Genomic DNA, 140,801 nt, shown 5'->3' on the forward strand with positions numbered 1-140,801 from the left:
CCTGGCTTTGGTCTTCTTATTTTTAGAAAGGGCTAGCTGGGCTGCGGCATGGAAGCCCCTTGGGTAGCCCTCGACTGCTCTGGGAAGCCAGGGGATGCAGGAGGGGCCGTGGCGGTGGCCGTGGCGGCGGCGGGCCGGGGGGCAGGCTGCGGGGTGCAGCCCGGGCTGCGGGGCTCCCGCCCACGGAGCTTCTCCTCATCGCGTAGCCGGGGGCGAGCAGGAGGCTCCTGCGGCAGCGGAGACGAGTCCTCAGCCGGCACGGCCGCCTCGAGGAGCCGGGGAGCCCACGGGCCTTCTCCCCGCTTGCCCGGAGCTCTGTAGGGCCGGTTCCCCACCTGCCGGGCTCTCCGCTGGCTGTGGGACCTGGAGGCCGCCTTTGTGGAGGTGATGTGGGGCCTGCGGACTTGCCGGAGCCTCCGCCCAGGGATTGCTGGGGTGTCCGGAGGCGGCCGTGCTCGGCCTGGGGAGCTCGCCCAGATATCGGGTTTATTTGGAGAGCGACATGTGTTGGAGCTAACCTGGCTGTGCTGTGCAGTGGCGGAAAAAAAAAGCATTCCCATAGAGAGCTGGCAAATGTTTCTGGAATGAGGAATTGGTGGAATACGGGGCTATTGCTGGCGGGTATTCTTTATTCTCCTCTCTTTTCAGCCTTTGCGGCCCTGTTTGTGCTTGTCTGTATAAAATCTTATTTTAAGGAAAAGGGGAAAATTGGCAAAAATGAGCCCTCGAATGCGGGGCGGGAGCGGGGCTGGCGGCTGCTGTGCGTGTCGCCCGCTCCCAAGTCTTGCTTTTCCCTTCCAATGAAAATGAACATTTTGGTGGGAGTTGGAGGCAGGGGAACAGAGGTCACTTTGTCTGCTGCTCTGCTTCCCAAGGAAACCGTGCTTGGTGGACTTCTTTTCCTGCCATAGCCCTCTGCCTTACAGAGAGCACGAAAGTATCTCCCTTTCGTAAATCCGGCAGCTGAGAGATGTTCTGTTTGCGTATTTCTCATTTCAGTTTGGCGCCCTGACACAAGTGCGCAGTGCTTGGGCTTATAAGCGAGGGAAAACGAGGCGATCGAAACTCAGGCTTTGAATTTCGTGACCGGTTTTGATGCCAGCTGTGGATTGCAGGAGCCGGGCGGGCGGAACCGGTCGTACACTCGAATGTGTGAATGGGACTTGGCTTTCCTGAGAGAACCATCGCCCACCCGCTCATGATCTGCTTGAGCGGCGGCCGGAGAGTATCGCTGCCTCTAAGGAGGAAGCGATCACGTTTCCGAGCCGGGGGTGCCAGTCCGTGAGCCCCCAGCCCTCGCTCCGGGGGCTGCCTTCCCCGACGGTGGCAGCGCTCCCCCCTCGCTGCCCGGGGAGGCCGGGCGGAGATGCGGGCGGGGGGCTGCGCGCCGTGGGGCTCCGCGCCGGGCTCCGGCGGTGGGCAGGCGCCTGCCCGGGCGGCGCGGCCCCAGGTGATCCGCACCACCTACGTGTATCTCACATCGCCCGGTGAAAGGATGAGACTTAACACCGGCTGTGTTTGTACAAACGGCGCCCTCGCCTCCCCGTGCTGGGAGGGCTCTTTGGAGAGATCTTAGGAGCCTTTCCGAGGGGCTGATATAGATATAAGGACATTTCTACATCGCGTCACGTGACATAATTACCACTAGAATCAATCAAGATGAATTGCACGTCAGCACACGGTGGGGATTTTTTCTTAGTTGATCCTGTCCAAACCCTCTTGTGCAATAGATGGATCTCGTTCAATGCATTGAAGCCTCCTGGTTGCTTGCAATCGCAAAAAGGAAGACATGACTGAGTTTGACGATTGCAGTCACGGCACATCCAATATGTATCTGCCAGGGTGCGCCTATTACGTCTCACCCTCAGATTTCTCGACGAAACCCTCTTTTTTGTCTCAATCGTCGTCCTGTCAAATGACTTTTCCTTATTCTTCTAATTTACCTCATGTTCAACCTGTGCGCGAAGTAGCATTCAGGGAATACGGATTAGAGCGCAGCAAATGGCAGTATAGGGGCAGTTATGCTCCTTATTACTCAGCTGAAGAGGTGATGCACAGAGACTTTCTGCAGCCCGCGAACAGGAGGACGGAAATGTTGTTCAAAACGGACCCTGTCTGCGGCCACCACGGACCGTCTCCCGCCGCCTCCAACTTCTACAGCTCGGTGGGGAGGAACGGCATCCTGCCGCAAGGCTTCGACCAGTTTTACGAGACAGCCCCCGGACCCCCGTACCAGCAGCACTCCGAGAGCGAGGGAGACGGGGAGAAGGGCGACTTGAAAGCCCAGAACAGCACTTGCAGTAAAACACCTTCCAGCCAGGAGAAGAAAGTGACACCAGCAAACAGCGCCGATTCCCCTTCTGGTGAGGCTGTTGCAGAGAAGAGCAACAGTTCAGGTAGGTATCAGTAGTAAATTGGGGGCAAGAGTACAAGGCCAACACTTTGTCAAGCCGCATTTTATGTGCAATTTTATAAGCATCCAAAGGATTTTATATATCCTATAAGATTTCCTTTACCGTTGTAAAGCGTGTTTACGATAGGAAACCAATTTAGGTGGGCTTAAGGTATTCTTGGAAGAGGATATTAATTGTTATTAAATTGTTGATTCGTCGGGGGGAGACGGAGAGATTTCACAGGTAGTGCTCAGAGCTGCCTTCGGTTTAGAGCTTAAGATCTTCGTTTGTTTGGGGCGGGGGGTGTGTGTGAGAGGAGTTTGAGAAACTTGGAATTTTTCCAGCCCATTTAAATATCTCTCTGTATTGCTGGAAGAGCTCTCTTTTAAGGAGAAGTTGGGAAATATTAGCTTTTTTTTCGCTAAGTCATCCGGAGATTATAAGCGTCAGGAATATTTTTGAAGTGCTAGAGGGCTGCTTTTCAGGCAGTGGGATATTATCAAAGTCTCTGATCAAATCCTAGCTGAGCATGTTCGTAGCAACAGCGTAAATCAGTTTCTTCTCTATTGAATTTCAGCAATTCCTCAGCGATCAAGGAAAAAGAGGTGCCCCTATACCAAATATCAGATAAGAGAACTGGAACGGGAATTTTTCTTCAACGTGTACATAAACAAAGAGAAGAGACTGCAGCTGTCCAGAATGCTCAACCTCACTGACCGGCAAGTTAAAATCTGGTTCCAGAATCGAAGGATGAAAGAAAAGAAACTGAACAGAGATCGACTCCAATATTTCACAGGGAATCCCTTGTTTTGAGGGAAAGAAAGAAAGAAAAAAGAAAAAGAAAAAGAAAAAGAAAAAGAAAGAAAAAAAAAAGAAAAAAGAAAAAAAAAGAAAAAAAAAAGAAAAAAAGAGCAAGAGAATGGGAAGAAAGAAGAAAAACAAAGAATATATCGGTCTCTCTGACCTACCATCTGAATGCAAAAGTTAATTTGTTTACTTGACACATCCACCCTGCGGAACTCAAAGTTTCATTTTCATGTGCAACTCCCCACACTGAATGGCCACTGGAGATTTCGGGGCTTGGCGGAGCAGATTCCTGATAAGGGGAAACTAGGGTAAATCCAACTGTCCACCCTCGAGGGTTTTTCGCGAAAGGTGCTTTTTTTTTCCTCTCCCACAGTACCAGCAATGGACCTGCAGTGTGTCTGGTAGTTGTTGCTTACAATTCATTGAGTTCGGGGGGGCTCTGTTGTTGCTTTTGAGCTAGGATAACACTTTCCTCCCTTTAAGTGAATGCGGTTTATTTAAGAGATGGTAAATGTACGCTCGCTCTATACAAAATATATATATATATATGTTTCTATTGTCATCCAAAAGCATGGGCCACTGTCTTTTTCATGTGAATAAATGGTTTCTAGTAAAGTTAAGGTTATAACTTCCGTGCACTGTATGGATTTCCATCTCCGAAGGATCCTAGCGTTTTCCGGGCTAGAGCCAAGTTCAGTTAAATAATAACGTGCAGAAGCCTAGTCGGGTTATTTTAAAAGCATTTTAATTAAGTAATAGTTCAGATGCCTGACTCTCCCTTTGTAGGTATGCGTACCTTCCCCGTTCGCTGTGAGACAGAGCCAACATGGCTGTCTGCAGACCGTCACTTCTGATGGTGCTACCATTAATATAAACAACGAAAAAGGCTTTTCGTTTAACTGGCCAGGCTCCAAATAAGCCCAGAATCTCCAACGTCAATGACTGTTTACTTGTTAGTGAAGAGCAAGGCAGAAAGACCGAGGGCTCCAAGCGAGTCAGACAAGAGGGAGCTATAAACAATTGGCACTAGCTGGGGAAAAGAGAGGAGGAAAAAACCAAACAAACAAAAAAAAAAAACAACCCAAACCAAAACCACGAAACCATCCCCAATACTTTTGGGAGCAGAGGGGTGGCTCTCTTAAATCTGACTGCCGAGCAGGGCGAGCGGAGCGCGGCGCTGGAGCGAGCTCAGCGCGCTGCTGGCCGCGGCGGGCCCCGCCGGGGGCCGGCACCCGGAGGAGATCCGCTCCGCTCCTCGCCGCTTTATCTTGCGTGACCTGGCTGGGCTGTTTACAAAACCTTGAACTGTCTAGACAACACCATAAACCCCGAGGTTCTAAACAGCTTAATTGGGTTATATTATACACCTTCTGGTGGGCGAAAAAGAGATTTCCGCAATGTGCAATAAAAGCGACGAGTGAGAAAAGAATTTGCCTTTTTTGAATAGGACGAGGTGGCTCTCCCTACGCTCTCAGGCCGGGAAGGCAAAAGTGCCAGCTAAGTCAGGAAAAGACGGAGAATTCAAAAAAATAGAGAAATAGAAGAGGAGGGAGGCATGACTAAAAAAAATTTTTTTAAACACTTTAGCAAGAAAAACATAAGTGTATGCCTTTGAACTTCCAAAATGTCAAGGTCATCACCTTTAACCTTTCTGAATAATTAGGCGCCTTAAGGTTCCTCTGTTATTTTCAACCACCACCCACTCTCTCTCTGTCTCACTCTCTCCCTCCCTCCCTCGCTCTCTCTCACACACACGCACAGCCACACACACACTTTTTACCGCATAGCTGGCCATATTAGCAAATGCATCATAACGCAAAGAAAATCCCGGCTGGGTCGAGGTGAGCTCCCGGCGTCGTGAAGTGAGCGTGCCCTGCTCCAGTCTCTGCCAGCTGGAGCACAGGGGGCTCCTCACTTCCCTCTCTTTCTCTTCCGCGCCCTGGGAATTCGACCCCAATTTTTTTTTTTTTTTTTTTTTTTTTTTTTTTTAAAAAGCTCATAAGAAAAAGAGCGGTTTGCTTAGAAAAAAAAAAATGTAAAGGTAGGAAATGTCTCGAAATTTAGGGAGAAAGACGATATTTCTATGCAATTTCCCCACAAAGCCCATTAATTAGAAACGCATGAAGTCGTGGGGAATTCCTCACGGCATTTTGCCTGACCTTCTAGCAAAATTCTCGCGTGTCTCCCGATCCTTAATCCACAGGGCGAGAAGGAGTCGTTTGGTTTTCGGTTCCCTGCAGTGCTTTAACAGTTTATCTCAGCGTATCAATACGCCTTCAAAATGCCAGCACACCGCAAAAGCGGGCCGCGGAAACCGAAAGGCCGTAGCACTAATCTCGCATAAATGCTCAATGATAGCGGTGTTAAGTTTCTATTTAAAAAGAAAGGAAGAGACCCATGACGGAGAGCAAATTGAGCTGAGCAGAAAGAACCGGAGAGGAGAAAATTCCCGGTGTCTGGCGGGCAGCGGCCACAGGAGGGCGCGCCCAGGCGCTGCAATGCCGCAGCCTCTGGTGCTCCGGTCTCTCTTCCCCCTAATAATAATTCCACTGCTAATAAAATATCTAATATATAAGTAACGATAAGATTTCAGGGCCTTCCAAATGAGAAAATAAAGCATCAAAAAGATTTATTAAACAAATAACCCATAACCGTGACGTGCTGGAGAAATATGCCACTTTAAAAGATTTTTTTTTTTTTTTTTTTTTTTGGTCGTAATCTTTTATAATGCATCCGAGCTTAAAAAAAAAAAAAAAAAAAAAAAGAAAAACCACCATAATTTTAAGAAAGGAAAAATAAAGAAATCAAACCCTAAAGATATTCAGAATTCGTTCCCTAGAACGAAAATCTATCTACTCCTCTAAAGACAGCCTTAACGCGGGTGGAAAAAATTAATATAAAACCCCACGCATTTCCACAATTTACCTTAGATTTTTACTCGAGGATTTTCTTAAGTAAACCTCTAGGTAACGAAAACAGAATGTTAAAAAAGTATTTTATTCAAAGGCGAGATTAACTTCAGCTCTCGAGGGTGCTTATTTTTTAAAAGAAAGACAGTGGGACTAAAGAGAAAAGAAGATATTTTTAATATCCCACATCACCTTGCCAAGGCATTGCTGAATGAAGTCCCTCCCTTTAAAAGTGCTATGGAGATCTATTAAAATGAAAGTAATGCTTACAGTATTAAAGTGAATCTTATGAATTTCTTGGACATTCTCCAGCGACCGAGCATGTTCTGTCTTTCTGAGATTGTTTTGTTTTATCTTTTTTTTCCTTCCAGTGCGCACTTCTGGTCAGAACCAGAGGAAAGAAAGGGTTTCGCTGCTTTCTATCTATTTGCAGAATTCATCGAAATCTATTTCATGTTGGCTTAGCAATATTCCGCATTTTTTAAAGCCCATTCTCTGGTGAACGCATTTTTTGGCACTTTGTCTGCTGGATTGTTGGTGTGTGGTTCATTTTTCTTTCTTTCCTTATTTTTTTTTTTTTTTTTTTTTTTTCTTTCTTTTTTTTTTTTTAGAAGTTCATTGTTAACACTTTCCTAGAAATAGCCTTTCCGTCGGTAATAAAACGCCATTGTACAATCCAAAATCCTTGGGGTCCCTGACGCCAGAGGTAGCCCTTGCAGGCAGAGCCGTATCCCGGAGGAAAATGCCCTGGTCTCTCGGTGGACATACACTTTCCTAGGGGAAAATGTTTAGCGAAGTTTTTGTATTTGTTTTTCTTGGCATGAGAGGGCTCCTTGCGAGAGTCCACACCGACCCGGAGTCCATCAGGCTTCATACGTGGTGCTTTAACTCCTCGCAGTTACAGTGAGGCCGAACTCAGAGAATGTGAACGGGTGATGAGAGCCAGGGTGCGCTGTTAATTTTGGAAAATTATATCTATACACCAAAACATGGAAATGCCGCATTCTTCTTTGTTTGTTTTTGTTTTGGTGGGGTTTTGTGTGTGTGTGTGTGTGTGTGTGTTTTTAACATTGTGTACATGTGATGATTCTGTAATATCTTCTATTTTTCCTTTTTGCCTCTTTTTCAGTTGAATTCCTCTAGACAGAAAATATTGTGAGCTATTTCCAAATGTCTTTGGGCTTGTCCTTTAGGTAGAACGAAAAAGGCATGTGCTTATTTTCCGATTAAAACATAAATACGGCAGGAATCTGCCGAAAGATAAATGTGCAGCACAAATACCGAGGCTGAAGGCTGCACCGGCCACCAATATACAGGCGAAAATCTCATCACACTCAGGCACTTTTTTGTCCACAAAAATATGGAAATACAATAGGAGAAGGGCTGGGGTTTAGAGTAAATATGAGGGTACGGTCAGTGCTACTGTGCGATCCATACGCTCAGAAATAACACCTTTGAAGAAAAGAGCAGCATGCTATTGTGTTTATTTTGTAGGCTTTCATATTTAGGAAAAGGCATAATGTCGTCAGTATGTCGTGTCTGTCCCCTAACCTCGGTCAAAAAAATCAAGAGTATCTGAGCCCTCAGCCCAGACGCCGACTCTTTCCATGAAAATACGGCACACAGAAATCTGGGCAACGTGACAATTGCTTTATTAAAAGAAGAAAGGACACAATATCGTAGCCAATTTTTTTTTTTTTCTTAAATAAAACTATTTTTTCAATGTCCCTGCAATATAACAGCGTGGCATAAAATATACAGTCCGAGCGTTTAAAGACGCCCTAAATAAAATGGTGAAATCAAGTAAATCAAAATAAATTTGCTAAAAGCTTCCTGGGTTCCAGCCTATGTAGAAAATTAGACGTTTCTTGCAATACCTTTGCTACTGAAGGCATCTGCAAAATATCTAGCTTCTTTCGTGTCCCCCTCCCATCCCCCTCACATAAGGAGACACAAACAACAAATTGCAACTAGGAGAATGCTCGGCACAACCGAGACAAAAACATAATCATATCACCAGTAATAAGGTTCAGGGAGATAAGGCGGTGGAAATTAAGCCCTGCTGCCACGTCTGGTAACCTCCAGTTTTTAGTCCTGACATTTGCTAGAGGAGAAAACTGTAATGTCCACCTATGCTTTATTACAAACAGTAATTTACATCTGCATGGACCCATTGGTTGGGGCATTTTTTCACCCTCGTTCGGAAAAATATGGGGCTCTGAGAGCAAAACCTTTATATTAATGTAGCTTGTATATCTCATTTATTGCACAATATTGATTTATTTATTAATGTTAATTACTTTATTCCATTTTAATATGATTTAAAACAATAGTGACATTAAATGCCCGGAGCCTAAGTCCCCAGTTCCCCAATGGCTCTCGCATGTTTATTCAACTTCTATTTACATCAAACTTAAACTTTCTACTGTTCATTTTCAATAAAAAATTGCTGCCCGTTTTAAAACCCCTCATGATTTACCGTGAGCGAAGGGTCTTATGGAGCCGTTTGCCAGTCCCGAACGCAATATTTAAATTATTATAATCACAACAGTCATCTGAGTTTCCGTGTAGTGACATGCATGAAATTAATATTTTCAATTACAAAAAATCAAAGAGCCCTCATGTCTAATCAGGAGCCCAGAATTCAGCTCCTCCAGCAGCAGCAGCAACAGCAGCAGCAGCAGCAGCAGCGAGGCCGGTGTGGAAAGCAGCTCAGCATTTGCTTATTGTTTTAACTTCACTGTTGGGCAAAACCCGCCGCAAACCTCTGGGCCGATACTTTCGGCTGGGATATTTCTGGGACCCCTTTTCTTACAGTGTAAATAAAGATTATGAAAGAACCATTTGATGGGCATAAAATTCCTGATTAGATTTAATAGTCAAGTCTTAAACCGCGTCAAGAAAAATAGTATTTTGTTTCTTTAAACTCCGTGGGTTGTCCGGGCTGTTGTTGAAGAGGAGGAAATTGCTAGAAGGCGAGAGCGGGGAGGGGGGGGACGCGGCGCTCGGAGGGAGCGTCCTGGGCTCCGCCGCGGCTTCTTCCCCGGCGCAGGCGAGTCTTAGCCATGGCTCTGATCATGATCTTACGTGGCCAGCGAGCCGCAGCGCCCGGCGCTCGGCTCAGCCCGCGGCGCCGGCCAAGCGCGCCCGGGGCGGGCAGCGGCTGCGCCAGGCGCAGGGGATGCTGCCGAAAGAGCCTGCGAGCAGAGAATATTACGAAGGTAATATTTAAACTCTCCGGCAACCCAGGAGCTGGAGACTGCAGCTATAAAAGACGCTGGCTCTTAACCTGACAATGATGTTGTATTTGAACAGCTGCGATAAGGTTTTAAAAGGTCTGTCTCATTGCCACCGCGAAATTTTAAATGGGCTTATTGTTTCCAGCAGTCTAAAGTGTACGGTAAAGTACAAAAACGTCCAAAAGCCAGGAAACAGAGGAAAATTCAAATCCACGCTGGTGGAAAACGCGTGTTTGTGACCGTGCGAAAGACGCTTTTAAATTTTTTTAAATCCTTTCACGTGCTGCCTGCTGTTGGTGAGCTGAAAGGGTGTTTTGATGGTAGAAAGGCCCAAAATAAACAGGAGAATGAGTCCCAAGCAAAAATTATCAACAAGTTCACTTCGTGTGGGTGAGGGTCCTTGACAAAATTAGTCCCAGATAAGAAATACTTCAGTTTGGGGGGGGAGGGGGGGGGGGGGGAAGAAGAAAAGAAAAAAAAAAGAAAAAAAAGCGGGAAAAAATGAGAGCGAGAGGAAAGTAAAACGCTAAAGAGTAATAAACAGTTTCTACCGCCACTATTTAAAATGTAGTAGCTGCGGGTGTAAATACGGGTAAGGAGTGGGAGGAAAAACAATAAAACACGTTTAAAATGTTGGGACTGAAAAGTCTGATCTGCCATGTAGGCAGTTGCTGTTGGCTTCTGTTGGTTGTTTTCTTTGCTGCTTGTTTTATAATACAGATGCATTTGTCATTCTTATTTAAAAAAAAAGACAGAAAAAGTTGCTTAAAGGAGTTAAAGGAGTTGCAATGAGCATATGACTTTCTGTATGTTTTTTTGACGAGCAATACTACAGGAGGAGAAATTACCTTTTTGATGCTTTCGGTTTGCAGGGCAAGTGAAAAACCCACCTTTTTTTTTTTTTTTTTTTTTTTTTTTTTTTTTTTTTTTTTTCCCCTTTTCTTTCCTCCCCAGGCGGTCAGGCGGTAGGGAGAGAGCATTGTAAAATAATTTTAGGAATGTAGCTTCCCTATAAAATTCGAGTTATGACAAAAGTCCACCTTTAATATTTGACGATTTGTGTTAAAACAAAAATTGACCTTCTCGGTTAGCAGCTAGGAAAAAAAAAAAATCAATAGTATAATTTTCAATAATTCATAACGCGAACGCCATTATGCTAAATCTTAACTATTAATCTTATCCTTTACAAAGTCTCGATTGATTTGTTAATAAAATATCTTCCCGTGCGCGGCAACAGAGGGTATAACTCTTGAAAAAGCTTCAGAAGCAAGAAAATTACCGAGTAGCCCGAGAATGTAGATGAGGGTTTTATTGATCGCCCCTGATTCTCCTTAATACGCATTAATAAATCCCGCAACCTTTTGTCCCCGCGCTTGTCAGCGGCGGGCCTTTTACAGGAGCCGCGGCGGGCAGGCGCGGTTTCTCGCCCGCCGCGCCGGGGGTTCCGCGGGCGCGGAGGCGGCGCGGCGCGGCGCGGGGGGGGGCGCGGGCCGGGCCGGTGCCGCAGCGCGGGGCGCGGCGCGGTGCGGTGCCGGCGCGGCGGCGCAGGGGGCGCTGTTGACCGCGGCGGGGCGCGGCGGGGCGGCGCGGCGGGGCGCGTCAGCGGCGGGGCGGCGGCGCGCGGGGCGGCGGGCGCTGCCATTGGCCCGCCTGTCATGTGGTCGCGCGGAGGCATCCGCAATTACACGGGAATGTTTTCCTAGAGATGTCAGCCTACAAAGGACACAATCTCTCTTCCTCAAATTCCGCCCCAAAATGTCCTTTCCCAACAGCTCTCCTGCCGCTAATACTTTTTTAGTAGATTCTCTCATCAGTGCGTGCAGGAGTGACAGTTTCTACTCCAACAGCGCCAGCATGTATATGCCACCTAGCACAGACATTGGGACGTATGGGATGCAAACCTGTGGACTCCTTCCGTCTCTGGCTAAGAGAGAAGTTAATCACCAAAATATGGGTATGAATGTACATCCTTATATACCTCAAGTAGACACTTGGACAGACCCGAACAGATCTTGTCGAATAGAGCAACCTGTTACACAGCAGGTCCCCACTTGTTCCTTCACTACAAATATTAAAGAAGAAAGCAATTGCTGCATGTATTCCGATAAGAGATCCAAACTCATTTCTGCAGACGTCCCTTCCTACCAGAGGCTGGTGTCTGAATCATGCCCCATTGAGAACCCCGAGGTTCCCGTCCCAGGATATTTTAGACTGAGCCAGACCTACGCCACTGGGAAAACCCAAGAGTACAATAATAGCCCTGAAACGAGTTCAACTGTAATGTTACAGTTAAACCCTCGCGGCAGCTCCAAACCGCAGATATCTGCTCAACTTCAGCTGGAAAAGAAAATGAATGAAAGCCCGAACAACCAAGACAGCACGGCTAAAGTCTCTCAAGTGGAAAGTCCCGAGCCCAAGTCCACGTTGCAAGAGGAGCGGAGCTGTCTGCCCGAAGGCTCCGTGTCCAGCCCCGAAGTCCAGGAGAAGGAGAGTAAAGGTCTGTATTATCGAGTTTAAGCCGTGCCGTGGTGTAACTCCAACACGCCAGCACCATAAAGCACGCTCGAATATACTAACGAGCATCACAGCCATCACATTTAATGCTAAGGAGTATCGGGCTGCAGGTGCTGTCTCTCTGAAGATTTTGGCAGGCAAAAAAAATGATACACAAAACGGTCCAAAGATTTTCCGTAGAGATCTGTCTCTCCCGTGCACGCAGACAGCCTCTGTGATGCGGGGAATATAGCCGTGTGCTCCGTAATGTTCTGCAGCAGCCAAAAGCAGCCCCATACCTCTAAAAAAAGCAGGTCTGGAGGTTGTAAAATACGAGCAGCTCAACTTTTCTCTCGTAGTATTTCGCCTTTTTTTTTTTTTTTTTTTTTTTTTTTTTTTTTTCACTGAGCCTTACTGCTGTTTGATTGCATTTAAAGTTAATTACGATCCTCTTAAAATAGGTGAGGAATAGGTGCTACCAGGCTGGGTAAAGTTAGAAAGAAATACACAATTAAAGCAGCAGCCCGCTATCTGCCTGGTCCAAGGGTAGAATATTTCAATGTGGTGCTTTAGATAACCTTGGGTTGGTCTCCAAAAGTGCACCAGTATTTTGAAATGCTTTTGGAAACTGTAAGTGGTGGCACTCTGATTTTATTTTCCCTTTTAAAGTGCACTAACGCCTTTCTTTCGAACGGCGTGTATCGAAGAATCCCAAAACCAGAAATTTTCTGGTATCAAAATGTACTTTGCAACCTCTAGGTCGATTTTTGCCTTCTGTGTGCATTGAGAATTTCTTTATTTGAATTATATTTAGTAGCCCAGATCTAGCTCCACGTGAGGTAGATTTCTTTCTGGTGGGGAAAAGAAAACCATAAAGGGGAAAAAAAAAAAAAAAATCCAGGACAGGGGGTCGTAATTTCTTGTTTATCATTTTATCTGGGAAATGTCTATATCTGTTTATAGGTGTGCTTGCGTGATTCTGCTGATGTGTGTGGGGATGCTGCTTCAAAATACACTGCGAGTCTATTTTGCATTTGGAATATTTTCGTGGCAGTTGTCGTGGGAGCCCGAGTCGGCCATGGCGAGGCTAGACCCGTTAAGATGTGTCCATGGGGCGGATGGCAGGTTAAATATTGTTGAAATGTTAAACGCCGGCCGAAAACTAGAGAGACCTTTACTGGCAGGAACAGGAGAGCGGGGTGGCCGCAGGGCAGGGTGCCGTGCTGGGGACAGGCGAGCCCAGCCTGGCAGCAGGTCCCCTCACTGAGCCCACACCTCACCCGAGCGGCGTTTAATGCCCACATCCACCATATCTGCCAGACACTGCAGAGGAGGGGTCATGGCCAAGGGTACACTCTAACAGTCTGAGGTATTTTTGATTTTTTTTTTCTTCTTCTTTGATTTTGATAGAGGAAATCAAGTCTGATACTCCAACAAGCAATTGGCTAACTGCAAAGAGTGGCAGAAAGAAGAGGTGTCCTTATACTAAACACCAAACACTGGAATTAGAGAAAGAGTTCTTATTCAATATGTATCTCACTCGAGAGCGCCGTCTAGAGATCAGTAAGAGCGTAAACCTCACTGACAGGCAGGTCAAGATTTGGTTTCAAAACCGCAGAATGAAGCTCAAGAAGATGAGCAGGGAGAACCGAATCCGGGAACTGACCGCTAATCTGACCTTCTCTTAAACCCTAACCCCGGGGGGGGCACCAGTGAGGAATGGGCACAGCACCACCACTTGATAAAGGCAGGAGAGACTCTGGCAAAACCCGGCATTTTCCAGTTTTGTTTTGTTTTGTTTTGTTTTCTGATAGAATGTGACTCTTCGTCCTTCTTTTAGCGCTGCAAGTGAATATGTATTACTATGATGAGTATATATAAAACCTAGCACGTGTAATTTATTTTTGTTCTCATCGTAATGCAGGGTAACTATTATTGAATATTATCATTTGGTCTTAACTTATTGGAACTGTCGAACATCCAAGCAATGTGACTTTTTCATGTTTTTACTAACAAAATGGTATTTATGTGGGGCTGTTACACGGGCCATAACATTTTGAGTACGTTCAATACTTTCAGAAAAAGAGTGGGGGGAAACTGTGGGGGCGGGGGGAAAGAGAAGCACATTATAATGTAACTATCCTCTCAAATGAACTTAGAGTTTGTCCTTCGTAAAATGGAATATCTCCTTCTTCTCCATTGTAGACATTTCCTTGTGGTGCATATGTGGAATAGTAGTCGTTCAGCAGCAAATTGTCCTTCTTGTGCATGTTCTGTTTGCATGTATAATGCAATAAACTCTGTAAACTACTGCGGTTCCTTTGGTTTTCTACAAATGTTTGAAGCACGGATGCAGGTTGGTCTCCTGATCTTTCTCTATCAGCAACTTTTTTGACTGGCGTACCTTTTTTTGCCGTATTCTGGTCTTTGTGTGTGTCTGCCTGGCATTCTTCTTTCTCTGCCTCCATTTTTCCCCCCTTCCCTTTTTTTTTTTGTTTTTTTTTTCCCCTAAGGGGCGGGGTGGAGACTGGGCCGGGAAATGATGTAAACCTAATTAATTTATAAAAGTGTCTGTAAACAACTGATTAATTGATAAAATGTTGTGTGATGTTTGCAGTCTGACAAACTGAATGCAAAAAAAAAAAAAAAAAACCCCAAACAAACCCCAAAACCCAAACAAACACACCCCCCCCCCCCCAACAAATAAAAGAAAGGGGGGAAAAAAAAGAGAGAGAGAATGGATTAAAAAAAAAAAAAAAAAGTTGTAAAATATTATGACCTTAACTGGACATCCTCATCCAATCAACTCGTACAACTCGTAAATGGTAAGTGATAAAAATATCTTTCTACTACAAGCTGTCAGGAATACGTGTGTCATTTTATTTGACGTTCGTAGGTTGATTTAAAAAATATCACTCACTGCTTGCTTACAATGGGCAGGCTTTGATTTCGTGTCTTTGCTCGCTAAAATAAAGAAGGAAAAACCAACACAAAATCTCCATTATTAATGTAAAGCTGGGCTTAAGTAAATGTTAAGGAGCTCGGTTTTCGGTCGGCTCAACAGCTTTCAGAAGACCGTGGATGGAAAAAATATTCCCTCAAAATATTCCCAGCATCAGGCGAGGTTGTCTTTTTTGAGCAGAAACCCTCCCAGACGTGCTTACAAAAGTACACCAGTCTCTTCAGACCTACTTTTGTCGCCCTGCACCGTTTCTGTTTGCTCAGAAGTCGTTTTATTTCGCGCAATTCCATTTTAGTAGCACACATCCAGCTAATGACGTTCACGACTCTTAACCCTTTCTGTACGTAGCTGAAAAATGGTATTAGCAGGGCTCTGCGCTGGAAGCTGAGGAAGGGCATGGGTGCTGAGAGCGGGTGGATGCCCGCGTGAGCAGATATACTTAGCAGAACTGCAAATAGCTTGCAAATGAACATGACTTCAAATTGAAGTGCAAATACTTGGGCATACTTTCACCTTCAAACGGGTACCGGAAAAGTAGCGTGGCTGCTGTTCGCGCTAGGAGACCAGCTTGCTCACAATCAACGCCCATTTCTCCCCTAAGCTGTTTCTAAATCAAGAAATTAAACTCAAGATAGTGCCAGTATTGTGCGACTTGGTGACAGATACTGCTCGTAATGCTGTTGGTGGCATTCAGTTTGCTCTTTCGTCGCTGATATTTAATTTAAGCCAGTACTTCCTCATGTGCACATTTACTCATAGGGGAGAGGCTGTATATTCCTCAAACCAAGGCATCATCATTTTGAAACTGAGAGAGCCGCAAGCACCCAGGTACTTGGTGCTTGTTCCCGTTTCGAAAACAAACAACAAAACAATGCTAAAAAAAATCCCCCCCCAAATTAAAAAAAACCCCACAAATCCACAAAAGAACCCCAGCTCCTTAAATATCCTATATGTTCTCACGGCCTTTTCTTTTCCTTTAAAGATACTCGCTACACCACCAAAGAAAGTTTCGGCATTGGGAAGTAAATAGCTGGCTCCATACCAAGAGTTTAACGTATGTAAAAAGGAGGCTCACTCTAATCTGCCTGCTTTACCAATTTATAAATTTATATCTGTTTGAAGTGAGGGGCAAATCTTCGCCATAACACAAGCCCAGCTTCCTGAGAACAGTGCAACAGAAATTATAAAATCGCAGAGGAAAATGCTGAAGTCATGAAGTCAAATGGAAAAAAAAAAAAAAAAAAAAAAAAAAAAAAAAAAAAAAAAAAAAAAAAAAGGTAAAGGAAAAGGAAAAAAAAATAAAAAGGAAAAAAGGAAGAAAACAACCTAGGAGAGCAATAAATCATTAAATAAACAGGAATTTCAGTCCCTTCCTCATAACGGCCGGCGAGTAGGAAGTGTTTTCCCAGCGCTGGTGTCCGTGCCCCCGGCGGGCTGTGCTGCGGGCTCGCCACTAACTCTCTGCGTTTCCTCCAGATCCCGACACAGCCACCGTCCCTCGCCCGGGGAAGCAGGCGTGGGCAGAAGACCATGGGTAATCCACTTTTCAATACTAACGGGGCATCGTTTCTCTCGGGCAGGAAAAACCAGGCCGGGAGGGGAAGGGCGGGGAGGGAAGGCATGGAAAAGAAAGCAAAGCGGGCAAAAAAAATCTCACGTAGGCATTGAACGTGGCTCCCCCTGAACTAGGGGCGGAGGAGACAGCTCTGCCGGAGAGCTGGGGTCAGCGACAGCCCCGCGCCCTCCGCGGGCCGGAGCCCGTCCGCCTATGCGGCCCCTGCCCGCGGCCGCGCTGGCAGCTGCGGAGCCAGGCGGCCCCTCCGGCTCGCCTTCGCCCGCGTCCCTCCCGGGCCGCACAGGACACCTTTGGGGCCTGTGTTAAGGCTGTGTAGCCCCAAAGTTCCGCGGATAGAGGAGGATGTGTTCAGCCACACGTCAGTTGTGCTCGAAGACACAGGCTTTGCTGTTTCCATCCGTCCGTTTTATTAGGGACACATTAATCTATAATCAAATACACCTCATAAAATTTTTATTGAAAGGCATAAAATCATTACAGAGGTCTTCCACCTGTTTTAAAACAACACAATGGGCATCTCTTTTTGAAAGTGTATCCTTTCCATGGAAACTTTCTGTCCGGAGGTGAGGGGAGCGGATAATAATACCCGCACATGCTCTGAAATATGGAAGTACCGCAATGTGCTTTTACTGTAACATTTTCCTGTTTTATGAGAAGTCGTTACAGTCCCAGCTTGCGATGGTTTGTTTTTACAGGCAAGAATCCCCCTTTCCCAGCGGGTTCCCTCAGCAGCTTGGAGTGTGATTAGCAAGCCAAGGCAGTTGGATTTATTTAAACACCCTGCCTCTCATTGATTAAGAAATGAATGGCAGAAATCGCTCAAAGAAGGTGAAGAAATAGTCCGCACCCGCCGCGACCGTGGGCTGCCATCGCGGCCACGCCCGCCGCGCCCCGGGCAGGCAGGGCAGACAGGCGGGCAGGGCGGTGGGCGAGTAGGGCAGGCAGGCAAGCGGGGAGGGCAGGACGGGCAGGGCAGGGCAGGACGGGCAGGGTGGGCAGCCGGGCACTCGGGGCGGGCAGGGCGGGTTGGGCGCGGTGCGGGGGCGCAGGCGGTACGGCGCGCTGTGCGGGGCCGTTGTTGTTGATGATTTTTTTTTTTTAATCACAGCAGCCTCAGTTTAGCGGATTGATTTACTCGCAGTATTGGTAAATATGATCACGTGGGCCCCGCAACCAATGGTTGAGGGTTGCAGTCTGCAAAATACTACGATTGTTCTCCGGGAGGGTATCATATACAGTTAACAGTGTAACCTTTTATATGACTAAGAGGGGAGCCTAAAATGTCGTCTAGTGGCACCATAAGTAACTATTATGTCGATTCTCTCATAGGCCATGAAAGCGAAGAAGTTTATGGGAGTAGATTCGTCCAGGGAGGTCACAGTGCGACCTCCAGGCCATCAGGTGTTGCAGAGAGTTCAGATTTTTCCTCTTGTAGCTTTGCACCAAAATCCACCGTGTTTTCCACCTCCTGGTCCACGGTTCACCATCAGCCGTCTGCGGCAATGACCGGGATCTACCACCCCTACATGCACCAGCCCCACTTAGGGGCAGCCGACGCTGGCCGCTACGTGCGCTCCTGGATCGAGCCCTTCCCGGGCTTCCCGGGCGGCGGCGGCGGCGGCGGCGGCAGCGGAGGCAGCGGAGGCAGCAGCAGTGGCGGCTCCGCGTCCAGCTCCGGCTCCTCCAACGGGCGTCACTACGGGATAAAGCCGGAGACGGGAGCAGCCGCCTCCTCGTCTTCCTCCTCCTCTTCCTCCTCCTCCAAAAGGACTGAGTGCTCCTCGTCTCGGGAGTCCCAAGGGATCGGTGTGCCCGAGTACACGTGCAGCTCCTTCCTCCAGGAGTCCCGGGAGAAAGCGCCTGCCGGCAGCTCCAAGGAGCCCGCCGCCTGCAGCCACAACCCCAGCCCGAGCAGCGATCTGAAAGAGGAGAAGCAGCAGCAACTTGACCCAAGTAAGTAAAAAAAAAAAAAAAATTAAAAAAAAAAGAAAAGAAAAGAAAAAGAAAAAAAAAAAAGAACAAGGAAAAAAAAAAGGAAAAGACAAAACAAAATGGGGAATGGGGGAGACGGAGAGGAATAGAGACAGGAATAGGGGCAGAGAAAGAGAGGGAGAAAAAGAAAAAAGGAGAGAAGGAAGGAAGGAAAGTAAGGAAGGAAGCAAGGAAGGAAGGAAGGAAGAAAGCGAGAAAGAAAGAAAGAAAGAAAGAAAGGAATTGCCCCTTTGATTTATTGCCGAAACCTGTAAGGCTCGAATGTGCAAAACTGATAGTTTTACTAACCTATAAAAACGTCTAGACGCCTACCCCAGCGCAAGCAGCAACAAGCACCCATAAAAGACTCCACATAACCACCTACCATCAAGACATCATTTGTACAGTAAACAGACTGGGGCATTAAGGCTTTTATGATAATTCCTCCAAAGTTGTGAAAACAGTCCATCCTTCGTTAAATTAATTTAACGACCTCTCTCTCCCGCCCCCCCCCCCCTCCCCGTTCCCTATATACCTCCCTTCTTCCAGATAACCCTGCTGCAAACTGGATCCACGCTCGTTCAACGAGGAAAAAGCGTTGTCCCTACACAAAGTATCAAACTCTGGAACTGGAAAAGGAATTTCTCTTTAACATGTACCTCACCCGAGATCGCCGTTACGAAGTAGCTAGGATTTTAAACCTCACAGAGAGACAGGTCAAAATATGGTTTCAGAACAGAAGAATGAAAATGAAAAAGATGAACAAGGAGAAAGGCAATAAAGGAGACTAACGCTGGGGTGGAAACGTAGTTGAGGACTATTGATTTAGTTTTGAGTTTGGATTTTTTATCGGGGGTGTGTGAGTTTTTGGTTGTTGGGGGCTTTTTTTTGGTTTTGGTTTATAGCTGCTTGTTTTTGTTTGGTTGTGTGTGGGGTTTTTGGGTTTGGCTGTGGATCCTTTTTTTTTTTTTTTTTTTTTTTTTTTTTTTTTTCCCCAGTTTAGTTTTATTCTTCCTCTGCACCCTCTAGCCCCCCATAGGTTCCTCCTTCTCCTGTGCCACTCCACCCCAGGGACTTTAAATCAATTGCCTTTTTTTTTTTTTTTTTTTTTTTTTTTTTAAGAAGTGAAACGTGGTCTGTGTCAGGTATTTTGGGAAATTTTGTCTTGCTCTACAACGTGGTTTTCAGAGTCTCTTGATACTCCCCCCCTCCTTCCCAGACCATTTAGATGACAATATTGTGAGTGCACGTTAGCTTTGGGAACTCTATCTGATGTTAAATGTTTGACATGTTTCTTAAAAGTGATGTAGAATAGATAGTTATTTTGCCAAAATAAAGGTAAGGAAATTAATTATAATTACGGTAATAAAATATATATCAAATTCCACTCGCTTAAATCAATGGGGGTTGCTGTGCTGTCCACGACCTACTAAGAGGAAATCCTTCCCCAAACTTCTGCTTTCTAGGTCTGAATCCTTCGCAATAGATGCCACATGAAGGCCACGAGCCGCTTCTTCCCCAGCCTTTAGTGCACTGCTAGGAGGTTGTCTCATCCTCGGAGCCGCTCGCCATAGGCCTAACGCCTCCCGGTCCCCCGGCTAGCCGCCGTCCCTGCCCCCGGTGACTGTTGTACTAATTAACCGCTCCGTGTCTCGAGCTACGGACCTGTTGTAATTGTTGTCAGTTATTACACAATAAAGTCTGCCGTGACCGAACGACAGCGCTGCGGTGAGAGGACAAATCTGTGCGCCCCTCGCGATGCCCCCCGCGCCGCCGGCCCCGCCGCGCAGCTCCCGCGGAACTCCCGCGGGCCGAGCGCGGCCGGGCCGGGCCGGAGGGCAAGGCCGAACGAGCTGCCGGCCAGCAGCGCCTCTGGCACCTTCCCCCGCCTCCCTGAGCGACATTTGCCGCCGGAGGTCAGCGCGGAGAGGCCGGGTAGGCGCGCCCGCCGCCGGGCCGTGCCCGGGCATCAGGTACCAGCGCTCTTTCGAACATCAGCGGTCCCTTGGGATGGGTTAGGAAATACTTCCACACCCGTCCTCAGGAGCCAAGGAAACACAATGATGCCTATTCGGTTAAACATGTTTTTTATTCCTAGCTGGTTGTTTTTTGGGTTTTTTTTTTGGTTTTTTTTTTTCTTCCCGGTGCGTCGCCCCTGACCTCTGCTTTCTTTAACTGGGAGGCTGGAAGCTCTGGAGGGGACACGGCTGCTGCTAAACGCTCGGCTTTGTTGGCGAGAGCTCGTTTAGCAGCGCGCCTCATGCCTTCTGCATTTATAAGCACACATGACTTTATCAAGATAATTGAGATGAAGTTCATTGTAAAAAATGCTTTGTTTAAAGAGCAACCATTAAAATGAAGGACCCGTAAATATTTACGAGCAGTTCGGTTAATTCAAGATTAAGGGGAGAGCTGAGAGACCTGGTGTAGAGTGGTGGGGGGTTTTTTTGTGTGTTTTTTTTTTTTTTTTTTTTTTTTTTTAAAAAAAAAAAAAAAAAAAAGAGTAAAGGCATGCACTGCCAGGAAAAGGTGTTGCATTGCTTCCCATCCATTGTCGAGAAGATACCTACAATTCTTTTAAAACAGGAAGAACCGTGGTATAATAAAACCATTGAGATGGCTAGACGTCTGGACCTAATGAGTTTACGATATGCTATGGCACTTTTCTTTGAAAGCAGCTTATTTTGATGTTTGTGTTTGTTAGGGGGGAAAAAGGCAAAAAAAATTGCAGACAAACTAGGTCTTAAAACCTTGGACTATAAATTTCAGTATGTCAGCGTTGGGCCAAGGCAACAGACCCAAAAAAGACCTGAAGGTCACGAAGCAGAGATTTTGCAAAGACCGCTTATTTGTTGAAATATATTTTATTGGATATTCTACTGCAGGATGATGCCAACCTCAATATTTTCGCAAATACCCATAGAGGGGGGTGGTCTGCACCAACACGTAAACAATACTCTTTTACACAAAACTGCATTGTGTAGATTCCAGCAGAGGCTCTGTTAAGAAATTTTCACCAAGCCCACACCATCCTTTTAATATTTTATATCTGGCAGATTGACACATTTTACCTTGCATATTTCCCCCTTTTGTTTATATATTTTTAATATTGCGTGCATTTATTTCAAAATGGCAGAAAGAAAAACCAAACATCTCGATCGGCAAAATGCAGTTCATCTATGGAAATTACTTTTAGTGTCAAATAGAATAATTTAATTCCTACCCGTCGATTGTGTTAATATATGTTTCCACATATGCGTAGTCTCGTGCACACGCTTTATACCGAATAATTCACAGCCATGTGTGATGAAGGAGGGGGGTGAACAAAGCTTCATCTTTACTTTCGTTTACATAAATCAATCCATAAATACATAAAAGCACGGGCAAACAAAATAACATCTTCAATACAAAAACGTATAACTCTGAAACTACCACACATGGAGAGTTCGTGGTGTAATATGTGGGGAAACATGATCGAAAACGCGATAGCAGTCGTCTTCAAAGCTCAAGCGTCTTTCCTGGCTGCCATGTGTAAACGAGGCACATTCTTTGTATGCAGTTAATTATAGCTCCGGAAAAAAAAAAAAAAAAAAAAAAAAAAAAAAAAAAAAAAAAAAAAAAAAAAAAGTCACTGAAATGTTGCTAAGAAAATGGCACTGTAAACTTAACGGAAAAAAAGAAAAAAGAAAGAAAAAAGAAAGAGAAAAGAAAAGGAAAAAAAAAAAAGTAAGAAAGAAAAAGGAAGAAGTCCAAGCAGAAGCCGGAGAGAAAGGAAGAATCGGTCAGCACCGGGCCGGCCGGTGTTCCGCAGTCTGTGTCTCTGGCGGGCGGGCGGCGGGGCCGGAGGGCCGCGGGCAGCGCGGGCAGCGCGGAGCGGAGGGCGCCGCCTGCGGCTGCCGCAGCGCGCCGCCAGAGGGCGCCCGCGCTCCACCCTTGCGCGGCCGGCGCGCCCCGCTCCGCGCCCCGGGCACCGCGGCCCCGCCGCTGGCACCGAGCGCGGCCCCCGCGGGGAACGGCGCTGCCCGCGGGATCAGCGCACGGCGGGACGCACGGAGGAGGAGCAAGGGTGTCCGGCGCTGATGCGGGAAGCGGCCGCGGCCGCTCCGTGCCCCTCCACGGGGTGAGGCTGTGATTCCGCGCTGCCGCTCACCCCCTGCCAGGCCCGGCCTCCTGCCTTCCTGCTGGTCTCTGGCGATGGGCTCTTGCTGCTGTCTGTCCGTGCGTGTGCCCCCTGGCCTCTCCCGCCTTTCCCACCTCCCCCGCCTCTCCTTGGCCTGCGCGTGTTCCTAAAGGCCTGCGCCCCTGTCCGTGGGGCGCCTGCCCGGGGGAGGGTGTCCCTGCGGGCACAGGGCCCGTCCCGGTGCTCACATGCCGGGCAGACGGGATGGTCAGCGAGACAAAGCGAGTTAATCATGGAGGCGTGGGGGTGGTGGAAGAGCGGGGTGCCATGGAGAAGGAGTCCGAGATGTCTTTTATGTAACCACAAGTATTTTTATGTCAGTTCACATCAGACGGTCACACGTGGCTCTGGCCGAGCCCGTATTATATTTCACCTACATTTTTCGTCTCTCTCCGAAATAGGGCGGGCTCGAACTCCTGAGGGTGTCTCTCCGAAAAGCTGATTCCCACTGCAAGACGAAGCAGGAGAGAGAGGACTGGAGACGACGCTTCTTGGGGCACGGGGGCCAGCGGGGGTGGCCGGCCCGAGCGGGGGCAGCGCCGAGCCTGCTGGGCAGCGCTTGTCTTCCTTCCTTCCTCCCGGAGAACAGGGCTCACTTATTTCGGACAGAGTCCCCGAGCGGTGCTAACCGTTCACCCACACTTTTTTTTTTCCCCCCCTCCCTCTCTTTGCCTCGGTAATGACGTCCACCAAGGGTGAAATGATGGAAAGTATATTCATAGGCATGATTTCCATTAAGTATCAATTAACCTGGAGCCTCAGCCATGCGTGCAAGGCGTCAAGGGTAAATGTGCATCTCATTTCCCAGCGATCTGCTCGCCTGGAAGGAAATGACCCGGAGGGCCCGTTGGCAAGGGGGCTCGGCCGCTGTACGCTGCCACCCCGCGGGCACCCCACTGCCCTCGCCTACACCCCGGAGACCCTGCGATGGGCATCGCCTCCCTCTGAGGGGCTCTGCCCTTGCCGGCCGGCCGTGCAGGCTGCGCTCCGGCCAGCGCAGCCTGGGCGAACGGGGCGGCGTCGCCTCGGGCAGCGCGCCCGCGGTTATCGCGCGGGATCTGCGCGGTCGCCTCGCCCCTGCGCGGCGAGGCTTTCAGCGGCTCCTAGCGAGCGCGCACCGGCGGGGGGAGCGGGGGTGCCGCGGCCGGGGTGGATCCGGGCAGGGCTGGGCCGAGTTGTTTTCTTGCCCGAGGAGCGGCACATGTAAACTGAAGCCAAAAGTCCCCCCTGAGCTCATGAGCGTGTGTGTGTGTGTGTGCGTGCGCGGGCTGCTGTGTGCCTAATAGGAAATAGTAAAAGCAGTGAGGCAGGTCATTTTGGGAGCGATTATAATCCAGTCCTGGTCACCACATACACGGAGAGCAGGAGCGGGGAGCGCACGGGCCAGCGACGGCGGCGGCGGCATGAGCGCGGCGTAGAGGCACCGGCGGCGGCGGCGGCGGCGTGAGCGGCGCCCCGTGCCCCCGCCCGCCGCTGCCCCCTCCCCGATGAGCTCCTACTTTGTCAACCCGCTGTACTCCAAGTACAAGGTGGCGGCGGCCGCGGCGGCCGCGGCGGCGGGGGAGGCCATCAATTCCCCGTACTACGACTGTCACTTCGCGCCCGAGGTGAGCGGCCGACACGCCGCTGCCGCCGCCGCCGCCGCCGCCGCAGCTCTGCTCTACGGGAACGGCGCGGCCGCCGCCGGCTTCCCGCACCCCGCGCCCGGCGGGGCGGGGGGCGGCGGCGGCGCGGCAGCGGACTTTTACCACCCGGCCGGGGGGAGCCCCACGGCCGCCTACCAGCCGCCTCCTCCTCCCCCCGCCGCGCCTCCGCCTCCTGCCCCCTGCAGCGGGGTTACCTGTCACGGGGAGCCCGCTAAATTTTACGGATACGATAACTTACAGAGACAGCAGATTTTTACGACACAGCAAGAGGCCGAGCTGGTACAATATCCTGACTGTAAATCGTCCAGTGCTAATATTGGCGAGGAACCAGACCACTTAAATCAGAGCTCGTCTCCTGCTCAAATGTTTCCCTGGATGAGACCACAAGGTTGGACGCAGTCAAAAATTTGCTTCCGTCTCACGTCTGAGTTCGAAACTTTCTTTTCCTCCTCCTGCTTCTTTCTCGCTGACTCTCGCTCCCTGCCTCTGTTTCCCCCACTCCCTATCTCTCTCACCGCGATTCCTATCACCGCCGTGGCTTGCGATAATAAAGGGATGCAGTGAGCAAGCAGAAACCTCTGCAGCAGGCAGCTGCCACCCCAGGAGCTGGCTTTGAGACGCCTCTCGGACTCTGAGGCGCAGCTGACACGCTTGCCTGTCTCCCGTCGCCGCTGCCTGAAGGGAAAGGGTGCGGGGTCGGGAAAGGGGTGATATACAAGATTATAAAGTGACCCCTCAACATCCCATGCAGAGGGACAGCTGAGGAGCTTCGTGCATTTACTATCGCTGCGTTCCTCTCACTCATGTAAAATTCTAGACTCCTCTGTGCCCTCCTCCTTCTCTCCCTGCGGTCCTGTGGGGCTTCTCTCGAGGGATTCCGGAGGGACCGGAGTCCTTGCTGCCTGCCTGCGCCTTGTTTTGAGCGGCCACACCAACCTCCAAACCCCTGTGTTTTTGTTTTAAACAGCAGCGCCGGGTAGGAGGAGAGGAAGACAAACATACAGCCGATTCCAGACTCTAGAGCTGGAAAAGGAGTTCCTATTTAACCCCTATCTGACCAGGAAGAGAAGGATCGAGGTGTCCCACGCACTAGGACTCACCGAGAGGCAGGTAAAGATCTGGTTTCAGAACAGGAGGATGAAATGGAAAAAAGAGAACAACAAGGACAAATTCCCCGCTTCCAGACAGGAGGGAAAGGAAGGGGAGGCCAAAAAGGAAGCACATGATCTGGAAGAAGACAGAGCTGAAGGCCAGACGAATTAATTTTTGCCCCAAATATCTTTTTGAAAGTCAATCAAAAATAACCATGGCTAAAGCCTGACATAGCGGCTCATCCACCCCTCTACGTGATCTTGTCATGGGACGAGTGAACCCATGTCCCTCTGTTTGACATTTCCCTGCTTCGGGTGCTTAACTCGTTTGTGCTTTTATTTTGTTTATAAGCGTATCCAGAGCGATCTCTAGATTTAACATTTCATCTACTTATTTTTTCAAATTTGATACAGAGTTTGTAGCAATAAATTTCTAATGATATATAAATATATATATATATTTGCAATCTTAAAAGACGGTGATTGTGGGAAACGACATCAACTTTCTAATAATAAATATCAATAAGTAAGACATTTAACAATGCTTTATTAATCAAGACAAGTGCACTTGTACTATTTTAATTCTTGTTCTTATGTTCAATAAATTAAATAAATTTAATAATCTTGAAGAAAAATATCATAGGAATATATTTAACCTTATTCTATAATATTTGATTAAAATAAACCGGATTTATTCGATTATAAAATGTATCGGCATCCCTATATCCCTTTCGTAATCCACTCCCCAAGAAACCTTCAGAGTTCCCGCTGATCCGGACTATCTCCCCTCCTGCGCCCTTCCCCGTCTCTCCCCCGATGCCGGGTGTTTCCGTGGGCTCTGGGAATGGCACATTGCGTACAAAACCTGCATTTTGCTCACTGCCACGAGGGTTACGGGGCCGAGGTCGGAGCAGCGGCCACCGGGGACCGCGGCTCCACTTGCGAGCGGAGCGCAGGCTGCGGGCCGGCCCAGGGAGCCCCCGCCGTGTGCGCCTGGGCCTGGCTTTCGCCTTTTCCTGCCCCCACCCCAGGCTGCGGGGCGGCCTTGCTGCCGGCCAACGCGGCCCTTACCCTACGGAGACATTTGCAGGCGTCCCGGCTGGAGGGAGACGAGCCCCGAGAGCATTCGGGCCCCACGCCATCCCCAAGGGCTGCTCCAACCGGTGCGGGGCTTCCACCCCCGCCATGCAAACCACGGCCAAAACGGGCCCAGCTTCCCCCGGGGATGGCTGACAGGCAGAGAAATACAGAGCTTTTGTGACCTTGCGTGGGGGTTTCTAGAGGGCTCTAATTCTTAGGGGTCCCAAACAGTACGTAGAGGGAGAGAAAGATGTTTCTATCCCTAAATATTATCATACCATGCGTTTCCCAGCGGAGGCCTCAGCTGGTGGCAGAGCCTGCCTCACGGTTCCCGCAACCAAGGGAGGAAAGGTCCGCTCTGATTAGCAAAACAATTTAATTTCTCTCTCCTTCTCCCCTCCCTTCTCTCGCTCCAGCTCCGCGGCGGGGTCCCGCAGAGAGCGGTATCAAACAGGACGGCCGAGAGCAGTCCTTTTTAGGAGTAGCGGGCAGAGGGTCGAGGGATGAGGTATAAATCTCTATCAAGATTTTTGCGTCATTTTTTCCCTACCGGCTGATGCTCCCCTGAGTAATAGCTCCGTGAAGGAAATCGAATGGACACGCCAGAAACTGCGTCAAGCACGACATATAATTCTATTATCTGCCCAGAAACGAGCGTGATCCCGACGAGGCTGGGGCTGAGCCGAGGCCTCGCTCGGAAAATCACAGCAGAGTTCCCGAGGAGGTGCCGGGCGCCGCTCTGCTCTCCCGACGCTGGGCCCTTCCCTGGTATCCAGCGCTTCGCTCCGGGAACGCGCCCGGCCCGGCGAGAGCCGCCATCCACGGGGACGGGACTCCCAGAGCGGGTTTGGTTCATTTCGTTCCCCTTCCTCTTCCCCGCTCCCCACCACCGAGGAAGGCACGTTTCCACCGCTGCAAAGCGCCAGCTCTAGAGGGAGGCACGAGCAAGAGGAGCTATTGTTCTTGGTTTTATTTTCATTGCCTAGCTGGCTAAAGGTTGTAAAAAAGGGGAAGCTGCAACAAAGCAGTGAAGTAAACATTTTTGCTGCATGGATTTGCATAAATACACCGGTATCCCTAGTGTCAAGGCAGGATGTGGGGCTGGTGGCTGCGCGTTTAAAGTAACCGGGTGGCCCGATGCGCAAACCCCCCTCGCTTTCCAAAACAATACTCGTGCTAGTGGCACCGACATATTTGGTTCCCGGGCAGGAAAAGCCTCTCGTTTTTGCTGTGCTAGCGGCGGAGGCTGGACTCAGTCCCGGCGGCCCTGCTGTGGGAACAGCCGTGCTGGTGCCGCCCGCTGCCATCCCGCGCTGCCCGCCCGGCGAAGGCGAGTCGAAGACCTTCACACACCAGTGGAGCACTCCTTAGGCTAGCGTTTGTCCCGGAAAGAGCTGCTGCGCTGCTGCGGTAGTTGTTTTTAATTATCAGACAAAGAATAAAATTAAAATATTCCTAAAGAAGTTTCCGTTAGCGTCGCTCTCCTAGGACCGACTGGGAACTCAGCCACGCAGGCAAAAACTGACTTCCCTGAGCGCACATAATTGGCGAGGGCTTAGTGGTAACTGGAATCGCCCCTGTCTTACTCATTAAGAAAACCAAAACATCACTGTAGTTGTTAAGGTATTTACCCCCGTAGCCTGGCATCTGAATCTCTCCCTCGGTCTCACTTGGAAATTTAATACGAAAAAAGAAAACGGACTCAGAAATTGACCCAGGCGGCCACCAAATCCCCTGTAAAACCGGAGCCATCGGACTTTCGGCAAGGAAAAGCTGTAGCTGCGAGGGTTGCGGCCAGAGTGGCGGCGAGAGCCGGCCTGAGACGGCCGCAGAGCGGATGCACCGCGCCTTTGGTGTCCGCGGAATCTCTCCGTGCCCTTGAGGAGCAGCTCAGCGCGGCCGTGAGCGCTACAGAGACACCACGAAAGTTGCCGTAGGCTCCGCCGAGGCACGCCGATGTTCAAAGGTGTGCGACTGCTCGAAGCAGCGTGTTAAAAAGATCCAACATCGATCCTACATCTTTAGGCGTGTTTACTTTTGTTAGCAGTTACAGTCAGCGCGGAGGTCACGGATTGAGGGCTCTGCCTATTCCCTGAAACAAAACTTGAGCAAGAAACATCCACAGTAGCCCGTCTCCGAGACGAGTATTCCTTGTGGACACAGGCCCTTTTTTTGTTGTTTGTTTGTTTGTTTGGTTTGTTTTGTTTTAGAATACTTTCTAGGAATCGGATTTTCCCTGTTGGTGCCCCGGGAAGGTTTTATCGGGGGCGGAGGCAGCCTGCGTTGGGCGCGGTGACAGTGCCCGGCGCAACCTGCGGGAACCGCATGCTGCGGGGTGGGGGAAGAGGCTCGGACTATTTTTATGTCGGCGACGGCTTCCGCTTCAGTAGTGGGCGCTAAAGCAGATGTGGTTTCTTTTAGTGCCCGACGGAGCGGTGGGGAGGGGTGGGAGAAGAGGGTGGGGATGCGGATTAAGCCCCCTTTCGTTTGGCAAGAAACGGATCCTTCGGCCCCGCTGCTCCTTATACGGTTCCGTGACCGCTTGCCCCTCTCTCCGCGGTCCGCGCGGATCTTCCGCGCCCCGGCCGCGCTCGCGGGGCTCCGCCACCGCGCCCCTGGCGCGCAGGCCGAGGGCAGGCGGCACCGAAGTCTCAGTAAAAGCTCAGCGCGCAGGCGAAAGAAACATGGCGCTGGGCAGCAGTATGTGCAAAATCCGCAAGGAATTGCAGTAAATTCCTTTTTGTTTGAAGAAAATTTACAACTTGGTAATAGACCTTTTTATGACCTATTTGGGCTCGTCATTGGCTGCGGCTGGTCATGTGCAGGCAGCGAGCGCTTTCATGGCCTTTTCCTGATTTCCCTGGCGAATTTCCCCCTGCATTCTGCCTTCAGAGAGCCTCAGCCCCTCTTTTTCTAACCTTTGTCTAGGCTGAGGTGTATGGCAGTCGCCCTCATGTTTGTGCCCCGCTCCCCGAAAGCCGCGGCCGGTCCCGTCGCCGCTGCGCTGACACTTCCCCGGCCCCGCGCCGCCTCCTCTCCCGCGCCCACGGAGGGATGCGCGGAGACCCGCGCCCGCCTCCGCGCCGCCTGCAGCCCCTCGCTCTTCTCCCACCGTTCGATGCCCCCGCTGCCGCTACGTCCTCCGGCACACGGATTGCTACGCGGGTGGAAAATGGATTACAGCGACCCTCCCGGGCTTCTCTGCAGGCGGGCAATGCCGCGAACTGGTAAGCGCTCAGTTCCCCTCGGGCTGGTCGCCGGTACTCCGCGATAAGCGGCATGGCACCGGCTTCCCTGTCCTCCTGTCCCTCTTCGTCACCTGTCCCTAGAAAACCCTTCTTCCTTTTCGCATTGCTATTACTGTTTTTACCACTACGATTGCTGTTGTTGTTACTGCTATTGTAATTATCGGTGGTGTTATTATTAACAGAGGTTGTGGGCATGCCGCAGAGTGAGAGCGGCTGTTGCGCGCTGTCTCTCACGGAAAATGCGCCGCGGGCCACGATGTCTCGGTGTTCCGCGGTGAGGGGCGGAAGGCTGGGACGCAGTGCGCGCAGGCAGTGCCTCGCCTGCCGGTGGGGTTTTTTCCAATATAAGGCCCTCTGCTTTTGGGATATTTTTTTCCCCTGCCGGCCTGAAGGGTGCCGTGGTGACGCTCCGGTTTGTTTTCCCCGTGGCGGAAGGGCGGTCGAGTAACTTTAAAGCTTAACAGGTGTTTTCGCAGGAGAATCGGGGTCAGTGCTCCCGCGGGGGCGGAGGGCGCGGGGCGGCTCCGCCGAACCAGCAGAGCCGGGGGCTGTGCCCGGGGCCAGCCCCAGGAGCCCTCGCCTGCGCCGCCGGCACTTTTTCTCACATCCTTGTCCCGCTGCAGCGCGGAGCCGGGGCCGCGGCTCCGAGCTGCTCGGTGGGCAGCACATGGGCCGGGCTCGGCAGCGCGGGGGTGGCTGCGCGGAGACACGGCCGGGAGCGCACGCCCGCGGTACGAGTACTTACCCACGTGGAAAACATCGGAGCTACGTGAGGGACAACTTATTGAAAATAAACCCAACAACAAATCCTTGGGTTTATTTTGAAATACGTCGAGGAGACAGAATAATTAAGTAAACTATTCTTGTGTTACCTATATATTTATATATATCCATATTCACATTACCTATATACATATAAATCATATATCCACAACTGCTTCTCTCTGTGGAACACAAATTCTTTGGAAGTACGTTGTTGTGAACGCGTATATGCTTTACTCATCTCATCTTCATTTTCGAGCTGTTAGTGCACGGCAGAAAACCCGCCGTTGGGTTTTTAGCCCTCACATCGACGGTCGAAGGCTGCAGTGCGCGGTGCTGTTGCACTGCAGGAATTTACCGACTCTCCATCTACCGCGAAAACAGCCAGTTAATTAACGGTAAAGCAAAACGCCTGACTAAACAATACACAGTGAGGGTGGGAAGGAGCAAGTCATGCCCCGAGTACATATTTCGAGCCCGCAGAAGAAATTGTTCTTTAATCCACCCCCGAGCACACCCCCAGCCTGCTAAGCCCGAGCCCCGCTACAGTAAGCGATAAGATCCCTGTCCCCCACGCTTTGCCCGTTTGCACCAGCCGGCCGCCCTGCGCTCCTGCAGGACTTGGGGATTATTTGGGACGAATCGTTTTCAACATAGCAACAGTCTTCAAGAGTAACGTGGAAAATATGTGCTGTGTTAGGTTTCCCTCTCAGAAGCCCTCCTAGATGACAGTAATTATAGCTACTTGACTATAAATCTCTCCAAAAACTTCGGAAAATCTCGTCCTTGAGCTGTTTTGAAATTATTCGTAGCCCGGGGAAAAAGAAAAAAACAAAAGCAGGATGTTCTAACGAATTCTAATGTGCATGTGTGTGTCTGCGGGTCCATCTGCTGACACATACAGATACACATATGCATTTATGATTCCACTGGTTTATGGGGGAGTTCGGGTGTTTTTTGTTTTGTTTTTTTTTTTTTTTCTTTTTTTCCCCCCGAAATGGTTTCCTTCCTGGCTTGCTTCTGCTCTTGTTCTTTTTCTTATCAGATGTATGTATGTATGTATTTTTTAATTCATTATTATCATTCACATACACATAGGTCTGTTTATGTTCTTAAACATATCTATGGAATTGTAAGAATTCATAGCAAATAAATTCCTGCTTATATATATGGCACATATATATATTCATATGTAGTGTTTATATATATATGGCACATATAATGACTGCATTTTTATATCTATTTATGCACCTATAATACGTGGTATGAGTATGGATGTGTTGGTGTGCTGAAAGTTTTTGGAGTACAAGGTTCACAGTCAAATTTCTAGCACTTCCTTCTTTTCCCGATGTGTTCGACAGATTTTTTTTTTTTTTTTTTTTTGGGGGGGTGGGGGGGGGTGTGTTTGTTGTAAGGAAACAGTCGATTCCCAGTGCACCTTTTACTGACGCACGGGCAGTATAAAAACTCCGTCACAAAGCAGCTGGCAGGAAGCGGCAGCCTTCTCTCCCTGGCAGTGCCGGGGTACCGCCGGCACTGGCTGCCATTTGGGAAGTCATGTAGGATCCCTTAGCTGCTGCAGGTTGCCTGCAGGAGAAGCGCAGCTTCTGTTCCCCGAGTCTGGCAGGGCTTTGGTGCAAGGGGTGGTGGCGGGGGGGGCGATGTGAACTGCGGACCCGGGAAACCTGAAAAGAGTAGGCGAACAGATACACGTTGGTTTTGCGCTCTTAAGGACGCCGGTTCATTTTCTCGTTCCCCCCAAAAATGTAATTCCCACGGGGTGTTGTATGAGTGCTTGGGACAGAAAAAAAAAATCGAACAAAGACGGTATTTCACCCCTCGGTTGGCAGGCAGCTGTTAAAGGTATTTACTGCTCTACTGCAGTGCGGCACTCAATGCTGCTGGAGCGGGAGAGGAAAAAACAGGAAGCGAAAGGAAAAGATGAGGCGCAATAAACATTGCAGCAGGTCGCGGAGGCCGGGCGGGGCGTCGAGGAAGGCTCTCTGCGAGAGACAAGAGGCAATAAAAGCGCATTCAGCGGCAACGGGCTCTGCCCAAACTCAGCGCTCGCCTCCCATCACCCGCGGGGGAGGGGGCGGCGAGAAGGGGAGGGAGCCCGCAGTGCTTGCCCGGTGCCCCACGCCGGGAGCCATCCGAGCTGGAGCCTGTAGGAGCGCAGGGCACCGGGGGTCACCTCAGCCGCCCGGCCGGCCCCGCCGTCCCGGCCTGGCTCCGCCGCGTCCGTCCGCGTGTGGGCGCACGCCCCGACGGACGCGGACGCGCTCACCTGCCCGCGGGGCCGCCGAGCCGGGCCGCGGAGCGACCGCCGGGGGCGCGACAGGCCCCGGCCGCAGCCGCCAGCCTTTTTGTCTCCGCGGCCTCTTCCAGGAGAAGGCGCTGTAGGACAAGCCTGGCCGCTCTCCCCTCCGCGGGGCTAGGACCCACCGCCCCTCCGCCGGCCTCGGGACCCGCGCCCTACCGCCCGCCTGCACACGGCAGGGCCCCCCCGGAGGGCGGGGGACACGGGCGGGGCTCCGCCGCCCTCCTCGGGTGTCTCAAGCCGCCACCCGCTTGTCCCCCTCCCCCCGGCGCCGAGAGCTCCCGTCTCACCCGGGCCCGCAGACCCCGGCGTGCCCCGCTGCGCGCCCTCGCGTTCTCCCTGCCTAACCCGCAGTGCTCGGGACTCCCCTCCCGTGCCCCGCTGCCCTCTCGGTCACCAGTCCGCGCTTTGATGTCGGGCACCCGCCTCTCCCCTCCCCGCTCCTTTGATGCGGGTGCCAGAGCACCCTCCTTCGCCAGCTCCCTTCCCGCGGGCAGAGCCCCCGGCCCCCGCACATCCTCCTTTGCCTCCTGCAAGCCGGGGCCCGGCAGAGTTCCCTGCCTCCGCCTCACCTGTTGCCCGCGGGCTTCGCCTTCCCCAGCCGTGCCCGGACACGACCCCGGCGGCACCCACCCTCACGGGCCGTGCCTACCCCGGCGAGACGCTCCCACGGCCCCCGGCCTCCCCTCCCTGCCCCGCGCTCCTCGCCCTCTTCCCCCGCGGACCTGAGGTGTCGCCGCCGCTGCCCCCGTTTGATGTTGAGGCGCGGCTCGACGCCGCCCTGCCCGCCCCGGGCCTGTGCGGCCACCGGATCTGCCTGCGGGCGTGGGGTGCTGCAGGCAGGGGCCTTTGCATGCCCACATCCTGCTCCGCGAGGGCATGGGGCGACGAGGTGACGGCTGAAACGTCGGGGTTATGATAAAAGCAGAGGGGCGAAATGCGTTGGACGTTATCAAGGCGCTTAGTAGGTCTTCAAAGTCAGGGATGGAGCCTGTAATTTTCTGGCAGTGTGGTCCTCGGGGTAAGATGCCGGTCGTCGTGTCTCTCAAGTTGCACTGAAAGCGATGGCACACATGTGTGTGATTCAATTCCCCCAGCCTCTTTATCACAATTACCAGAGGGAAACCAATTGTTACTGTGTTATTTCATTACACATCTTATCTGTCTCCAGATCATCAGCACCAAATATGAAAACTTGCATAAAAGCCTAGAGAATGAACTGGCCAGAGCTTCAAAGGCAGGTTTCACATCTGCATTTTAGAACAGGAAATGTGAAAATTGTTCTAATTCCCCTTCAAAAATCTCGTGGCTAGAATTACTCAGTTACTGAAACATTTGTCTTGTCCTTAAATGATAGGGAGCTGTATCTCAGTCATCAACTCCTGACTATCTCACAGGCTCACCTTTCACAGCCCCAGTGTCCTGGACACATGTGCCTGAAGCACATGCCCGGCCCAGGCCACCCTGTTTGTCAGGGGCTGACACTTCTGCAGCCTGACTGCCACTCCACCTGCCTCGACATGGCTCCTCTCCTCCTGCACACGCCAGGCAGTCTCTCATCTCCAAAATGTGGTCTTCTCTTGCCCACAAGACAGGCCAAGAGAGCTGAAGCAATCACAGACACTTAGGGAGGAACGTGATGCTCCCTGTACTGGCCCAGGGCCCGCAGCCCACCATGGGCCCCTCTTCATGGGACCTGACCTTTGCCACACCCAGCATTCAGTGCCAGGCCTGGGGCAAGCACTCTTGACTCTCCATCGCAGTTCTTGTCCGAAACTATTTTCCCCGCATTTTATTGCTCTTTCTCATTGCATCCTACCCCTCATGTCCCAGTACACAGCCTTTTCTTGCCCCTTTCCAGGTATGGCCACTTTGGCTCCCTGCAGCTGCCTGCTCTTCTTCCCGAGGTCAGCGAGGGCGATGTGTTTGGGGAGAAGGGTAGCTGGAGGTCACCACAAAGCCTGATCCGGAGCTCGCTGTGGCCAAGCCCAGGTGCCCGAGCAAGGCCCAGGGAACTCCAAGGAGCTTGTCCCTCTGCCTGCCCAGGACTGGGAGCACAGGCCATGCACCAGCTGAAAGAGACCCTGAAGTCAGCCCCATGCAAGGCAGCTCACCCCTCTCTCTGGGATGGCTGGCTGGAGCCCCTGGGCCTGATAAAGCTCCTCAGAACATGCACTCTGTTTGAAATGCCACCTTATGCACTGTCCCTGCCAGCAGTCCTGAGCAGGGAAGGGGGAAAGGGTTATTCCACAGCTTAGGCTGCTAAAAAGGCACAAAGGCAATGCTGTGTGAGTAAGGCCTTGCAAAGAACATGAAAAATAGTGGAATGCAAAGTCACTCTGGATCATGAAGAAGGAGCAGGGAAGGACCTTGGAATGCCTCTCGTCTGAAGGAAAGCTAATTATTCAGCTGTAACTGGAGCCATCTAAGGAATATAGCGAGAGCTGAGGTGGCCCTTTTGGGTGACTTAGTGCTTGTGTATCCAGATTCGTTAGGAAATGGCGGAGCAAGAGCAATCTCTGGTGTCAAACGGGCACCACCCCGTTGGTGCCATCCCCCAGGAAGAATTGCGTTTGGCTGGTTTTCCAGAGCCGAGCCCCCGGGCGGAGGGAGGCGCACTCTCCTCCGCGGCCCGGGTGAGGGGCCGTGTCCCCTCCGCCCGCGGCCGGTCCCTGGCGGGGCTGGAACAGCTCCCCGCCCTCTGGCGAAGGTACGAACCTTCCTGGGACTCGCCAGGAGCTGCTGGCTGCTCCGACGTCCTCATCTTAGCCGTGATAGATTGGGAGCTGATGCCCGGGTTTCTTCATGCTGTGCGACTGCCAGGGACATTTGACTTCCTGTGCTCGGGCTCCTTGAAATTCTCATTTGCTAACTCACACCCTGCTCCCTTCACACCAGGGCTCTTTTATTGCTTTATAACCGTCCTTAAACTTCCAGTCCTCAAAGATCTCATTGTGGCGGGCTTCACACTTTCTCCCTTTCCGAAGCCCTGTGCCTTCGCTGTTAGCAGCAGTTTGGTCGCTTACAAAGATCCCTCGGGTGCCCAGCGAACCTGCAGCCCCTGGCACAGCTCTCCCAAGTATTGAGATGAATGACACCAAACCATTTTGCAGGGGACCCTCACCAAAATGTCACAAACACCGAGGGAAGGGAGAAAAGGTTCCATCTTTCAGTCGGCTTGTGTGTTGTGGTGGTGGTGTTTTGTGGGTTTTTTTTTTTTGGTTTTTTTTTTTTTTTTTTTGGGGGGGGGGGGGTGGGTCTTTCCTGCTAAAGATGGGTTTCCGTGTACCCTAAGACCTATAAAGAAAGGTTTGAACCGATACCCACAGAAAACAACCCCGGCCCCTTTCCCGAGAGCACTCTGGAAGTGCTAAGTCTCCTTTGCAGCTTTTCCTAAAACTCGCTCCTCAAAAAGGCCGGCATAACGCCCGGCAGCTGAACTTCCACCCATCCCCGCTATTTCGACCCGCTCTCGTTTTATAGGACAGATTCAGAGAACCTTTATTTAGCGAATAAAAGTTTAAAGCTGAAGGTTATTTATGGCTCCACAGAGATAAGTCCTGAGTGGCTATTTAGAAGCACGTGATTCCAATAAACTTTGTTTTATGGCTTGAGAGTTGACAAGCCAAAATATAATTCCCACCATAAATTAGTTTAAGAGCATACAAGTGCAGATGCTTTCGTTCCTGGAAGCAGTAATCGGGAAAGTGCCAGCGGAGAACCGTCGGCGGAATGCGACCGCGCAGGCACCTCCGCTCCCGGGTCCCGCAGGCCGCGGGGGGAGCGCACAGTAAGTCCGATCTCGGCGCTATCGCTCCCCTCCGCCGCCGCGCTCCCGGCCCCCGGGCACCGCCGGGGCTGCGCGGCGAGCGCTCCGCCGGGGAAACGCGCAGGTACAGCTCAGGTGGCTGCGGCTGCGCCGGCATCAGCCGGCTGCGCTCTGGTTGAGATTTCTGAATTTAATGGGATTTCTTATATGGAGAGAAGCTATTTTTTTTTCTTTGTTTTTTTAAAAATAATAAACAGTTAATAAAAATTGAAGATTAAAGGAAAGGCTCGGTAAGGGAGGTCTTAGTGCCAAAATGCTGATATTAACCCACTCTCCTCGCAGGCTATGAATGTTATCTAGAGTGGGCAGAACTTAAAAACAAACAAAAATTAGAAATTAACGAGAAAGGTCTTGGGAAGCTCTGTGCAGTGAATTATTAATACCGAGGCAATTGCTCTACGTTTAATACAATAACTCGCTAATATATTGTAGGAAGGCAATACATGAGATGAAAAATCCCTTACAGAAAATACACCCCCCTAGTAGTATTTACTTTTAAATATACGACGCGTTTCAGGAGCATTAGACTAAGCGAGTGGATTTGCTTCCCTTATGTGAACTTTGAATATATTTAATAAAATATTCGAAGGAAAGTTCAAGTCAAATCTGTCCTTCTATAATGCAAACAAAGACGCATGTCTCGTGGTTACTGATAGGTTAATCAGGTGATCTTAAAAGATATCTATCTTGGAGTAATCCGATATTTATTCTAATACGATTGTAGGTCTTTCTGTGTTTAGCACGGATATAATGCTGCATGGCACATTTTGTGGGTGATGGTTTGCCAAAGGTGATCTGAATGTGACTGGATTCCCACAGAAAAAGAAAAAAAGAGGGGAAAAAAAAAAAAAAAAAAAAAAGGGCCTTTGTTATTCTTTTCCATTACTGAAAGAGGGAGGTCTGGCTCTTCATTTCTTTAGAAATTATCCGGTATAAAATTTAGACTATGAATATTAAAAGTGAAAGATCACACCCCAGGCACAGGGAAAGAGTGTATTCATTAAAAGCTGCCTGAATGCAACGTGGTCCTCACTTGGAAGGGGCTTCCATCCCACCACTCCTCTGCTTGCAGGATTTACCACCAGCTCCTCTCTGTCTACATCTATCAAACGTGGTTTGTAACTGTTCTCCAGAAATATCACCCGTATGTGGAATACAACAGTAACAAACGTTTTTATTGCAACAGGTTCTGCAGCATGGAAGATCATCCACAGTAAGTAACCTTTTATTTCTCGTAGAGTTTGTGTTATCTGAAAATCATGGTTCTTCCCTTCAGACCGAAAAAACCCCAAACTATGATTCCTGATGAATATTTCTTTCCTCACCTCTCCACCCCCCACCCACCACGCGCCCCACACCCCCCCCCCCCAAAAAAAAAAAAAGAAAAAAAAAAAGAGAGAGAGAGAGAAAGGATTATGTCAGCATGTGAAGGTTCTTGTGGAGTCAGTTTGTGGTACCATGTAATAATCCTGGCTAGCATTAAAAGCAGAGGTGCAGTCTCCTGGGGGTTTATTACAGGGCTGTACAGGTGTCGTCCTGCTTTTAAGCACTCCAAAGCAATTAGCAACGTTTCCATTTTGATTCGGCAGGACTGTACAGCGCCTCCCCGTGCAGAACCCGGACGGATCACGTTATATCCCAGCACCTCATGACCTTGGCTACTCCCACTCTTTTCTCCAGGCGGGGTCCCAAGCAGAGCTGTGCCTGCTTTCTGATGTTCCCCTCGTTTGGCACAGACTGGTGGCTGGGCGGAGGAGGCGGCAGGAGCTGGGTGCGGCCAGCTGCAGCCTGGTTCTGCGCGCAGTAGAGCTGATCTGCTGGTGCGAGGTGTCTCGGGGCAAGGGGGACTCTAACGTGGATTTGAATGCTGTGAAGGCACGGAATGGAATGGGTATCAGAGCTTAGGAGGGCAATCTTTTACTGTAGGGGTTTTCGCATCCTGGATGGTCCTGCCTGAGTTGCGCCAGGAGGACCGAGGGGATGGCAGAAGATCAGTGTGCATCAGGAAATGCAGTTGAACCTTTCTGGCGCCAGTGAGGAGTTGAGCCCATTGGTCCTGGTCCTTCAGGCTAAAACCGGCTTGTCTCTCAAAGAGGGAAAGAAAGCCTGCGATATTTGGATTTCATTAGGTTGTACATTGCCCTTCCCGCTTCTGTCAGCCTTGCTCTGACCCGGAGCATGTAAGGGAGAGGAGTGTTTGCGTGTGTGTTTGTTTGCGCTTCCCCCGCTCCCTCTCCCTGTTTCCTGATAAATAATCTATTTCACTATATGTGCCAAGCTTCTCCTGGTCTTTTTGTCTTCCGTTGCAATATTGGTTTTCGAGTCCTATAAACACGAACTAAAGAATCGCCTCCAGCGTTGCAATTTTAATTGTGTTCCATAGGTAACTTTCCTCCCCCATAGCTCAGTCCTGCGCTACGTAGATACCCTTGGTATTTTATTACAGGGTCGGCCCTAAATGTATGGATTACTTGTTTTCTGCAAGGGTACATTTAGCATACTGATTATGAACCAGAATACAAAAAGCCTGATAGATCAAAAGTATTTTGTATGGGCAGTTGAACAGGAGGTGAATATATAACGCTTTTGTTCATCAATAACTCTTTGGCTTTGACCTGTCTGAGCAAGTCGTGCAATAAGGTGAAACGCAGGTCACAGCGTCTAACAAATATGAAAATGTGTAGTATTAAGCAGAACGGGGAGCTGCTGCTTCCCCAGCTCCATCGCTGCTCCCTGGGCAGCCCTCGGCGGGCTTGTCCGCTCCCGGGGGCTGCCCCAAACCGCAGCTCGCTTTGGGGGGGCGGAGGGGAGTTACGCTGCCGGGTCAGCCGGGTGGCAAATAGCCCCAGCGAGGGCGGAGGGGCATCCCCCTCCCCTCAGAGAAAGGATGAGAAAGCGGGGAGAGATGCTGGAAAGAGCTGGGTGGCGATTTGAAGAATCCGGGGGGAGATTAAGGACATAAAGTCGTTTAGAGTTGCACTTGCTGTAAAGAAGGCACCACGGCAGTGGTAAAAAAGCAGACGTTTAAAAATGGCATCTCCCAGCTCAGGCAGTTGGGATTTGGAGCCAGCCGAAAGACCCGGTACACATCGCTCGGATAAGCGCAACACCCCCAAATCTGCCCTCCGCAGTGGTTGGATGTATCACACCCGCACCATTATTTGTCCTTATGGTGCCTGTTTTAAATAGTGGAAGGAGAAGAGGTTGACCGCAGGACAGCAGTGAGGAGCTGGGTCAGACACAATTCATGAACTTTTGTACTCCTGTGTGCCGCTGTCGACAAAGTAAAAATAATGAAACTTTGTGATATGTTTGTAAATGATTTCGGCTGACCTCTCGCCCTGCCCTTCACCATAAACGCTACAGCAGGGAAAACCTGGGAGGGTGCGAAGCTGAGGCTCGCAGGCAGATCGCGGGGATAATAGCTAGACCAGCATAATAGGAAGAAGGTAAATTTGGAAACCCTCTTTTTCCAGAGAGCAACTAACTCCAGCTTTTAATCTCATCTTTTTCACAAACCGCTCTTTCTGTTGTCGGCTGTTTTACTTCTGTTTCGATTTTTTTTTTTTTTTTAATTCTTTTTTTTATTTGGGGGGGATTTCTAATGATGGAGAATCTCTTCAGATTCGCCTTAGCCTAAGTATTTAAAGACTCTTCACTAAATTACTTTAATCATTATTATTCTAAATAGCGCAATTTGAGCGACCACGTCCATTTTCCATAGCGAGGGCGTAAAAGGCAGAGAATTTAAAGAAAGCGGCAGGTCTTTCTGAGAATTTGGTAGGCGAAATTCGTCGCTCTGAATTGGTGAAAAGTCGTATAGCTCTATTGCAGCAATAATAACTAGCGTGAATCTTTTCTGAAATCCCACCTTCTTGCAAATCTGTATTTCAGAACTGAGTCCCAGCAGAATAGTTTGCATTCCTCAGAAGACAGTAAGAGACTAAGAGAATTGCAAAGACCTGCTATATTGTAGATGAAAACAGAATGTTATTACGTTGTCTATATATACCCTGTAGAACCGAATTTGTGTGATATTCATATAGTCACAGATTCGATTCTAGGGGAATATATGGTCGATGCAAAAACTTCACCTTTCTGCAAATGGTTAGAAGTTAAAATACTGGCGGAATCAAGAGGCATGTGCGTGCTGAACACTCAGAAATTATAAAAGTTTTGCTGCCTCGCTTCTATTTGCTAGGTTTTAAGACGTTTCTTAAAACTTCAGTTGTCGTTCAGTCCTAACTCTCACTGACAATCTGTGAATTTAAACAGTTAAATTCACCAGAAGTTAAAAATTTTCGGGGAAAAAAAAAAAGAAAAAAATAATAAAAAAAAGAGATATTATCTACCAATCAGTGAATGAGTCTTTTATAAGATACTCATAAATTAGCTAGATATGCCTGACGTTAGCAAAATTTCCCTGTCAAGGGTCCAGATCGCATCAAAATATTTACAACAGCAGCAAAAGCAGCATTCGCCTCAGTGGAATGTATTTACTTGTGCTCCAGGAATGATATTGATGAATGAAGACTGAATTTATCTCATTAAACCCGTGATATTTTTAACCTAATTAAATGACGTCTCCAGTTCAATTGATTGAACTTTAGTGGTTAAAAGTGATCTCTTTCTTGCCATCTGTATGATTTTACATGCATGCATGTATAGATTTATAAATACACGTTGGCGTTTGCGTCTGTGCACGCACGCGTACGCACACGTTTATATTGAGGCTTGAAAGTGAATGAGAAGTTACTCATTGCCTAATTTTATTCAGCAGAACTAAATTCTGGTAACTTTTGGATGACCTCTGCTAGACAAAGACAGGACAGATCTATTGTACGTCATATTACCCTCTTCTTTGACGGCTTTTCTTTTCCTCGCCCGCTTATCAGTTTCTTCCCTTTTAACCCCGCTTCAGCTCATCGCTCTGTATATTCCTTTGGATTCTTTTTCTTATTTTATTTAAAGCGAGGTACCAAGCCCGGGTGGCGATCCTGGCTAGTAGATCAGGCGGCAGGGCAGCATCCCCCGGGGCTGGGGGAAGCCGGCTCAGACAAAAGGCTGTGGGCAGGGCAGCGGCCGCCGCCCCGGGGTACCCCTACACCTCCGGTACCTGGTTTGCGGGTGCGGCCCGCCGGAGAGGGGGGTCACTCGGTTAGAGGGATGTTATTGAGTGGAATCGCTGGAAATGCGGGGAAATGCGGCGGTGGGCGCCCGGCTCCCCATTGGCCGGGCCGGTCACATGCCCGCCTAACTTTATTCAGTTGACAGCAAGTAGGAGGGCTCTATGGCAGGGGAAAAAAAGACAACACGAGAAAAATTAGTATTTTCTACCTTCAGAAATTAATGGCCATGAGTTCGTATATGGTGAACTCTAAGTATGTGGATCCCAAATTTCCTCCTTGCGAGGAATATTTGCAGAATAGCTACTTAGGCGAGCAGGAGGCCGAGTACTACAGTGCCTCGCAGGGCTCTGATTTCCAGCACCAGGGACTCTACCCACGGTCAAACTACAGCGAGCAGCCCTATAGCTGTAGCAATGCCCAGGGCTCTGCCGGGCAGCCGCGGGGTCACGGACAGGAGCAATCCGGCCCGGCGAGCCACTTCCCCGGCCCAGCAGAGCATTGTCCACCGCCTCCAATGTCCAACTCGCGAGCCTGCAGCCAGCAGCCGGCCCTCAAACCCCCAAACGGCTCCGCAGTTAAGCAGCCGGCAGTAGTTTATCCCTGGATGAAGAAAGTCCATGTTAACTCGGGTAAGGATCCTCTTCTTACTTTGCTCTTCTACCCTGCTTCCGACCGTCCTCAGCGGCGCTCTGCCGAGTCCCCGCCAGGCTCGTGGGCGAGCTTTTTAAACCGAGGTGGCCAATTACACTCGCCATAAATTTTTATTGCTGAGGAAATAGGCCGGTGGCCATGCGGGGCTTTGCCGTGCAGGATAAAACTCCATTTTAGGAGCCTTCTAGAGGCTCCCAGCCTACCTAGCTGCGTGTGCCCGTAGCGCCTGCCTCAAACGAGGGGGAAAGCAGCCCGGCCATTGTAAGCAACTGGGACGAATCCAGCCCGGCCACATGCTCGCAGCTCGTAAGGTTTTCTTTTGTAAAGTCGGACCGGCAAGTCAAGATTAGCTTTGTAAAAGTTCTCCGTATTTTTTTCCCAGTGAATCCCAATTACAACGGAGGGGAACCTAAACGCTCCCGCACAGCTTACACCAGACAGCAAGTCCTAGAACTGGAAAAAGAATTTCATTTTAACAGGTACCTGACCAGGCGCCGCCGTATCGAGATAGCCCACACTTTGTGTCTCTCTGAGCGCCAGATCAAGATCTGGTTTCAGAACAGAAGAATGAAGTGGAAAAAAGATCACAAACTGCCCAACACGAAGGGCAGATCTTCTTCCTCTGGTTCAAACCCCCATTTACAAACTGGTTCCAAGGACCATCAGACTGACTTGACAACTTTGTAGAAGAGGTGAAATTTTCCATTTCATCCTTCGCTTCTGACCAGTACTGTACATAACTGACACTGCCCAAGCAGAACCTGCATGTAGCAGCTAAGGACACGAGAAACTGTCATCTTTCTTTAAGGTACTGTTGTACAAAGGAGACAAAATGACGCTACTTTGGACTTTATTTTATTTGCCTCTGCTAGCACAACCTAAAAAAGGAAAATAAAACAAAAAAAAAGGGGTGGGGGGGAAGAAAGAGAGGGAAAAACAAACAAACAAACCATCATGCAGGCAGTGGAAATTGGGAAAATATTAAATGAGACCTTCTGTCCTTAAAAAATAATAAATCATTGAAAATGAAACTGTCCTGTGTTTCAGTTTTGAATTATAAAGTGAAGATTGGATGCTTTATTCTGGGATTTGTACTTTAAATTGTCTTTTTAAACTCCCATACAATTTTGGGAGGATGCATTTTGGGCAAGTTGAGGACAGGAAATTCATAGCACAGTCTTTTATTCCAACAAAAAGGCTAGTAATTGTGAACTTCTATTTTTTGTGCTGCTTTACCTTTCTCGGTGTAATGAAAATTCTTGCTCATTTCCATAACGTCTCAGAAAGTGTGCATAGAAATGAAGTGAAAACGGGTTATTTTATGTTCTGGTAATGTTAGTGTATTTATTTATTTGTTACATGGAAGAATGAAGACAAAAAGAAAAATAGTCAAACCAAAAACGAGGAAGAGGAGCTGAAATACAGTATTTTTCCTTCCTAGACTCATGAACACATATGTAATGTTTACTTGTCTTAAACGTGCACAACTTTCTTGTTCCCCTCCCCCCCTTTTTTATTTTTTTTTTTTAAATTTCCTTCTTTGTGACTAGGAAAAGCGTCCCTGCTCCTTACTGTGTGCCATCCAGAGCTAACAGGCTTGAAATCTGTTTCCAAAGTCTGCTCTGCTCAGCGCTGTGCTTTAAACCATCGATACCTCATTTAAAAATGGAAAGGAAAAAAAAAAAAAAAAAAAAAAAAAGGAAAAGGGACGACCACAAAAAACAACCCCACAAAAAACAAAGCAACCCAGACTGAAAAATTAATGTAATTTCTAATATAAACTGAGCCACTCAAAGCTGAAAGCTGAACACATTCTTTCAATCAGATTTTAAATTTCTTTTCTGCTAGAGAGAGATAGCCCATGTGGGTTGCTGCTTTGTTTTGTTTTGGGTTTATTTTGGGGGTTTTGTGGCTTTGGTTTGTTTAGTTTTTTAGGTTTGGGTGGGTTTTTTTAAGACTAGGTGGGTTTTTTGTTTTGGTGGAGGTTTTTCCTTTTTTTTTTTTTTTGGAACGAACAGTGATTGTTTTTAAGCAAACCATGACACATGACTGCAATGGCTGGAAATCTCAGCAAGTTGCTTTCAGGAAAGACGAAAGGCTTGGATGGGAGCAGAACTTGTCTAATACCCACGGATTTGTCCCTGGCTGCTGGTTGCCAAAGTTTTAGTGTGCTGTAACTACAAAAGCAAACCAAACCAGCTCCCTGAGCCACTTGCACCTCGCTCAGGCGGTTTTAAAGCTCAGCCCTTATCTCCTGTACCCTCAGGGCAGCCTAGGAGAGGGACCACATAGCCAAAATTGTAACGACGTGATCCCTTTATTGAAAAGTGGAGAAGAAGGAAACTCATAGCAAACACTGAAGGGAGGTGGAAGGAGCAGGGGCTGAGTTAACGTGCCCTTCTCCGGGCTGGATGCTTCCCACTGAGAACTCACGGCTCTCTGGGCTCGCTCGGGAAAACACTGGCCAAAATGGGCTTGAATTAATTCGAAAATAAAAGGCGAGCTTTTCAACAAGAGTGTATTCGGCAACGTTAACTGTGGCCAGCAGTTAATTTCTGCCCTTTTCTCATCCCTTGAAGTCCGCAAAGTGTCTTTAAGACTCGGTCTTTTGTTTTAGAGCCTGGAGAAAACTCTTTGTTCTTCCTTAGGGTTAGCCCAGTTCTCAGACTTGCACATGGCAATACTTGAATATCTCCACGTCGTGATATTAAAGATGGATATTCCCGCATTATTCGCATCATTGTTTCTATGACAAAAAGCACCGAGTTCATACATAGTAAAGACGTCTTTTTTCTGACGCCTTCACGTTGAGAAGCTGAAAAGGTATTTTACTGAAGTTCGGCTAAATTGCAGGAACAGGTTCACCCAGAGGACAAATTTTCTATTCGATTAGTTGTATTTCAGCCGGGAAGAGTGACCTCTAAACCCTTAACCTTTTGGACCCAAACTACCCTTCCCTTTCTCTAGCATGGAAAGCAGCTAGCAGCAGCGCTTGAGGAGGGAATTCCTGAGACAAGTTTTCAAGTTTTGTTACACCAGGTTCCTGCAGCAGAGGCCTTTCCTCTCCAGAGCTGCTCGAAGCCATCCTTTTGCTCTTCATACTTACCTATTAAAATAAAGAAGAAAAAAAGGTGTGGGGAAGTAAAACCCCTCTAGTTGCCCTTCTTGAAAATCCTCCGCCCGGACTCCCGCTGTTTTCCTAAAGTCTGATAAGTTGGCCGCGAGCAGGGCAAAAGTGTTATTCGAGAGAGAGCTATCAACTTTGGCATCTGTGATACCGTTCTGGAAAATAATGGCCTTGGATAAGCAAATCTTTGCTTTGTGCTTCTAATCAACCGAGATGGCTCCCGAAGTTAAAGGACCAACTTCTGCTCCCAGATTTCCTTCCCCCGCCCACTGGAGTCAAACAGGCATGTAGCTGCGAGCAGAATTTGTCTCATTGTCTTTTGAAATGTTAATAACTTCAGGACGAGTGTTGGCTTCAGCAGGCACAGCTCCTACAGCCCTGTTTGCAAGTCCCCTGTGAGCGAGACTGGAGCACTATAGGTTTGCATAGGTGTAATGGCACCGTAAGATCGGAGAATATGTGAAGTGGAGGCAAAGGGTACCCAACAGAAACAGTTTCCAACTGCCAAAGCTCTGAATGGTCAGGAATGTCTGTAATAATGACCAGGAGCACCCTCTGGTCATTATCTCCCTGAGGTGGTTTTTTTGTTTTTTTTTTTGGGGGGGGGGATGGATGTAACCCTCCTCCAGAGTTATTTTTTGTATGAAGGGAAGCTGGTTATTTTTGTTTATCACGGGTGAACGTTGTGCATTGGAGCCTTTGTTAAACGTTCGCATTGTCCAGCACTACTCTCATCTCTGTTAAAGTGTGATGCTTTTTATAGACTTTGCTGATGTTTTGCTGCCATTCATTAAAGCGTTATTTATACTAACTGTCGCCTGTAGTTTTGATGTAAGCCCCCCACATACTTTTGAAATAATAAAAGGTGTAGCGAAATAGATTCCGGTTTGTACCTTGAACAAGCAGTCCTTCCAAGGTGGGTCTCTCTCCTGTGAAAATGCTGGTCCCTCCCATCATTACAGTGTTAAAAGATGAGTGACTCCGCATAGCATCCTTCCAAATGTCCCTTTGAACAGGTTTGCTGTTTGCCTCAGCCATAATGGTGTGACTCTAGGCCAAGCTGGAGTCTGTATTTACTTTGGGCCGCAGTTAAAAGTGCCTGTCATCCATTTGCTGCTGCTTTGCATTTAACAAGCCCTCCTAGAATGACTCCTGGATTTGTGCATGTGTGGTAGGAGGCAAGGAGCCACACCTGAAGCCACCTCGATGCCCACACAGATGTGTGTCTTTTAGGTGAGTCCTGGAAAGAATCAATTAAATAAAGAAATGGAAATTCGAAATTGCAATGCACAGAGTAGCTTTTCCTGAGCAGTAACTCTCACTTTGACAGCAGACACAAAAGAAAGATCACAAGAAAACGCAACTTGGAGGCTTTAAACTTTGTCATGCACCCGTGGCAAGCTTTATTTATTTATTTTTTTTCCCCCCTTCTTCCCAGCGTAAGCATCTCAGACAATAACACATACAACTAGCCAGGAGAAGTCGATTGCACTATTTCTGTCATAAGTACTTGTCAGTGAGGGCTTGTCCTCTCCTGGAGCGTGGTCAAGGCACGGGTCCAAAAATACAGTTTCTGGCTCAGCCCGAGCAGGGAGCGGGGTGCCCAGCAGAAAGCGTGCGCCCTTACTGCCCAAGTGTGCTGAGGGGAGGCTGGGGCTGCCTTTCTAAGCACACACTCGCTAAGTTTAAATATTGAGGCATATCTCGTGATTATACTTTCTCTCTCTGCTCTTTAATGGCTCCTCCTGTTACTCCCGATACATCAATACAGTTCTGTATATTATATCACCACTAGTCGTTAAGGTAAGAATGAAGAGGAAAGGCAGAGTCAATAGCAAACCCCACTCACTGTACAGTACAGTAAATAGGGACCTCTCGGTGCAGAGCCACACCGCTTCCAACGGCCATGTTTGTTAGCCCTTTCCCCTGATTCTTTTTTCCTTTTTTTTTTTTTTTTTTTTTTTTTTTTTTTTTTTTTTTCCTTCCCCCCAAGCCTAGAGACCAAAATAATCTTGCTAGGAACAGTCATAACAGGCAGAATTTCAAAGTGCAAGGAAGATGATAAGAATAGATTTCTACAAGTCCTGACCACGTGATTTGCGAAATAATTAATTCAGCACGTCCCTTAAGAAACACGGAGTCGTCATTAATCTGCCAAGCAAAGGACTCTATCAGACTTGAAAACTGAAGAGATCCCAAGAATATAATATACAAAGGGTGCCGTCCCTCTCCCTGCACACCTAGCTCTTTGGTAGCTGCTGAAAGAGACGCCCGGTACGTAAACATTTTTTACTTTTATTCCTCCTTATTTAAGCCTTAATGAACTCAGCTGTCAAACACTTGACAAATAGGGCACGCCGCTTCCTGATTTCCAGCGCGGCAGCGGCCGGGAACCGGACCGGGCGCAAGCGATGACCTTTGCTTCCCAGGGAGCGGGGGAAAGAGGGCGAGCGCGGAGCGCCGCGGAGCTGGAGGCTGATGGCCAGACCGCCTCCGGAGCGCCGGCTCCGGCCGCGGCCGCCTGCGCGGGGAGGCGCGGAGCGGAGCGCGGGAGACAATGCGGCCGTCAGGGCAGCCGCTGCCCGCTCCCCCGGCGGGGAAAGGCCCTCAGCTCCTTCGCAAGCGGGGTCGTAAATTTTGCCGCGCGTCTCTGACAGCGGGGCCGGAGCCAGCGCCAGGCGCGCCTTTCCCCCGCCGCCCGCACAAAGGCCGGCTCCGGCCCCGCTGCCCCGGCCGCCCTGCCCGCTCCTGCCCGCTCCTGCCCGCTCCTGCCCGCTCCTGCCCGCTCCTGCCCGCTCCTGCCCCGGCCTCCCGAGCCCCGGAGCCCGGCGTGGAGCTGCCGGGGAGTCCGGCCGCATCCAGCCCCCGGAGCGGGCACGCCGGCTCGCAAGTCCCCGATCGATAGCACGGACCGGGGAAAAATAGCGTTTTTGTTTTCATGCAAAACCACTCTCTATAAACTCCGTAGGACACGGAGGAGTCTGAGATTTCTCTGTGAAATCCCAGTCAGCTGGAAATACCTTCTGCAAACAGGATATTCTTTATTATCCCTTGCTGGAGTAATTTCTAAAAACCCTAGATTGTAGCTTTTTATTGCTTCCGTTTCGGTGGCAGGACAGAGACAAAGTTTCCTATGTTATGAATTATACATTCAAACAATAACACATTAATTCAATTATTCAAAAATGACAAATGTTTATGTGCTGCGGTAGTGACTAAGGAACAGATTTGCTACTTCACGACAACTCCTACGTTTTTATCAATGGAGTTTTATATTATCCTATTGGGCCGGGAAGGAAACCAAACTCCACCAAGACACGCAGTAAAATGGACCTGAACATAAATCGCAACTCTTTCATAAGAGCGTTTATTCTCGCATATAGCCCGGGCTATTTTATCAGTTTGACAATTGCCGGAGTTGTTGTTATAAATCATCATAAGTAATTCCTGAAAGGGTGCGAGGCTGCTGGGGGGCGGGCGGAGACTGTAAATCTTTCTGTTTTATTGCTCTATGAACATATGCTCCGATTGAAGAAGTCTTAGATCCTTTACTGGAGACAAATTCGCGCAAAGCTGGAGTCCCACCAGCCAAAGGATTAACATTTCCTTAATACTTTTAAAGTCCCCTTTACGATATCTTAATTCTGGCGGTGGTGGCGAAGGTGCTCCTTTCTTTCAGCCGTCCTCCATTTTCACGTTAAATTTGCCTGTGGATTTTTTTTTTTTTGTGGGGATTTTTTTGGTTTTGGGTGGTTTTTTTGGTTCCCCCCCCCCCCCCCCCCCCCCCCCCCTTGCTTTCTTTCTCCCCGTGTTTGTCTTTTTTTTTTTTTTTGTCTTTTTTTTTTTTTTTTTTTTTTCTTTTTTTTTCCCCCCCAAGCACTAGACTCTGAAAAGACACCAAAGGGCTGCGAGGCTTTCTCCGAGGGGTTCCGAACTCCGAAAAGGCATTTTCTTCTAAATCTTCTTCGTGTTCTTTGCTCGTGTCCAGCTTTTCCTCTCGCACTTTTGTGTAGGAAGCTAAAGACCTCTCCGTCATCCAAAATGTCTAAACAGCGGCCAGAATTATGTTCGGCTTTGTGTGCATGTACACAAGTATGCAGAACACGCTGTGCGTGTAGGGGTTGCTGTATGTACACACAGACACGCGAGCGCGGGGGGCTCGGCAAAACCACCCAGACATCAAAATATATGGCTGACTGAAAAGGATATAAAGAACCATTACCTCTTACTTGAGGCGAGATTTAAGTGCATCATTTCGAAGAAATATAGGATTATAAATCCGAAACCATACACAATAATTTACATTGAACTTATGTTTCCATCACTGGACCCCAATCTTTTTATAACTGGTTTGCAAAGTCAGGAAAAGCAATGTAATTTAGATAAATGTTACAATGCACTTACGGTTAGTATTGTAAGGTAATACGTTACTGTCACATCCCCATGCTTTGGATGGTAATGAAATCATAGCAGATGTTAGATTAGGTGTGGTGTATTTATAGCTACAGATATGTTACAAAAACGAAAAAATCAAACAGAGAATCTTATATATATATATATATATTTTTTTTTTTTTTTTTCCTTTTGCCTAACTGGTATTGTTGGGGAGCTTTGTGGGCACACATGACAAATATACACAGGGTTTACTCCATGTCTCTTCATACACACAGAGCAGGGAGGCAGGCTCAGGGCAGACGCACACACGCACAAATGTCATGAGGGTTTTTTTTCCCCAGTGCTTGTTTAGCCTCCAGACAGGGGTAGCCCTCGCTGCCCCGCATCTTCCCGGTCCGGAAAAGGAGAAAGTAAAAAGTCGCGCAAGCCAGTGGGCCCCGGCGCCCGTCCGCCAGAGCAGCGTTGCTGCGGAGCTGCCCCCGGCACAGGCTCCCGACCGCAGCCGCTTCCAAATACCTCCTCTGTCTCCGCTGGGAATTTCTGCCCGCTGGGATCATCCCGCGGAATTCACCTTTTTCCCCCGCTCCGCCAGCCCGGCGGGGCGCGTAAGTGCGGGGGCCGCAGCCGCGGCGCGGAGCGGTGCGGTGGGACAGCGGCCGGGCAGCGCGGGCGGGCGCGCAGGGGCGCGGGGGCCGCCCGCCCCACGGGGCCCGGCGCGGCAGCCCCGCTGCGCGGGGGCGCGGGGAGCGCGCCAGCCTCGGCCCCGGCGCGCTGCTCTGCGATCACGTGGGCCAATATGCCTGTATTTTAAGGCAGTGCCTATATTTCTGATTATAAAGGGATTTCTCCTTGCTCGCCCCCAAAATTCATCAATGGCCGCACGATTTAAAACCAAAACAAAACAAGAGCCGGCCAATTGCCGTCGTTGGTTCCGGGAGGCTGATGGCTAAAGGGTTGTGTGTTGATTTTTTTTTTTTTTTTTTTTTTTTTTTTTTTTTTTTAAGCCCAACAAATTCCGATTTCCACTCGCTCTCTTTTATTGGTAGTTGAGCCCGAGCCTGATTTCGTTCTATCGGGAATTCTGGTGTATGGAAATATTTGTAAAACCGCAAGATCAGGTTTAGGAGAGTATTGTCTGCAGACAAAGGGTGAAGGATATATTCTAAGAACTGCAAGCGCAGATCCCGAAAAGTGAGGAACCCAGGTTTATGATAAATTGATACACAGGTAAGCAACTGCATGACAAAATGGGACGTTTAACTTCAGGGGCTGTATTATCTCCTTTACTCAGAAACGGTCTGGAATTTGTTTGCAATCTCTGCCCGTAGTGGCTGCAAATATATGGAGTGGTCTCCACCTACTTGAACGCTTTAAGCTGTATCTTCTTTTTACTATGTTCTTTAAATAAAAAGTAAACTCATTTCCAAAAGCTAGGGGAATACGTTTAACCCTATCCTTTCCCCAGTTTTCGGTGGTTTCAGGAAGGGAGTAACAGACAAACGAGGGAGAGAACTTTGCTGGATGCTCCGATTGCCAAAGTGAGATTGAGCATCACGTTAATGCGTTGCCGTGGTTAGCCGGGCAGGGGGTAGCCGTGTTGATTTGTAAAGGGCGATTTAAAGTAGGCTCATCGGTAATGTAGCCCCTACATAGGATCTCTCAAATGTTCGTGCCAAGTGTCTTCCCAAACCCTTTTCCCCGGCAGTGCATCCTTAGTGGCTGTTGTTTTCCTTCCGCAGTTGTTTTAGTGCTGCTGTTACCGGTATGCTCATGCCTTCGAGTTACACATGCAATTTGAAGCACGGCTTGATATTTATCTGCCGAGAAGTTTCTTGCCCTGCATTTGTGTGGTTTGATCAATAAGGCGGTGGGAAGATGCCTGGGGGGGACCGGTGCCTCTCTGGGCGGACTGGGGGTCTGGAAGAGACCACACAGTCTCCCCGCAAACATTTACAGCTCAGCTCCCGCTTGGGCTGTCGCAACTAGCCCAACTCTCCCAGGAACGCCTGTTTCTACCGACTATATTCTTGCCTGGAGCCCGGCTGAGCTCTCGGTTATGTCTGTTGTAAAGCCCAGCGTTGTGCTGTCGAGCAAGAGTGTGTGTAAGGTTGGAACGGACCCTGCCCTCCCCGAGTCACCCGGGCGAGTCCTCGGCGGGGGTCGGAGTGCCTCGAAGGAATAGGGTGGGAGGCCAGGGGAGAAGGAGAAAGTTAGGGTGTTTGCTTGTTTATTTATTTATTATTTTCAGTTGCGTGTTGCTTTGCTCGATCAGAAGTTAAAAGCACTGAACATTTTTCTTAGCTATATGCCTCCAAGCTGCTGGCCTGCCAAGTTAGTCAGCTGAATCCAATTACTGCGAGCAGCATTTCATTTGGCTCGATGGAAGCACTCACTTATAACTTCACCTAAAATTTCAATAATACCTATATTGGTCCCACGCCTGAATAATTCTAAAGATTTCCCTGGGTTCAGCTCTGGCAACGTCTTCTCCGAGCTCTGGGAGATGAGCACAACCCCAGCGTGCCCAGACTCCTCTCTCCGCAGTACAAACTTTGGGGGTTATTCCTGTGGCCGTGGAAGTCTTGGTATTTGGCCAAGCTCTGGCTGAATAAAGCATGTCTAGAGCTAGAAGGCTATCGCTTGTGAGGCTGAGAAGCTGCTTCGGAAAGGGATGAGAAGTCGATAATTAATTAGGCACAAAATGAAAACTTACCGTGTTAATCAACAGCGGCTAACAATGACTCGGTTTGCAATATTATGATCTCTCCGCTCAGGGGCTAAGGTGCAACCCACTTTAGGTTGCCTTCATACCCCGTGTAAAGTGTTATTTCTAATGAATTCTCTTTAAAAAAATAAAGCACTTAAAGTTGACATACGCCCACGTGAATACATTATATAAGACGTTACCGGGACAGGCCCGGGCCAGGAACCTGAGCGAGCATCATGTGTAATCATGAAGCTCCACTTCTCTAACTCCAGTTTGCCAGCATAAATTAAGGTGATTTGGAAGGGGAACGTAGCATCCTACTGAGTTTGGTTAGGGAGAGAGAAGACTTGGTGGAAAGTTGTAAGGTCTGTTGTGTTGTGAGCTATCGGAGGCGCTTCCGTTGGTTGTTCATTAAGTGGTGAGTTATTGCTATACGAGCCAAAGGTCATTTCAAAGGCTTATGGTGGCTAGATAGCGTCTTTATAATGACCGGGGCTTCTTTGTGGGGGATTTTCTGGCACTCTTAAGTTCTTAAAGTCCCGAACCGACACATTGCGAAATACTCGACGAAGGCAAAATACTCGTTTCGAGACGCAAATGTTTGCAGCGCATTTTCAATGCTGGGACTTCTTCGCTTATCTTTCTCTCTGTCTTATTCGGTATCTGGGGGGAGAAATGGAGGGAGACCCGCGCTAGCTTCGTTTCCGCGGAACTCCTCGCGGGCCGCGGGTGCGGGCGGCGGGAGAGGCACTTGTGATCCTCGAAGGTGCCCGCAGCTCCCCCGCAAAAGCGCTCCCTTACCCCCGTGCGCGGCCTCCCCGCACCCCGGCCCTGGCTGGACCGGGCGCTCGGCAGGGCAGGCGCGGTTCCGCGGCCGCTGCGCGGGGCCCGTCGGAGCGGCTGCCGCAGGCCGCCCTGCCCGGCTCCGACGGGCAACCGGAGTATTTTGCACCTTCGCTTGCTCCCCGCCTCTCTCAAAGCGCTATTAATAAATGAAGAGAAACATCTACCCTTTGTCTGGTAAAAGATCTGACACGGACGGAGAGACACGGTGAGGGGCTGCAGACGAGATGTGCATTTATTAACAAAGTCCTACGGAAGAAAGTCCAAAACAAAGCAGTTTCCGCTGAGAGTTATCACTTCTGTTGCAGGTCCGTGCCCACGGATTATCCAAAGGAACCTGAAGATCCTACTCACACAGTTAAAGTCAAAAATCAAGAAAAAACGTAAGTTTGGTGAGTTCTCTAAATTTCCTTTTCCGTCCATCTCTCGCTTTCCCTATCGCGACAGGCCCGTCGCAGGGAGCACGGCCCGGCCCCGGGCCTGGCCCCGGCCCAGGCTGGCCGAGCGGGGAGAGCTGCTCGGTCAAACCCGCCGCTCGGCACCCGGGGCACGCTGCCGCCCCAGCGTCAGATACAGAACAGCCCACAGACAGCCCCGCTGAAGCCGCCCCTGCTCCGCGGAAGCCGAGCCCGGCTGGGGAGCAGCCAGAGCCTGCGCCCAGCCGCGGGGAGGGGGCTGCTCCCTGTGGGCGCTCCGTAGCTGGTTCAAGGGGCCCCACGGCGGCCAGCGCTCCGCGCCTCGCAGGGCCCCTTCGCGCTCCCCAGCGCTCTCAGTGCCCGCAAAGAGGAGACATCCCTGGGCTCAGGCGCAGCCCCAGCGATGGGCGCCCAGCTGCCCAGCTTGCGGCCGGGTCCGGCGGCGGCTCCAGCGCTTTCCTTATATACAGGGCAGCCCCGGGCCGGCGGCCGGGAAACGTGCCGAGCGGGGGATTCTTTTGCCGGGCTCCCTCCTACGCGCCGGCTGCTTTGCACTTCTGAAAGTGCCGGGGCTTGGGAAGTGTTTTCCTTTTCATTCCTGGCCGGAGCGTTTACTGCCACGGCGCTAGCAGTCATAAATTTTGCTACAACCGCAATGACAGGTGCATTGATATGCACCCTGAGAGCTCCGGCTGCTTTAATAACCGCTTCGCTGGCCGCTCTCACCGCCTCTTATTTATTCGGTATCATATTAGATATTGATCCGAAGCAGAATTAAGTGTAGTGGAAGTTTTAGTAGAGAACTGCTTAATATGAAATTGTCGGGAGGAAAGAGACTGGCAGCGCCGGGCCGGTGCCAGCCTGGGCCGGCCGGGTTGTGCGCACACGTGCGGGGGGACGCCTGGGCTCCCAGCTACTCCCCAGGCAGAGCAGTGAAAGGGTCGGCGTCCCCAAAAAGTGCTGGAACCAGCGGCAGGACAAAAAGCCCCATTATCATGTGCAACGCCTAACAGTTCAGATGAGGTTAACCTTTCTGGAGAGGAGGAAGGGAAATCTGAAACACAGACATGGATACTTTGCGGTTTCCTACCCTCGGTGCCTCTAAGCCCACCTCCCACGGCTCGGCCTCACCATTTGGATGTCTCTTCTTTTTCTTTCTTCACCACCCCCACCCCCCCCCCCAATTTTTTTTTTTTTTTTTTTTTTTTTTTTCCCCCTGGAGGCTGTTTCTGGCCAAGTCACCAAGTGTTGAGCCCCCACTTTGGTGTTACCTATAAAAACATCACCCCGGGCCTTTCACTCGTGGAAAATCAAACCCTGGATAGGTCTCCCTCTTTCTCTCCCTCTCTCTCTTTTTAAGATCTAAAGATGAGCCACCAAACAGTTGAGCATTGTCCGTGTGATTTATGGCCCATAGCCTCCTTTTTAGGTTCAAGCAGAGTTCACAAGCAGTTGGTATTTCAGAAAAGAAATAAGGCTTTTAACAGCTTAACAGCAATATTCCTTCTTAAGATTCTGTGTATTCTTTTGGGAACTATATTTCACAAGGCAAATAAAAGCCTACGCTTAAGGCAGTGCTGTGCTAACAAAAGTCCTCAGTCCAGACTGGTCCCGAAAATGTAGATGATAGAAGTCAGAAAAGAGCGACAGAGTTATTTGGACAAAAATACATCCAAGACTCGTCAAGATTATCACATCGTTTTAAAACTCGTCTGTATCGCCACCGTCCATTTCTGCAGACTTTTTAAAATAAAATTTTCCGGGAGAGGAAAACAGTTCCGTCAGCTCCACAAATCATCTCAAGCTTTTGTTTAGTAAAGAAAAGGATCCCGGCGGTCTGTGACACGGGATAAACCGCAGAGAGCGGCCGTGAATTGCAGCTCACTGAGGCTATTTTGACTTACAGAGATGTGTTTCCCGGTGAATTTTAGAGAACAGATCAACGGTACTTGGCGGGACCAACGGTACTTGCCAGAGAAAGAAGAGGACTCTCGTAGTATCGCTTAAGTATAGGCAGGAGAACTGTAATTGTCGGACATCTTTCAAAGATTTCTAGCTACTTTTCTCTGGTATGTGAGTAGGCTTAAATCCTGCAAAAATACTGCGAAAAGACTTCTTAAGGAAGTCTTAAGATATCTTGATTTACAGACTTACATTGTCAGGTGAAGTATGTGCTAGTATACAGAATTACCAGAAGTGTCAGAGAAAAACCCCTATCCCACAAGAAAAATAAGAGCAGGGAATATTAAAAAGCCGCACCAAAATTGCAGGACAGTTTCCATCTTGTACTAAGCGCAGAGAAGTTTTGGGAGCAGCAAGGAGAAAGGTAACAGCACCTGCCTCAAAACATCTGCCCTAAGGGGAAGCAGCCTCATGTAGGAGCCGGGGGGCGGGGAGGGGAGAGCCATAAGTTTGCAGGCAGAAAAAAGAAAAGAACCCTCAAAAAATTATCTCAGATGTCTCAGGTTCATTCTACTGGGTACAAATAAAAGGGACGAGAAACGTTGGGTGAGGGAATTTAATTCATCACAGAATTAAAATAGGGGAGCTGACCTGCGACTTCCTTTATAGTGCAAAGTAAAGGGAGTGAATGGCGCCGGTTATACTTTAACTCCGGAGGAATCCGGGGAAAGAAGAAGGGCGGGTTTACAAAAGGGACGGGATTTTTCTGCCTCTGCCCGGCCGCAGCCCGGGCTCCATCCATCATGTCAACCGTGCACGGCCGTGCGCACGCGTGCGGGGAGGGGGGCGCGGATGCTCTCGGCCGAGCTGGGCCAGTGGGGCCTTGGGGACATCACCCAGCACAGTTGCTCACTGAGAGCTCCTGCCTACAACCGCGGCGTCCAACCCAGCCAAACTCGAGCGGGAACGCTCCAAAGGCAACACAAAACAAATAAAACGTCCCCCAGAATGCCTCAAAAGGTGTCCTGTAGGAAGTCCCGCCAATGCGTTCCCGTTCCGTCCTGCGCCATCGCTCTCCGGTGGCTCTTTCCCCGCAGGGCCCCGGGTCCTTCCCTGGCGTACTCCTTCCTCGATGTCTCCCAGCCCTCCCCTGGATGCGAGGCCAAGGGTGCCGGGGTGCGGGGGGTGCCGGGACCGGCCCGTGCCAGCCGCTACCAGCCGGTTTCCCCCTCTAAAAGTCTCTTTTGTGTCCCCGCTGTTTCCCTCCCCAGGTGGCTGCGAGCGGCCCGAGCCGACGACGTGAGGCGCGGGGCGGCGGTCAATGTTATTTGAGCGGGGGCCGCGGGCCTCGGCGATCGCAGAGCAGAGGATGCAGAAAGCCGCCTACTACGACAACGCGGGGCTCTTCGGGGGCTACACCTACAGCAAGGCCGACGCCTACCCCTACGGCGCGGCCCACCAGCCCTACGGCCAGGCCGGCTTGGACGGCGAGTACCCCGGCTCCGCCTGCTCCGTGCAGGGCTCGGCGCCCGGCCGCGCTCCGGCCCACAAGAGCAGCGAGCTGAGCGGGAGCTGCATGCGGCCGGGCGGGGGCGGCCCCGGGGGCAGTCAGCCCCCGGGGATCGGCGAGCATCAGCCCCCGGCCCTGCCGCCCTCCTCCCCGCCCAACCCCCCTCCCAGTGTGCCCCCTCCGAAAAAAGCCAAGGGGGGGCCCAACTCGTCCGGCTCGGCCAGCGCCACCCTCAGCAAGCAGATATTTCCTTGGATGAAGGAGTCCCGGCAGAACTCCAAGCAGAAAAGCACCTGCGCCCCCCCAGGTAGCCCAACACCCCCGCCCGGACCCACTGCTCGCCCGGGGAGTGGGGCTGAACCCCTCGGCCTGAGCCCCCTGCCTTCTCGCCTTGTCTCCTGCTCCTCTAGCTGCCATCGCCCTCCTATCCCCCCATCCCGCTGAGGGGTCCCAGCCCTGCCGGGCGCTGCAGGTGGGACAGGCTGGGGGCGGGGTCCCGCGGAAGCCCGGACGGGTGGCCGCTGGTGGTCTCTGGGGGGAGGCAGCTACTGGAGGGTGTGTATGTCGGGCAGGGAGGAGTGGGAGGCCACCCCCGGGCCCTCTGCACCCCCTCCCCGGGCGCCGACAGAGCGAGAGGGTATAGCAGCTTTCCGAGGGATCCCGGGAGGAAGGGGATGCTGTCTTTGGTGGGGGGAACCAATGTCTCGTTGTGTTTCTTCCCTGCAGGAGAGAGCTGCGAGGACAAGAGCCCCCCCGGGCCGGCCTCCAAGAGGGTGCGCACAGCCTACACCAGCGCGCAGCTGGTGGAGCTGGAGAAGGAGTTTCACTTCAATCGCTACCTGTGCCGGCCGCGCCGCGTGGAGATGGCCAACCTACTCAACCTGACAGAGCGGCAGATCAAGATCTGGTTCCAGAACCGCCGGATGAAGTACAAAAAGGACCAAAAAGCCAAAGGCATCATGCACTCCCCCGTCGGACAGTCCCCGGACCGCAGCCCCCCTCTGAGCGGCCCGAACCACGTCGGCTACTCCAGCCAGCTCCCCGGCGTCAACAGCCTCAGCTACGACGCGCCCTCGCCCACCTCCTTCGCCAAGTCCCAGCAGAGCATGTACGGGCTGGCCGCCTACACGGCGCCGCTGAGCAGCTGCCTGCCGCAGCAGAAGCGCTACGCGGGCGCGGAGTACGACCCCCACCCCATGCAGAGCGGCGGAGGCGGCTTCGCCAACCCCAGCCTGCAGGGCAGCCCCGTCTACGTGGGGGGCAACTTCGTGGACTCGATGCCGGCCTCAGGCCCCATGTTCAACCTGGGGCACCTGCAGCACCCCTCCTCCGCCAGCGTGGACTACAGCTGCGCCGCCCAGATCCCCGGCGGCCACCACCACGGACCTTGCGACCCCCACCCTACCTACACGGACCTTTCCTCTCACCACACCTCTCAGGGACGGATGCAGGAGGCGCCCAAGCTCACGCATCTGTAGCGGGGCGGCGGCCAGCGGGCCCCGCTCCCCTCTCCATTACCTCACTTTTCTGACGGGACAGTGTTACTGTGCTCTCTAGTGCCAACAGTATCAGTGGATTTGTCTCCCTTAGCAGCTCCCTTCTTTCTTCCGCAGCCCCGAGTAGGTCCGTGAGCAGGAGCCTTTCTCTTAGAGCTGTTTTAAGCATGACAGTGCAATATACTGCCAACCGAGGGACTGATAAGCTGGTAATGATGTACTTGAAGGTAAGTCTTAGAGATGCTGTAGTGTTAGCAGCGCGTCATGCTGAGGTGTTTTAGACCAGTCGTGAGCCGTCGGAACTCGCCCGCGCGTAAGCTTATTTCAGAGAAGTTAATTTATGAGTTCTTCCGTAACGTAAGGATCGCATTGGACTAAATGATATGTATTTATTATTTTAAGCGAGACATTTTTTGTATCACTGATTATTTATCCTCGTCTTAATGTATTTATGTGGGTATTTGTAGAGTTTCTTCGCCAATACTTCGGGAGAGGGATTCAGGTCCGTGGTGACTTACATTTCACCTATTTAGTATAATCGGTCTGAGCTAGTTGAGAGAGTAGTCTTGAACAGTTGTAACAGTGGCTGGTGTTTGTAGTTTATGTAAGGATTAATTAAGACAGCAAGTCGTAAATCATTAATAGAGTAAAACAAACTGTGGCATCACACAAAGAGCCGTTACACTTAAAAAAATATTGAAAGTATTTTTAAAGTATTTATTTCTAATCGGCTGGCCCCACTCGAGCGCCTCGGTGGCTTGGCTGGCAGCTGGCTCGGCCGGGTGAAGCCACCTTTAGTTGGTAGCGCAGCCGCTTTGAGGAGGCGATCTACAAAGAGGGGCTCTTGGCCATCTTGTTTCAGATCAAATCCTACATATAAAAACCTCGGTGAGGTTAATTTATTTATTGGCTGGGTATCTATCGCGCATATTATTTCGGTGAGCTTTTTTTTTTTTTTTTTTTTTTTTTTTTTTTTTTTTTTTAATTACGCTCTGGCTATCCAAAATAGAAAAGAAATTAGAAGCTTAGAAGGAAAAAAAAAAAAATAGAAACCCTCTGATAGTGCTAATTTCATTAGGGTCTCCATAGCAATCCGCGCAGCAGCTGCCGCCTCCTTTGTTATTTTTATACTGTTGTCTTTATACTAACCATAAATCAATTTTTAGACATCTTTGGAAGCCCGGGCTTTTCCTTTTTTTTTTTTTTTTTTTTTTTTTTTTTTTTTTTTTTTTTTTTTTTTTTTTTTTTTCCCTTTCCTTTCCACATAAATATAAACTTTGAAAGAAAATTGACAATCAGATACACACAGCCGAAGGGAGACGCTGAGACGGGGTGCGGGCAGCGGCTGGGCGGTGCCGCCGTGCTCCCCCGGTGCCCGGCAAGGACGGTCCCACCCCCCCTGGCCGCGGCAGAGCGGCACCGCCACCTCTCTCTGCCACAAACAGGACAGCTAACACGGGGAAGGAGAAAATAAAGTAACAGGAAGATTAAAAAATAGGAAAAAGAAAGGGAACGATGCTCTGAACCCTTGTGTTTCCTCCTCTCTAGTTACACGGCTGTATTGAACTCCTCGCTGGATTTACAGAGATACTTCTTTTGTAAATGCTGTGATTAAAGTCTCTTCCTGACAGTACATATCGCTCTGAGAAGACTATTCTTATATCTTTCTAAAAATGTCGAATTAAATATTAATCCAAACTTCTGTATTCCCCACCAAAACGTCTGATGCATCACTTTCCAGTTCGACAAACACTGCAGCTCCTACTCCATCCTCTAATGACAGACCTGGCATATTGGGAGAAATATTTTACCACCTCCCATCCTGGTCAATACAGACAAGTTTTCTTTTATTTGTTCTTCTTTCCTTTCCCATTCCTGCTTTCTTCATTGCCGTTTGGTATTTATGTTCAGCTGAGCACTAATGATTCAAAATATTACTTAGGGTTTTGTTTTCCCCTCTGTGAGATTTCAACAATGCTGTGCTACAGTGAAAAGTGTATCTTTTGTTAAATTTCACTTTTAACCAAGCAAATTTGGATATATGTGTTACAGATCTGTAAACAAAACAGAACAGAATAAACTGCTTTGTTTGGAGACATATTTTAACCCTTTTAGGCCCTAAAATTGTATTCTATGGAAGCCTTCACACAAATTGTTTCTTAGAAGCAGCACCCAGAAGTAAACAAAACATGTAAACAATGCAAAAAAGTAATGCTAGACACCACTTGTGATTTATACTTCTGTAATATGCCATAAATATACACGTTTGTTTCTCCAACAATTTCTGCAATCAGTGTGCTCACAAACAAAATTGTCCATGTAGGTTTTTTGTGTGTTCTTGAAACACAACATATTTTGCATCACCTGCTTCTATCTGTGAAACAGCAAGGCACCATTTCTGCAGGACACCCAGTGTTCTTTTCCCTTTTGCTTTGTGCTCTGTAGGCTGTTAGTCAAACAGTGTCTGCCTCGGCTTACACTATTAGTTCTTCATTAAATCTGTCAAGAAAGAAAAGTTTGTTTAGAGATCTGGGAAAGGAAGGGAGTTCAGAGGAACCTTGACCACAGACACAGTGTTACTGAGGCCCACTGCCCTGAATTGCTTTCATATTGCAGAAAGACGGGGCCACCAGACATGGTTTCCAGTGCGGGAGGAGGAGGAGGAGCATGTGTGAGGGAGAATCTTCTTGTAAATAAATTCACTTTCTTCTCCATGACTCTGGCAGAGGCGTCTTGTTTGTAATGCAATAGAAGACCATGATGATAACCTAATTATTAGAAGTAATGTAACTTTAGCAAGATCGCTGGCATTTTTACAATGTTTGTACAAGCATCAGCAATCCAGAGGAGAGATACGCTTTAGCACAAGCCAGACTTTTTCTTGGCCCATCATTTAAAACCCATAAATTATAAACAACCTTTTTCACACTCAACAGGGATTCAGCTCCTTTGCAACAGCATCTGATGTGATGAACTCCAGTCACCTATTTAAAACACAACCAGTCAGCCAAGGCCAGGCCTGGGGCTGATCTTAGCATTGCCTTTCTTTCCAACTAGGACCATAGCACCCCTTCCTCTCCTTCCCTCCATCTGCTCCAGACCCATAGAGGGTCAACGAGCCAGGGCCACTGCCAGGGCCGGCAGTGATGTTGCCCAATTTGGGATAGGGAGCTGCTGACAGCACTGTTTGAGAGGTGTCAAGGGTGCACCGAGCTCCAGTGAGGCCATGCAAGTTTTTCTGTTCAGATCAGTGGGGTTTGGGTCTCCACTTTATGGTTTGCCCTTACAGTAACCCACTGTTTAATGGTGTTTTAGCAGTTTCCCTGGTGAAAAAAGGAGCCGAGGCTTTGTGTTATCTCCATGCAGTCAGTGTAGGGCTGAGCTACCCCTTTGTATCCTGTTTCATTTTGAGGAGGGCCCATCAGCGTCCCACTGTGTATGAGTGCTGGTGAGCAGCACCAGGGCAGGGGAACATAGACAGGAACAACCAGGGGACTTCCAGAGATGCCACAGCTTTGTAGGTGCCACTTCTGTTTGTCTGGAAAAACAAAGCCAAATGCCTCCTGCTCCATTACCAAGTACTCCCTGAGCAGACACTGCAGGCTCCCAGCCCTGGTCCCTGGGCAGGCCAGGAAAGGTCTCAGGAGCACCCCCATGGCTTCCACTGGGGGTGGTGTATGAGACTGGGGGTCATCCACTGGGGGTCATCGGGGGCTGCAGGCAACCTTGTCCAGAGATAAAGAAGAGGCAGCTGGCTGCACACTCAGGAGGCAAGGGCATGCAGGGAGGAGGCTGGCTAAAAAAGAGGGAGCCCACCAGCATCAACCAGAAGTCCCCTGACTTTCTTGAGGGCCAGCTGGGTCTTTTGGGCTCCATGGCAAAAAGTCTGAAGGCAGGATCCACTGCTGGGGTGTCTTCACCCCTCCAGCCCCATGGGAAGCCCTTTGAAATGGCCTACAGGGAGGTCCAGGCACAAAAAGGACTACTTGACTAGGGGAAAAAACTAGGTTGACTAGGTTGAAGGGGATGGGGCTGCTGGTTTACCGCTGGGAGAGGGGCTTGCTGACAGCTGTCAGCTGAGGAGAGAGGAAGGGAGCTGCAGGTTGTGATGCCATCCTCCTAAATGCCAGCCTGCTGTGCATGCCCAGCAGGTACCACACACAATGGCAGCCCGGAGAAGGCACAGTGTGCTGCACAGTGAACAGGCCCAGATGTCCAGCACTCCCCTGCAGACCTGCCTGGGAACAAAAGCTGGAGCTGGGTGGGCAGCACAGAGGGGCTGGCGCTGCCAGGGCAATCAGGGCCGTGGTGGTTGTTACGTGATGTTATACATTGATGAACAAGATACCTCTGCTTTTAAAAGGCACAAGATAAGCTGGACCAGAGCTCTGTTGGCTGCAGCCACTTTCCAGGGATTGAATGGCAAGTTAACCCCTGAACGGGTGATGTCTCTCTGTTCCCATGTGAGAGGCAGCAGTGGGTACCCCGTGGTCCTTGCTTGGAGTGGGGCTGCCAGGGGAGTGACAGAGTTGGCTCTATTAAGAGTCATCAATCACACAAAGAGCACTTCTTACTTGACAGTGGTTCCTCCTACTTCTGCTTGGACCTGAGCCAGCTGGGACCTGAGCAGAAACCCCATCCAGCAGAAGCAGAATGCAGTCCCAGAGCCTGAGAGCCATGGGGTAACAGGGCAGGACTGAACTCTGACTAACTTTGGTCACATAGGCTGAGACACACAATGGGACACAGTGAGGTATCTACGCCTGCATGCTCCTAGGCCTCTGCAGATGCTGCTCAGGAGCAGAGGTGAGTCTTTGTCCCTCCTTTTGGAGCCCAGGGTCCTGAAGCTTTCCAAACTTTTACAGAAAGGCTCAGCTGCAATGACAATAAGCATGAAGCAGAGTGAAAACAGCAAGAAATTTGTACTACACAGGATGGACATTTTCTGGGTAAAAATACTCATGAATGTAGAATTTGAACAGCAGGGTTCATTTTTTCATTTGCTGATGTGCCGTTTTTCTTGCAACAGCTGAAATTTTGGGAGTAGTAGGCAATCCCACGCTGAGTGAGGTACACAGCCTCAGTCTTTCCTCCAAGAAACCTGGTCCACATTTTAGGATCTTTGGGAGCAAGAAAGGCTAGACAAGACAGAAATCTTGGCTGCAAACTTACTGATACCTCTCTTTTGTACACAGCAGCATGACTTATCTTGACACCTCTGGGTTTTCAATATGTGTAATATTTCTGTCCCACCAAATTCACAGCCATGGGACAGGAAACATGGCTTTACATGGCAAAGGGCCAACGTGGGATCACTCTTCAGAGCAAATCTTTACAGAAGAAGGGATAGACTTTCCCCCTCTCTGTGTCCATACAGAGGATCTTTGCCATTAATCCCACATACTGGGAGAATGGAGGTTCCTGTCCCAGGAGGTCATTTGGGAAAGGGGAACTTGTGACACGGAAACATTGATGGCAGAAGGAAACATCCCTTCCTGTGGATTGCTGTGACTGCCTGAAAGGGCTGTGCAGGAGCTGAAGATGGCTCTCCTGGAGTGCCAGAACCACTCCCCATCTCTGCCCTGGAACCTCTGTTCATCTTTTATTCACATTTTACAAAATAAACTCCCAAGAGCTTCTCCTCCTTCTGTAATAGCCTTTCTCCCAGGAGTCTTTGGTGGTTTGTTCGTGCTAACAGGGCCACTGCTTAAATACCCAGTGTTTGCTTACCTCCCTTCAGGATGCCACCCACACCCTAGCTGTCTCCACAGCATGGATGTACATCCCCACTTACCACTGAGAGCCAGCTTTGCCCAGCTGACAGTGTCATAGCAGCAGAGGGGTGAGGACAAGGTAATGCTTGAACCACACCTCCCAGGTCTGGGGGCTGGGGAGGGATGTGTTAGTTCTCGTGACAAGCACAGAGGGTGGACTCTTGTTCCAGGGGGAAGGCCACATGTCCCAGTCTCAAAGCAGTGTCTGTGGCTCAGGGCTGCCATTGCCTTGGACACACATGCTGCTCAAGCAGCCTCCCTTAGGTGAGTTGCTGGTGTTTGCAACCAACGAGACTCAGGGCTTTTCGGCTGGACCTTTTCCTACATCTTGTCTTGGTTCTGCAGTGGCTTTCCCAGGCTTTGAAGAGGCCCACATATTTCCAGAAACATGGTGACACATGGTGACAAGGACTCATTTGGTCCATTGTTCTCACAGAGGTTTTTGCCCCAGCAGTTCCCCTGTTTCGCCATCACTTGACTACTCAACACAAGCATCCCTAAACCTCCCAGCCATTCTCAAATTGTCTCTGACAGCATCATCTTCTTCACCTTCTTTTTTTCCCTACTTTTCTTCTTCTTTCTTTTGGCTTCCAAGGAGTTCTTCATCTTTCCCATTAGACTCCTTGTAAAAAAAACCAGCTGCAGCCACTCTATTCTCTATCACTGGAACTTAAGCCTGAACCCTAAAATTCCTGCATATAGAAAAAACCCTCCTCAAAAGCCAGAGCACCAACAAGAGATGTTTTGCCTGTATTTAGCCACTGATTTCTGCTTTTGTCACCCTTGAACAGTACTGCCAAAACAAACAGGTAATGAACAGGAAACTGGTAACAGCATCCAGCTGGGTAAATGGAAAGTTTGGATGTCGGTGTGAACACAGACAGCTTTTCTAGCATTTAAAACAGTCTTAGGTGTAATTAAACCGGTTGCATTCTCCAAACACAAGACTCAAGTAAAGCAGCAGCCCAGCTCTAAAGCAAATTTTGTTTCCTTCACTGCAGGCAGGAATTTTTACAGCATGGGAGACTGAAGAGCACAGATGCTCTCCTGCATGGACAGCCATTCTCTGTTAAAGACAAAACCTGCTGTTCCCACGCTTCTGAATTTTCAGAAGATAACATTTTCCAAACTGCTCTGATTGCCATGGGAGTGCTGAGAAAGTTTGCATCATCCAGAATTTAACCCCTTCCTCAAAATGTAAGTTTCCTTACAAAGTGTATTTGATTTAAACTGCTCTTCTAATTTATACCCACATGCCCTGAAAACAGAAATTTAGGTTGTACTCCATTATTAGTGTATCAGGGCAGCACAGCCCATCACAGTGAACAAGTCTGTGCCAGGAGAACACCGAGCTTCAGCACTCTGCCGGTAGACTCGAAGTTCAAGCACCCTTAAGACATAATCTGTACATCCAGCCTTTGCTCTGTAATAATTGCTTTATAGTAGATGAACAATATTAGCTGGGGAGAAAGTGGGGCTGATAGGAGGTCATGTCACTGATCAGAGGCCCTGTACAGGGAAATGCTCCTGTACCTTTGCAGGCTTTGTATGCCTGTCCCAGAAATGTGTCCTCTCAGGGCCCCTGCAGGAAAAAAACCCAAACAGATCTGCTCTGAATTCATCAGCTGCCTATAATGGTGGAGCTGAGCTGCAGAGCACAAATCTCCATGAGAGAGTTGATACTGAGTCAGTGAAATGGTCTGATTATGTCTCCCCATTATATCCTTTTCCTGTCACCAGTCCAGCCCTCTGAAATCCACAGGAGACCCAGTGGGATGTTTCCTTGTCTGAGGCTTCTGGTTGCCTTTATGAGGTTGGCACCATGCTTGGTCCTTGCAAAATGTGTGGCCTCTTCCTGACCACAGCAAATGGCACTTTGGCCAAGAGCTTGTAGAGCTTCTTGAGCTGTTGAGCGCACGGCACTGGATGATAGATGAAGGCATATAAATTTCACGTTTTTATTTAGAAATAGAATCTATTTTTAAATAAAGTACAACCCTTGCATTTCCCAGCTGACTCTATATCCACCTACTAAGAATTAGAAGGCGGCAAGTCTAATTCCAAGCGGCATGATGTAGCCCTTCTTTGTGTCCCTTGTGTGTCCAGTCCCAAGTCACCAAAGCCCAGGTGTACTCTGCCCAGCACACCCTTCTCCTGTTCTGAAATGCACGTAGTTATCAGCTGAGGCATTGGATGAAACCCATCATTATCCAAATCAAACATCAGCGTGGCTCAGACCGGATGGTCAAGTGTCACTTGGAGACATTCAGGGAAAGATGATCACTTCGGGAGTCCAGATTTCACCTCCTTCACCTTGTGGCTGTTTCCTGACATTCTGATGGATTGAAAACCAAGAGAGAGCGGGACAATTTGGCTGGGTAGAGCAACTTGGTGCTCTCTGCCAGCTGCAAACACTCAGTAAACAATGCTCAATCGCCAAGGGAAAAGTAAAAGTCCATTAACCGTGTGAGCCTGTTAACGGTCTCTATTTTTGAGAGGCCGCAGAGCACTTATCTGATGGAACGAGACCATTAAGTGCCATGAGGTGCAGTAGCAACTCGCCCCCCGCCCCAGCCTCCGGGTGTGGAGACCTGGGTGTGCCCGCGTGGGCTCCGCGGGAGCCTCCAGGAGCCTGGCCGGCTGCAGGGCGAGGGAGAGAGCAGACCTGTCCCCGGACGGGAGCCCGGATAGCGGGAAAGCGCCAGCTCGCTCACGTTCCAGACTCCGGCAAACGTCCCAAGTGTGCGGCGACTCCGTCAAGTGCAGGGAGAACGGCCCGTCCCGTGGGAATCCCGGCGCGGTGCGGAGCGGCGGGACTGCCCACCTGCAGCCCCGCGCCGGCCCTGGGCAGCCGGGCGTGGACAGGGGAGCTGGCGGCGCCCGGGACGCCCGGCGAGGGCTCGCCCCTCCGGGCTCCCATTGGCCGCGGGGCGGGACGTGCCGCCCCGCTCCAGGGCCTATATTAGGGCAATATTGCCCCGGCGGGGCGCGGCGTTGCCCCGTGGGTCATGGACCCGGGGTACTCCGCTCTCGCCTTTCCGCAGGGGCCGTGCCGCGGGGCTCCGCACGCCCCGTACCTTCAACGAGGGGACGGCGCCTTCCCGGCGCTGGGCACCACGGCCAGCGCCGCGCTCCCCGCTCAGGTTCCGGGGTACGCGGCCGCTGCCCCCGCTGCGCTGGGCCCCGGCTACCGGCCGTCCCGGGGAGCCGGACCGCCGGGCTACGTTACGTCCATCCTTCCCGGGAGCGGCCGTCCGCCGCCGCCGGACCCCGGGCGGCCCTGCCCCTGCCTCGGCGCGGGGCTGCGGCACCTCTCGCCCTGCCCCGGGGCCACCCCCGCCCCCGGCTCCCCGGCCCCCGCGGCGGCCCCGGCGGCGCCCCGCACCTTCGAGTGGATGCGAGCGAAGCGGAGCCCGCCCGGGAGAAGTGAGTGGGGCGGCGGGGAGCGGGCGGGGGCTGCTCCCATCCCGGCTCCCCTCTGCCCTTCTCCTGCCTCGACCCCCGCCCCGCTTCCTCCCCCTGCCTTTGCCCCCGCTGAAGCGCGGTGTTTTTCGGCGTTGCAGGCGGTGCGGCGCCGTGCCGGGGGGAAGATCCCGCCCGCTCCGCACGCACCAGCTTCAGTACCCGGCAGCTCACGGAGCTGGAGAAGGAGTTTCACTTCAGCCGGTACCTGTCGCGGGCCCGCCGCCTCGAGGTGGCCCGCTCGCTGCGCCTCCGCGACGCCCAGGTGAAGGTCTGGTTTCAGAACCGCCGCATGAAGCAGAAGAAGCGGGAGCGGGAGGCGCTGGCCGCCCCCGCCGCTGCGCCCGCAGGTGTCCCGGGAGGCCCCGCCTGAGGCTCCCCGGCCCCGCCGAGGGGCCCGCGGGGACGTCGGGGCTGCGCTGGAAGCGGCGGCCGGAGGAGCGCCCGGGTGTCCTTCCACGCGGGACCGCCGCGGTGCAGTCCCGCTGCTTTTTCTGTTGCAACTTTATGTACGGTTTTTTTAGTGAGGACTCAGGGAAAACCGCCGGCCCCGAGCGCCGCTGCTCGGCGTCGGAGCGGGCCGAGGCAGCGGGAGGGTGCAGCTAGGAGTTAGCGGAGAGCGCTGCTCCCCCAAGGCAGGGCAGTAAGCAGCTCTGCCAACTCCCCTGGGTTCGGGGGAAGATGGGTGCGTGGAGAGGCTGCCCCACGCTCCCGGCCCTTTCTTATTTTTGCGTTTAAATAGACAGTTCCATGGGCTCCGGCAGAGTTGGTGTAGAAGGGGAGAAACCCCAAGAACGCAGGGCAGGGGAGAGCAGGGAAACAACTTCTTGAAGGAAGGGCCAGGGTTGGTCATGGCATGAGTCCAAGATCCCTTTTTGAAAGAAGTGTCCTTGTCTTTTGCCCTGCCCTTTGCAAAATTGCTGCAAAAATACCAGGCTGTTTCTGCTTGTATGTACGTATGTATGTCTTCATTCATTCATTCATTCATTCATTCATTCATTCATTCATTCCCATTCTTTTTCCTGATGTGGCTGATTTAGTTGAAAATCTGATTTTGAAAGAAAAAACTGCTAGGTAAAATTTAAAAAGAAATAAACTCTTAAGAGGAGCACCTATTCCCTTTTGAACTGCAGATGTGCTGGGATTTCCCTTGCAGAGGCTCTGGGCAGCCCAGGACTGGCCAGCAGCCCTCCTGTTGACTCCCAGCTCCCCTCACATATCTGTTGACAATATAAAGCCTCTTACAGCATCTAGGGCCAGACTCAGTTCATCTAGCTCTCTCAGTCTCCGTTGTATCTTATGGTTAAAAAATGTGCATCAGATGTAAATCTGTTTACAACAAATCTCACCACATGCAAAACCTCAAGACCCGTTGAAGCTCAGAAAGATGCTTGGGTTTGACCAAAGACGAATGCTGGCAAAAGGACAAGAGGATTCCTGGGTCTTTTACTTGGATACTTGCACAAAAAAGACTGGCAATGTTCCCATAGATAAAATAATGGTATCAAAGTGGGCAAAGAAACCAAGTTTAGACTTTTTTTTTTTTTTTTTTCCCCCCCCATTTGTGCCTGGGAAAGCATAACAGCCATGTGGAGAGGAATGACATCTGGATTTACCTGAAGGTGATTTCATTTATTTGAGTACAGGGCTTTTATTTTGGACAAATCTCTGCCCTGGATTTCTGCTGAGTGTTGGACTTTGGGGTGAAGAACCAGTTATGGGACCAGGGGAGACAGACCTCAGGGGGAACTGTAAAATGCACTGGGACCCTGTCTGGAAACCAGCCCCAGACACCAACAACGGTTAGTCTTTGCTGGATGCTTGCTGGGTAAAACAAACACAGAGAGAAGATGAAGATGGATGTCTCAAGTCAAAAAGTCTGCAACGAGGAAGATTCTTACTCTCTATAATACTTTCCTTCTCCCCAGGTGCCCTTCTGCTTAAAGCTTTCTTCTGAAGAATTCTGCTGAGGGACTGGGAAGCCACTGCTGGTGGAAGCTTCAGCAGAAGTTGGTGGGAACCCTGGGAAACTATTCCCAAAAGCTGGGCAGGCAAGTTGTGGTGATGTTGTGGCAACAAGTCCACAGCTAAATGGGGGCAGAAGCCCCAGCGAACATCCGAAGGAAAGGACTTCCCAAGACAGAAGGGTTTGGTCACACATCACATCCTGACTGTGCTGGCAAAGGACAATAGTGCTAGAGGCTCACGGTTGTGCATGCACACAGGCACATTTTTGTTCTGTATATAGAGTTATGGTTCATGTCCCTTGGGCTGGATCACTTCATGGGATAGCCCTAAAAATTCCCATGACTGAGGTACTCGTGTAAAACTAGCTGCAACCAAAATATGTGGTTTGCAGTTCTTCATTAAAGTAATGACACCAAACAAGCATTTATACTGCAGGCTGATCATTCATTAAAACCCAGGAAATATTTCTGCCACCTTTTTTTAATTTAAAGCAGAATAAAGCAAAATGTGGTAAAATTAATGAAAATTTGAATTAAATCAATGTTGTTTTGCAAGTTGAATTTTAAAGGCAAGCAGACTACTAACCAGCTCTTTTCTGCAGCTTTTTAAGGTCCATTTTAATGAACTCCTCTGTTACTACTTTTTAATTATTTTTTATCCTAGAAATGAGCATAGACATACAGCTACAAAAACCCATCTTTCTCAGAACATATGTTTCACATACAAACTTTAGAAAACAGCTGTATTTTCAGTTGCCTCCAAATTTATCGCATGTCTATGGGGTTGTTTGTTTGTCAGCCTTTTATTTTCCTAATGATTTTGACATTTGTGCCAGACACTTTAGGCCAGAGGAATGCTTTCTGTACTGCTGGCACACTCCTGCACTACTAACATGGAAAGAAAGATTCTCATTGATTTCAGTGGTGCTGGATCAGACCATTAGAGCACGCTAACTCTTACACAATGAATGTTTTCGTGACATATATTTTCCTGAATAAAGAAATACATGTCTCGGCCTTGTAGCAGTGCACAGTTCTGTATCCATCAAAATGACACAGACCGAATGCACAAAGATTTATTTTGAAATTAAGATGAAACCTTACAACTCTTTTATGGCTATCTGAATCAATTTGGTGGTATAAGCACAACTATATTCTCTGTTAAGAACAACTACTTAGTATTAAGTGTAATTTCTACTCAGATGACAGGGCCAGTTTAATAGGATCTTTCTCTTCACAAACAGTTCTAGCTGTATGAGGATTAGATATTGCTCCTTTGCACTATTCTGTCAGCAAGATACCCAAAGGAAGGAGCTAATGCAAGTCATGTGCCAATTCTTAAATAATTAAATAAAAATGCCTGTGATATCCATGGGTGCACACATGAGACAAATAAATGATAGATAAAGTCTAAGATTCACTCATTTAACATTAATCCCAAGAGTTGTGTCTCACACATGCTCAATTTGATGCCTAGCGGTTGGAAACAGGTTTTAGATTTGGCAGCTAGAGCTAAGAGCACAAGCTGCAGTTTTCACTGCTATCGGAACAAAATATTCCAAACTGGACTCAGTAGATACCCACCATCACATGATTTATCACAAATTATGAAACTACTATTTCCTGATTATGAAACTACGATTTCCTGGTCTTATTTTTCCTCAGCTATCATCAGAAACCACGGAAAGACCATTCTCTTTTAGTCATATATATTAAATTTTGCCTTATGACTGTGGCTCAAAGGGCCCCAGGCTGCAAAGGTATATGAACAAAGTAAGTTTTTATGTGTTCCCATTTTGCCTGAAACAGATCAAAAATATTGATTTGGAAGGCTTCAAAGAGGAGAAAAAAGTCTCAAAATTACTCTTCCTAAGTGGTATATGTGAATGTAGAGATTTCATATCTTTTGGGTAGGAAAATGGTAACAGAAGATCACACCTCCTTGATAACCAAGCTTAGGCAAGAACTCAGGCTTGCCTGAGTATCTGTCTTGCTAAGCGGACCAGATTTAGTATGTTACTGCCTGGAATTACAGCACAGGGAACACTTTGCAGAGGGTCAAACCAACAGCTCTGTTTTATGGTATGAGTTGCATATCCAGGTTTATTTTGACCATGCAAGTAGCCAGCAGTAAGCTAGAAAATAAAAATATGCAACTCAATCCCCACATTTTAATCTCCTTTTAAAAGCGTCCCTCTCCATTTTTTATTGGTACAGCCTAGAACTGTGGTTTATGCAAATAACGGTACAGATTCCTAGCAGAGGAGAACAGACTGTTACTTCTTTTAAGAAAAATCTTTGCAGACACAATTACAAATTGCAAACACCTCCTTGGAGTTCCAAGAACTTGTGTCTAGCAGCTAAGAAATCATACTTATGTTTTGTCCTGCACTGCTCTGTTAGCCTAAGCGCCAAGGAACCCCCAAGAACACTTGCAAATCCTTGATGACTGAAGAGAAATAGGTACAGAGAGAAACCCTGGATGAGACATGGCTGTTACTAGTTTATCATTAAGAGGTGACTGAAGTTTAGGGGACACACATTCTATTCTATTTGCAATATATGGCTACATACAGCTGTGTGTTTATGTGATTCGTTCAATCTCAACCATTGTTCTGTTATGACTTTTCCTCATGTCAGTGAACTCAGGAGCCTTTGGCCAAGAAAAGTCACCTTGATAAAGAAAGGTGAACCAAATGACAAATCATTCTTCTCCTTATCGTAACAGTATCTGTTATTCACATGTCTACTTAACAACATGCCCCCAGATAATTCTGGGAAATATATAGGGAAAAGATGCTTCACAAAGCCAATATCTTACTGTAGCTTAGCTTTATCTGGAAGTCCTTTGCTGTTCTTGATCATCAGCCAAGTGAAGAAAGTAACCCTCAGCTGTAAATCTTCCTTGGCTGTTTAAGCCAATTTATTCTTATACAGAGTGTTAAAATCTCAGCTGGAAATAGAGTTCTGAGACGTTTTTGTAAACTGGACAAGGATTTCTTTATACTGAAAAAACTTAGACTACTGGCCCACAAAAGAGCTTTTCATGAACAATTTTGGTACTCTTGTGTTCTTGTTTCCTCAAAAGACAACAGCCACTGGTAATTAGCAGATTGAAAACCAGCAGTTTAAGTAAACAAACAAACACAGGAACCAATCCAGTCAGCTTCTTTTCTTTTTGCAATGCATCAATTCATGCTGCTGTGGATGAGCATAAAATGCTACCCATTCAGTGGATCAGAAGACCTGCTTCTGTGGGACAAAAAGAACAATTTCTTCTGCCCATACCGCCAATGAGAAACACCTGTAATGCAGTATTATGATTTTGGTGCCATTAGTACAGAGGAGAATCTGAGAGCTAAGGCTTTCTTGCCATTATTCTTCATCTTAACGGCTGTGCTACACTAAATCTACATTCCTAGTGTCTCTTTTTATGTTCCTTTAAGAAGTAAGCTAGATTAAACACTATAAAGTTTAGAGTGGTATTTGAAAATAGATAAAAATATCACTAAATTTTTTAATGACTACTCAGATCCGATTTTTCCCAGTTACTGTTCAGATAATGGAAACAGTTTCTAATCCTGGCAACCTCTAGTGTTTGATCCATATCTTAAGCATAGATATTGGTACAATTATTTTTAATATGCAGACATATATGGATTTATAAATTACACAATTTATGTGGAGTGACGTTTTCTTCAACATCAAAGTGTATCAAATCCAATGATAATTGTCAAACAGTGTTAAAAGCCTATCAATAAAATAATCTATCTTTCCCTTTAGAAATCCAGCTGAGTAAACGTGTAGTAGGTACATGACACCAATCATCTATTAAACCCATTTTCTCACGCTGGAGAGACGAGACCCCAAACAGTGCATGTAACAGGGTGATATCTTCTAATATGTCCAAGATTTTTCTAAAATTTTGTAATTTTAACCAGCACTGTGAGCACTGTAACTTTCATTTCAATGTGAAAGAAAGCAGGCAGAAAGCTCAAAAAAATAGGACAGGACTGGCTGAACACTCTTAATGGTATGTCTCACTTAAGAAATGGACCACCTGGTGCTTCTGGTTGCTTTTCAAATGTAGTACTAAATCAAATAGATTTGTCAATCCAATTTGGGTGGGACTTTACATGTGTAAATTGTTGCAGCAAGAGTTATAGAAGAAAATGGCTCTCACAAATCTGGTGTAAGAATAAATTTGAAAGGTAAAAATAAAGATACACCCAAACAAGAATAAAAACATTACAACCTGTCTGCAGGTTGTCAGTGTCATCCATCTGTGATGCTGTTGTGTCCAACTTCACCCATCCCAAAGGCAGATGGCCGTGCTTTCAAGTAGTGGAAGAACATGGTTTTGGCCTATATTTCTGAAGGAAATTTGAATTCTCATTGTATTTAATAAAAAGATGATGGTATGATGGCATATCTAGATGTCATTGGCGTCAGTCACATCCAGACAGGGATACGAGACCTGCTGTCACTGCCAGCCTGAATTTTGTGTCCTAAAATCTTCATCAGCTGCAGCCTGAGCTCCACCAGTGGCCATGATGTAAAGCAGTGTCACTGATCACTCACATTTGCTGGATTTGTTAGTCTCAGGGCTCGTTCTGCACTGGTCCTCTTTGCATCCATCTCTGCTGATAGTTCAGGCAGACTGGCCATCTCACTCATCACTGTAAGTCTATACCAGCATTATTTTAACTAAACACATTTAGTTCTAAACATCTGGCTAAGAAAACTTTCAGATCCTAGCAACATTACTCTTGTAGCTTTTGCCAGCCTCCAGGGAATTGAGAGGAAGAAAGGGATTTGGAACATGATGCATACAACATGGCTGTTAGCTGGACTAGGCTGGAATTTAGCTGGATTAAGTTCAAATCGGGCTAGCCTGTGCTCTCTGCACACCTATGTCAACCGAATATGGCACACGTGGCTCAAAATATTCTCAACCAGGCATTCCTTTTCCATGTCCCAGTGTTCAAAAAGATTAAAAGTGCATCTTATTTGCAAAATGTTCAGAAATCATTGCTGCACAACTTTTGATTTCTGCTTGCTCTGTCTCTACAAAGACCAAAGGAAACAGCTGGTGCTCTACTCACATCGTCCTCCTGGTGCCAGGAAAAGGATCCATCTGATCTGCCACATCTTCTCACAAATCTCAGGAGGTACCAAGCCTCACCAACTCATACTACAACCAAAAAGACCACGTGTTTTTAATGTATATACATTCAAGTTATTTCAGTCAGCATAATTTTTTTTTTCCTTACCGCAGTTGTACCCTGGGGAGAAACTATGTCAAGTATGAACTTCTATAGCTGTAATGAAGATATGGCAAAGCTCTTCTTGTTCCTTTTATGGAACAAGGCAATGATTTTAGATGGAATAGATTCAACTTCTGAAGTTTCTGCTATGTTGTATCTACTGAATCAGTTTTCAGCCTCTCTTAAAAGTACAGAATGGCACTCTGATGACCAGGCTATGTATCTAAACTGGAGGTATCAGAAAAATACCCCAAACCAACAACCCCACCAGAGAAAACTTCTTATTTATGAGATACGTGCGAGAAATGATTCAGAAAATAAAGTCACTTTCATGAAAGCTTTTTAAAAGAGGAGATTTCCCATCTAGAGGTAAAAATTTTATAAAAGATCATTCAGCTCGGCAGCATCTAGCTGTAAAAATGGAAAAGTCAGTATCAACAATGTGTTTGGTTTTACGAGACCTAAGTAATCAGGCAGAACCAGTCACAACTCTTTTGCTGAAGTGAAATGAACAGCATTAAAGACCTAAACCCCATTGTGGCTCAGCAGAGATATTCACACAAGATCAATAAGGCTCATATCCCTGCTCCTGCATGTTGGTCTTCCTAAAGCACTCCCCAGGGATGTGGAGGTTGAATGGGATGGCTTGGATCTGATGAATTCTCTACTAAACTTTCTTCTCAGCTGTTCTAAGAGTTCTACACATATGAGTGATGAGAAGGTTTTGTAGGCGGGTCTTGCTCCCTCTCCCTTCCTTAGATCTTGTAAGGGGTTTTGGTTTTATCCTGGTGTGGAATCGCAACACATTCTTAATAGCAAAAATCTTTTGGGACAAGGCAACATTTTCCTTCCCAGCTCTACAATAATTCACAGCACATCCCTCTTACAGTGTGTTGCAGATAAATAATTCATTACAGCTGCCTCTTCCCTCCATTCAGGGTAGGCAGTTTTGATACTTTCTACAGGAAGAAGGAGAAAGTGCTTTCTTTCTATGCTGGCCTTCAGAAAAGGATTTAGACCCTCTCACAAGGAGCTTTGATGAATTAATAAACCTCCTCAGTATTTACCATGCTTGTCCAGAAACTGAATTAAATTGCAGCTCCTTAATTTTCCAGATAACATCTGTAGAGTTTGAGAAGACTTGTCTAACCAGTGCCTACAGTCAAACTGGGAATCATTATTCTTATTTTCATTAACAAGATGGATCTGGATTTTGCTACAGTATGAGCTACACAAATATCAGGATGAACCTTTGCAGACGTTGCTACTGCAAGCTGGAGTAATGATTGCTGCTTTTACATTTGTGCCATTTTGAAAATGCAGTCCAGATCCATGCTTTAAAAACCAGACTATTTGGTGTCTGATCAACTAGGGATTAAAAAAAGAAAGACAAGTACAGAAGCAGCCTGTTAACACAGGCTGGATCCAAGGAAACCAAAGACAGAGTTTGGTAGGAAGAGCAGAGAAAGGCAGTGTGGACCGTGCAGTAGCAAAGGCAGGGGAATCAGGACAAAGCTGTTGTCTCCCTTCTGGGAGCTCCTGCTTGCAGGTCCCTCTGATCTGAGATTTTGTTTAAAAGCCAAATCCTGATCCCATAAAGCATAAGCTGTGTGAAACCAGTTGCGCTAAATCCACCACTTGTATGGAGAAAGCTCCGTGGGCAGCTGAGATACTGTCATGGTCCTGGGCCTCAGCCGGGGCATCCTCCCCTCCAGTGGCCTGGTGGATCTATTCAAAGCTCAGTCCAGGTCATTGCCCTCTTTGCCTACCCATGGCTCCTGCTGCTTTGGACTCTGACCTATGAGCTGCTGTCCCTGTCCCCGTGGAGGTGCCTGATGCTCTGGGCCGAGAGCACTGGGATGGGTTGTGGAGGCTGTGCCCTGCTCACCTGCAGAGCTCTTCTGGGAAAGTGCCAGGTAAAGCTGGGAGGATAAAGGTCTGACTTCAAGATCTTAGCTATTTCAGAGCACAGAGCAAGCTTCCTCAGCAGCTGCTGGGAGTGACAGGGATATGCAAGAGCCTGGGGGCTGGTAACTTCTTCAGTGAATAAAATAGTGAAGTTTGGGTTTCTGTGCAGCTGCTTTGATGTCCCCTCAGTGCAGCTGCAAGGATGACAGATGTGCTAAAGAGGCCTGGCACCCCTGAAAATCTCACCCTGCTGGATAAAAGAATGCAGAAAAGTGAGAGGAGGAGAAGAAAATGATTAATTTATTGGCTTTCATACAGTTTGTGATCCCCTGTTTGCTTTCAGATATGCTATTCTCATATCCCTTAAAACTCTAATAAACCTCTCTTCATGTAGGTTGCTGGAAAATGCATCAGCATTGTTTTGTTTGTCAATTAAGCATGCACTATCTTCCTTAAGTGTGAAGTGATTAATGTTAATACTCTATTGCATTTTTATAGACATATGTTCCTAGAAATCATACCTTATCTTGTTTACACAACAAGATACCTGATTATGAAAATAAGAAAATACTGTCAGCAGCATGCATTAGTATGAAAATCTACTGTAAAGTACACCCGAACTTTCAAAAACCCAACTTTATTTCTTATTCCATCAGGGACACTATCATAAAACACACGCCAACTTCCCAAGGGAGTGCATTGGAGCTAAAGAGGTGACTTTGGCCTCAGTTTTGAATTCAGGTTCCATATGAAATGGTATCTCTTTAGTAAACTCACAGAACAGTGCGTGTAACTGAAAAATTTTCAGCTTGGCTCATGCTCGAGTAGTTTTGGCACCATGCCTCATACTGAACAGGGGATTGCATGAAATGGCTGATAGGCAAACACTTGCTTTAGAAGCATACACTATTATGTCCTAAATGCCCTATTAGATCCATTTGATCATCCTAGTCCAGATTAATCTGTTTCTGTTGGTCTGTGCACTTTGCCAGACTGTTTAGTGTACAGAGAACCTCTGGCATGAAGTCATGCTAAAAACACCCTCCTGCTGCTGCCTGGCACTGGATGCGTTGGCAGGGAAGGACTTACTCAAGTCCTCCCTCATTGTAGAGATTTCCAGCAGCCATAATAGCTCTTTAAAGACACTGACAGGCAGCATAATGCTGAGCAGCCCCCAGGATGCCCTAAGTTACACCAGAGGGACAGCCTGGCTGTGGGCCAGGCAAGGAGAAGGCATTTCAGTGCTGCTTTTTTTCTCCCGTGTCTCTCTACTGCTTGGCCTTTTCTCAAAACTACAGCTGTACCACACAAGCAGTCTTCAGACACTTCACCCCTACGCAAAATTTCTGCACAGTTCTCTTTGACAGAACCATTGCTAATTGAATCTATGACTGTCAGCACTCCTCCTGTGTCTTGGAAAGGCCTGGCTTGTTAGAGACCTGCTCTGTGAAAATGTAGAGCAGTGTTTTGGGCAGACATCCTCCACTGTGCACTGAGAAAGTGCTCTGATGAGGTCTGTTGAGCAGCATGCGGCCCAAGCTTGTTGTCTTGGGATGAGAAATGTTATACTGCAACACAGATCAACTCTGCAGTGTCTTCTACCACTTCAAGAGTTCTCTGAAGAGGAATATTTGCTATCAGTGTTGGGCTGATACAATACTCTTGTATCCACCTTAAACTGGACTTAGCCCATAATGAACTGCACGTGACACCTAGCAGCATTCTCAGTTTTGGAGAAACTAATTTAAATGCCTTCATTTTGTGGTGATTTGTTTTATCTTATCTACTGTCATCCATATGGCTAGGTAGACAGTAATTTGAACGGCCAACAATAGCGTTACAAAGCAAACAGCTTGAGAAAATGCACAAGACCAAAAGTCTTTTGTTGTTGTCTCACAATTCCTTTTGTAAACTATTCCTAACAATTGTATCTGCAAAGGACTCATACTGCAGATGAAGGTATGTCGTATTGTTAGCCATACATTTTATAAAATACTAACAGAGAAGAAGAGGTGTTAAAAGTTGTCTAAATAATATTAAGAACAGTTGCTTTTTCCTAGGCAGAATATTAATCCTATTCAAATTACATTCTATTTAAAATGTAATGTATATATATTTTATGTGTCCTAGTCCCGTTTCATTCACAGACAGTTTAAGGCTAGCAATTAATACCTTACAGGGTAAAGGCAGCCCAGTGGAGAGATGGGCTATGAGAAAACGGAGCTTCATCTTTTTGGCGTGCCCATGTAGGCACCCCTCATTAAGGGCTGACCTTCTGAAATGCAAAGCCCAAGGGACAGTGTAATTCTGCTTTTAATTTCTCTTAAAAACCTATCTGAAAGCACATCCTTCTCTGCACCGAAATCAGAGGGACCAGCACCTTGCCATCTGATGTGAAGCCTTTAAAATCTATGGAAGCTAAGGAGCTTTCCATGGCATGGAGCAAGAATTACCAGAAAGAAGTTTGTTAATAGTGAGGCCATCTGAAAAACAATTCACGTGCAGATTGTGCAGGAAGCTAGGCTCAGGAGAATGATGCATTTCCTTGAAAAGCTGGAGGAGAGAGGCATATTGAATTAAGCTGAAGGTGGGGATGCAGTCAGTTTCACTGCTCCCATCTAATGTCCCTGGAGCTCTCCCTGGAGGATTTCCTACAAGGTACTCTGCCAAAACAGTCCTTTCAGCGGGAGCAGGGAGGACTGGGAATGCAGAAACAAATCTACTGCCCCAATCTCCTGTCCGAGACAGAAGGCTGAGCGTCTGTGTTCTGCCACTTGTTGGAGGCATGGCCTGAACACCACTCAGTTTTCCTTCTGTTTTGGCTAATTGTTAGGATTTGGCAGCAGATTTATGTTGATATTTATTTGTTCATACTTGCTAGATTACTCCCTGATTTTTGTTCCCTGATTTAGTTTGCATGACCCACCTCCATTTCTGCAGAGGACTTCTTTGCATCAAACTGAGATCTACAAAGAAACAGTATTTTTTTAATTGGCTGCTAATATATGGATTTTGCCTAGCTTATCCCTAGTTCAAGCTTGGCCTTTTGCCCCATGGCTTGCGTTTTTAGCCTTCTAAACTGCTGCCGATGAAAGGAGTCAAATAACACAAACCAGCTTAATTTATACTCTTGCAATCTCTTAATACAAAGCCACTCAGCTTCTCAAGACTGCTCAGAGTTTCTGTAATTTCAGTGCTATTCAACTTACAGCTGTAATTAGAAATGAAGCTTTCATCAGCATTTAAAAATAATCAGTTGTCTTCCACATCACTGTTTTAAGTCCTCAGTCCACTGCTCTGATCTATCTACTGGCTCTTCTGCTTTTGCTACTGCTCTAATAGCAGGCTTCCACTATCATGTGAAGAATATATTCAATATATTCATGTGAAGAATGATTCAAAAGTGTCACCAGAGGAGTTTCACATACTTTACAAACATTAACACATTTATATCCCATGTCTTCTGTATATAAAATATTTACGATTTTACAAGAGTGAAATGTTGTGCTATCTGTTCTTCACAGTAGTGAGACATACTTGATAAAATGAGATATTCTAATTCTTATTAAAGTGTGGCTCAAGAAATGAGGATCAAGAGGGACTGCAAGATAATGGAACAAATAATTCACATATCCTTTTATCTTCTCTGCAATCAACATACTGGTATGTATGTAATTTTACAGCACTTTCCAACACTTACGTCTTTATATTACAGAATTAAGAAAGAATTTTATGGTTGCTTAAAGACAAAGTGTATATTCCAAAAAGCAGAGTTTGTCTTCTGGAATTAAGAATCCGAGCTTGGGACGAAGAAAAGGCAGCTGTACCCTTTGGTTCTAACCTATTGTCCCCGAGACGCTTCGGGAAGCATTTCGGAGTTCCGTTCCCCCGTGTCTCTGCGTCCAAGGTAAGGGCGCAGAGGCTGAGCGGGCAGCGCCGCGCTGGCAGCTCCTGGGGGCTTGCCCTGCGGCTGGGAGAACAGAGGGGAGTGACTGTCGCTCCCAGGCCGGCGTGCTCGGAAACGCCGCTCGGAGCATCCCCGCGGCCCCGCTCCGCGCCCACGCCCGGCGGGCGCGGGCGCTGCCCCGCGGGCGGGCGGGCGGGGGAGCCGCGGGGCCCCGCCCCGGCCCCGGATGCAGTCGTTGCCCCGCCGGCGGCGCGGCGCCCAGTTCCTGTGCGTGCCCTCGGCCCGCCCGCCCTCCGCGACATGTCGCTGGTGGCCGAGGCCTTCGTGACTCAGCTGGCCGGTGAGGGGCGGGGGGCGGGCGGGACGCCGGGGCCGGGCCGGGCGCCGCGCTCCGAGGCGCGGGGTGAGGGCGGCGGCGGCGCCGAACTCCCGCGGCCTCTGTCGCCGGGGTGACCCCGCGGGATGGGGCCGCGGCCAGGGCGCTGCGGTAGGCTCAGGGGTCCGCGGTGCCGCACGGAGCCCGGCCCCGGAGGACGGGGACGGGTCGCTCCGCACAGCTCCTCAGGAGCGCAGCCGTGCGCGGCCACCAGCTCCCCTCCTCTGCGGGCTCCCTAACCCCGGCTGTGCCCAGGCGTATCGTTACTTTCATTTAATAACCTCTTCTTTGAAAGCACTTAATTCTCTTCAGTGGTCTAAAAAACCGCGTCATGTTTATCGTTGCGGCAGCCGGCGCTGAGGCCCGCTGCGTGGGAGAGCTCGGTGCGGCGGCGTGCCCTGGCCGTGCCCCGCGGGTGCGGGCTGTGTCCCCGACCCCCGCGGGGAGCTCGGGCAGTGGCGGGACCTTTGCTACCTGTCAGTGCTCCTGGGAGCCGCTGCCGCGGGACGTGACCTTGAGATGAAACAGAAGCGTGCCTCACTGTGGAGTTATTTTGCAAAAGATGATAATAATGTGCTCTTAAGGAAAAAATGAGCCTTAGATAATGCCTGGCTAGGAAGTTCAAAACAGAGTTAGTGTGTTGCGTGCTCAAAATAAGTGCCTTGGTCAGTTTCTCCTTTCTTGTTATTCCCTGTTGTTGATTTTTTGCTGCTATGCAAACTCCCAGACAATAAATACTGCAAGGGAACAGCGTGTTGACTAATACTAGCCTACTGAGGAGAATGCTGGAGTTGTGTCTCAGGAGCTGGTCCACTTGGTAGAGGCCTCAGCGTAAAAATCTGGGTGGGATTCTCTTATTATGAATGTACCCTGACTTGTAGGTCATGTGAAGGTGGTGGGTCTTCAGTCTGGGTCTGCAGAGGTGCCCATAGACAAGCTTGAAAGTTGTACTGGCCTCTTGAGCTGGCAGTTGCTAATATATAGATGTTAGCACAAGCCGTGCTTATGTTCTGAGGGCCGGAGCCCTGGAACCTTGGGATGTGGAGAATACAGTGCTATTGCCTTGCCTTTACGATCTCTTTAGTATATTTTATTTCTATTGTGAAACTCAAGCATAATGACATGCATGAGTAGATCTTGATTATCTTGTCTGCTCTGTAACCTTTATGAATATTCTACAGTGCCAGCTTGCTAATACTTATTTTTTCTGGAATTACAAATATGAACTCAAGACTATGCTGTACCTAGGCATCTCACTGCTCCTTATTCAAAAAACTTGTTTCATGGTTTCAAAAGCAGTTATCTGCCTCAAAAATTGAAGATACCTTTGCCAGCGGCTCATGACCTTTGTAGCTTGTCTGTATTAAGCACCAGGCCCAGATGGAAAGTAAGAAATGGCAGAATTGCTCAATTTGTTAATATGAAAGATTTTTCATATGAAAAGAAGGTTAACCAGGATCTTGGCCAATACCCATCACACTTCTGGATTTCCTGAGACGTTAACACAAACATAGGGAGTATTTCATTCTGGTACTAAGGAGATATAAATATCTCCCAAATCTAGGAATATTTGTGGGGAAGAAAAATCTGCAAAGAAATCAGGCTTGTTTTAATAACATCCCATATCTGTGGTTGTGAATGATTGAGAGCTTTTTCCATGTTCCTAAAAATGAAATTTCATTGGCTTTTCTTTGGGGTTCCTGTTCATGACGATGTCCCTTTGTTATATAGCAGTTGCAATGAGCTGCTGCTGCTCTTAACATACAACATATATAATTCATGGGTCCTTACAAACCAGTATTTAAGACAATCATCTCAGCATAATTTGTTTTCTAGAAATGTTTTAAAAGCTGAGGAGAGGGTTTTAGTAAAGAAGGGGATCATAACCTTTTGAACACCAACTTTTTGTGTATGTATTTGAATGTTTTTTTTGAACTACTACCTGTCTTTCCCTTGCCTGTGCCTTGCGCGTTCACTTTGACCATCTCAGCACAAACTGAAACACAGGAAACACCATCTGAATGTAAGAAGAACTTTTTTCAGCATGAGGATGATTTGACACTGGAGCAGCTTGCTCAGTACAGTTGAGCAGGTTGCTCACTCCAGTTGTGAATCTCCATCCGTGGAGGAGAGTGGAGATGGGCAGCCTGCTGTGGCTTACTGTGGACATCCCAGAAGTGCCTTCCAGCCTCAGTGGTTCTGTGCCCAGCAGTTCTCAGCCTGCTTGCAGTGCTGCAGTAATTCAGCATCCTCTCTGAGCAGTGTGCATTCACCTGACAGTGCTGGGCACAGCCTGCTGCTCGAATGCATTAATGATTAAATACAAAGTGATGACTGAATCACCTGCATGGACTGTAATGCTTGCATTAGTGGCATTCAGCCATTTGCTCATTCAGAAATATAAAGAGGTTGATATTATGTCTCAAGGAATAATAAATTTTTCCATAGCTTCATGAGTTGCAAGCATTCATGAAAAAGAAGTATCACGGTTTAAATCATCCATTTCTAAACTGTAGAAAATATTAATTGAATAATATGGTAGAGAATTTATTTAGAGTAGCTCAGCATCAATCACATATTAACAGGATAGGAAATGAATGTTTATACTGTAAGAAGAATTAGAGTGCCAGCTTTCAAGTGGTCTACAACATTAATCTAACTCTAGTAGTTTTGAGAAACTGACTGCTCAAATAATTTTTAAATGGTTGTTGAAAATACATTTAATTGATCACTAAATTACTCAATATGCTTTATTTTTTTTTTCTCCCAAAATACATTAGTTTTAGGTCAGCGATCAAAAGAGAGAAAATAATAATTGTTGTTTATCCTTTGATCTCTGGAAAACTACTTCTATTTATTGCTGTTATGTCCAAGGCTCTTAGGCTGATTTTAGTACTAAGGGAAGGGAGTGCAGTGTGAAAAGCAGGTGCCCTTCTGCCTTGAGGTATTTTATGATCATACGGAGTCTGCCTCCAGTGTGGCGTGCCAGAGTACAAATGTGCATGTTTGATGTGCATGTTTTATGTATTGAGACAAGCTTCAATGTGGCTGAGAAAAAATTCATAGGGAATGAAACCTGACCACCTAAATTGTTCCCACACATAAAGACATGGTACTTAAACTGAGTGTGCATTTTGTGCATCTAAATGCGCATAGGTAAATGTTAACACTTCCTCCGTGTGTAGGGTAAAAAAAATGTAGTTATTCTTGCTTAAAATAGATTGTTTGCAGCAGGGATTGTTTGAGCCTGCTGCAGAGGCTCTTGTAATGAAAAATTCGAGTTTATTTGAAAATACCAAATTTGTCAGGCTACATGATTTTATCTTACAGTGTTTTTTACATGTGTGCTTTTCATTTGGTACTCAAGCTGAGAGGAATGCCTTTTAACTCCTGTTCAGTTTCAATAAGCAAGTTTCTTATGTTGCTCTTGCCAATTTATGCTCAGACATGTTTCATGACTTGATTTGGACCAATCCTTTGAGTGGATTGCTTATCCAATCTATTCTTTTAGGTCAGGGAAACATTACTTTCACAATTATTGTAGTATAGTACATACTTCATTTTGAAATATTGTTATTTCTTGGTTTTAAGTAGCAGCATAATTACAGTTTATAATAGAGCATGCTTCTGTAATTGTTTCTGTCTCCATTAAGACTAAGCAGTCTTTCTCTAATCAGCATTTTATTGTTACATGTTTTCTGCTAAAGTGATGTCTTCTTTTCTCATTCCAGAAATGAGATTGCTCTAGAAATAACGGTAACAAAATTAGTAAACCAGATGTAACACCTATTTTGATATTGTCCAGTTTGAATTTCAAGTAAACTTTCATTGGCTGATGAAACCATGACAAGTGGTTTGGATGAGAGTTCTGTTTTGGAGCCTCAGCTGAAGAGGTCATAGAAAAAAAATGGCAAATCATGAGAATGGCTTTGGAGAGGAAACAGATTTTTCTTCTCTTTCCCACTCCTTTTTTCTCTCTGATCCTTGGATGCTCTGTTCTCTGACTGTCCTCAGGCCTTAACTTGGTCTGTTCCTGTAGGTTTGGACCAGGTGAGTCACTTTTTTTCAAAACAAGAATTAAATGAAAGAGCTTGGTTGCTGTTCTTTGCTCTAGTTGAACTGGTGTCACATGTACGCTGCTGGGCATTTTCAGCTGTCTCTTGAAAGTTAGTGAGAAACTGCGTCTGCATGCAAACCATGGTGGGGACAGAGAGAAAGTACACACTGTGCTCTCAAATTTTTATTATTATTACCCTTAAATTCTGGTCTCTAGCTATTAAGAAGTTGACATAGATATGACATGAACATGGATGTCTTAATACAAATTGGAAGAAGTTATATGTAGCAATAAAATGAAATGCTCAGGAAGTATTGGAAACATCAATATAAAGAATTCCAGCGATGCTGCAAAGAATGCAAGAAAAGTCTCATTGGGGAGGATGGGAGGTCAACTAAAAAAATTGGTTTGTACATAGTGAATTAGAAAGTAAAAATGCCGATGGGAATTTTTAACAGTTCTGCCTTTTAGCTGTGGTATAATAACAGTGAAGCCAATGTAACATTTGCATGCCTAGCAGGAACTTTCAAAGCTCAACTGCGTGTGTGTTTCTTCTTGCATTTGAATGCCATGTTAGAGAAACTCTGGATGCATTGGAGTGTTCTCACTGAAAGCCTTGGAAAAGGAATGAGGGAGACTGTGAGGGTATGATTAAGAGAACAGGATAAATGTTTCCAGGTTTCGAAGCAGGGAGTCTGCAGTGTTTCCCAGAGGTGAGGGAGAGCGTGAAAGGTGCTGTGGCAAATACCACAGTCTGGTTTGGGCTGACTTAAAGGCTGGGAGCCCTGAAGCAGCATCTTCCTTTTTGCTAGCAGCAGCACTTAGCTGGCTGCAGCAGTGCTAACTGCTGCATTTCTACATGCAGAGCTCTCCTGCCTAGGGATCTCAGCTCATCTTGCACCTTTGCAGGACCAGTGCTGCTGTGCTTAGGGCTGTGGGCAGCATAGGGAATGAGACAGTGAAAGGGAGCCTTAATGAAAGGCCAGAGGGGCCAGGGCTGGGTGAGCCAGAATTGTGTGTGGGAAGCAGCTTTTGGAGCAGGTGTGGGATACTGAGGTCCTGTTTGGTGGGGCAGATGTGTAGGATCTCTGTTGTGGACCAGAGCAGGGGTGCTGTGGATGAGAAAGCAGGGAACTCCTTGGGGTACTCTACAGAAGTGGTGGTCAGACAGCCTGTCAAACATCTTTAGGGGAGGAAGAGTTCAGGCTACCACTGAAAAGAGGGGTCCCAGTCTAGGAGAGCTTTCAAGGAACTGATTTAAAAATGTACACATCTACAAATGTAGATATCCAGGCTAAGAAATATTGCAGTCTAATAAGGCATTAATAAGTATCATCCAATAAGGCATTAATAAGTATCATACCTCCACTGTCCTTCTCTTCACTGCTCCTGTGCTTGAAGTTTGACTTCTTGCATCAGGGCCAAAGAGGAGCAAGGGAGTTAAGTAGCCCAAAGGGAAGAGATTGATTTAGAGATCTATAAAAAGCTAATTTTAAGAATTACAGAGCTTTGAGATGGAGCGTTTATGCTGAACATCAGAAAAAAGTAAAATAACTGCAGCCTGTCAGGACTTTATAAATTAATCTTTTGAGATCATTTAGCTGGCATGCTCTCCGATTTTTCTGAAGAAATCCAGATGTTGATTCAGGAACAACTTTTATTTATGGATTTGATTTTGTTGAGATTTTTTTGGCCTTGTCTCCTGACAGGGTATCCCTCCTGTGGCCTGCCCTAGCAGCAAGAGTGCTAAGCACCCTGGAGGATTGAACCACAGATGTGTACACTCTTGAAAGTCAACTCAAAGACAGTAACAGAATTGGACTAATGCTTAAATATATGCAATTAATAGCTTTCTTGGAGGGTGAAGAAGCAGATTATATCATGTGAAATGGCTGCTGCAGTAATGTCGCATGCTGACTCTCATAGTGGTACAGCTACAGGAAACTCAAGTTTGAGAATTGCTGCTGAGATTGAGTCTTTGCCCTGACTATCTGCTCAATCAATGATTACTGAACAGTCATGTTTTATCTGAATTGTAATATCTCTACAAAGGAAGCCAGGGACAGATTTAAGCAAATGATGTAATTATTTGATACATGATTTAATGCATAGTGTTTAACTAGTGTGAAAGTTGGTTTTCATTTGGCAAGGCACTATGAAACATGTTTTGGTCCTTGTCAGAACCAGGGAGTTGCTGATGCTTTCATTTTTTCTTGGCCCTTTTTAGTTTACAGTATCAGGCAATTGCATGAAATTGATGTGTACTCAGTGTGGGTGGGTTGAACTCTGGTGGGTCTTAAGGAAGCTAATTCACAACTTTCTCATACTTCCTTTATTGATCACTCTTAATGTATGAGATACAGACATTTAACTACTTTGGTTCCAGAGTGGCTACAGCATCACTGTTAGTCAAAATGTACCCCTCCGTTTATTTCCTGTACTAGAAACACATCAGTTCCTGGCATTTTCTTTTTAAACAATGTATTGCTACTTGAAAATACAGATTTGTGTTAAAAGTGTATGAACTGCTTCTTTTTTCATGCATATTAACATTAAGTGTCTTATAATCCTCCTTCCTTCTGCATTCTGGGGAATAGCTTTCCATTTGTTTTTCTTTTGGTTACTACATTTAGGACATTGTGGTACCTTCCAATTCAGAATATGCTGTGATTCTTTGATCTTGAGCAGCAGGTCCCCACCATCTCAGCAGTCTTTGGAAACCAAAAGGGGTAACTTTTCCTGCTGATTGTTTTGATGTTTGCTTCATGACGTTCAGAGACTTGTAAGTAATATCGTTGAATATAAATGTTGCCTGGATGTAAGACTGAATTTCTTTTTAGTGTTTACTCTTGTGAAAAAGCAGTTTTGAGAACCCTCATTATATTTTAATCAAATCTGTACCTAGGGAGAGGCTAAAGGAAACTATGTGAAAATAATGTGTAAGTTAATCTCTCCAGCTGTAATACTGCAATCAGTGATTCAGATTAGTGCCAAGTACTTTTGTTTGCTTGTTTTTAACAGAGGATATCTTGCCTCTTGGCTCTTGTAGCAGGCCTTTAATGCTGTGTGAACCAAACTGGTAAATACAGATGTTTTAGCTTTCCTCCTTTTTTATGTAAGTTTAATATTAAAGTGTTTAAGAAAAACATAACAAAAAGGAAAGCGATCCATGCAAATGTGGTGATTTTAGAGAAGGAGTAGTCTTTATTTTTCATATGATCCATAACAGCTTCATAACATTGCATGAAATTGCTGTGTCAATGAAGGTCAAATATTCCCAGGCCAGGTCTTAGCCTTGCCTACGCAACAGCACACAATGACCTGTATGGAAGAGATTGTTAGTTGACTGAATACTGCATTTACAGAAACAAGGTATCAAAGAATAAATTGGTGGCAAACTGAGAATATAATAAATTTTAGTTTAGAGGCGATTTGGGGCAGAAATTATCTTGATTTACTATTTAGTAGCCTTGATTCCTATTAGGCATATGCTACTTTTATAACAGAAAAATATTTCTATTTGCATTGCCTTCCAAAAGTACTCTTGTCCCAAAAGAATTCTTTGGTATTGCTGAGAGCTGGGAACAGCCTAATTTCAAGTCGAGTGTTTTCCTAAGAAACTTTTAACTTGTTGATGACTTCATTTCTCATTCAGGAGGGAACATCTTGATGCCTGGATCTAGAGGTCTCTGGCTTTTGTCTGTGGCTGGTATCTGGTATTCAAGAATGTCACAGCTTGGCCAGCAAGCTAAACTAGTGGCAGACTACAGGGCAAATGGCACTGCCTAACCCTACTGCTGAAACTGGCTATTCATACTAGACCACTGAAGTGGCTAAATTGTTGTTTAGCATATTCCACAATTTAACATGCAAAGTATTTTGTCTTCTCGTTTTCACAGTCACAGCCTTATTTTTTAAGTAAGAGGATTAAAGGCATAACTGTAAACCATTTATTTCATTACATCTCTTTCATCATCATGAAGCTGCTTAGGGAGGGTGGATAAAAATATTTGTTTCCCCTATATGTCCTGGCAGCACTGGCACAGGAGGAAGAGTTTCCCATTAAATCAGAGTGTAGAAGCTGAAACCAAGTTTTGTGCACTAACAAATGGATTCTGCACAGCCCAGACAAGGAATTGATGGGGCTGAGGCACTGTAGTGCATCTTGGCAATGTGGTGCTTCCTCTTGAACAGACTTCACTGGGGAAATGTTAGTGCAGCCTCTCATTCTTTGAATTAAAATTCACCAATGTGCATGTGTAGCATGTACTGTTTTGAGAGCTTTAGTTGGAGCTGGAATGTGTAGGCTTCAGGTGAGCTGCAGATCCCCTGCTGATAGTGGGGTTCGGTGCTCTTGAGTACGTCTTTTCTACAGCAAATATGCATTCTTTTCTCTTACTGTCCCAAAAGTATTTGGGTAAATAAAGTCTTTATACGGAAATGTCAGTCTGAAACATCTGGAAACACTGAAATCAAGTTGCTATGTGAATATCTCTCTCTGGTCTTAATATTGCTCGAGTAAAACTTTTCACACAATGTGAAAATCTGAGAAGTGTACCTAATGCAATACACCTTTAGTGGCAAAGAATTTTATGTGACTGTCATGACTCATTCTGTGCTCTGGAAGTTTCTTTTTAAGACCAAAAATTACTTTTTTTCTGAGTCATTCTCTGCTACGACAGGTGAGGGGTTAGGGATCTGTTTCAATAGTTACAAACTTGAGTACTTAAAACCACTGGGAACATGCAACACACCAGTTCACAGAATTTTCTTCTAATTTGACAACTGAGAACCCTGTTATCACTTTGAAATCTTTAGCATTTTCTATGCTAAACTGTTAATAAGTAAAACACTTAGACTAACAAATACACTGAGCTTAGTGAAATTTTCATGCGTTTTTAGTCATCCACAAAACCAAAGAAGATTTGGTGTAAGTTTGCTTGCTGTTTGACTTCCCCACTTGTTGGGGTGCTGTGTCTGCTGAATTCTCAGCACCCAGGATAAGAAGGCTTATGTAGTGATGTTTTCTGTGTCCATGTCCTTTTAATTCTCATTTCCCTGTTACTTTTGAACTCAAGCCCTTTTCAGACAATGTTAATTGGGAGGGGAGGGGGTGTGGAGGAGGGGAATAATCCCACAGTTTGTTTCCCATAGGCTGTTTCCTATAACTGGCATTATTGTTTTAATCAACAAGCAGTGTGGTAGAGGAGAAGTAGGGAAAGACAATAGTATGAGATTTGATTGTCCTGAACAGCAGAGAATCCACATGAAAGACTAAATATTTGAATTTGTTAATCATGGGAAAAGTTTCAGTAGGGTGGGAAAACAATTTTTACTAAAGACTGCAAGCCTGAGAGACAGACCCATTGAAAACCACACAATAGTAATTCCTCTGATTATGGAGGCAGAAGGAAGAATGAAATAGTTCCTTATTCCTAAGAAATGTAGAGAAGCTATTCCTGTAAGGCATGCTTCCAGGCAGTTATTTCATCCTGTGAGCAGTTAATGATAAAAATGTCTGTTGCGTAGGATCTAACACATAAATGTGATTCTGTGTTGAGAGCTTCTGAAGTTGAATTGACATCACATTTGTTAATTTTCTCTTTATATACCGGGTGCCACAGTAGCCGTGGTTAGCAGGGAAATGAACATCTACAGACCAGAAGATTATAGTTGCCGAAGGATAAACTGGATTTGACTTCATTAGTGCACAAATGATAAGTTTGTGAGGAGTTATTATAGCATTAATCAACTTGATGGATTGGAAATATGACAGAACTGAAGCAGCGTGTAATATTAGTGCCTATTATTCTACAAATTATGTCTTCACCTACATTCATAAGGCAAGAGTCATTGCCACACATTAAAGATGTTACACACTTTCTCCTCTTGTGGAGACATGTGACAACCCTTCAGTGATTCCTCCTCCTCTCTTCCCCAGCAGGGCTCTGGTCTCCCTTAGCTGCACGTTTGCACCTTGGAACTAATGAAAAGCAGCATGGGAGCTTGTACTTAGATTCAGCTTGTACCTTTTGAACCTGGACCTCTTATGTAGCAGTGTGTATTTAAACTTCCGGCTTCATCAGAAGTAAATGTTTCATATTCTGATATCTTGGAAGAGGGAGAATGAGTAGAAATTGTAGGGTATGGGACAGATGGTGAATGAGTATTTAATTACTTGATTTCCAGAGTATTGCCACAGGTATTTGTACCTCTGGTATTGTTGAACATGATCTGCATGCAATTCTGAATGCATACTGCAGAATTAATTTATTTTCTAGGATATGGGTGATAACACATGAATCTTAATCTAAAACTGATAGTTGTAAAATCTAGTCTCTGTAGAAATAGTGAAATAAGTTACCTTTGATCTGCTTTGCACACAAAGAACTGAAGACTTTGGTTCAAGGCTTGGGAGCATGTGTCTGCCTCATTCCAACATGGTCAGAATTGTGACCTCTGGAGACCATCAGGTGCCAGGTGCAGGGTGTATTATTCATTTTCTTACAACTGTGGAAATCTGGAGTTTAAGGCGTACTCATAATGAGGGCTGAGATTTTAATTTGGCTGTCCTTGTTTCGTTTACTTGTCAAAAACATACATTCGTGCACAACTAAACTGTGAATGAGTGAATAAAAGGCTTTAAGCTACTCTTGTCCTTTCCTTCCCTCAAGCTGGGTATCTGCTCTTGTGTACTACGACTGTGGGATAAAGACTTTGTATCATCACTAATAAAATTAGGGTCAGCAGATATAGTTCATGAAAATATGTACGTGATCAGTAGATTGTGGAAGTAAGATTTAAGCTGAGAAGGGCAAAAAAGACACAAAGAATATTCTACTTGTATTTTAGTTTGTAGTATGGATATGACATGCCTTAGCAGCAAAGTGGTTTTAGATTCTGTGTGCCAAGAAGCTGGGGGGTGTGTGTATTATATCTCTGTGTCTCCATGGCTGCATATAGCTTAGTGCCAAAATCCCACTAGAATTAGAATCTGAATTTCTTGAAATGTACCTAGCTCCTTTGTTGGAGAAGGAAAAGTTTGCTTGATTTTTGGGGTCCAGAAATATTTCAGTTTAGGCTGGAATCCAAGAATTAGTTATAAATCTGACATTTCAGTCAGAAGAGGATTAGGCAAAAAGTTTCAGTAGGAATGGGCTCATGCAGTTGAAGCTCTCTGTAGCCTTTTGGGCATGTAAAAAGGATGTTTTCACTTTTTGGCTGGAGCATTTACAAGATCATTGTAACTTTGTCACTTAGTTACTTCTGTAAGTATCTCAGAGTCCAGAACTGATAAGTTTGCTAAAATATAACATTCTTAATTTCCTCATTCTATTTGCTCCTGCAAGACTTCAGTGGACTTGAAGAAATGTATATTAGATAAATTATTTTAAATGCTTGAGGTTGTAGTGCTGCAGACACTATCTTAGTTTCTTTTTATTTAAAGATGTAAATATACTTCCACCTCAAGAATTTTTACTCCAGGGCAAAACTTTAATGGCAGGGTGTAAAACCAATAGCTGCTACAATAAAACATAAAACATTTTTTCATGACACTTAAATGTGATTAGTTGCTTTCTCATGCCCATACTAGTATCACTCTGATAGGCTCTATGCTTTAATGTTAGAGGCAGTGACCTTCACAAAACTGTGTACAGTGTTTTAAGCTTTACATTCTGTGTGACTTCCATAAAGTCAATACTTCATGGGTATCCAAAAGGAATGATAGTTAAAAAACTGGGCATTTTTTTAGTTTGAGTTCTAAAGGCGAAGATGCAAAGCCTTACTGAAGCCGGTGGAATATTTATGCTTGATCCACGCATAGCTATTTATAGATATTGTTGCTTTAAAAATAATTGACATGATTAGAGCATAAATTTTGTTTACAAATGGCTATTTTGGGTAGAATGCAAGGTTTGAACTGATATTTAAAACCAGATTTTTAATCAGACATTAACAGGGAATGTAAAGGATACAAAAAATGTGATGAACTGTTACCTTAATGTTACTATTAACAGTAAATTGGTAATGATTATTATTTTTGCCTTCCCTTACATTCAAATGGTGTATGATTGATTACATGCAATGGTTCTCAACTGGAGGATGTGATTGTCTTTTATTTCCTTCCCTCATTTCTTAACAACTGCTCAACTGTTTTGAACAGATGATTCGGTTTCTTGAATGCATATTGACATGCCCATTTTCAGGTTGAGCAGTACATAACTTAGAGCAACAGGCAGCTCTGGTCATCCTGGTGGGCAGAGTTCTGCTATGCCGGGCTCCTGGCTCTGTGGGTATTACACAGAACCGTGCGTACACAAGCTTTTCCATTTCCTCAAAGCATTCTTCACGCTTTCTTTGGAGGCTTGTGCCTCTCTCCTCTGTGCCTTGTTCTGTTCTCTCCAGAGAACGCTCACTCTTAGGAGTGGCCAGAATTAGGATGGGAATGTGCACAAGGATATTTTTATGGTGGCAGGAAAATAGCTGCATCAGTTGCTTCAGAATTACAAAGCCATTCTGTAACACAGCTTGAATTTTAGCTCTTTTTGCAGCATTACATTCTGGGACCTTCTCTATGATGACCTTCTGTGAGCTGGAGAGAGGTACAGGAGGAGAGAGTGTCAGTGGGACATTTTCAGGGCGGGTTAAATATTGCATCAGCATCTTTGCCGTCTAAATTCTTGCTCTGGGTAACATTCGTGTTTAGTTAGCATTTGCAAGCTCATTGATATTCAGCTTCTTTAATTAATTTCTTCTCTTTCCACAGCCGCAGAGCCTTGGCCTGAAAATGCTGCGTTGTATCAGCAACTGAAGGGTAGGTACGCTGGTTTTGGCAATTAATAATTACTTTTTTTTAGAAAACACATTAAATATGCAAGAAGATAATTAACTGCAAGGAAGCACAGAAACTGTTAAAATAATCCTTTGTGTTTTTTGTTTGGTCAGAGGTTTTAGTTATACTTGCATCTGCCAATATAAAACAGCTATTCATGGCCTATAAGGTCCTTGGTTTATTATTGACTCATTATATTGGCTGCTGTAGCCAGTGTAAAATGATGTGGTTGCAGGCACAGTTGGCAGATTTACTGCACCAATAGCTGAGGCAGCAGATTTTTGAAGTCTTGTGGTAAAGTGGACTCTCAGTAAAAAGGAACTGTTAAAATGTATAGGCTAGGATGGTTCACTCTCCCTTTAGCAGCTCTTCATATATCATCAGATCACATTATGGCCCCCATTTGGGGCTCAGCAGCCTGCTACAGTTGTCAGAAGACTGCAAAGTAATGAAGACTAATAGGTAGCAGCTCTAGTCTTCTAAGCATGGAATTTTTATTGCAGTGAACTTGTCATCTTTCTTTTGTGTGACAGACCTAGACACAGCGTGCAATATTAGCTGCAAGCTGCTTTTATAGGTTTCTGAATACTTTTACTTTTTAGCCAGAGGAGGTATGAAGATGTGATTTTATTTAACTTTGATTAGAAGGAGAGTAATTGGCATGAAAGTCAGGCTTTTTTTTTTTTTTTTTTTTTTTTTTTTTTTTTTTTTTTTTTTTCCTTGTAGTGTTTTTTATTGAACATTGGTGGTATATGATATATATATATGATAGGTGCAGTTGCATTTGCAGGAGAAAACATAGTGGGGGTTTTTTTTCCCCCCTATTTTTTAATATTCATATCATAGATTTCCTAGTCCAGCTGCATAATAATTATATATGTGCTCCTTGTTTTATGCATAAGAAATACAACCCAGAATGGTTTACAGTTACAGGTCAGTAGTTAAATGGGCACTGTTTTTTTGTAATTGTGTGATTTATTTTTTGTTTCTTCTTTATCTTTTCTTTCAACAGAGGAACAAATTTTGCTTTCTGATAATGCATCTTCCCTTGCTGTTCAGGTAAAATGTCATATTTTCTAAACTAAAGATATTAATGCAGTTTTATTTTTTTGAATTATTATCTAGCTAATGTTAACTATATTTAGTGAAAAGATTAATTTAAGAATTATTTCTGCCAAAACAAATGACTTACTTCCTGCCTCTGATTTGCTGTACATTGTTATGGAAGTGCCAGAGCCTAAAGGATTTGAGGATTTTTAAAGTCTTATGTAGAGTGCCGCTCCTTGTATTCCTGTTTATGTTGGTCTGTGTACAGTATCTGCTTGCATACCTACTCTGGGAACTGTGGTTCAGAAACTTTTGTCACTTGCTGTGCATGTTTGTCTTGTAGCATCTTGCATGATGTTTGCCAGTCATTTAATTCTCATAGCTAATACTGCCCCAAACTCAGGGCGTATTTGCTTCATGCTGTGAGCATCACCTCTTTCTATGTCTCTGGTAGGTTTTTTTCAATTTCATCATTGTGCACATACTGGAGCTCCAATGTGGTTTTTAGAAATAGTCCATATAATTGACAAACTCGCACCTCTAATTGACTTAATAGCACCTCTGTGGCTGTGAGGTCCATCTAATCTCCATTAACCTGTTAGGTTCAGTAACCCCAAATCTCAAGGGGATGTTTTCCCCATTAGTAGTGAAGGCCTGGCTGTCAGAGTGGTGGGGAGCTGGATGTCTGTAAGGTTCTTGTCCTTCAAAGCAATTTTGTGGCTGCTGTGCTTAGCTGGGAGTTGCAGTGTTCTGCTTCTTGCTTTTTGTGTGTGGTCTAGCTCAGAGAAGCTTCAGCAAGCAGTCTTTGAGAGCTGTCCAAAGAGGTCTCATCTCATTTACCAAAAATGGGACACTTTGAGATTGTAACTGGTGTTACTGGAAAAAAGGTTGGGATCATTTGATCATGGTAGCTACTTCCAGAATCTCTTAAGCTTTTTTCCTACCAGTCTGGCACTCTAGGAGGTAGCTGTAAGAGTAAATTTGATCACAGCAAGAAGATAGCTTTATCCTTTGCTGGAAAGAGGAATCATCTCTGATACACCTAATAAACGGGGCAGTGTTTATTTGTTTGAGTAGAATGTTTTATATTGTGCTTCACAGTAATATTTTTTTCTGTTGCTTACTTGATCTCAGTGATCCTTTTTACCCGAGCAACTGTATTTTTGGGGGCTCTCGTGAGTTTTCTTCCCATCTAACGATACATGTATGTGTGGGTTTTGTTTAAAACATAACCCCCTCCCCCCAATTCACCAACAAAATAACCCTAAAATTTCCTTTTCTAATGCATCATTTTTCTTTACTGTTTCTAGTACATTGTTATCCTACACATGTCACTTAGATGATAAATTAACTATAATATATTAAAAATCCTTGTTTTTCTTCAATATTCTCTAGCTGGACAGCTGATAGTAGCCATGACTATAAATATGGGTCTGGTAGATATCTGATCTTAAACTTTATAGAATAATTCTGTATTGGGGAATTGTATCAATTTTTAAGAATATGTGTAACATGGTGATGACAGTGAAAGAATAACTATTCTTGGTGTCTTTGATCCATTTTGAGTTGATACTAGGATATGTAGTGATCAGAGAGGTTTAAATATATCAATGTGTTTTACATAAGGAATTTGCTTTTCATTTTGATGAGAGCCTCTTTGTCTGTTTATTGGTTTCTTTTTTTCTGTTTTAAGGGGGTGGTGGGAGCTGGGGGATGTGTGTCCTTCTCAAACGAAAATTTGGAAATGAGGGATAGAAGGAGAGACCGGAGCTGGTACCTGCGACTTTTTTCCTACTGCGGTCATTCTTTTTTCCCCTGTTAGTGATTTGGGGCACATCAGTATCACCAGAGCAGATACATAGCTTGTTTGTGGTTGTTGAACTTCCATGTGGTGAAAACATCAGAAATTTGAGTCAGAAGAGCATGTGGAATCAGCCACCATCAAATCTTTAGGAAACATGGTTTAACAGCAAGACTCTGAATGTGCTGCAGCCAGTCTTTTCAGGAATTTTATAAAATCTTCTTGTAGCACCTCTTTGTAAAGCAGCTCTCAGGTCTCAGAGGGACATACACGCTGATATCTACACATAAAATAATGCATACAATCCAGGGCCATAGTAAGTAATTAGTCAGAGTAAAACTTGACTGTTTTAAAGTTGCCAACCCTGCAACACAGATGGCATTTCATGTAGTTCTTGTTAACGGAGCAGACCAAGCAGACAGCAGAGCAAGCTACTCTCACTGCAGATGTAATTAATGAGTAGAGAGGGCTGCAGGTTGAATATAGGAAGTTGGTTGAGTCTTGCTGTTTTAATAATGATTAGACTTACAACTTCTCATTGTGCAGTAAAATCTGGACTCTCAATAGCCACATGTCAGATGAGAGAAGGGATGACAGAGTCTTCTGGGAATTGCTGAGTAGCTGTGCTGGCGCCTTTAGTAGTTAAAAGCCAACCAAACACAAAAACCTTTCTCATCTTGTGGAAATTCTCTGCTAATTCTGGTAGGGTTATTTTTTTTTTGTATTTTTTTTCTTTGTTTTTTTAATTCCTCTTCTGCTCATTGTTTATTTTGGAAACAGACTAATTTAGCAATTTCTTTGTCTTTTACTGGCTTCAGATTCTTTGTATTTTCTGAAAATACAACATAACTTCAAGTAGCAAGTACATTATCTCTGGTACCTCTTGGTGTTTGCACTCCTTTGTTAAGAAGTTAATACACTACTTTGAAGTAGTGTATTACACAGCTGAGTCCACTTGATCTTGGGCTGCAAAGCCTTGGTATTGAATGAAATTTTATTTTCACTGCAGATTAATTAAAATCAAGGGAAAATACTAATCAGTAATGATTATCCAGCTATTGAAAGGAGATTGTAACAGAATGAAGGCTCCGTTCTTGTGAGACACTCAGCCCTCTTCCCATCAATGTTAATGAAAACGCACCTCCTGGGTAACATGACTCATGGTTAAAACCATTCTCCATGTATGTATTGTACAGCTACCATTATACAGCATTCCTGCTTATCACAGTAAAAAAAAAGCAACCAAAACACAAATATATCTCAATAACAAAACAATGCCACAACTTTAAGGAGGGGAAAATGGAGTTAGAAGTAGATTAAAACTGAATAACTCAGACTGAAATATGCTCTTCTATGGCATAGGAGAAATGTATTCTCCTATGGTACATGGTCCAGGCTCTGTCTCCTTATTGATGCCTGGGGCAGGTAAAGCCATTTTGTTTAGTGCCTGGGTGCAAGTAGTGTGGCCAAGTAGGAGGGAGGGGGTTAATACAGCTGCGCTCTGCCAGGCCTCTTGCCTCAAATGGCAGCTCAAAGCATCTCTTGCACTGTTCCAACTTGTCAGGAGGAGGAATGTGGATGTTGAGACTGCCTCCTTTATGACAGGTTCTTCTGGAATCTTTTTGCAGTTAGTCTCATAGTCTTGCTCAAAAGGCTGTCTAAAATGTTCAGAATTCTGGAAATTCTGACAGCTGTCCTGAGGTTGGAGAGCCTACAGCTCATTTTGCTAAGATTGGTATTAATTGCTTGTGCAGTCGATGTCCTTGTAAGTGGTCTTAACATATATTCCAGGAAGACAATTTTAGAATTGTCTGTTCTTAGCCCTGAATGACAGAAGGAAGTTTGGGCAATTTAAAATTGTGCTACACAGACCAATTGCTTATTTACTTCAACAAGTAATCAAATAAATGTGTAAATCATACATGATTAATTGCCCTTGACAGATTTGTGATTTTCTTTTCTCTGTGTGTGTGTGTGTATATGTGTGTGTGTGTGTATGAATTGTGGTTTGGTTTTTCTCTAGACAAAACATTAGCAGAAATTTGAACTTGTTGCTGAGTCTTAAACAAAAGCTTGGTACTGAGATGAAAATCTGCCAATCCCTTTTTTTTAAAGAGAATAAAAGCTGGAATTCTTCGTGGTGAGAAATGCAGTATCAACATAATCAATCTAGTAGCACTTTGTTGTTGCTGAGAACATGCTTAAATCCCAAGCTATACAGGTACTGTTCTTGAGTGAAACATCTTTCATATAGTTCTAAGATGAAATTACCTCTGAATGAATAGAAACTTCATTTATCTTCAAAATCTCTGTGCTACCAGTGAATCCACTCTTTCTGCATTCTACAACAAGAATTACATTATACCATTAGAGCAGTGCCATGATGCAGTATAAAATAGATTGTTTTGGAGAATGAACGTGGCTTTGCTATAAATTACATTCACAGGTACAGAGGAATTTGTTATTTTGTTTAAAATAGTCACAAATATAATTAAGATCTTAATTTATGTTAAACTACACATGTGGCCATTACCATAACTGGATTAGGAATTTAATCTGTCACTCAAGCAATGATACTGAACAGTTTTCATTTATAACCTTAGACACACTATTTCAGTTACAGGGACTGCAGCTGTTTGATATGAAAACTGAATTATTCTGTAGATTTGTTCATGGGTTTTAATTTTAAAATGTGTCCCTGCAATAAAGTAGAGAATAACTCTGTAGTTGTCATCACATACTGTCCATTGTATGCTCTTGAAATAACATAAAAATGGAAACAGAAAATGCATTTCACTCTTTCTTCCTAGCAGCATGTTGTGTGAGTGCCTTTAGAAGTGCTGCTGAATAAGAGATGGCTTGGAATGGCTCATTCTTTATTAAAAACTAATCATGAATATATCTTCTTCAAATGAAGCCTGGACTGTGCCATCTGAAAATAGCGTTCCTCATGTGGCGACGTAAATTGTGAACTATTTGAGTCTTGGCATAAGTAATTTCATTTTTGCCTCTGATCTCAGTAACTGCAATCTGGATGTGATTTACTTCAAGTTGTAACTCATTTTTAATGAGTGTGTGTTTGCTCATATGTGTTTTTCGGGGAGGAAACTGTAGGGGAAGAGGAGAGTGTTGTGATGGAGCTCTGACAGGGTGATTTGCTGCCCGACGCGTGTCGTGTGTCCAGCTGATGGTGTCCTTAGCTGGGAAGGGCAAAGAGGAAGGGAGAGCAAGAGTGAAAACCGCACCTAAGCCAATTAACTCTAGGAATAAATAAAAATTTCCTCTGTCCCTTCTCCTATGCCTTTCCGTTGTATTTCATGCAGTCACTTTCCATACTTGTCATCAGAGGAGGACACAACGGCGCTCCTTTCTTGCATTGCTCTGGGGGTGGCAGCAGCAGAGATGAGAATGTCACTCGCATGAGAAGAGGAGGGTGCGGAGGGAGGAGGAAGGGAAGGGTGGGGTGAGTTGTCCTGTGTCTCGCTCTGGTTTCTGGGCTCTGGGCTTTTGAGCTATGCCAAATCAGCACAAAGGTGATTACTCTGATGGTTTTTTCAGATAATTGAAATCCAACATCCTTCTTACATTTTGAATTTTAAATTGGGTGGGCTGTAAGAAGAAGCAAGGCTTACATGGATTGTGTCCTTTCAGCAATGCTGTTGTAAATACACTCTGTAATTCTGGCAGGAGGTGTCACCTGCCATGATGGAAATGAATGATAGGCATAAGATACTTGATTAATTTTGTAACAAGTGTCACCTCAAAGCTTCCTATCAGCCCTGTTCACATAGTTACCAATACCTCATTCTCTCGCAGCAAAAATATGAATTTGCTTGTTCCACCTGATTTTGAAAACAGAGTGGCTCAGACTGTTCTCTGTGAGTATAAGGTAGTTCAATACAAAGCATAGTTCTGTGTAGATCAGTGTGCAGTGGGGCAGGAAAGGCACTGAGAGGCTTCCCTCATAATTTTCTTCAATTCATTGTCCACAACTCTTTCTTCCCTACTCTGTAACAGTAAATATTGGGAGGGTAGGGAAGGACAGACATTATTCATCTGGTTGCATCTGTTTGCTTCCTTCTTACCCCTTCCTTCTCAGGGATGTGCAGAAACCTTCCATCTCTATCTACATTTAAAGTGTCCCATTAAAACAAGGTGCACAGGGGCAGTAGCAGCGCTGTAGACTCAATGGTTTCAGTCTGGAAAAAGAGAGGTATCATTGCTAAAAATGTATTTTTCACATTTCTTCCTTCCCTTTCAGTGTGTTAGGTAATGCTACAGCTAGAGAGGCTGGAAGAATGTGAGAGAGGAGACTGTGAGACTGCAGGAAAGAGGCAGAGAGCACGTGTGGGAGAGAAGCTGACAGACCCTATTAAGCCAAGTCTTTATTTTTTAATGCCTTTATCTGTTTCTTACATTAACCTCATCCAAAGAAAGAACATACTTTGTTCTTCCAGTGTTGGAGGAGATCCAGGCTGAGGCCTGTAGTGTCGCCCTCTTCGTTCTTTGGTAGTACACTTTTTTCCCAGAGAAGGGAGCTAGAAATTTAATGCCATTACTTGGAACTTTGTGAGGTAGGACAGGCTGTGCACAGTTAAATGTCTTGTTTCTAGTTTCACTGTTGCTGTCTTGCTTGCCATTTTTTGGTGAATTTTCACAAGGGTGTCATTAACTAGCTTGTGTGTTACTTGGAATTCAGTTGGCCCCTTTCAGTCCTTTTTTACGTTGATCAGCCAAATTTATGATGTTAACAATAATCTCTGATGTACTAGAATAAGCCTGGGCCCTTGATCTTTCAGATTGCTCAGCTTTTGATGCCGTGTCTTTGAAGGGGTGTTGATATCTTCATAAATCTCAGCAAAACTGCACTGGGGTGGTTTCAGACTTCAATCTCTTGCTCAAAAGCACTCAGAGTAGCTGAGCACACTCCCATTTGCTCACAGAAAAAGATTTCTCTTGTAAGAAAAGCAAGGGTAACTTGCCTGCTCAAACTGTGTATGTGAGGTACCCAAAGGGAAACAAGATGTTCTGAGCTGAAGTAATCAGTGTTCCATGGCATCTTTTATCAGAGTTGGAAGCCGTGGTGGTCTCCTACCATCTGCACACCAAATGTGCTGGTTCTTGACATTCTGCGTGAGTGGTCAAAAAGGGAACAAATCCTCCCTTGATCACTGGGCTAAAGCGTGTAGTGAGATAAAGGCTCAGAGAAATTGCTGCTTTGTCCTGTATTCTCTCTCTAGGATTTCTTTGATCTGTTCCAGTTTCAACTATTTTGGTAATAGTTCATGCCACTTACTGTCTAACATCCGTTACTGTCTAATATCTAGCATACCTTGTTGAATGCATCAGAAAAAAATTTCAAGGTTTTCCGGCAGTGGATATGTATAGGAATGCATTGGTCATGATCTTTGTCCATGTTTTTTTTCTAAAAGAAACTCTAATTTCCATAAATATGGAATGCATTCACTGTGCTTGAAAAGTCAAAACCACCTGTCTTTTTAATGCTAATAATCTCCAAAGCCTGTCAGTTACATCAATGAAAGAATGTAAGTACTCAGAGTAATGCAAATTGGAAGGCTTATTTCTTAGGCTGAGCCCTTCTAATTTAGGAGAATACTGTCTTCTTTTACTGATTTACGTGAATTTTTTAGTTGACTTGAAGGGTGTCCAGTGGACCATTAGTTTAAGCTGAAGCAAGAAGTAGGTACTGGCCTACTTCTCTAGTTAATGATTAGTTAAGCAGTGTAGATTCAATAAGGATTACATTTGTCTTATACTATGGACCTTTCCTTCATTTTGCTGCAGAACGTTATGTAAGGATCACTTAAAGTTGAGCAGGTCATGCTTTGGATACAGGTTACATCTCATAATAGACACACATACTGGTCTTTTTATTCCCTGGGCTTCTATCTTTTTAAAGATGTAATAGCAGGATTTTTTAAAAATTATTTTCTTAGGTTGATTGTATTTTATATTTAGGTTATACTGTTAATATCACATACTAAATTACATATTTAGGTTTATTTCATCACTCATCTTAATCCAATCCTAAATGTAGACAAAGACTGAAGTGGAACAGGTCATGGCATGGGGATGCTGAAGGGAGTTGCTGGAAGAAGCCTGGTAAAGCTGCTGAAGGGGCAGCTCCAGTAGTCAGTGGTCACTGTTTCAGAACCTCGCAGGAAGACTGATGAGTAAATTCAGTGCTGGATGGGTTTATCCAGTTTTAAGCCTGAATCATTCTTCTCAATGTCAGTCCTGGTCTCCCATTTAATGAAGCATTCATCAGAACTGAAGATGACTATTCCAAGGAAGTTTTCTCAGGTTTTTGATTTGGTGTTTACTTTAGGGTCTTCTTAAGTTTTTTTTCATTTTGATTTTTTTTCACTGAGGATAGACTAAATGATTTCTAGCTTTACTAGAATCTGTGCTCTATTATGAAGAGTAGCAAACATTATTATATAGATAATATTTATTTCCACAGTAGAGCTCAAATCTAGTTCATCCTTCTCCCCCCTTTTTTCTTTACAAAGTTCAAAAAGGCACAGGAATCCAGTTTATTTGCATTTTTGAAATCACAAAATGTCAGCATATTCTCAATCCCCTTTATACTAGGCTGGAGACTGAGGTGGAATTTCCCCTCCAGTGTAATAAGGGTTGATATTCCCTGGTCAGTGGACGTTTATTGAAGAGAAAGAAAGGTCAGATGTGATGAAAACTAGTGTAAACTCTAAACTGAAAAGATTTTCAGAGTCACAAACTATTTTTTGTAGAAACTTTCTGCTACATAGGAGCCTATGTACAATACAGTATACAGTGGGCAATAATCTGAAGGAACTTGTGTGACCTAAGTGTTCTGCAAGCATGTCTCATTTTTGATAGGCTGATATGAAAAAGTAAAAATAGTTCTCTGATTCACCTCCCGTTGCCTAAATGTGTCTCTGCACTGGGAAACTCTTCACTTATTCATGTGTTGCCCTAACTACAGTGCAATTCAGACATACTTTTTCTTCTAAACTTGCAGCCTGAATAGTACATGACAGTTACAATATTCATCTCTGCAGAATTGCAGAGTTAATTTAGTACCTTACTTTGGAAGAAATTAATTCAGCAAGCCTAGATCAGTGATGAAATTCTTTGGAGCTGTTGTTTGGTGCCATCTATTCCACTGCAGCACAGTACTGTTGAGAGAATATGGTGTTAGCTCCTGGAAGGGCTTTCAGAAGAATGAAGGCTATGTACCAGTTGAGTTGGCGTATATTTTTGGCGTCCAGCAGTGGCGTAGGAGCATTTATGTGATCTAAACTAAAGTCCGTGTTCTTGTCTCTTAACTCTTTCTGAAGAAGTTGCATATGAAGCCCCAGTTTGGGTAGAGGACATGATAAATGTAACAGCAGCTGGAGCAGCATGGACATTGCCAGGTCCTGCAGAGCTAGCGGGCAAAGGAAGAGATCTGGGACTGAGACAGACCAATGCCTTCAATTACTTAAATTACTGAAGAATTAGTCCTTTGGGTATTCTTACTGTTTGCATAGAGTTTGTGCTGCCAAGGTAGCAAGGTACTAATTTTTGATGTATTCTCTTGGGAGCACAGACTTGGTAAGTGATGTGCTGTCAAATGTGGCCAGTGCCTTGTATTTTCTTTGTGATGGCTGCATCCTTAAGCAGTAATAGAGGTTCTGTTTTGAATGAAACACTCTGGAGGCCAATTTTTTGTTTGATAGTGCAGGACTGGAATTATTTGGCTGATCTTGACCATGGCTACTACCTTATGTATCTGTCTGTGTCTCTGTCTGTATGTGTATGTATAGTGATTGGCTCCCTAGCAGAGCTTTAAGTTAGTTAGGCTTAGTCAAAAGATGTGGAACTCTCTGTTTCTGATGTATTTTGTAGAGCCATCACAATTCTGAGGTGGGCTCTTGTCACCTGTAATGAATGTCTTGTGTAGCAGTTTGTGACCATAATTTCTTTCTTTAAATTGAGATTCGGATTTGAGTCAGTTCATCTAAACATGCAAGAGCCAAATATCATAATGGATTGTGGAATTCTTCAGTTTGGTGGGAAAAAGACCAAAGTTTTTGGCTTTTTTCCACTGGATTGGTCGAGTTTGGAAATAGAAGCCTTGAAGAGCACAGGTGAGAGGAGCTGTTGGGGGTTATTTTTGCGTCCTTGATACTACAGAAACCATAAAGTTAGGAACAGGTCTGATGACAGAGGTAGTTCATGACTTAAGGTTTCATTTGGTGCAGAGATGAGCAAATGTTAAGGTTAAGGTTTAGGATGCTTTCATGTGTGTGATTAGAGTCTAAGCAGCTAAAGCTATGAGAGTGTGGTTCACTGCCAGATCCTGCAATCTGAAGAGCAGGGAGAGGCTTGTGTAGAAAGTGCTGTTACCGCAGCATTTTTTCTTCACGGTGGGAGCCTTATTGGTCTAGGTGTTTTTTACCTCAAGTCATGTTGTATAAATAGGCAATAGAATAATTTTGGAATCTGGAATTGTGACCTGCCTAATTGCAGAGACAAAATGAATGCTAGGACTGAGCTGAGTTGTGAGAGTCTCTAGAGACTAAGAGATTCCTTATTTGCCGTGTCCTGTCCAAATTGCAAATATTTTTCTTGACGTTTTGGTATTTCAACAGAAACAGCCTATGGATTTTGTGGTAGTGGCAGGTGCTGACAGAAATTGTTACCCTTCTGAGAAATCTTTGAATCTAAGAGCACAGACAGAAGGAAATGGTAAATTGATCACTTGTGCTCTCCATGAATCCCATAAATTAAAAACAATACTTTGTCCCAAACCAGACTTGTGCTTTGACAGTATCATAGAGCAAAGTTTCTAGCAGCTATTGTAATTATAATGTGGGAAGGTGCCATATGTGTCTGCCATGTTACACAACATTACCTTGACTAGCCAGCTTTAGCCAGGAGAAATGAATACTGTGGTTTTCAAAAGGGGCAAAATGTCACTCAGTTTTGTACAGCTACAGCACTAATTGTGTTTGTCAGATACTGCTGCTTTGGCCATCTTGAAAAAGCAGTAAAAATAGATGAAAGTGCATGAGAAGAATTCCAGTCAGTGTTTGAATGACAAACAGTTGTCTAATGAATTTAAAACGCCTTTGTTTTTCCTTTACTTACCCTTCCTTCTGCCTAAAAACAGTATGCAAGGAGCTGTACTTCATAAATGTGTGCTAGGAACCGGCTAACACAGTTAAACGTATTGAGAACCACATTTGTTTGCCACTGTTGTATTAATGCTTTTGAAATACGACTCTTTGTTTGCAGGCCTTTTTGCAAATGTGCAATCTGCCAATCCAGGTGATTTGCAGGGCAAACGCCGAGTACATGTCCCCATCTGGTAAGTGTGGCCTTCATTTAGATTACTGTGTTCGACCTCCATTTTGATACCATGGCAACTACGCCTCGTCTAGCTGATAACAGTCGGGCAGCGCTGCTGTGTGTGGGTTGCCTTTCCCCCTCCTCTCCAGTGCAGCTTCTCCTCTGCAAACAATCAGAACAGTGAAATGCAGAGTAACGTTGGCACGATGTGTAACAGTACCTGTATAAAGTGTTCACACGGTTCAGTGCCTGGTGGAAACCTCTCAAATGTCCTCAAGCAGAAAGACATATATGTCCAAAAGCGGCTTTATTCTGCATCCAGGGAATGTTCCAGGAAATGCTGTTGTATTTTCCTCTTGCTGGAGCGAAACAATACTGGTGAAAGGTTCTCTTTTGTTACTCTGTGTGGGAGTTGATGGCCAGGATACAGGAGACCAAAGGATGCATTGTCACTGTTAAGGGAGGCAGGTGATTTTAAATCTTCCTCAGATCCATGAGACTGTCTGGAAAAAAATCCAAACCTACCACCAAAAATTTAAGTATTAGAAATGTACAGAGCCTACTTTTGTCAGAGGCGACTGCCTAAAAATGCCCAGATGCCAGCTTCAGAATACTGCCTAAAAATCAGAAAGAATTACAGAATGCAGGGTGCTGAAGTCCAGCCATCCTCGCACTCTGTCCCAGATTTTTATTGTGTGAGGAGCTCCATATTTACTGATTACCTGGCTCTGGCTGATGACTGCCACGTGGGAGTGCCTGTCAGTATATGTCTGCCAGCCATATTGGTTCTGCTGCTGGTGCTGATATTTTTGGTTAAAGCAGTGAAATGAGGCTATTTCAAAAATACCCAAAACCAAGAGTTGCTTGGCAGGAGTGAAAACCCAGCAAAATATGCAGGTATATTAATTATTTGTTAGCAAATAGAGCTTTGAAATGCTGAATCCTTGCACACAGGAACATCTTATATGTGCAGGACTCGGACTGGTGACAGTTAACACGCTGTGGCTTCTCTGCTACTCACACCTCATGTCCACACTTGTTTGCATCTCATGTTGTAATTGAGATTTGAACACTTCCTTCTTCTTCTAAAAACAAGGAGCACAAGAGGGAAAATGATACTTCTTCAATTTTAAATGTAGGCAGAATTACATGTATTCTTTTTGCCCTTACTCTAGGAGTCCTTTACTGTTTTTACTCACTTTTACTCCTGTCGTTTCCTTTCTTTATGTTGGTTTAATGACAATTCAGAGAATGTATGCATTTGTTCCCTTCTGTTTCCCCACCACCCTCTTTCTCATTACTACAATACATTTCTCCTTTTACAGGCAAAGTACCCTTTATTCATGTGGGAAATCAAGTAGTATCTGAACTTGGGCCCATAGTCCAGTTTGTAAAAGCCAAGGTAATAGTACATTGTTTTCATTAGTTAGTGAATGTTAATCCTGTTTAGCATTGCACTGATTTAGAGAGCTTTTCTGAAATGTTACTGAATCTGTAAAAATAATATAGGAGTCTAGTGCTGTTTTAAAAGAAGGATGTTGTGGAACAGGAGTTTGTGAGGTGAAAATGTTTTTCTTTGTCATTTCCTCAAATCTACAAGTAAATTCTATGCAGAATATCTGCATACCAGTGCCAGTTTCTGAGACTCTTTCTCTACATGCTTTGTCTCTGGATCTCAGAGGTCTTAAACCCAGAATTGACTATTTAAAATCCTGAAATGTCAGATACTATTCAAATCTGCCTTTATTCTCCCACCCCCCAGCCCTCCCCTCTATTTTAAAAAATGCCATGTTTTCAATGAGAAGTTGAATCTGTATCACAGATGTAAATTTGTGTTTACTTCTTGCCATAGGGATGCACTAACCAGGATGTTGTGTGCTCAAAGCATGTTCATCTATAACTGATAATAGTGCAAATTTCTTGTAGATTAGCTTAGATGTCTTATAGATTAGATACATTATGATGATTTGGTTTTAATCGAAAAGGATAATGTATGTAAAAATTTTATATGCAATTTGTTTTTGAACTATGTAAGAGATTAGGATCTGAGCCAAAGCTCGTTGATGTTAAAGGTCCTTGGGTCACATGTTGCTGAATATTCCAGTACCTGTTCTTACGTGTGTGTTTTTTTTCTTTTCCTCATTAGGGCCATTCTCTCAGTGATGGATTGGATGAAGTCCAAAAAGCTGAGATGAAAGCTTACATGGAATTGGTCAATAATATGCTCTTGACAGCAGAGGTACAGCAAACCCTAGTTACTCCACACACTTACATAAGTGACTGTAGGCAAGAAAGCTTTAGGATTTTTCCCTGTAGTGGAAATAATGCTGTTCTTCAATTAGGTCGTCAGCTTTTGAGGTGAAAGGAGACAGGAGTAAATTCTTACACTGTGGATTGCTTGCTGACCTGTTCCTGTAGCAACATGCGATTCCCCTCACCTCTGTCAAGTGTGTCACACAGCTGTAGAAGTAACTGAGCAGAAAATGCCGGTGGTTCCTGGGGTCCAGCTGCACCCCCTGGCTGGCCAGGCACGCCGATGTCACTGTCCCCATGTGCACGCTGTGCGTGGTGGGGGCCTGGGATCCTCTCTGGGTCTGTGGCCAGTTCAGGGGACTCAGTCCCGGCGTGGGAGCGGTGTTGGAAGCGCTGGGAAGACGTGGGTGACGGAGGAGTTGAGGGCGCGTCACCCGTGCCTCGAGCTGGGTGTGGTGTGGGCAACAGGAGCAGGCTTTTGGTCTCAGCATATTTCTGGTGCTGGTGAAGTAAGGACTAGCAACTGGCTGTTGCCTTCCACTTTTAATTTCTTTTGTACATCAAAGGTCTAAGAGAAGAAATTAAATAGAAATTTTAATCTAATTTAGAAAAGAAAATTCTACTAGTGAAAAATAATCGTCTCTGTATTCTCCTTTATTAGGAAGTTTTAGGAAGTGTTTTTTCTTTTCCTAGCTCTATCTCCAGTGGTGTGATGATGTTACAGTAGAGGAGGTGAGTGGTTCCGCAGCATTTATCCTAATTAAAATTTAATGAGAAAACGCTTTTGCTCACAACTGCAAGTCCCTACTCATAAATGAAACATGGGGGTTTATACCATTAAAGTATTTTCACTTCAATTTCAGTTGCATACATATTTTAGGGAAGCTGTGTTACTGGAGGGAGCTGACTGCAGATTAGATGCCGGTTTTGTTTTTGTTTCTGAAATAATAGCTTTAAATAGTTATGCTGCAAACGGTGGGTTCTGTGCAAATAGTTACAGCATACACATGACTGCTTTTCTCTTCTACAGCTCCTTTTCTGAGAGAAATGTTTAAATATTAGCTGTTTTGTTCAAGAGATATTTGTATTTTCTTGTATTCTAACGCAGTACCTTTCTGTTTTTCAACAAAGATTACTCACCCAAGGTATGGCTCTCCTTATCCGTGGCCTCTTAACCGCATTTTGTCCTATCAGAAGCAGTGGGAGGTTAGGAGAAAGATGAAAGCCATTGGATGGGCTGGAAAGACACTTGAACAGGTAAGTGTGAAAACTGAACCTTATTTTTTACCCTGTTTTCCTTTTGATTTTTTTTTTTTTAAATTTGCGTTGGAGAGTAGCATGTTACTGACACAGATGTATTGAAATGTGTATTTTGTACTTTAAACATTATCAGGAGTCAGGTATTTGCCTTCAGCAGCAATAAATCTTAAATTATGTGCAACCTGATGGGGTGGGAGGAAGGATGTTTTGCCACGAGTGTACAACTGTGTCAATGTTAGTTTAGGCCGTAGTCCTGAAAATAGGTTCTAAGTTCTGTGCCCTGCTTCCTGTATGATGCTGATAGGCACTCTCTGTGGGATTGTGGCAGATTGTGAGGTTTAAGTCAGTACTTTTCATTAAGCTTAGTTATAAATGTTACGGGAAGCACTTAATCAGATGTTGGATTATCATCAAATGTTAGATTAAGTAACACTTTGCTACCTGCCTGCTGTGTAGGTTTGTCTGACTTTAACAGCTTTTGATATTCCAACATTTTATGTTCCTTGTTCCCACTGTTGGTGCAAATAGAATAAGGAGGTTTTTTCTTGCAATGATGTTACTTCCTGACAATATGGATCTTTCTTTCTTGTGTGTTTTCATAGGTGCTTGAAGATGTAGATCAGTGCTGTCATGCTCTCTCCCAGAGATTAGGAACACAACCATATTTTTTCAATAAGCAGTAAGTTACTTTTAATTGAAATAATTGCATCCAGCAATATGAGATATAGGTATATACCTACGTACCTACAAATGTATTTATATAAAACTTATTTTAATGCTCTGTGATTAATTGCAAAAATACAAATGTATGACTGGAATCTAAACATGAAATTTCAGGAATAAGTATTTAAAGGTTTTAAAGGGAAAGCTTCTGTAAGTTTGTTGTATTTATGATTTTGTTTTACTCCTGCTTGTCTTCTCTACAGATTCTACCACAACTTATGTAGGCTAGAAATGCACATTTTTCAATAGTTAGCTTCTTATTACAAATGATATGATTAAAGCTTTATTTGTATTTCTTGGGTAACATTCTCTGCTAGAGGAGTGAATATATGTTGTGCCAACCTGATCAGGACAGCTTGTCTTAACACCAGAAGCACTACTGAATGAGCTGAATTAGCATGAGGGTGCCTGTGAGTTCTAAGAACTGGGGGAGAAGCTAGCTGGTCCACAAAGAACTAAATGCAAAGTGGAAACCAAGATTCACATTGCCAGGAGAGGCAAAAAGAAATGACCTGACCTCCATGGAATGTCCTCTGCTCTCACTGGTTCTTTCAATTGCAATATGCTCTTTTAAATTTTTTTTCTCTCCAATAATTCACTGTTTTTGAAACGTTACATCACACTAGCTCCCTCTTGTCTCCTGTGCATAGATCAGTCTAGAAATGCTCGGGTCTGGATTTCAGTTTACTACATTTGAACAGGAAGACATCTTCGAATGGCAGCATTTGGTTACTTTTCTGTTACTTGTCTTTTGTCTCCATTAATCTGTTCCAAGTTGAGACTAGTTGGGTAGTGTTAATTCAGAGGGTACAGAAATATGCCTTATAGAAAACAATTTTAAATTGCATCCTCTCCTATGATTATTAAACATAATATCTCTTCAATTTTCTTTCTGTATCTCTAAAGAATTGCAACTTGGGGAATTTGTGTTGGTTGGTTGTTAACCAGGCTTTTTTGGTACAGTTTCAACTTTTGATTTTTTTAGCTGTCTGAAATATTACTAAGAAACTATGTGGTTTTAGTCCGGTAGTTTTCAGTCTGTGACTGCTTTGTGTCTTTGGGAGGTAAATAAGAAAAGCAGCCTGTTTCTGACAGATAAAAGTTTGTTATGCAGGGGACCATGTCTCCACTGGAGAGTGCTTAGTGGTCCATAAATAAAAAGACAAAAGTTTTTTTATCAGTTAGGAAAGCTGCATGCTGCCTACATTGAACGTTAGTAAAGGGGGACTCTGAAATTATTAATATATTAGAAAAAAATATTTTTACATGGACTGCTTAAAGGCCCAAGGTGACAATTCAGAAGGGTCATACAGAAAACATTCCCAAAATATGTTTTCTTCTTTCAGAAGAAAATGTAATGTAATATGTAATGTAAGAATATGTAATCCCCTTTCAGAAAAGAGTTGTTTCCAGCTGCTGCCACCATGGAACTCCCTTTCTTGTTGGTTGAATAGTTTCGAACTGTTGCAGAGCTCAAAAAAAGGAATGGGAGTTTTAAGCTTCCTTCCACTTGTCTCCTTTTTTTTCCCCCCTTGTAAGATAATAGTTGGATTTTTTTTTAATACACATCTGCAGAAGAAAAAGAAGAGCCACAAAACACCTGATAAGCATTTGTGCTTGTTACTGGACAAAAAGATGGAGCACGGTTTGAAACTAGATCAGTAAGTCTGATCTAAGACATGTTATTTCCACATTTCCAAACTCCCTAAAGCAAGAAAAATGCCATCCTGAGAACAAGCAGGGTTCTCAATATACCGTATACACAGTTTTCGTACATTTGGTTTAGCCTTGCTTGATTTCATCCCAATTCTTAGACTGCATGGCTATCTCAAGGTCACAGCATGGTTTTCCTTGATCAGGACTTGTCTTCTAAAATACCTCTTCCTTCTTTCTGGTGTCTTTTTTTTACAGACCAACTGAATTAGACGCTCTGGTGTTTGGACATCTGTTCACAATCCTTACTACTCAACTAATCACTGATGAACTCTCTGAAAAAGTGAAGAACTACAGTAATCTCACAGCGTTTTGTCGGCGAATAGAGCAGCAGTACTTTGAGGGTCATGAGAAAGAGAGCTCTGCAATCGCAGCCCGATCTTCCAAGAGGTCCTTGCTGAAATAAGCATGGTGCTTGGGGTGGATTACATTGCAGTTTTGGGTTTGTCATTGTTCAGTAAATTCATTTTGAGAATGGAAATGTGTATTAGCTTTTTGAAGCTGCCAAACCATTCTGGAGTGAGAAAAAAAGTTAAATACAGTTTTTGTTTTGTAGAATATACTGTGGCCATTTAAGCCAAAATGTCTGTATGAGCGTTTCCATTTTAATAGCCTGTATGCCACTTACTGTAAAGTGACCTTGGAAAAAAAACCTGTACCTGTTTCAAAAAAATAAAACACTGAAAGATGATCTCTGATCTTTCTAAATGCCTTTTTTACTATATTTAATGTGTATGTAGTTCACGAGTGGGAGCCTTTTGACAGGACACTTGGAAGAAAGTTGTAAACTAGTTAGAATCATTAGGCTGGGAATGAAAATATGCATTAGAGATCTTAAGGTTTGTCTGCCTCAGCTAAAACTTATATAGAAGTTGGGTGAAAAAAATGTCTTGGAGCTCTCTAGCACACAACTCGTGATCTTATTCAGTCAGTTCCCTTTTTTGTGTCAAAGTAGCTTCTGGCTGTCAATCCTTCATCTTGTGTGTGTCTTGCCTCTGCTTTTATCTCTCATTCACCTTTGCTTTTTTGATTATAATTTTTTATTCTTCCTGTAGTTTCCCAGTTTTAATCCCCAGCTTAATTTTTGCTTTTTATTTAAGAAACTAATTTGCTAGATAAGTGTCTGCCTCACCGTTTCCACTTCCAGTATGTTAACATTGCTTCTGAACTTTGATCTACCTGATGTGGTTCTCGCAGAAAAAGGGCTCACTGGGAGCCTGAGGCTGGCATGTCTTGGTCCTTCTGCCTCCCCATTATTCTTGGTACACATAGTGACAATGAAATGTCAGCGTGGTGCTCCAAAAACTCTGGCAACATTGAACTTTTCAAGGCGGAGTTCTTGTGTGTAGGCAAGGACTGATCTGACTAGTATTTCAAGTGTACTACATGGTGCTGCTCTGTTCTGTGGTGTCAGTTGTACTTCATGCTTTTCCAAAAGCACCACCAGGAACACGCTGGTGGCAGAAACAAACCTTGTGCACTCAGGCGGGCAAGGGCACAACTGGGAACCAGCTCAGACTGTTTGGCTTGTTGGAACCATTGTGTTCTTACTTTGAAATATGTTCTTTTGACTGTATGCTTCAGTGTCAGATCACTTAATGGCTTGACCTGGTTATACAATGGTCATGAGGTTTTGGCTACCATTTCCTTCTCTCTTAAAACTGAGCAGAAAGCAGCTGCATGCCTTGGACGTGCTGCATCTCCCATGACAGGTTCCTGAACCACTCCTGCTTACTCACTGCTCTTGTGAGGGACCACTCTTGCCAGCTGGACTGGAAAACAGAGCTGAATTCTTACTGCCTGTTTTTGATATAACCATCCTAAGTCCTACTGCAGTCAAATACACTTAGTGCATAGGGGTGTCTTGGTCTTTTATCAAACCACTCTTGCCAGGAGAGGCAAATTGCCCTTGTCCTGCATTTCAGTCTTAAAATTTCACGTCTTTCTGTTGAATACCTTGTTAAACTAGACCCTATCAGCTCTTGGCTGCTTGGTGACCATTTCTACTATCAAAACACTTGTTTGCTGAGAACTCAGATATTTCTTTCAAACTTGCTTTTCTGGATTAATTTGACCCCTGGAAAAAATGGAATTGAATTTGTTGTGTGTTGGTTGGTGGTGGTTTAAGTTTGGAGAGAACATTATGATACCTGCTACTTTGAGCACTCATAGACTAAAGTTAGCATGCCATGGTGATGGGGAAATCCTGTGTGAAAACTCAAGTATCTTAATCCAGAGTAGTTAAATTGGTCCTTTACCCTCTTGCTATTTGCAGAGCACAATTCATGAGGAAAGATTTTAAGCTAGCTTCTGTTGTCTTAGCAGTTCTGCTACCAGTAGACTGAACTACAGGACTAATTTACTTAATGGATTTCTAAACCTACCTATTAATTTTTACGCAGTCTAAAAAGTGCTGGTGGGCATGTGTTCCTCCTCTTCCAAGGCTGCAGTGGCCATTAGCCACCTTGTAACCAAATTTCAGCAATTGCTTTGAAACAGCACTGAAGGAAACTTTCTGTATTCTGGCAAGGTGAAGCAGAGCAAGCTCTGGTAGTACAACACTTTGAATGCTGAACAGCAAGTTATTGCAAATTTTGTGCAGTAACATACAGTGAGCTTTATAACTTCAGAGTAGTAAAAAAACCCCACAGAGCAATATGCATTAACCTGCTTTGAATGTCTCATCTAGAAAATAAGTGCTGTGGAAGTGGTTGAGGAAAAGATACTGATCTCTTGGAAACGAAGTTTGTATAAATCCACCTGAGATACTCAGACTTCAGTTAAGGGTACAGAGACAGGCAAATCACATTGGATTTTCAATAATGAAGTGAGAGGACAAGCAGAGACTGAGCTCTCAGGTTACACTGAAGTTTCTGAATGTTTAACCACCCCTCATTCCTTGTGTATTACTTTGATAGTTTCATTTAAATGGAAAAATGCATTCCTTACTTCCTTGACTGAAGAGGATTCTTTCTGTATGTCATGTTTGCTACAGGGCTGGTTTGTAGTTCAGGCTGCACCTCCTTCTACGTGATACCTAAACTTAGAAGGAAAATCTTGGCTTTGCTACCCATGTTGAAAATAGCTATTAAAATCCTAGCCAAACAACATTCTTTGTACTTCATAAATACAAGAAACCATTATACTTTTTAAAGTGACATTGATAGCATGCCTGGTGCTGTGGAGCAGACTGGGCTGAGCTCCAAGGACCAACACTTGCTTGGCAAGCTGTGCTTTAACTCAGTGAAGCTGCAGTGCTACAAAGGACACTTAAATGGATTGCTCCAGAAATGCTGGGCACAGTTCAGGAGAAGGAATGAAAAGTTTTAACATCACCAGCAATAAAATAAGGGCGGATAAAACCCCAACCCAAATCCAACAGCCTTTCTCGCAAGGGGATTGAGCAAGGACACTGGCCTAGCTTCTCCCAGTTGAAGTAGTGAGGGCTTTCTGCTGGTCTGAGTGGCCCTCTAGTAGACGAGGCTGTGCATGTGCAGTCTGTGAGAGTTTTACTCTTGATTTGTGGGTGTTTCTAGAAGATCTCCCGTGACCGAAGCACAGCTGCTGCACCAGAGACGGGAATCAGGCCAGGGAGGCCTATAGTTTGTCTCACATAGCAGGACAGTGGGGATGTTGATTTTCTTTCCTAGCTTTTCAGGGTGAAAATACAAAGTTCCTACAGGCTATTTTGAGTGAAGAGAGATAGCTGGAACTTGTAAAGTTTTTGCAAGTTAAGACAAAATTTAGGTTTCTAACAAAAAATGTCAGAAGCAACTATACCATGGATTATCATTCACCTTCTGAATATGCCCCACCAGGAAGTGCAGGAGTTACCCAACTAAAACAGCACACAAAGACATAAAAGCTCTCAGAGCTACAAGTGAATAGACATAAGTGAGTCTGAGTACAAATCACTCTGAGTACAAACCACATTGTGGTTTGCTTCTCATAGTTTTTTCATCCCACAAGTAATTGGCTTCACAGGCAGGTGCTCAAGTTGGAAAGTAGCACATACTTTCTTCACTTGATGGAGCTAAAACAATTGGGAAAGTCCTGGTGAAAACAGGATTGCTTCTCCATTCCTAAGGTGCTTCTTTGGGATTGTGGAATGCACTCATCTTGCTCAGCACAGAACCCCCTCAGCACAGTTACCTGGTGGATTTTGGTGTCTGCTCCTATCAGAAATATGCATGGTGCCAGTTCCAGATGTGAAGATCTCGTTTGCCTGACCGGCACTGTACACACAGCTGGACTGTGGAGCCTGTGTGCCCTGTGCCACTCTAAGTACAGCACAGGAAAAGGAGCAACCACCCTGCTCGGTCACAGGCTGTAGCAAACCAGCTGGTGATTTGAAAGTGTCCAGGATCTCAGCCACAGGCTAATTTATAGTATAGGATCACCGTTTCTTGATGACAGTCCTTCCTGATCTTGTTTTCCTGTCCCTCTCTGAAGCAAGTTCTCCTTGACTAGGTAGCCTCTTGATGCTGCCTTTTATGATGTGATGAGATTTTGAGGGAGACGTGAAGAGGCTTTGATGGGAGCAGCTTTTGCTAGGATCTATCACTTTTCACATATCAGTTACAAAAATTTTAGTATTGAGTGGTGTTAATGAGATATTAAACTGCTGTTTTCTCTGCCTTTTGTTTTATTTCTCCTTTTCCTCCCCAGGGAAAGAAAAATAACCCGGCAATCTCCTGCCTCTCAAATGTACTTAAAGCTCAGTGTTGTGGAAAAAAAGAGGCTAGCATAGCCCTACACGTGGAGAATGCTGCTGAGCTGCACTTAATGATGCCTCTTAGGATCAGCTGTGCTGCTAGAAAACACTTCATTTCCTGTGGCTTTCTTTCTTTATAAGCAGAGTGCAGCTCCAATGGCTCTCACAACAATTAGCACCCACTTGTTCTGCAGGTTTGAAGTTTTTTGCATTAGTCAGGTTGAGAAATTCATGGTATTAATCATGACTGAAGTTGTTATTTATCACCTGCTGGGTGAGAAATAATAATTTTGGCACTACTGGGGCAGCAGGCCAGAATTACCAAATTAAGTAAAACATCTAAACACCAGCAAGGATCATTTCTCTGATTAATGAATTGTTACAAAGAAAAACTGCTACGCGTTATCTGATCTTAGGATAAAAGTAGGAGTAGGAAGTAGAAAGTAGAAAGCAGTAGCAAAGTCAGGCTCTAGCCTGATGCAGTTGGAAACTTCCTGGCTGATCTCCTCTGTCGTTCGCTGACTAACACGCACTCATCTGCTTCACAGGTTTGCGATACTTGGCTCACATCCCCAGTGCCAACTTTGTGAGGAACCAGCATTTGGCAGGGAGCTTGAGGCCCATTGTGCAACTGCCTCAAAAGAAATGAAAGACTTTAAGCTTCTAGGGCTTGTCTAGGCTGGAAGATTTTGCCACAGGAACAGCTACCAGCCTGGCAAAATACCACTGGGTGAAGGCAATAACAGGCGTGCAGGAAACAAAATTGGTGACATCACCAGAGTGAAGTTCATCCCAGGTAGCGTATCCATACTGGGGCCATTAGGCACCTATGGGATTAAAAGGGCCCACAAATCACAGCGGCCTGCTCAGGTGTATTTCACGTGTATCTCACATACAGAAAGGGTTGGCCTACACAGAAGTAGTTGCATTGAAATGAGGTCTGTGTGTGCTGCTACAACACCAAACCACCAAATCGCCGTGACCCCACATCCCCTCCCTGACAGGCCATTGCAGGGAGCTGAGGAGCTACTGTATAGCAGTGCCCACAGAAGTGCTGATTCCTGAGTTCAGAAATGAGATGTAAAAATCAAGTGTTAGCCTTGACTATGGTCGAAGAACTCAGCCTGGTCGAAGAGATCGCCTGTGAAAACACTGTTAATTCTTTGCTTGTTGAGACTTACAAGAAAAAATTTAAACAGTGAGACCTTTAGAGACCCCTTTTGGCTCCAAGTAATTCATTACCTCGGTAGAAAGGACAGGCTTCTTCCATAGAGAGTATCAACCATTCCCATCCACTGCTGCAGGCCTCAAATTTGGTGCTAGTTGAGAAAAAGGACTTTGCACTGTTGACACAGATGGACTGCCACCCATGCCACACATGACATCTGTGGCAGCCAAAGTAACTCCTGTATAGAAGCCGGTGTGCTCAGAAGCTGACTTGAAACAATGAGCTGACATGAGAGGTCAGCATGAACTCACCCCTCTCCTGACAGCAGCCGTGGGTTGACAGTACTGGGTTGACCGTAACCCAGTTTGTCAATAACGATGTTTTTTGTAAGTAAGCGTTGTGTCACGTGTATGTTTTCTCATCCAGATTTTTTTAATACCTAGAAGTTCATTCTTCATTTAAGAAGAAAATTAAAGATCTTAGGAGTGTAGGACATAATGGTCACCTTCCCTATAATCACTGCTCAAATCATCAGTCTTCCAGGGTTTCTGTTCTCAGTTCACATAGAAAGATTTGAATCAAGAATGAAAAGGATGATCATTCATAGAAAATATAAGCAGCAGCAAATGGCTTGCTGCAAACAAAATACCATCTTCTGAGGCTAAGCAGGAAGTCACCAGAATGTACCTGAATGAGCCTTGTTGTAGGTACTGTGGGGAGGAACCAGTGAAGCTTAGCCGTGACAAATCCTGTAGACCTGCAAGAAGACCGATTATCACCCAGCTGGTCTGGCCAAACTATGGCATCACCCAGTCCCCAGAGCATCTACCTCTTCCAAGGCTGTCTTCTCTCAGCATGAATTTACATCTTCTATCACTTCTTGCTGCCAAAAATTTGTCAACAGCAAGCACACCTCCCTAGTCATACACCTCAGGTTCCCCCTGCCATACTCCCGTGGCTGGTGACATCTCTTTTGACTTTTGGCTACAAAGTACAATTTTGTCCAGCTTTCTTGACTTTGAAGGCATCTGTTTCTGATTACACCATCTTCTCACTGATGAGATCAACATTTTTTCACCAACGCACAGGATTGTTGCATGAGATTATATTGTGGAAATTATCCTTCATCTTTCAGTTGTTATCACCTGGACTGTTAGATAAGAGCTAGCCACTTTCTTTTCTTGTCAAGACAGTGAAAACGTCTCTTTAGGTCCACTGCTGTTTCTAACTTCATTCCTGTAAATTCCTCCCTAAAGTTCCTTTGCAGTTTTTACTGGCTCCTTCCCTCACAAGTGTGTAGCACCTTGATCTACGATGCCTCCTAGCAAAGAAGTGTATAACTGAGATTATTGACTATCACCATGATCTCTTTAATTTGCAGCTTTAAGTCTGTGTTGTGGCATGTTTAAGGAACCAGTTGATGAACATCAGTAGTTTGGGGGCATTATGGGAAGGGTAAGTTTTTATCTACTTAAATAAACTTTCCAGTATATTTTGTCATAAGTTATAGCATTTTGCAAAAGACAGGTAGGTTTCTGCATGTGTGTGTGAAGACCACAAGCCTGACCATGACTTTTGTATTACATACAAATGTGAGTGCAAAAGTCTTGCTGTTGTGCCAAAGCACATTTGAGGCAAAGCCCAAAACCACTGCTGTGGAAAAAGCTGCCCGTCATCTGATGGAAAAGCTTTTGACACACACAGGACGGCTCCTGCAGACCTGTTTCTATGGAGGCGCTTTCATTTGGTTCAGTGCATCTTCCTGGGGCCCATCCTGCTGCCCCTTCTCCGACATCCTTTGTGATTCCCCTGCCCTTTCTGATGCTTCAGGGTCTTCCTGCACTGAGAAAAGGAAGGCTCCCACTCCTGGGAAAGGCTTTCACACCTGTGGACTCTATTTCTCCCTCTGCTTTGAAAGAGATTTCTTATGTCAGTAAAATCCCTTTAGCGTGACTGGAGAAACAAGCATGCTTTCAAGGATTTGTTTAGGCAAAGAGAGTCTTCCCACAAGCTTACATTCTTCTGCTCTGTGTATCTATGGGGAGTCCAAAAGCTGCTGCCACAGGAAACACATCATGTTTCCAAAAAATTAAAATGCCTATAATTTGCTTTCTAACTCGGTAATCACAAACAGTTCCACTAACAAGGTAATTGGCGTTAACAGGGATTTTTTTAAGGTTGACAAAATTCAACATTGGAAGAATGGGAAGTCAGATTAAAACTCATACAGATAACGCAGTTCTTTCAAATTTCATTGTCATTTATGTCTTATACACTAAAAATTATCAATGTACTTATAAACTCTGATTTACTGACAAACAGGCTGAGAAAAGCTTGAAAGGGCAAGGAGAGGATACTTCAGTCCTGAGTGGGTTAAAAGTGCAAAATGCTGAAGTGAGGCTTCCAAAAGAGGAAAAACTAGTAGAAGAGAATGGAGTTCCCTTCCAGTGCTTAGCTCAGTGAGTTTGTCAGTGCATTGTCCTCCTCACTGCAGTGATTTGGAGCCATTTCTTGCAGTGAAGCCAATAGAAATTATTTGATGCAGCTTATTTGAAATGTCACTGATCTGCAATCAAACAAGTGATTTCTAGCTGAAGATTATGAAATACTACTTGGTGAATTTAACCAAGTGGATGAGTCACACAGAAAAACCTGCCTGACATAAGCGTAAGTCAAGCCACAGCAGTTGCAAGTAATTTGTCCCAAATGTGAGCAGGGCAAAATCCAGAGCGGGAGGCTGAAGGCTGGTTTCCCAGCTCCACGCTCCAACCACCACACTGCATTCTTTGCTGCTTTTTTAACCACAACAGCCTCTGAAAATCACCCTTCAAAGGCATTTCTTGGTAGTAATAAATGAACCATCAAAACCTAAACAAAGAACCCGGCAGTTGAGATGATGCAACTTAACAAACAGAAATGACTAAAATTGCCTTCTCCTCTGCTTATTTCCAAAAGAATAAAGCCTGGGTCATTTATAAAGCCCTCCCCCTTCTCCTCTCCTTTACAGTCCCTTGGGAGCCACCCAGGAGACAGCACCACTTTCTTCTTCTTCCCCGTCTTTAAAATATATTCATTCCAGTTTTCAAATTGCTATTTTGTAGTGCTAAATCTCTACCCACACTAATTTCTCCAGGTCAGAATCTGACCCTGATTTGAACAAAATCTGGAGTCAAATATTCACACCAGAATGCTTTTGCCTTGCTGCATGTCAGATGCCATCTCCCTGCAAATGTTTCACACACCTTGGAGTGCAGCTTGTGGAACTGATGAGGTGAAGAGCACTGCAGAGCAGCTCTGTGCTGGTAATCACAGGACTGAAGAAACACATACATCATCTGCCACATAGGTTGGCATTTCAAGTAAAAAACCTTCACAATGTGTAAGATGTTGGACAAATGATGGCCATATGCATGTTTGTCTCTGTGCAGATGTCTTTGCATTCTCAGCTAGGAAAGAGCTGAGGTAGGCTTTTTTTTGCCGACAGTTTAATATTAGTGACACAGTTTATGTCCTCTGCAAAAACAATAATGGAGGATAAGGTGACATAAATTATTTGCAAATCGTTTGACATACGCAGGGCATTGTCCTTGCAATAATCACCATCAGTCTGTCAGTTTAAGATATGAACCGTGCCACTGCCATTTTATATCATTGTGTTAAGCTTTCACATGTTGTAATTTTACAGATTTGTTCTTTGAAGAACACTGCAACACAAATCAAATTGTATTATGTTTAGTTATATGCTGTGTGGAGCACCTCCCTGCAATTAGGGGTGGGGGGAGATGAGGAGCAAGCAAACAGTCCTAGATAAGAGGCAGCTCCTCAAAAGTTTGGATGTTTCCTAGATACCATTACTCAACTCTCATGGTCATTATTCAAAGCAAGAAGAATTATTTAAATTCATGCTAACATCAGTTGCTGGCTGCATGAACAAAGTGAGCACTGGAAAGCACCATACTGACAGATTAATTTAAAACACCCTTGTCTGTTTTGTTTTGTTATAACAGTCAGGCACAACATTTGATTCTTATGAATAATGTGGGCTTTTCTAAAGTAAATAAAATGATTTCAACCCACAAAAGATCCCTTCGAGATGCGGTAGGTACCGGTAGTATTAACTCTGCTTTCCACAGACGTGCAGAATGGTTCTGGAATAGCAATGAACTCAGCATTGTCTCTTTTATTCCTGGCAAATTAATTCCTGTGGTATAGTTTAAAAAAAGACCTAAAGCTGAGCACTTTTTTTAAAGTGGTTAGCTTAAATTTAAATTTTTAAATTTTTAAATTTTGAACTGCAGATTACTGTGGGAGTTCACAAGTGTGTTCTAAACATATTCAGTACCAGACACCTTTGATTAACCATTTCACAACTCTGGGTGTGCTTAATTGGCAAAGGACTCAGTAGGAAATACTGTAATATACATTCTGGAGTATCACATTTCAGTGATTTTTTTACTATATTTTGAATGGAGAAATGTGATTTGTTTTCCCCTGGGAAAATTCCCCACATTCAGTTGTCAGCAGAACAGAATCTTTCTGCTTCCAGTGAGCCCTTAAAGCAGAAAGATTTATTGCACTTACACCCTTGAAAGAACATATCTTTTTCTTTGAAGGCAGCCATTATCACCATCCCATTTTATATCTTTTCTGATAAGTGCAGGCAGTAAAGCAGATAAACTCCTTGCATACCGATTAAAGACACACGCACACTAAGACATTGTATACTATCAGAGATGCTCAGAGTAATATTCTTCCTAGCACAGTAGATATATCTAAGGAGTTTGACTTTTATTATTCTCAGCTTTGCACCTCTGACATTTCTAAAACCATGGAGGAAATTAATGAATTCTCACTCAAGGCTCCATTGTCTAATCTTGCCCCAGTGCTCATGAATTATGGAAAATGACATATCAAGTGATGACGTACAACAGGCTATTTTAAAACTACCCTTTTTAACATAACCTGGACCGCAAAAGGTTCATCACTGAACTTCATGCAGTCACCTGACAAAACATTGGTTTCGTGTTAATTGATACCTTAATTGATACATTGCCTCACTTCCTAGCATCCTAGCATCCAAAACACTGTGATCAGTTTTATGCACAAAACATATGAAAACCAGACAGCTGACCCTGAGGAAACTTTCCCCCCACCCAAAGCTCAGATAGGACGCTGAGCCTGCAGCCCTAACTCTTGGCAACCTGCCTTGGAGTTTTCTGTTTTGAAATCTCCATGGGGAAACAAAGGCTCAACAATATTTTAAAGTTCTTAAGCACAACCTCCTCCACCTACCTACGTAAGTGTTCCTCCTTCAAGTGCCTTTTCCCAGGCAGAGCAAACAGCCTCTGCTCCCCCTGAGCAGCGAGACCCAGGGGATTTGTGTGAGGAGATTCCTCCTCCCAGCTGAGGCCACTGGAACACCAAGCTGTAAGGACTGGGAGCAGCTGCCCGCCCCATGCAGGGCTGACTGGTAACGCTGCCCTCGGCAGCCAGAAGCCACCCTGTCCCCGATGCCCTGGGCCAGGACATGTCCCACAGCTTTCTGTCCCAGTTGGGGTGGGAGCCACTCAGCTTGGCTTTCTTTCCACGAAACTAAAAGCCCCCAAGCATTTCCGCAGGCAGACAATGCCAGCAGTGCCAGTTTGCCCGGAGGGGCGGATGGGGCAGCTCTGCAGGGTTGGAAAGCCATCCAGCAAGGGACTGCCCCATGCTTCTCCTACAGCTGGGACTGCTGCGAGCTCCAGGCTGCTCCCCAAGCACCGCACAACCAAGGAGCACCACACACTCCGCTTCCTTCTTCTTCTGTGCTTCAATTTAAAACTATATATTTACTCAGGACAATTTTGTTGGATAGAGAATGATCTGTCTGCATTGTTACCTGTGAACTTATTTTTACCTCTCCAAGAATCTCACCCGGGGTTTTCCCCTGAAGAACACCGTCTCAGCACAATGAATTCCTTGTGCACAGCGGCTAGACACCAGTTTTCTGTCAGGGTTCCCTTTAGGTAAGAAACTATGGAAAGCAATACATCTCATTCAAAAGATCTGAAAGAGCTGAAGATACAAGAAAGCACTAATCAGTAATTAATACAAATAAAAGAAACAATCTCTCATGTATGTGGTAATAATAACACACTGGAGTTTGTTCTAATCCATCTTTTTGTCAAACGAAGCACCAGGGAATTTGTCTGGAACAATCAGTATTTTCAGAGCTTCTGCTTTGATTTGCAATATGGGGTTTAAGTCCTTTGTTAACACAGGGCTCAGAATAAATAATCAAAGAGAATGGTTTTAAAATCAATAATCAAGGCTTTAATATACAGAGGAATTCTGCTATATGTTTATACCCTGCTTACAAGTCAATTTTCCAAATTAAGAAGTCCTCTTTTCACTTTATATAGAAATTGCAGAAATCATGACAGTATCCCATTGCACAAATCCTGACAGCGCTCTTTCTTCTGTATTAAACTGCTGAGAACAGCTGGAATAAGGGACTTCGACCCTTTTTTTCCAGAGAAACAATGTCTTCCAGAACATCAGACAGTCCTGAAATTCTTTAAATAGCCCCGTATTAGTTATATTTAATGACAATTACACAAGTGACTTTGTGACTGCAAATATGATTCATTACTCTGCAGCAGAAGTAATACCTCTAATAGACTATGCATTGAGCCAACCCAAAATAGCTGCTGAAGAACAGTTTTTCCTGAACTACTTCATCGATACATTTTAAAATTATTATAATATTATATAAAAAGAACAGATTATCATGCCATGTAATTATTTAACACTACTCCTAAATCTTAATGTAAACTAAATTTCAAATGTGAATGGCCATAAACAATTAGGAAGTTTTGGGAATGATTTTTCTGGGAATTGCCAGGAGTTATAAAGCCCATTTTAAATCGAACAGTTTGCATTCAATATTTGGTCACCCTTCAGCTCCATTATTGCAATCACACTTCAAGCTGAAAAACAAGAGAAGGACAGAGAGAAAAAGAGAATTTTAAAAGCAAATTTTCCTACTGGGTAAAGTGAGTTAAAATCAGGTATTTTCAATCCTGCTAGACCTGAGGACGAAGCTCCAGCTTCCTCCCCAATCTGCAGCAGTGCAGAAAGCACAACCCCACTGATGACAGCACTATCCCAGGGTTTGCAAGCCCATCTTTAACAGAATGATGCTGCCCTGCTATGGATTTTGATGCCTACACAGTGCCAAACATCAGGGCTTCACTGCAGGGTTTCCTTTCTGGGAAGGCTGGAAATGATGTCAGAAGATGTGTCTGCTTCCCTACATGAAGATATCGCTATTTCACTTGTGCACTATGACTGTCCTCCTAGGAATGGATCGCTCACAGCCCTGCACTCAGCCTCTTCAGGGCATCCTCAGCATTCCAAGCAGACTTTCAAAGCAGGATGTTTGACACAGCCAGAGCCATGCCCTTGCTCTCAGGGCAAGCAGGAAGTAAAGACTAGTGAAAAATCAGAGTCTCACTCCCTCCTTCTCAGTGATGCCAACTGCAGTTTATCTGCGAACTCCAGAGAGCCCCAAAAATACATCTGTATTGTTCAGGATTTCTGCAAACAAGGCAGCCAGGTACGCTCTAGGGCGAAACTCAGCCATACCAGCTTTCAAAAGAAGCCACAGAAACATCCAATTGCCTTCACACAGATGATGCTAAACACATGTGCACGGATCTTTCAGTTTCCCTTTTCTTCCTTTTTGTAGCAGATGCTCTGTGCAACCTTCCAGACAACAGCTGCTGCCAAAGAGGAAGGCTGGGACGCCTGAGCTGTGCTCACTATGAAATTATCCAGTTGGATGCTCTCAGCTCAGCTTTAACATTTTTATAATTTTTTCAGCTTCCTGTCCAAGTGTTGTCCCTGCTTGCTTGATTAGAGCAATATCAATTTAAACCAAACCTCACAACATGCAATGGCTGTTGCCACTGCTGAAAAACCTCACTGAGGCGGTCTCAGAGTAATCCCAGTGCCCCAGCTCGATGTGCATCTCTCCGTTCTAGCTTGAAAAATGGCATTCGACAATACTGGTATGCAATCTAAAACCCATCATAAGTAATAATTAAAGATTAAATCAGATCAATTCCAGGCTTGTTTGCCCTTGATAATAATACTGTTAATTCTCCAGAGGCAAAAATAAGATAATCTCAGGAAAACAAGGCACAAATAAAGTCGATAAAATGCAGAGGAAATATTTCCAATATTAATTTTGTAATATAGAGTATTCATTTTGCAATACAGTGGTGACATAAAATATGCAGCAGTAACAGAGGAAAGCTGATGGACTGCCAAAGCTGTTTCTCCTTAAAATGCACATTGTTCCAGAGCAGTTGGGCTTGGTGCTGAGATGAGACTGCCTACACAGACATTTTCAAAGGGCTCTTTCAAGGCTGATGCGCCACTCTCAGCCCTGACATGTGATCAAAATTAAGAAAACCACGAAAACCCAGCCAGGCTGTGGGACAGCCTCAGAGAGCAGGGCCATAAGAGATATGTTTATGGTCCCATGGGGTGTCGCTATGCCTGCTGCTTTCATGTCAGCTCTGTTTATAGACAGCAATCTGTTGATGCCAGGCAGAGATGTGATTTGAGGGTGAGGAGGCACTGGAATTGCCCAGAGAAACTAGTTCCCATCCCTGGAAGTGTTCAAGGCCAGGCTGGATGGGGCTTTGAGCAACCTGGTCTAGTGGAAGGTGCTCCTGTCTGTGGAAAGGGGTTGGAACGGATCTTTAAGGTCCCTTCTGACCCAAACCATTGTGTGATATATGTCTGTTGGCAAAATGAGCCTGCCCATGGGTTATCATGGACTCCAAGTAAAGGCGGATGCGCTACTGAGTGGAGGTGACTTTCAAGAGAGATGAGAGGACAGCAATCTCCACAAGAGATGTGAAGGAGGGCAGATGCATTTGACTGATTGCATGATGTTTGAATTAATGGCCTGGAAAAGAGGAAAAGAGCTGTTCTGGTGCCCTCACTCACAGGCTGCTTCAGGAAGCTTAAGCTGCGCTATCTGCTCGAGTGTGGAGCAAAAGCAATGCACTCCTCAACACGCAGCCTGCAAGGCAGGAGCACAGCTGGTGCAGCAGACCTTTCCTGGATCAATTTTACAAGGCTGTGTACCTGATACATAATGAATGTTCAATAAGCTCAAATACAAATACTTTGCAAGAGCAGGCTGTTTGTCAAACCAACGCTGCTTTAACTTTTGAAACAGTGTTTTTTGTATTTTTTATTTGCAATGCAGGCAGCAGAGCTAAAGCTAAGCAGGGCACAGTATGAATTGCAGCACCAAGAAACTTTGGCTCTCGTCTTCTTTGTGTCTCCTGGTTTCTGAGGCTGGGAAAAACTCTCTAATTAAATCCTTGTAGCTCCTGGGAGGAAAGGGGTGGGGAATGATTGCTATCAAATAGCAATGGTGCAGCATGTGTTTGACACGTGGGAAAACCTGGTTCAAGCCCTTGGTGCTGGGGGGCACTGTTTTGGGGAGGGAGGGGTCTTAATTCTTGAGAAAACACTGTCATGCTATTCTTGGTGCATGTAAGAAATATGGCTTCTCTCAGGTTTTCAGTAACCTAACAAAACTGGAGCAATTTCCAGAGCTAAAATTAAATCCACAAGCTGTAGCAGGCTTGCAGGCTGGAACAAACTGGCAAGCAACAACCTGCTTCCAACATCCCATTTGAATGTAATGCTGACATTTCTAAGCATTTCAGGATCACAACGGACTTCTAGCTAAATGGAACTAGCTCCACACTAAAATCTACCCTACATGACTCACATCATTTCTCTCCAGGTTTGCTTTTGTGGCAAACTTCTCTGCTCTTGAGACATTTCCACTAGTAAGTGAAAAATGTCTCTGAAAAGACAAAACAAGGCAATAAAAATTACAAGCCAGCCTAGTCCTGGTTTCCAATTTCTGACCCCAGTGGTCACCTCCTACCAGCAGCTCTGAAGCTGTGACTCTGTTGGTTCTTCTTTGCTTCAGCTATCTGGAAATCAGATTACAAATTCCTAGGTCACACATCTCTTAAAAAAATTCTCCCTGGAGTATAAACGTGCTTCTACATTTCCCCATGAAGAAACAACCACTTAGCCAATAAAGGAAACTACTCATTGAGGTCTTGTTTCCAGGAGTTCAGTCAAGAGTCTTTGTAAGAGCTGATACGTACACTGAGCAACGAAATCACGTTACATTGGTGTGATCAAGATAACCTGTATTAAACTGTTAGCAGTCATTTAAATATTTAAACTAGTAGTAGATCACACAAAGAATAAGAACAGATAAAGTTTAATCAGATGGCCCAGTTGTACTGAACGCACCTGTGGTGTTTCTAATTATATGTGAATGGAAAAGCATTTAGTTACTAAATAGTTTCTCACTTATAGTCTTCATAGGCATCACATGCTTAGGGGTCCGTGATTTGTATGGCCCAAACCAGTAGATAATCTGCTGGACTGCGAAACACACAGAGAATCTCAACTGCCAAGCAGTTTCTCCAGCCCATGGGATACGTCTTGCTGTTATGGATAATTGCAGAAATGGCATGCATATATAATGTTAAAGCAATTTTTGGGGGTATGTTTAGGGGAATGCAAGTGAACTTGACTAAAATGCTCCTTGCATGTCTAGTCAAATGTGGCAAAATGTTCAAAGTACACTTTTTAAAATTAGCCTTAATTTCCATGGAAGTTACTTAAAATCAGGTGTCCACCATAGTGCTCTGCTAATTGAAGGGGACACATATGCACATTTTTGAGTACGATTTATACAGGACTAAACCATAAGCAGTACGATAACTTGCTCATCTGTTATGAGAATTAAAAAAATACTAAAAATACCCAAATTATTGTAACAAATATAACTGTTTCCTAAAACATACATTTTCCTAAATTATTTACAGAGTGTATAAAATGCGGTTTCACCATAGGGCCTGGGTTCCATGGCCACTGTGCAGGAGATGCTCACTTGTGTACTGGAGATGATGTTTTTGCTAGGCTCTGTGAGTGACTAGTGGAGTGGCATTTGGGGAGATTGCATTACCACAGAGTACTGAAGCTCCATGCTCAAATAAACTAGTTTACTTTATTGGTAAAAAAACCAGGTTTTGCTGGTTTACTTGGAGTTTGTTTTCACCCTGCTGTTGTTGGAGGCTTTGGTGATTGCAATAGATTTTTTTCAGTGGAATAGGAACAGACACAGTAGCAGAATAGCAGCACAAGTACCCTCACAACTTCCCTGGGACAATGCATGGAAATGCTTGTCAGCGTCCATTTAAATTTTTTAGCAGGAAAAATCCAACCCATTTTTTCTCGCAACTACTTATCAGTAATGGTTAAACATTTTTGTTTGATTAAGAAAATAATTTTGAGCCAGAGCAAATCTCAGCCATCCTGATCAAGATTTTAGAAGACTATAAGCAGTTCAAACAACACTCTCATAATTACAAATCACAGGTGATTTTAACCCTTCCAACACCTACATGAGAAATAACAATATATATATCTTTGTCTATTAGAAACAGTATTGAATTGCTCTAATTTCACTACACTCATTTTTGAAATGTCCCATCTTATGAACTTCCTAGAAGAATCCAGAACGAAACATATTTGGAAACATTTCATAAGAAACCTTCTCTGTTTATATACTATGGCTTTACTGAGACTTACCAAGCACTCCTGGGACATTTATTCATGGGCCAAAGTTATTCAAATCAGCTTAAAGAGAGTTTGTGTGTACATGAATATTTGTACACAGACTCAGAGGAGTCCACACAGGTGTAATAGACTGGAACAGCAAGAAGAAAACACAATGAACTCTCTTCAGAAGAGAGAGGGAAATATATAGGAGAAATTGTAAATATGTAATGTGCTACCAAAGGTATTTCCCACCGTGCTGATTCATTCTCATTAAATGGTAAAATTAGCTTTGATACCACTACTTAAAACCTGTGTGGTATTATAGCTAAATGCTACTTCACCACTAGTCTGTTTTTATAAAACGAACTTTTACTGGAATATTCAAACAATTGATTTTGTTTTTCCATGAACACAGATGCCTTCCTAGCAAGCGGGAACGTCATGTTACAGTGAAGGAATATTTAAACCTCTTCATTTACAATTCTACAAATTTAAACAGCCAGCATTAGGACATGGAATTTATTTTCTCTGTGCCAATTTAAATTTTTTTCCCCCCTTTTTATATGTCATGGCTCCAGGGCTCTTCACAGCAAGGCTCTGCAGAGTCAGAAACAAATCCTCATTTGCAGCCAGTATATTCAGAGGTCTTGTTCCCATTAAGTCTGACTTAAGAGCAGGGTCCAATTCCGGAGGTGCATTTTGATGATCTTCCTCTTTTAGCTGGTACTCCAGGACCATCTGAGAGTCCCTACAGCCACAGCCTACTCGCTGTTAATGTCCATAACGATGCGGAGCTGGTGCTGGCCCGCTTTTCATTCCCAGACACCCTTATTACATGCTCCCCTGGCTACAAATAAATTCCTGCATACTTTAAAGCAATCTAGGGCTGATTTATTCAGTGCACCTGCACGAGACTTGAGGGAACACGCTGCACCGCTCAGTGCCTCCCAGGCGCACACATTCCCTCTCAGACATCTTGGTCATGACCCTGATCCTTCTCTCCCAGCTCTGCACTGCATTTCTGAAATGCTTCTCAGGGAAACATGTCCAAAGGGTGTCGGGTGAGCAGGGAGATGGGGGCAGGACGCCTGTGCTGGGTCTGGTGACATCTGCTGCTGTTTGTGTTGCCTGACCCCTTGGTGTGCTTTCCTGGCTGTGGGAAGGGCCTCATGGCTTTCACAGCACACCGGGAGATGGAAATTGTGATACGTGTTTGGAACGAAGGCACGGAACCGGCAGGTTGGGAGAGATGCAGGAGGACGGCAGGCATTGTGGTTTTCTGAAATGAAAGCCGGTGTTTCCATGGTGTCTTCAAAAAGGTAGAAGCATCCTGGAAATCTTACAGGTCCAGCATCTGGATCTTTCTTTCCTACATTAGGACTTCTGTCTGGATGAGTCAGAGAGGAATTCCCCTGGAGTTACACAGAAAAACAGATAAAAATGAGAGGCCAATGGTCTCCTTGTACATGCACAAGGGCACTGCTCCAACAAAGGAAGCAAAAGGATTTGTCAGGCCTTCTTTGGACATCCTAGATTAGTTTGAGGACTAATCATATCAATGTTTGCTCCACAAGGCTGTGTGTATTTCAGGCACCGTTCTCTTCTCCAGCTCTTTAAACAAGGAAACACTTATTTCCTAAGATTCTGGGGTCAAGTTTGGTCCCCTTCTGATGCCTCAAATCCTCCCAATGTGCCTGCTGCTGCTAAGCTAAATGGTGGCATGAGGTAATCTATTTGGGATCAGGGTTAAAGTGTTAATGAGAATAGCACATTTCTCTGAAGCTCTGCAGAACTGAGAGCAGCATTCTCAGCTGAGAGAAAGAAAAAACCAAATTCTCAGCACATACTGGAGCCAAGAAGCATATGGAGCCATTTTAGTCCATGGTTGTCTTCTCAGGTTTCAGTGGAGTAAATCTGAAGGGCAGTTTGAATCCTAACATATGTGCAGGAAGCCCCTGCACTCAGGATCACTATAAAAGCAGGTTAATTGGAGCCCTTCTCCAGTGAGGTGCTGAGAGCCCTCAGCTCTGCTTGGAGTTTAGAGCATCAGTATGTTTAGCACCTTGAACGATTAGGCTTCTAAATGTTTCTTCTGCTGATAGCACACTTGCTAGGAGGATTGATTTGACAAGGGTAGCAATGTATGGCCATTAAATTGTTTGCAGATTTGACCTATCTGTCCATAATAAGAAATAATATCTGAAGTGCCATAACTCTGTCAAACATTTCAAAGGAATACTTGTTTAAAGATTGAATGCATTATGTAATCTCATAATGTCAGATTAGGACATAAAACTATGGAACATGACATAGAGCAGCATTACAAGACATACTATGTCAGAAACTGTATAAACAATTTCTTCTGGACTTCTCACATGTTATCAGTTTGAGAAGTGACTATGATGCATTTCAAATTTCTTCTGGCAGCTGGAGACAAAATAATGTGGCAAAAAAGTGACTGGAAATATCATCCAGGGGCTCTTGAAAAGTATTTTTTCTACAGCAAACCAGTACAGACCTGCAAATTTTGTCTTGATTTGAGAGAACCTACGGGGAAAATGAAAAGAGAGAATGAAGAACAAATTATCAAAATCAAGGAAAAGTAACAGAGCTTAGTCCTGTGTGCCAGTAACTGAACCATAATTCCCAGTTAATAGCCCCAAACCAACTAATAACATACTTAATGTAAAAATCTATTACCTATAACCAGTACAAGGGTTGTCAGGCTAGATAACTTAAGAGTTATCTAACACTTATGCCTATGATTTCATAAGCATCTCTTTTCTCCATTTGGATTTATTTTTATTATATTTTATTTGCCAGAGCATGAGACTACCTAGGTAAGTTAAATATCTTTCACTTTGAAAGATGTATTTGGTTTCTTTTAAGTATAAAGTACTTTGGAATTTGGGGAAATAGAAAAGCAAAATAAATTCGCACAAACTAAATCTTAAATTGAGACAGATATTAAAAAAAAAACAAACAACAAACCAAACAACAAAAACCAAACCAGAGCTGAGAGGAAAAAAGGAAATAAACCAGCAATGAAATAAACAGTGATTGTTTTTTATGAGAGTCATAATAAAGAAAAATTACTTTAACTTTCCTTAAGTGACAACTAGTAGAAAAATAGGTATCAGTTAAAAAAGTAACACAGAGCATGCTAGGCTGGTGAACATCAACAGTAGTGACTTTTTTCTGTGATTTTCCTTTTATTTTTAATCTTCACAGTTTTTATGACCTTATTCAATTCAAAGTGTGTATAAATGTATATATCTATATAAAAGTATATATGAATGTCATATGCAGCACTTTTGTGAAATAAAATTTAATCAAGCAGAAGCACATGGTGGGCACTTTCAGCAACATCTGCCTTGGACTGTGCGGAATAACAGAGCTCCCGAATCAGTGAAAAAGTCATGATTTTCACTCTCACACCCCACCTCCACCGCTGGGAACAGAGGAGGGGTTACAATGAAGCTGTACCAGGGTGCAGACCAGCTTCCACCCAGCCCTCGTTTTCCCTCTGCAAACCAGTGTGCGGTGAAGGGACTACAGCCCTCCAAAGGGGCTCGGAAATGAAGAGTCCGGGCCCGTCAAAGCAGCGCTGATGTGACAGCCCTTCTCGAAGGAGACGGGAGTACAGCAGGAAAGTGGCACCTGGACCCTGCCTCTCTGCTCCTGCCGTGACGCTGTGCCTCGGGAAAGGCTGACAGAAGATGGATGCTAAGATATGGCTCTGATGGGGACCAGCTGAGCAGAATCCCGGGTTTTGTCTTGCTTCCCTTGGCACAGCTAGTGCCAAGCTGGTCCTGCACCCCGGGAGCCAGAGTTTTAGTGAGAAACGTGCAAGCGCTGCACTGCTCGGCACAGCGAATTCTGAAGGGGTTCGTCTCCCTCTGTGAGCCACGTGAAGCGTGGGCACACACCACAGACGAAGCTGCAGGAGCTGGGAGCTCTCAGCGCTCCTCGGCTCTCAGCACGGGTCTCCGCCCCGGGCTGCCCTTGCCCCTGGCCGTCGAGCTGAGCCCCGGTTCTCCGCACGGGTGCCATCTCGCAGCCCGCACTCGGCTTCCGCCGCAGGACAAGCTGCCGACAGCTTCGCTGCAGGCCTGGGACCCACCCTCCCCTCAAGGGACAGGTGCCGCCTCCCACCTTGCCCCCCTGTGTCTGCACGCAGGGCGGCGCACGGCGGGGCTGCGGGATGCTGGGGCTGCTGCGCCGGGCAGCCTCAGCCGCGGCAGCAGCCTGCGCAGGACACACCGCTCACCACCAACGGCCGTGGCCAGGGACGAGTCCCCGCGGATGGCTGCTCTCTGAAACCTGTCAGCCAGCACCTCCACATTAGCAGATGCTAACTGGGTCAGTATTATGTTGCGTTAGATGTAATAATGCTTTGTTCACTCCTTTTTCTTGCTAATAACTAGCTGCTTCCTTACATCCCTTCTGGTCAGCCCTGTCTGTCAAATGACAAGTCTGTCACAATATACATTATTCAAAAATGGACCTGTTGCCAGCTCTGTGAGGCTGGGGGATGGGTTCCTGTATCGTATCACTCTTCCCTTCCATACATCTCAATTTCCTGCTCTCTGCATGATTAATGCACATTTGCTTCCCTCTACATAATGTAGACAGCAAAGAATGAATTATGCTGCTTCATTACATTAATAGGTAACATGTCTTTCCATACCTATATACACTAATCGCTGCTTTCTTGTGCCTTATGTTTGTAAATGAACTAGATAGAAAGAGTAAATACAGAATAATGGCATGTTATGCTCCTGTAATGTAATAGAAATCATAGAGGGGCAAGAAGGCATTTCTCATACTACAGAGTTAGTTAGTAACTTTTCATAATTTTAAAGCCACCACTATACTTAGGACACTGACATTTGACTTTTGATGTTGAGCTTCAGTACTTTTTACTAAATTCAAGGAAAAGAAGGTAGACCTTTGTTGTAGTTGATAGGAAATGGACACAAGGGACTGAAAACAATTAATCTAAGCATTAGCAATGTAGAATACAAGATATTGTTCACATATGGTTAATCTATGCCAAAACTTAATACTAGATAAATAAGCCAATATTGGCACTCTCAGACCGACTCCACTACTGTATCTGTAAATAACAATATTATGCAGACTTGAACACATCAGTAGCTTTAAAACAGAGAAAAATAGCAGATGCTATAAAATAGACAGACTCAATTCTGTTTGGACATTCACTGTATTAATACTATTTTCAATTTATTTAGCAGGAAAGTGCTTTTATTAATGACTACTGCCTATGTATGAATGAGAATGTACGTGGGTGTTGTACACTCAAACGTGTGCATATTAGCTGTTCTGCCTCTCTTAAAAATTCCCTAAGAGGACACACTATCATCTTTTAACAACACCTAGCAGTAGCATATAATATGCCATACAGGCACAACATAAGAAAATACTGATGCCACAGATCCAGTCATAATTTAGCTAGAGGGGATAAAAGCATTATTAACCAAACACAATTTGATTGGAAAAATTAGCACTATCAGCTGATCGATCCTTGAGAAATGTCATGGGATGTTTAACCAGGAGTAAGAATCCAGCTGTTAGTAGTTGTTTGTCTTTTTTTTCTCTCTTACTTTACAGAGCCTCCAGAAGGTTATGTAGAAAGAAAATCAATTAAATAAAAATGGACAATGATAAAGAAGTCAAGAGAGCAATTGTAAAATCAATACATTTCTTCAAAAGAAGCTCTCAAGGTGGCTGCAGAATATGGAACAGAAGCCCGACATACCAAGCAGACACAATGTCAAGAACCAAAGGAAGATCCCAAAATACTTCCATGTTGATCAGAAAGGATGGCATAGAAAGATTTGCAATAACCCAAGGTCAATCAAACCCAATCCTCTATTGCCTACCCTGACTCTGGAGGACAGGTAACGAAGTTTCAGACAACAGGCCATGTAATTAAGTGGACAGTGTTCGTGTTTGAAGAACCCAGCACTTCAAGAGCCAGCCAAGAATGAACTTTTGTGGTAGCAAACATCAGCAGAAATATTACCAACTTCTGCTCGAAGTACAAGCCATAATTCTTCAATTTTCAAATAAGCACGTCGTACATACAACCCCACCCTCCCACCCCCCTACATTTAAACAATAAAACTCTGCCAAAGGAAAATATTCCATTATGCATGCAATTTTCTCTCCAAGAAGAGGACTGAAGAAAGGACAGACCACATGTGAAATGCTAGTAAATAGCCATCAATGTTAATTAGTTGTTTGATGCACTTTTGGGTGGTTCTCAGTGTGGCAAGGACAGTAAAAGAGCTTATTTGGATGAGTGGAAAAACCAAGGGAAAAAAAACCCTTAAAATGAAAAAATGAACTTCATCTTAATGCTTTCTTACAAGCTGATGAGCTGTTTTATGAAACCATCAGAGATCAAAATCATTTAAGCCATCATAAAAGATAGTGATGTCAAATTATTTCACTTGAAAAATAATTGGAAGAAAAGGGTCTTAAAAAATGAACAGTGAATTGATACACTTAGCTGTGTTTTAGTGCTGCTTCTAAATTTGCAAACTGTAAAACTCAGTCCAGAAAATATCTTGACCTCTTTTTTTTGTGTCAGATTAAGGCAGAATTAAATGTGACTCAAGTAGTCAGGCAGGGTATTTAGATAAAAATTCTTAGCCATATTCACTTTTCATTTCAAAACCATTTTTGTTTTTTGTTTTACAGCAAATTCACAATTCTGAAAACATAGTAAAAAAGATGACTTTAAAGAAATTACTCTTTTTTTTTTTTTTTTTTTTTTTTTTTTTTTTTTTTTTTTGGTGCAAAACATCTGTGTAGTGATATACCATGACAAGCATGAGGCGTGCGAACACAACTCAGAGCAACTGGCACGTCTGTCAGCACTGAAAGCATTGATGTAATTTAGTATTTGTGGTAAGCCCCAAATATTCCTCTTGCAGCACAACATTTGTTACCTACTTCCTATGGAATTTCTGAGCAGGAACCAGGTCCAGCCATATCATGTTCTATTTCTTCCCCTAAATAAGGTTTTCTTTTTTGAATTCTTCAGTATCAAACACTCTCAAGTTCACATATGTACTTAAATATTTGGGAATCCTACCTCTTCCCAAAACCAGACTTGACAACTTTTCTTTTAGCTATTATTATTCGCAGATTTCTCATCCATGCTCATGCTGATGAAACAAAACAGTGTCTTAATTTTCCCTTTAACCAATACATTACCTTCATTAATTTAGTCACAAAACATTTGTAATGACTTTTTTAAAACTAAGTTTTTATTTGTGTGTAAGGTGTACTTCTAGATCATTAACACTGAATCTTTAATATAGTCACCATGCTTTTAGAAGTTGACATCTAACCAACGTAACATGTTTTTCCATAGGTAGTGGCCAAATTCTACAGTCATCAATGCCTTTTCGGGGCCACCTAAAAACAGAGGCCAGACAAAATTAAGGGAATAAAGAGTGGTTATATTTATTGAAGGGCCTTCAGGTACACTTTGGCACCCCAGCCCCCAGAGGCTGCACCAAAGATGGACGATGGGTCATGGGTTTTCACACTTACATAAGTTTGGTCCATTTGCGTATTGGTGGTCAATCTCCCAATTACAGCTTCAGGTAATGAAGTAATTTACCCCAAGTTTGCTCCCCCCCACAACTCTCTTTTGTTTACAGTTCTCAGGGCCTGAGACAGTGAGGTGTCCAGTAGCTAACACTCTATATGGAGTTTAGAGTTACACACTAAAGAATTGCAAGATTACAAACATATGAAAAATATAAAAGCTAAAATCCTAAGGCATCATCATTACAGAGAGCGCATCGGTGATACTGCATGTGCAGCTGTCCTGTGGTTCACTCCCTGGGATCTTGGGTGTGTGCTACTGCATAGGCAACAATAAGCACATTAATCTGGCAGCATCATTACTAGGAACAGACTTCAGGACTTCGGTTCACAACACTTAATCTCGAAAAATATTTTCCATAAAATATAATGATTTCTCAAAGTTAGTTTTGTATAAAGTCCTCTCTTTTTAAAATCTGCTATCCGGATGCCAGGTGTTTGTGATCTGGTCATGCCAACAATGATGTCTGGGATCAGCAAAACTCTAACAAAACCACACAGAAATTAAAAAGAAAAACAAAAGAAAACAAATGACCAAAGGAGTGTTATATTTCAACATTTACATTTCAATGTATACATTGAAGATATTTGAAAGCAATATTCCATTCTCTCATCCTTTGCATATAGACCTGTGACTTGTATATAAGAAAACTGAAAACCCAACAAAAGGAAACAGAACAAATTAATAATCCTTTCCTTCAGCAAGTTAAATTTCACTCTGCTAAATGAGTTGACTTTCAAAGTTTCCCCCAGGAGAATCATGTAACTTTGAAGGGTTTATCTCAAGAAACAATTATGAAAATGGGGATGAAGAATGCCAGGGGGCTAGTGGAGTGGATGGGCCTAGAGAGGTTTGTCTAGTTACCTTAAAGAAAGTTCTTTGAAAGGGGAAACTACCACCACCTCCACATAAGATTACATTTTGTCATGATTGATTATTTACTCAAAGGGACTTAGCCTCAGCAAGAACGTGTGTGGATAGAAGGAGATATTCTTCACAACCTGTTACAAAGAGTGCCGCACCAGCTTGGACAGGAAACCAGAAGAGAAGGCAACACAGAAAGATGCTGCTTTTTTCAACATGGTCCAACTTAAAGCACAGTGAGAGCATCGCCCTCTGACACAAATGATCTTTAGAGTGGACAATATTTCAAATCATCCCAGACACAGGAACTGAGACTACACAGATGTCTAAGAATGGCAGCTCAGCTCCAGAGCATCTTCTCTCTGGTACTTTGAACACACAGGGTTTCTGTCACAATGAACTCTTACAGCTGAAAAATAAGAAAAATACTAGATCAAGTAGAAAAGACAAACAATTGTGTGTCTACTTTAAAAATAATTCTTTTGGAGTCAGCATGGAGTGTTACCTCCCATGGCTATGGAACATTTGCTTCTGCAGACTTACAGTTTATTGCCTTACCAGAAGCAATTCAGTGCCCTGCCATACAGACTCTCCTGGAACAAACACTTGTCCTTATTTTGTAGGTTTTACTAAGGTGATTATCGCTACACTAGTTTCTAAAATTTACGGTATGGGCTACTGTACAACGGCTGATGATTATGATTGAATGAATAGAGAGAAGGGCATCAAAAAGGCTCCCACAGTTTCTCAAATTATGAAAGCGTCGAGTTGGTGCCCAGTACGAGGAAGACTTGAACACATCAATGCAGATGCAACTTTGCTAACAGCCACAGGCAGATCCTCACTAGTATGGTTCTTGTGACATGGTGATCTGACTAATATCTGAAGACACTTTACATGCCAGCTGCATTGATAGAGAGCAGGAAGTGTAACCTTTGACCAGAGATTAATTACAGTGTGAGCTTTTCTGCAAACAAAATCTAGAGGAGTTAATGTCCAGTATCAGTCATAAAGTGCATTTAGGACTCTCTATAAATCTAACTGAAGTATTTAATGAAATTATCATCTTCCTGTGTAATTTGAAACAGATGTGAGAGTTTTGCCAAAACAAAAAGGATGTTTTAACTCCCAGAGCACTAGGGCTAGAACCAAAAGAGTGTATGATACTGAAGGGTAGGGGGATTTCACAGGCTCTGATCTGGTATTTCAAATTCATATGTGGGACTTCAAAGTCCAGAAGAGCCACCTCTGGATGGGTCTCCAAGGATCAACATGCTGAACAGAGGCCACTTACTTCAATCACTTGGAGAGCAATCACTGAGGAGAGCAGACTTATGTTGTCTTTAAAAAAGAAACCACCATAGATTTTCCATTTTGTGTGTCTTTTTGTTTTCTTACTCCCTGGATATACCACAGTTCACACATCAGAAGATTCTTCTGCTGTGTGAAAAGTTAAAGTCAGTTTCCTCCAGCTCTTCCTCATCTGAATGATTAAAAATCTCTCTGCTCCATTTCCCAACAGAGTCTCTCCAAGAAGCATCAGAGTAGGATTGCATCTGAATGCCGTTGTACAGTCAACGGCTACTACTGCAAACTGGAGTGGCTGGTCTTTTTTTTCCACTGTATGTTCTGGTACCAGGCATATCTATAAAAACAATCTCATTAAAAAATCAGCTTGCAGGGTCAAGTACATGAATATTAGTAAATAAGAGATAGACCAACAAAAACATTATAAATTGTTTTTTATTAACTATTTAAAGATGGCCTGTTCTACTAAAGTGTTTGGTGTCAGCTAGGTTGTTTCTTTCTTCATTTGAGGAAGACTAATTTAGCTTATTTTCTACTTAAATTTCATCATGATAGTAAATTTTAATTCTGATTTTCTATTCAATCTGCTTTTATCATGACTTTTTAAATCACCATATCTGAGCTTCCCTAATGTGCAGCTTTTTTATGACCTTGCTGAAAAGCTCTTCCTGATGTCAGAATCTCTATGTGGGCAGGTGTTACATGCTTTGGCAGTGATAGAATTATTCCTTCATAGTCTATAGAAGCTCTTAAGCTGCCTTCATCCCCATAGCATCTAAACTCCATTGAGTAGCACGTTAACTGACAAGACTAACATCCATCATCTCTGCCTCACTCACCTCTCTTGAAGAAGCGTGAATGTAGGGCAGTGTATGGTTTGGGTGGGGTTTGCTTTATTTTTTTAGGTGCCTGTTTTATTTTTAAATGTCCCTGCCTCTAGGTATGTACCTCGGAAAAATTCTCCCCTCACATACAGCAGAAACTGCAGAGAAGTTTCTAAAGGTGTTTCATTCCTGCCATTATTTACACCTGTGTCTCCAGTCAGTCTCTATCCTGTCCAGAAATTACGTTT

The 140,801-nt window shown here is 45.2% G+C and overlaps 8 protein-coding genes across 14 annotated transcripts; all 8 read left to right on the plus strand.

The window, feature by feature from the left end:
* Positions 1-1,711: 1,711 nt before the first annotated feature.
* On the plus strand, positions 1,712-3,232 carry HOXD11 (homeobox D11). Its single transcript, XM_040069980.2, has 2 exons — positions 1,712-2,396; positions 2,971-3,232. The coding sequence occupies exons 1-2, from the start codon at positions 1,790-1,792 to the stop codon at positions 3,204-3,206; spliced, it is 843 nt and encodes a 280-aa protein (XP_039925914.1). The 5' UTR covers positions 1,712-1,789; the 3' UTR covers positions 3,207-3,232.
* A 7,817-nt stretch (positions 3,233-11,049) lies between these two features.
* Positions 11,050-14,146, plus strand: HOXD10 (homeobox D10). 2 transcript variants are annotated; one of them, XM_040069775.2, is made up of 2 exons: positions 11,050-11,845; positions 13,252-14,146. In XM_040069775.2, exons 1-2 carry the CDS (start codon positions 11,104-11,106, stop codon positions 13,527-13,529), a joined length of 1,020 nt encoding a protein of 339 aa, XP_039925709.1. In that variant the 5' UTR covers positions 11,050-11,103; the 3' UTR covers positions 13,530-14,146. The 2 variants fall into 2 exon arrangements, with proteins under 2 accessions (XP_039925709.1, XP_039925710.1); XM_040069776.2 differs by lacking the exon at positions 13,252-14,146 and adding an exon at positions 12,805-12,927 and having other exon boundaries at positions 11,104-11,845.
* A 2,056-nt stretch (positions 14,147-16,202) lies between these two features.
* Positions 16,203-19,299, plus strand: HOXD9 (homeobox D9). 4 transcript variants are annotated; one of them, XM_040069673.2, is made up of 4 exons: positions 16,203-16,337; positions 17,075-17,207; positions 17,709-18,332; positions 18,900-19,299. In XM_040069673.2, the coding sequence occupies exons 3-4, from the start codon at positions 17,882-17,884 to the stop codon at positions 19,139-19,141; spliced, it is 693 nt and encodes a 230-aa protein (XP_039925607.1). In that variant the 5' UTR covers positions 16,203-16,337; positions 17,075-17,207; positions 17,709-17,881; the 3' UTR covers positions 19,142-19,299. The 4 variants fall into 4 exon arrangements, with proteins under 4 accessions (XP_039925607.1, XP_039925606.1, XP_039925609.1 ...); XM_040069672.2 differs by lacking the exon at positions 17,075-17,207 and having other exon boundaries at positions 16,246-16,337; XM_040069675.2 differs by lacking the exons at positions 16,203-16,337; positions 17,075-17,207 and adding an exon at positions 17,422-17,525.
* A 4,552-nt stretch (positions 19,300-23,851) lies between these two features.
* HOXD8 (homeobox D8) lies at positions 23,852-25,819 on the plus strand. 3 transcript variants are annotated; one of them, XM_040069707.1, is made up of 3 exons: positions 23,852-24,137; positions 24,417-24,564; positions 25,144-25,819. In XM_040069707.1, exons 1-3 carry the CDS (start codon positions 24,018-24,020, stop codon positions 25,437-25,439), a joined length of 564 nt encoding a protein of 187 aa, XP_039925641.1. In that variant the 5' UTR covers positions 23,852-24,017; the 3' UTR covers positions 25,440-25,819. The 3 variants fall into 3 exon arrangements, with proteins under 3 accessions (XP_039925641.1, XP_039925639.1, XP_039925640.1); XM_040069705.1 differs by having other exon boundaries at positions 24,018-24,564; XM_040069706.1 differs by having other exon boundaries at positions 24,018-24,564; positions 25,147-25,819.
* Positions 25,820-36,386: 10,567 nt separating this feature from the next.
* HOXD3 (homeobox D3) lies at positions 36,387-59,619 on the plus strand. The gene is made up of 5 exons (XM_040070130.2): positions 36,387-36,467; positions 37,693-37,719; positions 53,667-53,750; positions 56,948-57,493; positions 57,913-59,619. The coding sequence occupies exons 4-5, from the start codon at positions 56,998-57,000 to the stop codon at positions 58,662-58,664; spliced, it is 1,248 nt and encodes a 415-aa protein (XP_039926064.1). The 5' UTR covers positions 36,387-36,467; positions 37,693-37,719; positions 53,667-53,750; positions 56,948-56,997; the 3' UTR covers positions 58,665-59,619.
* On the plus strand, positions 41,002-43,189 carry HOXD4 (homeobox D4). The gene is made up of 2 exons (XM_040070129.2): positions 41,002-42,264; positions 42,669-43,189. Exons 1-2 carry the CDS (start codon positions 41,856-41,858, stop codon positions 42,971-42,973), a joined length of 714 nt encoding a protein of 237 aa, XP_039926063.1. The 5' UTR covers positions 41,002-41,855; the 3' UTR covers positions 42,974-43,189.
* A 7,845-nt stretch (positions 59,620-67,464) lies between the features above and the next one.
* LOC120755049 (homeobox protein Hox-D1-like) lies at positions 67,465-68,291 on the plus strand. The gene is made up of 2 exons (XM_040069553.1): positions 67,465-67,882; positions 68,020-68,291. Exons 1-2 carry the CDS (start codon positions 67,465-67,467, stop codon positions 68,289-68,291), a joined length of 690 nt encoding a protein of 229 aa, XP_039925487.1.
* A 12,893-nt stretch (positions 68,292-81,184) lies between these two features.
* On the plus strand, positions 81,185-113,060 carry MTX2 (metaxin 2). Its single transcript, XM_040070035.2, has 10 exons — positions 81,185-81,307; positions 94,168-94,215; positions 95,246-95,292; positions 106,367-106,439; positions 107,746-107,822; positions 108,567-108,659; positions 109,367-109,405; positions 109,805-109,930; positions 110,536-110,612; positions 112,568-113,060. Exons 1-10 carry the CDS (start codon positions 81,268-81,270, stop codon positions 112,773-112,775), a joined length of 828 nt encoding a protein of 275 aa, XP_039925969.1. The 5' UTR covers positions 81,185-81,267; the 3' UTR covers positions 112,776-113,060.
* The last annotated feature ends 27,741 nt before the right edge of the window (positions 113,061-140,801 follow it).

This window comes from Hirundo rustica, chromosome 7, assembly GCF_015227805.2.
Source record: "Hirundo rustica isolate bHirRus1 chromosome 7, bHirRus1.pri.v3, whole genome shotgun sequence".
NCBI lineage: Eukaryota > Metazoa > Chordata > Aves > Passeriformes > Hirundinidae > Hirundo > Hirundo rustica.

Coding starts and splice junctions, on each gene's coding strand:
- HOXD11 (XM_040069980.2), top strand. CDS start 1,790: ATGACTGAGTTTGACGATTGCAGTCACGGCACATCCAATATGTATCTG. Junction 2,397..2,970: donor AGAGAAGAGCAACAGTTCAG/GTAGGTATCAGT, acceptor ATTGAATTTCAG/CAATTCCTCAGCGATCAAGG.
- HOXD10 (XM_040069775.2), top strand. CDS start 11,104: ATGTCCTTTCCCAACAGCTCTCCTGCCGCTAATACTTTTTTAGTAGAT. Junction 11,846..13,251: donor CCAGGAGAAGGAGAGTAAAG/GTCTGTATTATC, acceptor TGATTTTGATAG/AGGAAATCAAGTCTGATACT.
- HOXD9 (XM_040069671.2), top strand. CDS start 17,660: ATGTCGTCTAGTGGCACCATAAGTAACTATTATGTCGATTCTCTCATA. Junction 18,333..18,899: donor GCAGCAGCAACTTGACCCAA/GTAAGTAAAAAA, acceptor CCCTTCTTCCAG/ATAACCCTGCTGCAAACTGG.
- HOXD8 (XM_040069705.1), top strand. CDS start 24,018: ATGAGCTCCTACTTTGTCAACCCGCTGTACTCCAAGTACAAGGTGGCG. Junction 24,565..25,143: donor TCCCTGGATGAGACCACAAG/GTTGGACGCAGT, acceptor TGTTTTAAACAG/CAGCGCCGGGTAGGAGGAGA.
- HOXD4 (XM_040070129.2), top strand. CDS start 41,856: ATGGCCATGAGTTCGTATATGGTGAACTCTAAGTATGTGGATCCCAAA. Junction 42,265..42,668: donor GAAAGTCCATGTTAACTCGG/GTAAGGATCCTC, acceptor TTTTTTTCCCAG/TGAATCCCAATTACAACGGA.
- HOXD3 (XM_040070130.2), top strand. CDS start 56,998: ATGTTATTTGAGCGGGGGCCGCGGGCCTCGGCGATCGCAGAGCAGAGG. Junction 57,494..57,912: donor AAGCACCTGCGCCCCCCCAG/GTAGCCCAACAC, acceptor TCTTCCCTGCAG/GAGAGAGCTGCGAGGACAAG.
- LOC120755049 (XM_040069553.1), top strand. CDS start 67,465: ATGGACCCGGGGTACTCCGCTCTCGCCTTTCCGCAGGGGCCGTGCCGC. Junction 67,883..68,019: donor GCGGAGCCCGCCCGGGAGAA/GTGAGTGGGGCG, acceptor TCGGCGTTGCAG/GCGGTGCGGCGCCGTGCCGG.
- MTX2 (XM_040070035.2), top strand. CDS start 81,268: ATGTCGCTGGTGGCCGAGGCCTTCGTGACTCAGCTGGCCG. Junction 107,823..108,566: donor TCCAGTTTGTAAAAGCCAAG/GTAATAGTACAT, acceptor TTTCCTCATTAG/GGCCATTCTCTCAGTGATGG. Junction 108,660..109,366: donor ATATGCTCTTGACAGCAGAG/GTACAGCAAACC, acceptor TTCTTTTCCTAG/CTCTATCTCCAGTGGTGTGA.